The sequence below is a fragment of the Carassius auratus genome, chromosome 22 (assembly GCF_003368295.1).
Source record: "Carassius auratus strain Wakin chromosome 22, ASM336829v1, whole genome shotgun sequence".
Taxonomy (NCBI): domain Eukaryota; kingdom Metazoa; phylum Chordata; class Actinopteri; order Cypriniformes; family Cyprinidae; genus Carassius; species Carassius auratus.
In genome coordinates this window covers 9,763,581-9,907,759 of record NC_039264.1, presented here as the reverse complement: position 1 = coordinate 9,907,759, position 144,179 = coordinate 9,763,581, and the positions used below count along the sequence as shown (strand labels likewise).

General features: G+C 37.1%; 2 protein-coding genes across 10 annotated transcripts; both read right to left on the bottom strand.

The window, feature by feature from the left end:
* Positions 1-29,508: 29,508 nt before the first annotated feature.
* Positions 29,509-62,947, bottom strand: LOC113039652 (probable G-protein coupled receptor 153). 3 transcript variants are annotated; one of them, XM_026197634.1, is made up of 6 exons: positions 62,615-62,947; positions 45,024-45,605; positions 39,110-39,542; positions 35,401-35,590; positions 33,854-34,026; positions 29,509-31,728 (listed from the first exon to the last, which is right to left on the bottom strand). In XM_026197634.1, the coding sequence occupies exons 2-6, from the start codon at positions 45,374-45,376 to the stop codon at positions 30,937-30,939; spliced, it is 1,941 nt and encodes a 646-aa protein (XP_026053419.1). In that variant the 5' UTR covers positions 45,377-45,605; positions 62,615-62,947; the 3' UTR covers positions 29,509-30,936. The 3 variants fall into 3 exon arrangements, with proteins under 3 accessions (XP_026053419.1, XP_026053418.1, XP_026053420.1); XM_026197633.1 differs by having other exon boundaries at positions 62,628-62,947; XM_026197635.1 differs by lacking the exon at positions 33,854-34,026 and adding an exon at positions 31,967-31,986 and having other exon boundaries at positions 62,628-62,947.
* Positions 62,948-69,270: 6,323 nt separating this feature from the next.
* Positions 69,271-136,282, bottom strand: LOC113039651 (cytosolic acyl coenzyme A thioester hydrolase-like). Of its 7 annotated transcripts, none has more exons than XM_026197627.1 (10): positions 136,045-136,282; positions 125,503-125,620; positions 124,994-125,150; positions 113,652-113,743; positions 113,340-113,454; positions 110,545-110,559; positions 109,945-110,031; positions 90,849-90,965; positions 82,869-83,053; positions 69,271-69,568 (listed from the first exon to the last, which is right to left on the bottom strand). In XM_026197627.1, exons 1-10 carry the CDS (start codon positions 136,089-136,091, stop codon positions 69,470-69,472), a joined length of 1,032 nt encoding a protein of 343 aa, XP_026053412.1. In that variant the 5' UTR covers positions 136,092-136,282; the 3' UTR covers positions 69,271-69,469. The 7 variants fall into 7 exon arrangements, with proteins under 7 accessions (XP_026053412.1, XP_026053410.1, XP_026053414.1 ...); XM_026197625.1 differs by lacking the exon at positions 136,045-136,282 and adding an exon at positions 135,230-135,432; XM_026197629.1 differs by lacking the exon at positions 136,045-136,282 and adding an exon at positions 126,335-126,416.
* Between the last annotated feature and the right edge of the window lie 7,897 nt (positions 136,283-144,179).

Here is a 144,179-nt window from a genome sequence, read left to right as displayed (position 1 = left end):
ATACTGTGGATCATGCAATATTAAAACAAAGACTTCTCAGTGTCAGGTTGTCAGAACAAACAGTTTGCTGTTTTGACAACTATCTATCAGGTAGATCCCAGTGTGTACAGGCAGATGGTCTCACTTCCAGCCCTCTTAGTATATCCAATGGTGTGCCCCAGGGGTCAGTGCTGGGACCACTTCTATTTATTTTATATATCAACAATCTTGATCAAAATCAAATTTTCATTTTTATGCCGATGATACTGTGATTTACTGCTCTGCATCAACTCCAAACCAAGCTCTTCGTCAACTTCAACTTGCTTTTGATACTGTACAAAGTACCTTGTTCGATTTAAAACTTGTTTTGAATGATGACAAAACAAAACTTACGTTGTTCTCAAATGCAAAATCAAAGTCACGGAATCTTCTACCCATCACTACTTCTCAGGGCTCCGAGATTGAGTCTGTATCTCAATTCAAGTATCTTGGTATCCTAATTGATGATTCACTCTCTTTTAAACCTCACATTCAACAGTTGGTAAAAAAAATTAAAGCTGAAGTTGGGTTTTTATTTTAGAAACAAGTCATGTTTTTCCTTTGAGGCCAAAAGGAGGCTTGTTGCTGCCACTTTCTTGTCAGTGCTGGACTATGGCGATGTTATATACATGAATGCTTCCATAACAAGCTTGAAACTGTTGGATACTGTTTATCATGGAGCTCTTAGGTTTATCAAAAACTTTAGAGCACTTACTCATCACTGTTCTTTGTATGATCGGGTTGGTTGGTCTGCATTGTCCACCCGTAGACTTAATCATTGGTACATTTTTATCTACAAGGCAATTCTTGGTCTGCTTCCCCCATACCTCCAATCTTACATTGAAAAGAAAAATACAGGAAGATATTGTCTTCGTTCTGAGGACTTATTATTTTTATCTGTCCCTCAAGTCCGGACCGAACTGGGAAAAGGGGCGTTCAAGTATGCGGCCCCCTGCACTTGGAATCAGCTGCAAAATGTCCTGAATCTTAAGGAGACAGTTTCATTGGCTGATTTTAAATTACTTTTAAATAACATGGAAGCTACACAAACTGGCTGTAGATGTAATGACTGACTCAGTTATGACGGACGATCCTTGCTGTTGTTTATCGCTTGCGATAATATGTGAAATTCTGATTTCTTATGACTTTATAATTATTTATTACTTGTATAAATTGTTATATGTGGTGGAGTTGCTGATGCTATGAAGGGTTTAATCTTCAAGGATTAAACTGTGGGTCATTTCAATAGAGTTAAAACATAAAAACAACACAAATATATTGGTTAAACTACAATAACAATAAAAGGGCATTTGTGTATTCAACAAGACCACAAAAAGGAGCAAATTGCATCAACATCAAAATATTTAGATAGTAAATATTAAACCTGTAGCAGTCAGTCATATATTTGAAGTTGTTGCGCTTGTTATAACGTCATAGGTCACGTGATAATGTAAACATGGCGGAATTCATTCATACTCAACGAGATTTGGCTGTAAAGTACTTACTATTTTAGCGCTCGTTAAGTAAGTACTTATTGAAATTTAGTACCTACTCGTTAAGTATGCAAATTCGGACGCAGCCATCGTGTTTTCTGAACCTGAAGTCCATTCATTATCTCTAAAAAAAATGTCCGCTTTAGTTATTTAATTATTGGGGGGCAAATTAATTGTAGACTGTGGCGAGTGGGGCGGGGCCGAGAGGCGTGGGAACGAGGAGTGAGGCCAGGAGTAGTGATTGGAGATGAGCTACACCTGCGCCCCACCGCCAGTATCGAGTCCCACGTAGGAGATGGAAGGATATAAAACTGGAGCGACTATAGTGAAGGACGAGAGAGGACCAGGCCTGGGACATTATTTTATGTTTTGGCTTTTAATTTATGCGCGTCAGTCGCCGTGAGGGGCTGACGCGCTGTTTTGTGTTTATTTTGAATAATTAAAGTTTCATTTTGATTGTGCGCCGGTTCCCGCCTCCTCCTTCCCGATGTATATGGAGTTTTATTATCGTTACAGTGGTGCCGAAACCCGGGAGAAGGAGGGACGCGCTGCTGAAGATCCCTCGCCGCTGTGGGAATCCGCGGTGCCCTCGAGCTGGCGAGGTATGTGCCGCCATGGACGCTCGAGGCGGTGGGCTGGAGCGAGTTGCCGGGGAGGGGCGAGCTCGCTGCCGGCCGCCCACGATATGGAGGGGCGGCTGCCGTCCGTGAGGGAGCAGAGGAGTCGGCGCCGTTCGCCAGGGGGCCGGAGCCTGCCGCCTCCGTGACGGAATCCGGAGGGGCAGGGAACGGGGGGACTCCTGCCGCTGCCCAAAATCGGAGGAGCCGTCGCTGTCCATCGGGCGGCGGAGGAGTGTCGTGCCATCCGCCGAGGGCCGTCCAGTGCCACCGCCAGGCACCGCGGAGGAGATCACCCAGCCGGTGGAGGGCCGAGCAGCAGTGCGTCTGGGAACCGGATTTTTTATTTTTTTCTCTCTCCCCTTTCTCGTCCCTGTCGCTCCTCCTTCCATCTCCTTTTCTCTCGCCTCGTCTGTCCTACCCCCAGAGCGGTCCCCCCCGGAGGGAAGGGGGGAGGGGGGGAGTAGAGCGCAGTTTCAAGGGTACCCCCCGGCCTGCGAGGGGCAATGGGGGTATGTGGCGAGTGGGGCGGGGCCGAGAGGCGTGGGAACGAGGAGTGAGGCCAGGTGTAGTGATTGGAGATGAGCTACACCTGCGCCCCACCGCCAGTATCGAGTCCCACGTAGGAGATGGAAGGATATAAAACTGGAGCGACTATAGTGAAAGACGAGAGAGGACCAGGCCTGGGACATTATTTTATGTTTTGGCTTTTAATTTATGCGCGTCAGTCGCCGTGAGGGGCTGACGCGCTGTTTTGTGTTTATTTTGAATAATTAAAGTTTCATTTTGATTGTGCGCCGGTTCCCGCCTCTTTCTTCCCGATGTATATGGAGTTTTATTATCGTTACATAGACCTATACATTTTATGAAGTATCATTAAAATTCATTAGTTGGAAATGCCAAAACCTCTCAATATTAGCAATAGCTGATGCGCTTTTTCTTAGATATCTTAGATAGGCCTATCGTCCATATACATAGTCATTGTCTGCTCAATTATTTCACATATATAGTGTGAGCACAAATCGTGCACACAAAGTTGACTTTGTCACATGCAATCTGCTCATATAGTGCGAGTTGGTACCTTGAGGAAATTGCAAAGTGTAAAAATAGAATTGAGACAGAAAAACTGGACATTGCGTTGGTTTCATATGGATACTTAATATTTTTGGAAGTGACTTCATTTAAAAATTAAACAAAGTTCTCTATACACTTCTGATGTCTTTGAAGCAAATATTAAGAGACTCAAGAGACTGGTTGTTTCATGTTTGAAGATGTAACAGACAGAACAGAGCACCCGGTTTTTATTTTCTTTAATTTTACAAAAGCCCATTGTTTTAGGGCTATACACAAACACTTTGCAGTTTCAAATGCCTTATCTGTACAATCAAAAATGGGTTAGTTCTTTTCACAGTCAAAGAAAATACAAGACACCAGTGCTGGCTTCTACCCCAGTGGGTTAAGTTACTTAAAATTAGTCATAGCTATGCATCTTTGTATTGAAGTAAATACCCATATGCAGCGGCAACTATGCCATTAATAAACATCTTGCAAAACCTGGCAAGAGATTTAAATGAGATTTAAAACAGATGAAAGCTAAAATGGAACAAGCCACTAACAAAACTAGACCAAACAACCCTGGATGGGATCAAAAGATTTTAAGTTAGCCAGCCAATATATAAAAACTGCTCAAACTTCCCCAAGTCTCATTTAAACTGACACAATTTGAATCTTGAGCTGTTCATTATTTTACCTATAAACATTCCTCAAAATGTTGATGGCACCTTCTTGAACCATTTAATTACAATGTCCTTTGCACAGTCCAGGCATGTTTCGAGGTACCTTGTCTTCACTGAATTAAACTAGAAAAGAAAATAAAATAAAAATAAAAAAAAACAGATGATACAAACTCCTTAATAAAGCAATTTTATTTGAGGGATGGGGACAAGAAATCATGAATCCATGAATAAAAGCACTCAATTGAAAGACTTCCAGCAAGCATTAATGCAAAAAAAACCACGTATTAATGTGCCAGACCACGTCCCTGACTGGGACCACGTGCCCGAACATTTCAAGCACCTCCCTGACCCCAACCCCATCTGCCTCCCTCACCTTGTCGCCTTCCCTCACCTTGTCCCCGTCCGCTTCCCTAACCACTTCCTAACCCTGACCACTACCCTGACCACTTCCGTAACCCTGTCCGCTTCCCTGACCCCTTCCCTGTCCGCTTCCCTCACCTTGTCCCCGTCCGCTTCCCTGACCACTTCCGTAACCCTGACCACTTCCCTGACCCCTTCCCTGTCTGCTTCCCTCACCTTGTCCCCTTCCCTCACCTTGTCCCCGTCCGCTTCCCTGACCACTTCCATAACCCTGACCGCTACCCTGTCCGCTTCCCTGACCCATTCACTGTCCGCTTCCGCTTCCCTCACCACTTTCATAACCCTGACCACTACCGTAACCCTGTCCGCTTCCCTCTCCACTTCTGTAACCCTGACCGCTTCCCTGTTCCCGTCCACTTCCCTCTCCACTTCCATAACCCTGACCACTTCCCTGACCACTTCCGTAACCCGGTCCGCTTCCCTGACCCCTTCCCTGTCCGCTTCCCTGTCCGCATCTGCTTCCCTCTCCACTTCCATAACCCTGACCACTTCCGTAACCCTGTCCGCTTCCCTGTCCCCGTCCGCTTCCTTCTCCACTTCCGTAACCCTGACCACTTCCCTGATCCCTTTCCTGATCATCTGGTTCACTACATACATGGCCACAGGTGGTTGGGCAAAATTTCTGTGTGGCAGGAGACTGGCCATCATGGAAACAGCTTTCAGCAATTTCTGGAACGCTCTTCGGTTTGGGACATTGACCCGGCTTCACTACATGGACACAGATAATCAGCTTTAGTCTGTGCATATAGACTGTATGCCACTTCAATATACAGCACGAAACACTCAGAGCACAAACAGCAATATCACCTACAGTAAATTCCATTCCAATTATTCCTCTTTGGTAAAGCCATCCTGGGCTTAAAGCAATCCTAAGAGAGTAAAGGTGGGTTATTGATTTTCAAAAATGCTTTAGAAAGATTTGGGCATAGTGCCAAAACAAACTTGAGCCAATCAGCAGTAAGGGGCATGTCTTCTCCTGATGGGAGAGGCACAGGACTGGCATAAGCAGAGCAACAACAGAAGGGATGACGGATTAAAAATGAATACAATTATGATAAGTCTGCAGAACAAAAGGAGGCTTGCAATAAAGGCAAGTAGGACCAGTTTAAGTATTGAAACAGCTTTCCAGCACTGGAGAGAACTCAAGGAGCAGGAAGGCCTGTGATCGGATGCCAAGGCTGCCTTGTTTCTTCTCAATAGGCACATAGTATTATTTTTGTAAGAGCAAAACCAATATGCTGGCTTTTTTTTTTGATCTGTGCGAACATGAGACAAGCATATGCAAACGTATTATGCACTTCAGCCATGTATATGTGGGGCTGGGCTAACAAAATAGGGGCAAGACCCTTTTGGGGCACATTTGTTTTGGGGGACTTGAAATGTTAAAATTGGCTACCAGAAGAAATAAAAAACTAATCTACAAACCAAAGCAATATAACATACCTGTATAAGGAGATGTACAGTAATGTCCACATCGACTGCTGCAACACTTCTCATTGTCAGGACAGTTAGAGTCACGGTCACAGAACCTGGTACAGGTTTTCTGTTGTAATCACAGTTCATGCTTAATAAGGTAAATGCAAAAGGGATGTAACCCAGGTTACTAGTGGTTAGTAGCAGAGAGAATAATAGAGCAAATATGAGATTAAATATCTATCTGTGACTGAATAAAATAATTATAAACAAATCTTTATAATATATATATATATATATATATTAAGGATTATAATCTCATCCAATGATATTGCATCTTGAATGACGTCATTACGTGTTCCGCTATCGCGGCAAGTTTCAACGCAGCGCGCAATCTAGATCCTTCTTTTTTCCGTGAACTTGAGAGGAGAGCAGATAACTGTCACTGATCCAAGAGATTTAGTACTTCAGAATTGAAAATAAATGATGTAAGATCAATTTAATACATCCCTATATCGTTGTACATCAATGATATAAAATTTTGTATTTTTGTAACTGCAGAACCAGTTGATTTATCTCATGTAACGTTCTTAATGCATGTTAATAGCGCAGTTTTAGCGTTAGCATAATGCTGATATAAATGATTTTACATACATATTTCTAATGAAGGACTGAGAGAAAAGCAGGGTGTGTCTGAGGGTATCTTCAAACGTGGATCATCGGGAGTTTTCCGGATTTTACATATACATTTGAATGAGTTTTCCTTGGTGAGTTGATATGGTTTCATTTTATTTCCTTTACAATATGTGACCCATCACGGAAACCAGTGACACAAGTCGGCAGCACAACTTTCGAGCAAAATGAGAAAGAAGCGTTTTTTGTTTTTTTTTAAATTGGTGATTTTCTTTTTTTTGCAGAATCTGTTAGTTGAGATCACAAAGAAGCCTTTCCGTGTTTGAGATAGCAGTGTTGGTATATTTGAAAGCATACATTTTGAGGTTGAAAGCAGCTTGTTTGTCGGAGATTCTAGCACGCAGTAGGGGCGTTTCATTGTCTGTGTATTTCCATACTGGATAAGCCAGCTTTTGTTTCTTTTGTTATTGCCCCCACCCTCAGAGGGAAGCATGGCTACTTATTATGCAGCGCTCTGGCCGGCTCTAGCTGATATCAAAATTCAATGAAGATGTACGCCGTAAACATGATCGCAGACGAGCTGAACCGTGGCCGTTACACCGAGAATGTTTTGAAGTACTTCTTCAACAATCCGGATGCTTATGAACAAGCGCTCACTGATTCTGAAGACAATTTGAGCGACGATGAAAGCGGCATAATATCCCATATCTACAACTGAGCGAAGATGATGACCAGGAAGAATGTATTGGACTGGCGTCAGACGAGTTGGACCATAAGATATCAGAGGTTATATCGATAGTAACATTTGATGGGGATAAAATCCATAACATTTAGAGGCAAACAGACGCACAGTGCAAACTTCGGTGGTTACATCCACAAAGAAGACCCCGACAAAGAGATAGTGTGCCTGAACGATTTTTTGATTGGAGGCATCGAGATACTTTTCTGTTTCTTATGGGGTGAGTTTCCATAAACATCAAAGTTTGTCGTTTTGTGTTCATTCTAAGAACACGTACACGTTATCTCATGTTTAGTCCATGTTTAGACCTTCCCATATCTATCTCTTGTTATTAGCTAGCTCAAAGCTCATCGGTTATCACAGAATCCTGTTAAAAAAAGTTGTAACTCAAAATGCCCCAGAACCAACTTGTGTCCATACTTTCCGTGATTGGTCACATATGGTTTAAGGTTTTGTTAAAAATGTGTTTCATAAATTAACCATTTATTTGGTGTGGTGTAAATGATGGAAACAGACCTAAGAGTGAAATAGAGACAACAGTAATGGTAATTCCTGTGAAATAACAATAATTAATATGCTTAGTGTGTCAAACAAAGAAATTATACAAGTCACTGCATACAATTAAAGTGCAATGCTTGTTGTTAAAAAGAAATACCAAACAAGGAAAAGAAAAAAAACTTGTACAAAGAAATTTCATACACAGAAGTATATGAATGCATATTATTTGTTTGAAATTTGTGTTGAATCAGTATATACATTGTAAAGTGATCATTGACTTATTTTTTTTTTAGCCTTGTGTTTTCAAGGCCAGGTTTTTTTTTTCTCTCTCTTTGCTGTTCCATTTGATGTTCTGTTGATGCTCATCTACTGTATGTGGCCTGTTCTGGATATGGATCAAGTGAAGTGTGAACCTTTCCCTGGATTGTGAACTGTTTCTCAACTCTTTCCTGTGCGCGTAATGGTGGAGTTTGGACTGGCAAGCCACCCATTGGCTGAAGGTTGTGAACATCCCAGTTTTGAAAGAGCACCGAAGTTGAACTTGTTCATCTTGAAATGGCGGGAGTGGAATTTTCGACTTTAGAGACTGTGGATTTCATTACTTCCTGGATTCTTGGACTAAATTCATGAACTGCCTGTTTTTTTTTTTCAGTTTTTTCCCTTTTCAAAGAATCATTCTGATTTGTTTGTTGCAAGCAGTGGACTCTTGTTAAATTTTGAGGTGTTCAGAACCTAGACTGCTGAACATACTGGTCCATTGATAAAACAACTTGAAAGATATTAGGGTGGCATGTGTTACAAAAAGTGGCTAGCCAGCCAGGAGAGCGATTGCAACAGCAGTGGCTGATTAGAGCAGCTGAGTTTTCTAGAAAGATAACATATTGAACAGAACTTTAACATCATGGATATCATTGAGAAAGAGAATGTAAACATCTCAAACGCAGTTATTGTTAGCGGTTTGACACTAACAGAGGCAGACACAGACTTAGAGTCATGGCTTTTGAGATATGGCAGTATTAGTCGAAATCTTCTCATTTATGACCCGAACTCTGAGTTCCATCATCATGCTATCATAGAGTTTACCTGCGGCTCTGCAATGAAAACATTGATGCCCCTGTTGCCTCTAACAGTTGTTAGTGTCAACCCCAGGTACCACTTTTATTGTGCTCGCTTTAGGTAGCGTCTACCCTCAGGTTGCTAGTGACAGTGCTGCTAAGGGGTATCTGGAAGAATTGCAAAACATTGCAGAATTAGTAGTTCTTATCCGCACAGAAGAAGATAAGAATGCATCGAAGGAAGAAAGGATGAGGAAACATTTAGGGCTAAACAAGCACTGTCCTGCCCCATCAAAGTTGACACTGTCAACCAACCAGATATCTGCACACCCATGTGAAACACAAGATGACTAACTGATCTCTTGCAAAGCAAGTCTGTGAAGTGGTTGCTCTGAAAAAAAAAAAAAAACTCAAGTCAGAAGGATAAGACCAAAAACACAAAACCAAAGGAAGTCAATCAATCAATCACCTTTATTTATATAGTGCTTTAAACAAAATACATTGCGCCAAAGCACTGAACAACATTCATTTGGAAAACAGTGTCTCAATAATGCAAAATGATAGTTAAAGGCAGTTCATCATTGAATTCATTGATGTCATCTCTGTTCAGTTGAAATAGTGTCTGTTTTAATTTGAAGTGAGTACACTGAGAAAAGTTGTTACTGAGCAGTGTTGGGTATAGTTACTTTGGAAAGTAGTTAGTTAGGTTACAACGTTACCATCAATTAAAAGTAATCATTTATGATACAGCATTACCTATTCATAAAAGTAACGCGTTAGAGTACTCATGCGTTACCAAAAATTAAAAGCCGTTTGCAGCGGCTCACACATGACAGACACAGCCCCCAGCCCCTTTAAATGCACCTAGAAGTCTTGACTCCTGACAATGAATAACGTCAGACATCCGACTAAATTAACACTGCAGGATAACAATAACAGGAAAGACAGTCAGCAATAGGCTATTCCACATGGCGTTTTATTTATTTATTTTCACAGAACATATTATTAATCAAAATTCGCACCTACCTAGCCCGGGTAGCCTAGGCTACAGTATGAGCACCACAAGATAACTCCTGATTTTTCTTTAACTTTAAATAAAGCATTTATCAAAGTACAAGTATGCTTACTTGTAAACACAACCTTAAACAGGCTTGCAGATTTAAATCCATTTAGAAATGATGAACAACCAGCCAGCCAACGATCTAACAGAAATTAACAGCTGCCTGTCAAACAAACAAATGATAATAAACCGAATTAAATCCTTTACCGCCACACAGGCAAATGACAAATCGCTTAATAGCCGAACTAATTATTATTAAAGTGTCACTCACAGTCACAAGCCTAAATTCGCTTTAACACAATCCTCTTACATTTACTCTTCAAAGTAGTGATTAAAGCGTAGCGTTAAATTTGAGGTAGAATTTTTGGCGGTCGACAGAAGCTTTTTACCAACGCAGAGTGTGCATTTTACCGTTATGTTCTTTTCTTTTTCGTTGACAAATTGAAAATAATGTGCGTACTTCCATAAACCAAACGCTGTCCTCTCTGCTATCTTGCCGGGAGTTCGAAAAAAAAACCCCCACACACACACACAGGGTCAGGCGCAGGGCACAGACGCATCACAGCCATTGACTTTACGATCACAGAGCTTCGGCTCCACTGATACATCCGCAGGTGGCACAGTAGACCTAGGCATACTGTCTGACAAAAAGCAGGCTGCAGTCGGGATTTTCCTTTCCTTAAAATAACGGATTACTTTTTTTTAAAAATAACGAAGTTACTGATTACTTACGCACAAAACTAACGCGTTAAGTTACACATTTCAGGAAAAAAGTAATTAGAGTACTCTAACGCGTTACTTTGTAACGCGTTACCCACAACACTGTTACTGAGTTACAAGCCCAGATTACAGCAATGTAAACTACAGTCACTTCAAGAATGAAGAGTGATGAGCAAGCAACCAACATTTCTGATTTAAAGAGGCAGATCGCTGATTTGAAGGTTCAAATGACTGCTCCTGAGTTGTACAGACACCATTCTGAGAAGTTCCTTCTGTCCAAAAGCAGCACCCAACACACGACCTGAACCAGGTACAACAGAGTGGTCTAGAGATGGTAGATTGCCTGATAGTAGCCCTCGTTCAGGGTATTGTTTCAGATGCGGGGAAGATGCGCATCTTGCCAGCAGCTGTAGTAATGCTCCTGATCCTGCTAAAGTTGCAGAGAAAAGGCGCAAGCTGAGGGAGCGACAAGCCTGCCTTCTGGACACAGGGTCCCAGGTAACCACAGTTCCCTGGTCGTTTTATGAAGAACATTTTTCAGATTGTCCTCTTAAGTCATTGGATAACTTCCTGCAAGTGGAAGGGGCGAATGGACAAACAGTGCCTTATCTGGGATATGTGGAACTAACTCTAAAATTCCCCAGAGAGTTCCTTGGAACAGAGACAGAGGTACCTACTCTAGCCCTGGTAGTTCCAGATTTGATGAACACGCCTCAAGTTCTGATTGGCACAAATTCATTAGATGCCCTTTACTGTAACTATGTCCAGCAACCAGTATCCTTACCTCAATCTAACTCCCATTGTTACCATGCAGTCCAAAAGGTTTTGGAAGCAAGACGCCGCTAAGCAAGTTCTGATGTAGTAGGCTGGGTGAAATTCAAGGGACATGTTCCAGAGTTAGTACCTGCGGGATGTACAGTAGTCCTTGACGGACATGTTCTGGTTGACTGCCATCCTGTCGATAAATGGGTAGCCTTAGAATCACCAACTTCACCCGCCTTACCTGGAGGGTTGCTGGTTGCCAGCTGTTTGCATACCTTACCCTGCAAGAGGCAACACCAGTTACCAGTTGTGTTGAGGAATGAAACCCAGACCGACATTACCATCCATCCCAGAACTATAATCGCTGAAATGCGGGCTGTCCAAGAGGTGATGCAGAGTAGACAAACAAGTTCCAGTGCTGTCAATGAAAAATGACCTGCTCGTTCCAATCTCAAATTTGACTTTGAAGATTCCCCCTTGACCTCTGAGTGGAAAAAAAAAAACGGATTACAGATCAATTGAATAACATGCCGGAAGTCTTTGCTATGCACTACTTAGATTATGGTCATACAGAAAAAGTAACTCACCGTATAAAGCTTAATGATGAAACCCCTTTTAAACAGAGGCCTTGACCATTCCATCCTCAGGATATTTATGCAGTGCGGAAACATTTACAGGAGATGTTAGCTGCTGGAATAATCCGAGAGTCAAAATCTACCTTTGCTTCCCCCATAGTGGTTGTAAAGAAGAAGGACAGTTCTGTACGTCTGTGTATTGATTTCAGAAAGCTAAATACACAAACCAAAGATGCATATGCCCTGCCGAATCTGGAGGAAGTCTTTTCAGAGTTGACAGGTTCAAAATGGTTCTCTGTCCTTGACTTAAAATCGGGATATTATAAGATCGAAATGGAGGAAGCTGACAAGTGTAAGACTGCCTTTGTGTGTCCACTGGGGTTCTGGGAGTTCAATAGGATGCCCCAGGGGATCACCAACGCCCCTAGTACGTTTCAAAGGCTCATGGAAAGATGTATGGGTGATTTGAATAGGAAGGAGGTGTTGGTCTTCATCGACGATCTGATAATTTTTTCGGAAAGCTTGGAAGAGCATGAGTCAAGACTATTGCACGTTTTAAAGCGGCTGAAGGAGTATGGACTGAAACTGTCACCTGAAAAGTGCAAGTTTTTCCAGACGTCTGTTCGATACCTTGGTCATATTGTATCGGAGAATGGAGTGGAGACCGATCCATTGAAAATTGAGGCCTTTAAAACCTGGCCAAGACCTAGGAACCTCAAGGAATTGAGATCCTTCCTTGGGTTTTCTGGATACTATAGGAAGTTCATTCAGAATTATTCTAAGATGATAAAACCCCTCAATGACCTTACAGTAGGATATCCACCTCTTCAAAAGGGTCAGAGACCAGGGAATGAGAGCAAACAGAAACCTTGTATCAGAAACAAGAAGGACAAATGCGTGTGATCGCATTTGCTAGCAGAGGGTTGACGAGAAGTGAGACCAGGTATCCAGCTCACAAACTAGAATTTCAGTTACGTCGAAGTTCAGCGCTTACCTTTACGGAGCAGAATTTGTGGTTGCAACAGATAGTAACCCTTTGACTTACATTCTGACATCTGCGAAGCTGGATGTTACCAGTTATCGCTGGTTGTCAAGTCTGTCAACCTACAATTTCAAGCTCCACCACAGGGCTGGAAGTCAGAATTGTGATGCAGATGGGCTTTCTAGACATCCACATGGCGAGCTTTTGGATGACCTTGCATCCCAGAAAGAGAGGGAGAGGATGAAACAGTTTACCCTTCATCATTTAGATGAATCTGGACCTGAGGGTTCTATTATCCTGCCAGAAGCTATTAGAGCCATCTGCGACAGACATCAAATTGGAGAGTTCCCAGATAAATGCCAATTATTCAATTCTTCCATTGCCCTTGTTGAGTCCTTAGCTCTGCATGCAGATGTCCTACCTGAAGAGTTTGAACAGGAGAATGGGCATGGTCTTCCGGTTATTCCTTACCTGTCCAATGAGGAGTTAAAGGCAGGGTAGGTAAGAAATTTATAAACAACTTTCTTCCAAATTTGTTTAAACTTTCTATTTATATCAATGCATAATTAAAATGTAAGTACTCTGATAAAAAGAGTATAAAAATCGAGTGACTCTAGACTGTTTAATCTGTATTAAACACAGCTCATTATTTCCTTTCGGCACGAAACATAGGATTGGCTTAGGCGACTGTCACTCTCTCGCAACCATGGCAACCACCCTTTTGCCACACATGACCTGCCCACTTGCGTACGCACGTTTGATTTGAGGAATTCAAGAGGCACGGATCCTAGGAATACCAAAACAATGGCAGAGAAACAGCAAGCAAAATTCACTGTACCGGCCTATGCAGTTAGTGAAGGCAAACCAGGCAAAAAAAGGAAGACAGTAACAGTACAAGAAAAGGCAATGAACAAAAAGTCTTTGGATAAACAAAGAAATAAAACGCGAGTTAATATCGGCGTGCCTTTCCAGCGATGGCTGGAACTGAGGGAACTCAAGTGCTCCTTGCCCTGCCCTGCACTTCGACCACCCCGTCCTCGGCCTCTACTTCCTCGGACCCTAGTTGCACGGCCTCTTGCACGACCTCCTCTGCTTCGCCCTCGACCCCGGACCTGTCCTCGAGCTGACGATGCGGTACTTGTCTCTGGAGTGTAACGTTAGTCCTCATCAGAGTCAACAATGCTTTCATCATGGAAACTCTTACATGCAGAACAACGTATATGTTATGAATCTTACACGAAATTCATCTTCATCACAGTGTAAATGATGGTAATGGAAAAACGTGTATCATGCAACCTGTTTTTAGCTTTGCCTTATAGATAACTAGCTCGTTAGCGAATCAAAAAATATATATTTTAAACTTTACCAATATCAATATGCTAGCTTGATAGTGAGTACTAAAATACATCTTGTTTGTTTATCTTCATAATTATAAAGTTATTTTTATTACATGTGATTCTGACATGATTTCACTACATGCACTCTGCTCCTTCCTCTCCGCTCGTCTCAGGTAAATAATGCGTCTTCCAGCTCAGTGGTCGGAGTCGCGCGTTCATGTGTTTTGGGGGCGTGGCTTTAGAAGGCGCCCAGAAGGGAGGGGGTGGTGTGAATGGAAATAATGAGCTGTCTTTAAAACAGTCGTTAGAGGTCTACAGACACTCGATTTTTATACTTTCTTTTTCAGAGTACTTACATTTTAATTATGTATTGATATATAAATAAAGTTTAAACACATTTGGAAAAAAAGTTTTTTATACATGTTTTACCTACCCTGCCTTTAAGAAAGCAACAGAGGATGGATCCTGACCTTAAATTCATAATTGATAGTTTGGAGCTGAACGAGAAACCTTCCACTCTAGGGAACCAGTCTCTCACTACTAATTTGTGGATAAGGGAGTGGAATCAGTTAGAATTAAGAGATGGACTGCTTTACAGGAAGAGGCAAGATCAAGGCTTTGTGAGGAACAGTGTTGAGGAGGCTGCATGATGATGTCGGACACATGGGTATGGAAAGGACTCTTGACCTTGTCAGGACCAGATTCTTTTGGCCAAAAATGTCATCATCTGTGGAAGAGAAGATTAAGGCATGTGAGAGATGTGTACGTAGGAAATCATTAACAGAGAAAGCAGCTGAGATGGTAAACATCAAGACTACCAGACCGTTGGAGTTGGTCTGTATGGACTTCTTGTCTTTAGAGCCAGATAGGAGTAACACCAAAGATATATTAGTCATTACAGACCACTTCACCAAATATGCTGTGGCTGTGCCTACCCGGAACCAGAAGGCGCAAACTGTGGCTAGATGCTTATGGGAAAATTTCCGAGTACATTAAGGGTTTCCGGAAAGACTGCACAGAGATCAAGGACCGGATTTCGAGTCACGCCTGATCAAAGAGGTATATCACATTGTAGGCATACACAAGGTGAGAACTATTCCTTACCACACGAAGAAAATCCAGTGGAGAGATTCAATAGAACCCTTCTCCAGATGTTGGATACTCTTGAGAACAAAAATAAGACATGCTGGAAGGAGTATGTGAGGCCCTTGGTACATGCTTACAATTGCACTTGAAATGATGTGACTGGATATACTCCCTATGAGCTAATGTTTGGTAGACAACCCAGGATGCCAGTTGACTTGGGCTTTGGTCTGCCAGTGAATGGATAGACTAATTCTCACTCTCAGTATGTGAGGGATCTGAAAGAGGGTTTAAGGGAGAGCTATGAGATTGCCATCAAGATTGCTGCAAAAGTGGCACAACGTAACAAGCACAGATTTGACAAACATGTGGTTGTTTCTAACCTCGATTTTGGAGATAGAGTCCTTGTGTGGAATTTGAGACTGAGAGGCAAGAACAAGCTGGCAGACAAATGGGAGTCAGATGTTTATGTAGTCGTCCGGTTGGAGAAGGTTGGAGATCTCCCAGTGTATGTAGTCCAGCCTGAGGGAAAGAACGGTCCAGTTTGCACTCTACACCGTGACTTACTTCGCTCTTGTGGATTTTTATCTGTGAACGAAATTTAAGAATCGGGTCCTCTGAATGTTCAACGTAAACCTATAACCAGATCGAACTCTACTCTAGAAGCTGCTCACCAAGAACATTTAATGAGCGATCAGTCAGAATCTGATGATGACTCTCTTCATATTAGAAGTTCAAGACACCAGTTGGAATTCATTAAAACAACTGTCTTACCTTCTGAGAGTCCCAGTTTTGTAAAGAACTTACCTGCTGTGGAGTCCACTGAACCACCCCCTGTTGTGGTGAACCCTTTAAAAGAAACCTTACCTGAAGCTGTGTCCTATGAATCCCCTTCTGCTGTCGTAAACCCTGAAAGGGAGACCTTACCTGACACTAGACTAGAAGAGTCAACAGACAACCAACAAGATAATGACAGTAAGAATCACTTACCTGTGGTGAACTCTGCTGATTTCAACACCAATGAAGCTGATTCTGGGAAAGATGGAAATATGGCTGAAGGGGAAACCAGCGGAAGAGTGCTGGAATTAGACCCTGTGGGTGATGAAGTTCAATCCAGTGATCAAACCACACCTACCAAAACAGTTTAAAGTTACCAACCAGTCATGGATGATGACCTAGGCACCAATGGCCCTAGACGTTCTAAAAGGCAGTGTGGACCTCCTAATAAACTTGAGTATCATAAATTAGGAAATCCCTTGACGTTGGTCATTCAGTTCCTACTACAAGGTTTGAGCTCTGCCTTAACCACTTCATTGGAAGAAACAACACCTACTAGTCATCAAATCTTTGATGTATTGGATGCTTTCCCCACTGCAGTGATGATTCAACCTCATCCAGGCCCGAGGACGTGCCTGAATTTAGGGGGGGAATGTGTAACCCAGGTTACTAGTGGTTAGTAGCAGAGAGAATAAAAGAGCAAATATGAGATTAAATATGTATCTGTGACTGAATAAAATAATTATAAACATAAATCTTTATAAAAAAAAAAATATATATATATATATATTAAGGATTATAATCTCATCCAACGAAATTGCATTTTGAATGATGTCATTACGTTTTCCGCTATCGCGGCAAGTTACAACGCAGGGCGCGATCTAGATCCTTCTTTTTTCTGTGAACTTGAGAGGAGAGCAGATGACTGTTGTTGATCCAAGAGATTTGGTGCTTCAGAATTGGAAGTAAATGACGTAAGATCAATTTAATACATCCCTATATCGTTATACTGTAACATCTCATAATTATCTTTAAATCAAAGTTACATATCTGATTTTGGGTGGGTTTCCCACATAAACGATGATTAATTCTACTTGATAAAATAAGGCAACCACACAATTTCTGGTTATTTGTTTCTTTTACCTGAATTTCTTTCATTTATGATGTGAATTTAACAAACAACTCATTATACTACAACCACAACAGTGCTAGTACCCTTCATATCCCACTTGTGCATCTGAGATCAAACATTAATCCATCTTGATCAAACTATGTATCAAGTCTTTGCTTGTACAAACACTATGTGTAAGAGTCAAAGAAACCAGTCTTATCTGTGTTAAACACTGAAGGAGTTCAGAGGAGATATCGACTGAAGTTACTGATGTCCTTGAATCACAATGGTAGTCCGTATTGTAGAACGTCAAAGTAGTCCTCAATGCAAATCCATAGAAGAGAAGACAATTTTGTCAACTTAAGTCCTTTCCATCCCCAACATGATCATAGGGATCAAACATCCCATAGCCATAAACCCTTAGTTGAGAATGAAGCAAAAATGCTTCTCAACAAGGGTTCCTCAAATGCAGTAGAACAGCTCAAACATGACCATGCACATGGGCACACAGGCACACAAACCAACTCTTGATCATTTCTTCTTCTATCCATTTATCCAGGCTTACCTAAAGTTAATACTGCCCCCTACCAGGGAGGATCACTACTACAGCTGCACTAAACTCGTAGCAGGCTGAAGACTGTTACAATACATCAATGATATAAAATGTAGTATTTTTGTAACTGCAGAACCAGTTGATTTATCTAATGTAACGTTCTTAATGCATGTTAATACAACTTGATGGTTGCTCTGTCAATTCTTCGTCATCAGTTAGGAACCTAGGTGTGCTACTTGATCGCAATCTTTCATTAGAAAGCCACGTTTCTAGCATTTGTAAAACTGCATTTTTCCATCTCAAAAATATATCTAAATTACGGCCTATGCTCTCAATGTCAAATGCAGAAATGTTAATCCATGCATTTATGACTTCAAGGTTAGACTATTGTAATGCTTTATTGGGTGGTTGTTCTGCACGCTTGGTAAACAAACTACAGCTAGTCCAAAATGCAGCAGCAAGAGTTCTTACTAGAACCAGGAAGTATGACCATATTAGCCCGGTCCTGTCCACACTGCACTGGCTCCCTATCAAACATCGTATAGATTTTTAAATATTGCTTATTACTTATAAAGCCCTGAATGGTTTAGCACCTCAGTATTTGAATGAGCTCCTTTTACATTATACTCCTCTACGTCCGCTACGTTCTCAAAACTCAGGCAATTTGATAATACCTAGAATATCAAAATCAACTGCGGGCGGCAGATTCTTTTCCTATTTGGCGCCTAAACTCTGGAATAACCTACCTAACATTGTTCGGGAGGCAGACACACTCTTGCAGTTTAAATCTAGATTAAAGACCCATCTCTTTAACCTGGCATACACATAACATACTAATATGCTTTTAATATCCAAATCCGTTAAAGGATTTTTAGGCTGCATTAATTAGGTAAACTGGAACCGGAACACTTCACATAACACCGTACTTTCTACATCATTAGAAGAATGGCATCTACGTTAATATTTCTATGTTTTTTTTTTCAGTTTTTTTCCCTTTTCAAAGAATCATTCTGATTTGTTTGTTGCAAGAAGTGGACTCTTGTTAAATTTTGGGGTGTTCAGACTAAATGAAATTTAGTGTAAAAGTATCTTTCAGAAACTAGTTTGAGGTTCATGGGTAAATAATTGCTGAATAATTAAACTAAGATTTACATTTAGGAACAAAACAGTAAAAAAAAAAAAAAATGTTGATTATATGCTGAATGATAAACTGCTTTAAAATTTAACCTGTTGAATTAGATATCAACGAGGTAGAAAAATGGAAGGGAAACGTCAATTTACTTTCATGAGTTATATTGCTATAAGTCTGTAAGGGAAAAAGAAAGTGGTACTAATCCTGATTATTGAATGCAATTAAATGAGGCTATTGTATACTGAGTGTGAGGAAACAAAACAGATTTTTTTAATTTTGTTAATTCACTGTAAAAAATATAATCTTTCTTATTCGTACCTCAACCCCCGTGTCTGAGTGGTTCACTGCTGTCGCACATCTCTCTCCTCGGAAGAACCTAGACTGCTGAACTTACTGGTCCATTGATAAAATAACTTGAAAGATATTAGGGTGGCACGTGTTAAAGGGGCGTCTTGAAATTTCTCTACTTGGAATGTAAAAGGTCTGAATGAACCAGTTAAAAGGGGTAAAATATTGTCTCATCTAAAATCACTGTTGTCAGATATCATATTTCTACAAGAGACTCATTTAATAACAAGCTATATTCATATGAATTATTTTAAAAATTATTACAAGCTAACAGGACTGTTATCAGTAGTGCGCTAGTCTTAATAATGCCAAAGCGCAGTGCCCTTAATGCACACTAAACCCACACTATCTCCAATACCGCTCTGGAACTCTATACCAGGCTTAGTGTATCCCATCATGCATCATGTTTTGGAATAAATTGTGAGACTTTTTGCCGAGATCTCACAAGGGGTCACGGAAACCTTTCCAATGTATGTGAAATAATATTGGTGGGGACAACCCCCCCCTATTTTCTTTTGTTTAATGGTAAAGAATTTAGTCACAGAATACAGAATATCACAATACAGAAGTGAATCTAATTCATCTCATAATATTGTATCCTGACCCTGATATACCATTCTGTATACTGTCCCTAAAGAGCTAGTATAACTGTATAATCTCAAAAATGCACTCTCAAAAAATATAAATAAAAACCTGAGACTGTGTAAAGCTGAACGACCAAAGTTTTATTAACATAAATTATTATGTACATTAGTATTTACACTAACAAAAAATACTCTGCCACAAGGAAACAAATCTAAGTAAATAAATATAATAAACGTTTTCTATTATAAACACTATAACGTTACCCTCCAGTACACGGTTATCATACGGTTTATTAAGAAACAAACATAATTTACTATGTATGTTAACAGCCTATTTATACTTACACAAAAACACTGTTTCAAGAGGTAGACTTTAAGAACTTTTGGAGCATAATCCAGATCCACCGTTTATGTTGACTGCAAGATTCTAAGTTAAGGTAACTTACAGGCTAATTGACATTCAGTTACTTGCTAACGTAGAATTCTATCATCCTGGGTAACACATACTATCACCAGTTAATACTATTTTCCACAGTATAATCTGCATTTGAAAGCCTGGTCAGTAACTACTGCTAGTTTATTTGTGTGGCTAGCTAGTTATTTTGCCTACTTACACTCTGACTCTGCTTTATGAAAAAGCTTCTTATGTCCCCTTTCTTCTTCTTGGGTGGCTTTTTCTACAAAGAACAAAAAAGGACAAAAAAACAGAATATTAAAATGTTTTTACCCTGGCCTTTGTATGTGGCAGATAGACAACCCTGGTAACTTACCGTCGGCGTCGTCAACATGCGCGCGCACACAAACCACCCGCTCGCTGCTAGTGCAAGCACAAAAGTAGTCCCGGCCCGCGCGTGTAGCCTGTCAGATACCCCGCCGCCAATCAAATTACGCCGTTTCTTGTACTGTCATCGTTTTGGCCGTAGAATCGATCCAAATAGCAGTGCAAAGATCCAAATAGCAGTTCAAAGGAGTTTGCTAAATATTGGTGGGGACAAATTTGTCATCTCAAAATATTGATAGGGACTAGTACCTAGCGTCCCCCCTAAACCTACGCCCATGAATGTGTCCCATAAGGCAGTGGCTCCCAATCCTGGTCCTGGAGAACCCCAACACTGCACATTTGATATGTTTCCCCCTTTTAAACACACCAGATTCAACTTATCAGCTCATCAGTGAAGACTCCAAGAAAAGTGTGTTTGTCAGATAAGAGAGATACCAAAACCGTGCAGTGCTGGGGTTCTCCAGGACCAGGATTGGGAGCCACTGTCATCAGGTCATGAAAAGTTTGACACACACTTGTGGTCATCATACTCACTTGAACACTAGGCCAAATACAGGAAAGATGTCAAATAAATAATCATGTGGTCAAGTGCAAAGATGGCAAGTGTGGGTATTTGGACAGTGCAACAGTTTAAGAAACAAGAAATGCTGTGCAATTTCTAACAGCAGTTCGATAAAAAGGTAAAACTAACACAGACTTACTGCTGTAAATGTCTGCCTCCGCAGCTTTCTGTCTTCTCCATTTTTGAAGGAATACCTCTCCAGAAACACCACAGGGCTGACTGCTTCCTTTACATCTTTTCAGGTAAAAAATAAATAAAAATAAAAATAATAAAAATAAGAAGGGGGGGGGGGGGGGTAGAATAAAATAGAATTATAAACAGAATTTTAATAATGTTTTGTGAGCAAAATATTTAAAATATAAACTAATATGAATGAACTGCAAGAGTGGAAAAATGTGTCCATTTATTTATTTACTTTTTTTGGATTTACATAAAAAGGTATCAAAAGCATGGTACAACAAATGTGTGATATCTGTCATATAAAAGCACATCAAAAACGACCATTACAGTTGTACAACCATAGTTAGTTTGATGATTATTGTATTGATTATTAATACGCCATAGTAAAACTACAGTAACTGTGGTAAAAACATAGTAAATGTCCCATTCCTGGGTTTTAACTTCAAATTTTATTTGTTACTATTTTACGAGCCGTGGTTACCAAGATTTTACTATAAATTTACATCTTTGAACCTGAAATGAATATATTGAAAGTCTATGGCATGTCACGTGACCGATAGACTTTAATCACACTGGTTAGCAGGTGTGTTCATTTAGTTAAACGCAATGAAACTCAAAGACAGCCTCGGATGACTGATATAATACAGCGAGTAAACAATACGGTGCTAATCTGATTAATAAAGAAGACAGAATACATTTTATAACAGGCATTAAAAGCGCATATTTACATCTACTCACCGAACCTGTGGCACATGTAAACTGATGGCAAGTATCGCAATGTGTGCTGAATGAGACTTCTTGAACGTGATTTCATAGTGATAAACGAGAATGGGTTGTAAGAAAACGGTTCAACTGCTTACTTGCACGCGCCTTGGAGCATTGTTAAACCTTTTAATGCCGTTTTCCCTGCAGTTGAGCGTTGTTTTAGTCAAACTCACAGCTGAATGCTGTTTTACCTGGAGTTGAGGGTTGTTAAACTCACCGCTGAATGCTGTTTTACCTGCAGTTGAGTGTTGTTAAACTAACCAATGATGAACGCGCTAAGCCTTTGAACAGAGAGCACTTTGATCTCAGATTGCGAGGATTTTTAAACTTCAAAAACAAGTTGGAGAGCCAGATAAAACGATCTCCGTCATATATAATTTTTTGTAGCCTATTCTTTTTTATTTTTATTTATTTAGTCTCGTTGCGGTGTGCTGACCCAAGACATCAAATTTAAATGCTGCTGAGTTCTATAGAATCTATCTGACTAACCTGCACGTTGAAAAATAACGCCAAAGGTATACCCAGTGTGTCCAAAAAGTGACGCCAGATCCCTTGACCATGCGTCAGACATTTGACGAGTAGGGAGTGAGACTGTGTTGGCTAATCACAGACTGAAGACCCAGGTAAAGAATGAATATTTTTTTCTGTATCTTATAGCATTTTAGTTTTGTATTGTTTGTAGTGTGATCAACGTTTGCGTAAGTACTAGATGTGTTGAAGAATTAACACATAACATTTTAATTGCATTTTGCTAAAATGAACGAAATGAACAACATGACTCGGAAAAAGATTTGTTTATTTTGCTGAACGAGACTCAAATGTCCGAGTCGGTAAAATGATCCGAACTTCCCATCACTAGTTGTAATTGTTTTAAGGGTAAAACAGGTAGAATTAATTTTTGTGTTGATGATTCATGTGATCACACTTTGTGGACGGACACAAAGTTGCACTAAAAGAAATATCTCAAAGAGAAAAACTGTAACTTAATTTCTTAATTTTTATTTATTCCTATTATAAGGACAGCTCACAAACAGATGTCTTCACCTAAAAACATACAAAGTCCAACAAACAAATTGTGAACGGCCATCCAAAATCTTGATATGGTTAAATCTAGTGATGTGAGAAAAACATTGTGATCCTCAGATGTGACACATCCTTGACACAGTCTCTTGGCATGCAAAAATAGTCATAAATGTTTTAGCACAGCTATTTACACACATGGTATGAGAACTGTATATCGTGTCACTTGCATAGGAAATTCATTAACAGTTTATCAGGGTCAAAAGGAAATGATAATAGTCGGGCCTTAGCTTGTACATTTCTTTCCTTTTGAAAATCACAGCTGCTTGGTGCTTTAATTTTTTTCGTAAACCTTTTAACATGATACCTACAAAATAGTTAAATCGTCAACATGTACAACTTTTGTGTTCTAGGTGAGAAATTTACACCAATAAAGGTTTCATGAACTTTAGAAAACAGCATGTATTCCCTGTGGCTGTTAAACACCTCTGGTAAATAATTTGAAACATAGGTCTGTCAAATGAGAAAAGTTCAGTCATACATTTACATACATCAGCTGCCATATCACCATGGAGCCCAAGACCGGTTTCCCACTGAAGCTAAGCAGGTCTGCTCATACTTTTTACTCCGATGTGTATGTGTGTGTGTGGTTCAGGTAGATCCTACGTTATGGTGACAATGATGGCAATATCCAAAATCCTTGTGGACAATAATAATAATAATAATAATAATAATAATAATAATAATAATTATTATTATTATTATTATTATTATTATTATTGGAACAAGCTTATAAATCATACAGAATGAAGTTTTTTGAAAATCTTAAAATTAACACATTTTTTGTAAGGGGTAGGTTTATGTGTAAGGCTGTTGTATGGTGATAGAAAATACAGTTACAACCCTGTGTGTGTGTGTGAGAGAGAGAGAGAGAGAGAGAGAGAGACCAAATAATCCGCTGTGTTGATTCGTTGATTCTTCATAAGCAGATTTTATTTAAAATGTTGGGGTTTGTTTAAAATTTGTTTTGTCCTGACAGATCATGTTATGTACTTTGATTTGTTTTAAGCAATAATGTTCAACACAATGGTCAACCACTGTTGTTCTATTGTGCTTTATAAATAAAATGAACTGAACTCAAGCATATGAGGTGGATGTTGTAAATGGATAGGGATGGTGGGCAAGGATGTTGATTCATTTTTTACTTTAGACGTCTCATATGTTTATCTATTCAACCTACAGATTAGATTGTTCTGATCCTACAGATGTGTTAGCATACACACATAAAGATGAGGTAGAAAGAACATCCCTAGTCGTCATAACTTTTCAAAAGCATATAGAAATACGGTGTTGGTGAATTATTTAATACTATGTTTCAGTTTTCAGATGCAAAGTTGCAGAACAAAGCGTTCCAGTATTCAGTTGCAAACAATCAAAACAGTGATGGCTTAGCTATCAATACTGAGCTTATAGATCAAGCAGAAATGACCCGTTTAGAGCTTTGAGATGGACACTTGTCTGTATCTTCCAACCCCAAACAAACCACATTCCCATTAACCAACTTATTAAAACATTATACCAGTCTCTTACTGTACTACATCACTGAAGGGAAACAGACAGGGGAGAAGCTTTGTGTTCTGGTGACACCAAATCAACAAAGGTGTTGACCTAAAACACAAACACGGAAACAGTCAACCTCCTTGCTTAGGGCTAGATGCAGACGGGGCAGTAGCACTGTACAGCAAATTTCAATATTTATTCTCATGGTCTATCCCTATGCAAAGCATGCTGGGAAAATCCACTGCCCAGTTTCAGTCAATGCAACATAAATTATTTTTGTTGGCCCAACTTAACTTCAATGGTTTAAGTTAACATATTACAATTGTAATTCCATTTAAATTAAACTTATGGATTTAGCAGACACTTTTATCCAAAGCTAACATTTTTTATCTAACATGTTCCCTGAGAATCAAACCTACAACCTTTTGCACTGCTAATACAATGCTCTACCACTGAGCCACAGGAAGACATTTAATATAATAAAACTGAGTGCAAATGACAACTGAATAAAAAAAAAACTAAGGATTTATGTTCTTTTAGCGTATTTTATTTAAGTAAGCTGATCAAAAAACGAAATCTAATGAGTGTGGGGGTTTTCACTAACATTGTGGCAAATGAACTGGAAGCACACAAGACAAATCACTTTCACCAACCACTTTACAACCATACAGCATCCAGGCACCATTGCTGTGGAGAGATCTAATTACTGTAAGCCATGCAAGAGGTTTAAGTACTGTAAGAACATGCTGCATCATTGAGCTGAGTTTTTTGTGGAGACCTGAAACTGAAATCTCCACAATATGATTGTAGTGGCTACTGTCAAGGTCATGCTGCTGAAGAAGATGCTGCAGCTGCGGATGATTCTCTTGATATCAAGGCAAGATATACAAATTATACAAATATATATATATATATATATATATATATATATATATATATATATATATATATATATATATATATATATATATATATATAATCATCTGAGCAGATGACACAACTGGAAATAATTAAATAGGATAGCGGAAGATGCCCCCTAAAGAACAAATAGGGTTTACTTTTAAACTGTAACAGACAGATTTATGTTTAGCTTATGCAGGAAGATGTTGCATCAGCCAATGTGATATTACAGGAATGAATGAATATAAACATTTTCAAATTTATTTATGACACAAAATGTAAAATATCAAAATAGGAGCAAGATGGCCCCTACTGGAGAAAATTTGCCTTTTTTTATTTTTATAAAAGGTGCATTCATAGTGTTATAATAGTCATAATAGCAAAACTATGAATGCAAATTTAATTTACACTCAATTAACCTCTTGGTTTTAGCGAAAGAGATAATGTCTAAAATCGTATTAACATAAATATTCAATAATAAAGCCACTAATTACAATAAGTTCATCAAAAGTGGTGAGATGAGATTTTGTGCCATCTATAGTCAAGAAGGCGGGTGGGGATCTGTCATCTTACCCTGGCTTAACAAAATTACCTACAGTGGTCTATTTTCTATTTCGATATTTTTTTATTATTATTATTTCTAAAAAACACTGAAAGTGCGATTAAAGTAATGGAAACAAAGAACATGCATTTATTTGTTTTATTGTAACATACAGAAAACATGTTTTTTGAAGTAAAAAATCTGAGGACAGCACATTCTTATGACTTTTCATAAGTATGTTATGATTTCACAAATTGGCACTCATGGCACCCTGAGGGTTAGGTTTGGATACATTTTTGTCAGATTGTATGAATTCACTTGAAAATGCAAACCTCAGCAAACCTAATCTACTATAGTTACAAACACTCAAACAAACAAACAAAAAAAAAAAAACAGGCCTGAACTCCACTGACCACTCTCAGGATTAATTGGAACAGCAACTACAAGCCATTTCTCAATGTCGGTGCCTCACTGTTGTGCTTATCTTGTTGAACATTTAATTTTAACAGTTTGTAAGGCCAGTCAGTAAACCATTGCTTGATGGGAACTGTGCACACACAGAAGTGTATCGTCTCCAAACTGCTGCAACAAATCTAGATACGCACCATTCTCTAGAATGGTCCTGGAGGGCCACTGTCCAGCAGAGTTTAGCTCCAACCCTAATCGAAGACAACTGAAGCAGCTAATCAATGTCTTCAAGATCACTAGAAAGCTACAGACAGATGAGTTTGATTAGGGTTAGAGCTAAACTCTTCAGGACAGTGAAGGATGGCCAACTTCAAGACTGAAGTTGGCCATCCCTGTTCTCGAATGTCATTATGATTACTTTAACTAATGTAATATAATAGTCAAGCCTATGTAGGTAAACATTATTTGAGATGGGGTTAAAAAATTGTTTCCAACAGAGTAGTCAAGAGAGACAGAGGTGAAAGACAAAAAAAAAAAAAGTTTAGGACACCACAGATCCAATGATAAAAATCCACTTGAAAATAATAAAGTAACTTACCTTTCATTGTTGTAATGAAGTGTGTATATTTTATTTCATCTTGCATGACAGCTTACCAACCTCAGCGAGGACATTTTGGAGGATTAACGTATTTAAATCATTGATTAGTTTACAGTATAATATATATTGTAATTTACTTTAAAATATAAACCTATAGAAATACTATTCACTGGTGTAAAAAAAAACCATGATTATATATATATATATATATATATATATATATATATATATATATATATATATATATATGTTTTTACACTTGGGGAACAATTCTTAGACATGTGATCTGTATTTGAATCTAATGATTTCAGCAGACAATTTGAGTCAGCAATAAAAGATCAGACTGACAAGGCACGTAGGGCTTATTATAGCATAATAAAATCATTGTTAATCATACACTGAACACAGTTATAAATGATACACTTTTGTTTTCGCCCCCATTTTTCATGAGCTGAACTCAAAGATATAAGACTTTTTCTATGTACACAAAAGGCCTATTTCTTTTAAATATTGTTCACAAATCGGTTTAAATCTGTGTTAGTGAACACTTCTCCTTTGCCGAGATAATCCATCCACCTCACAGGTGTGGAATAAAAAAGATGCTGATTAGACAGCATGATTATCCAACCGGCCTAACAACGGCAGACCACATGTAACCACACCAGCCCAAGACCTCCACAGCATCTTTACCTCCAAGATCATCTGAGACCAGCCAGTGGGGAAATGCTCACATCTGATGGCATCTGGCACTTTGGAAAGGTGTTCTCTTTACAGATGAATCCCAGTTTTTTCACTGTACAGGGCAGATGGCAGACAAAAATGTATGTAGTTGTGTGGGTGAATGGTTTGTTGATGTCAACATTGTGGATCAAGTGGCCCATGGTGGCGGTGGGGTTATGGTATGGGCAGGCGTATGTTATGGACAATAATCACAGGTGCATTTTATTGAATGCATTTTGAATGCACAGATATAATGTGTGTGCCATTCATCCACACGATCACCTCATGTTGCAGCATGATAATGCACAGGCCCATGTTGCAAGGATCTGTACACAATTCCTGGAAGCTGAAAACATCCCAGTTCTTGCATGGCCAGCATACTCACTGGGCATGTCACCCATTGAGCAGGTTTGGGATGCTCTGGATTGGCGTATACGACAGCGTGTTGCAGTTCCTGCAAATATCCAGCAACTTCGCACAGCCATTGAAGAGGAGTGGATCAACATCCCATAGGCCACAATTAACAACCTGATCAACTCAATGCGAATGAGATGTTGCACTGTGTGAGGCAAATGGTGGTCACTCCAGATACTGACTGGTTTTCGGACCTTCCCCCCGGACCCCCCAATACAGTAAAAATTCACATTTTAGAGTGGCCTTTTATTGTGGCCAGCATAAGGCACACCTGTGCAATAATCATGCTGTCTAATCAGCTAAGCCACAGGTGATATGCCACACCTGTGAGGTGAAGGGATTATTTTGGCAAAGGAGAAGTGCTTACTAACACAGATTTAGACAGATTTGTGAACAATATTTGAGAGAAATAGACATTTTGTGTACATTTGAGTTCAGTTCATGAAAAATGGGGGCCAAAACAAAAGGGTTATCAATTTCAAAGGTGATCAAATAATACATAAAAAAAAGCTGCTGATGAGGAATTGTGTAAATGAAAACAGTCTGTCTGTAGAAATCGGCGGACACAAGAGCAGGAGAACAGGGAGCATGGAGTCGTGGAGGACAAGTTGCATTTCTTCACAGAGTGCACCAAATAAGATCATTAGAGACAATTATTTTTTATATGTCAAAATATTTCAATTTTCCTTTTAAATATATGTATGGGTTTATTATTTCATTTGTGTGTGTGTGTGTGTGATATGTTTGGCAAAATTGTGCTACTCTACACATTCATACAATGAAGCACAGTCATGCTCATTCAAACTGAACTGAACTGAATTGAGTTGAAAGAGAGAGAGAGATTCTCTGTTCAATGAAGAGATTTTAACAGTGCATTTTCATGAGTGCATTGACACAACACAAGATTGTACCCTCAGAAGTTATTTCTAAAGCTTAATTAAATTATATTTTAACATATAATATATGATTGAAACTGATTAGATTGAAACTGAATAGGTCTGGTTGCATTCATAATTAAATGATTCATCATACCCACTGTGCTACTGCAATAGTGGTCACCCTCACCATTAATGTAGACTCAAATATGTGTTTCTCAAAAGTGACTCAAAGTGGCTTATGTTTCAGTGCTACTTATCATTGTAGATTAATGTGAAATATGTCATATATAAGTGGTTATATAAAACTAGGCTTAGGCCATTTCAATTTGATCTTAGTTAATATATATTCTGTCAGGTACCAATTCTTTTTTACACATTCATTTTTAAGCCATCTCAACTATGATGTAAAACACAACTCTCTTCAGAAGCCAATGACAAAAAATAAATAAAAATAAAAATAATAATAAAATAAATAAATAAAAACACTTGTACAACCATCCAGAGTATAGGAGGAGGAAGATTCTTATCGATGTATATATAGTTGAAGCTGCCTAGGTATCAAGCACCTTTTGATATTTCAACACCAGTATCTGGCTGTATGAAATGTACAAACGTGCATGCTGGCAGCAAGTATACTGTATATATACTTCGGATGCAAAACCTCCATCTGAGAATGTCCTTTTTTCAAAAATTGTTCTACTATGAATCGATCAACGATCAGTTGAAGAGCCCTTTAAAGCACCTTTATTTTTAAGTGTGTATGTTCAGTAATTTCACTTTAATGGCAAAGAACAGGTTATAAGTCAGTTATTGAATGCCTTTATTTTTATGTCCAATGCTATTTTCATAGGAGCTTGAAAAAATTAATAAATAAACTCAGATGGACTTTGTATCTGAAGACTTCATATAGTTTATATTTCATATGTATGTATGCATGTATATGTGTGTGCCTGTGTGTGTGTGTGTGTGTATGAACAAAATGAACAAGAACAAATTATTTAAAAAGCTGATGTCTTGGGATATGTGTCAGCTATTATGTCAACTATAACAAATCAAATTGCACCAGCTTTCTAAAGGTCCTATTTTCCACATGACAAAAGATTATGTCACTTATATTGTAAAAATTGCATGTCCACTTCAGGCTATTGATGTTTTTAAATTGTGTCACTTTTCATATTATACTTTGTTATGGACAACCAGACAAATAAGACTGTAATCATGAGAATATGCATTAGATATACATTTTCAATCATCACAAAGCACTTAACACAAACTCATTTAAAACATTTCTGTGAAAAGAAACGTTTGAGCGTTTTTGACATACATGTCTGAATCAGAGAACCTTGTGCTTCAAAGATATGAATTCAAATAATATGACAAAATATATTTTCGTTTTACTTAAAAAAATACATATATTAAAAACATGCCACACAGCCAAAAACAACAAAAACACATTTAAATAGTTCAAAGCGTTGTAAAGAAACACTATATAACTAACCTTTCCCCCACCAAGTTGACCTTTGAGATTTTTTAAAATTAAAAAAAAATAATAATAAGGTAGGGAAAAAAAATTTGAAATCTGCAAATAAGCTCTTTTGTCAAGTTTCAATCCCCCATCCACCTTTATTGTTGATGTTTATGAGCAGAAGGCCTAGTGCTCATTTCTAACTTTAAGTGCTGAGCTTAGGACACTTATCTGCTGCTCAGCTTCCCTTGTCTTGAAGATCCACTGACCCTATAATCCAGCCCTGCATCAGCAACACATTAAAAAAAGAACGACAACAAAAAATAAATAAAAACAACAACAACAAAACAAAACACTGATGATGTCCTTATACCATTTTGAATCCATCACATCTCAAAAATCCCAGTTCCAAGTTAAAAAAAAACATTCCACTTAGTCAAAACTTTAATACTAATAAGCATATCAGGACCTAGTTTAAAACACTCATAAAACTGTTACTTAGTTTGTGGATCCTATGGATGTCATAAAGCCTGACGATGCAGATTGTGAGCTTATAAAGTTATTTGTGCTTCCTTCGCTTTCCCCTTTGGGCAGGTGCTTCTGGTCCACCCAAGCAGATGCATCTACCTGTCCCGTCCTAATACTTGAATTAGACAGATCCCCTGTCCGTGCACCCTGTCCCAACGGAACAAGCTCTGATGCACGCTTGGGATCCTGCCTGTGTTCAGGGCATCCCTTGATTTCTGAGCTTCCACCACTGCCGCTCCTGCAGTGGTTGCCACCCTTCGTCTTTCTCTGCAGATCCTGAGTGATCTCGCCTAGCGTGGCTCCTTTGCCGTGGTCAGAGCAGCGTCTCAGCACTTGAGGCTCGCGCTCAAAGTGTGTGAGTGGGAAATGCGGCAATAAGACAACGTGCTGCTCAAAGGTCTCTGGGACCAGAGAGATTGCAGAGGCTCGCCGCGGGCTTCTCAGTGGACTAGCCAGTGGCGTCTCGTCAATGAAGTTAATCACTTCGTCGCGGCTAAAGCACTTGAAATCGTCCTCATGACGCTTGACTCGTGGAATCTGCTTGAGTGAATGCGTGTCCTCGGATCTCCTCCTTTTGCGGTGTGGGTGGCTCTCCTCGTGGTAGGATGCCGGGCTGCTCCGACGTCTCTCGTGGTGTGGTGAGTTGTATTGCGGGATGCCAATGATGTCCTCTGTGGAGCCCCAGCGATGCAGGTAAGACGGGATCTGACCGGTGGTCCACATGTCGGTTTCGTCGTGGGAGTATCTTCTTGTAGGGGGCACCTGGAGTAACACACAAGCGAATGAACCGGGACATTTCTAAAAGCAAAAAAAATCTGTCTCAACTCTAAGCTCTCAAAGCTTCAATGGGATTCTGTGAACTATGATGGCAACACATGCCTGTTTTCACTTTTAAATACAAAAAAATCATAGATCTACCTTTTAACAGGGATAAAAATGTGGACAATTTAATATTATTTTGCTTGGTTTATAATCACTCATTCTACAAACAGATACTCACATTCCACATTGTTCTGAGAACTACACAGGAAAGACATAAAATTAGTTTCTAGTATATAAAATAACTTTAATTGCACTACCCAAAGCATACAGCACAAGCCTAGCATGAAAGCAACTTTACTGGTTAATGCAGGAATGAGACAGCAGTTTACAAAAAAGCCTTATATATGCATTATGAGGACTGAGTGATAGGTGTACTATACTTTGGCCAGTAGAGGAAAGCAAAGCATCATTTATGAAATGGCATTCAGTTTTTCCTTTTATAGGCTTTTATAATGGTTGGTTAGTGACATTTCTTTAAAAACCAATACTGATGATCTTATCCATTTAAACAGATCAACTTATATACAAGCTTAAATATATATATTTTATTATGCTACAGGACTAGCAAAAGTGAATACTTTATACATCTTTTTTATGTTTTGGCATTTTTAAACCTTGTTACTCTGCTGACTTAAATGATATGTCTATTTTATAAAAGCATGTTATTTTGCTTTAAATATACTGCCCCCTTGTTAAAACAAAACATTTTTTTTATATAAAATTTGTCTGAGTAACTTCAAAATTGATAGACAGTTTTTAAATATTGTTTGGCAGCCTTTACTGTTCTACAACCCTGAATGGCTTGACATCAAAAAGAGTAGCAGCTTGTACTTCCCAATTATTATAACTTTCCAATATTTTACATAGCGATGATAATGCAAAACACTTGTGAAATTGAAAAAAAGAACTTTATTTCTACTGAAATAGTACTATAAAAGTACCAAAAAGTGAATCATGGTCTAATGCAGACACATCAGCTTTCAGTTCTCTATCAATATGCATCAGTGTTTTTTTGCTGAACATCACTGGATCATTTCTAAAACACACAATGTTAATGGTAGTTTTATAAACTTTGGAGAGAACTTCAAACGTTGTTTCGTGCAACGTATATAGCAATAAAATCAGCAATGGGAAGCAGTCAAGCACTGCAGATTGCCTAACAGAGCTTTGGGAAGTGTTCGGCATGCACATTTATGGCATATTCTCCACATTTAACCTCCAAATCTAATTTTTTATTCCAGACAGGCATAAATTTAATATTTTTACACACAGAGAAAAATGGATGATATATAAAAGGTCAATGAAAGTTACATGTGGAGGTTGCATATGAGCGCTTACGGGCAATATGTGAAGTAATCATTTGAATGTAAAAAGTTTAAAAGTTTGAAGTGAAGCATTGCACAGCTCTAAAACATACCAGCAGCCTTTTATACGAATTCTCAATTAGATTGTAAGCCTTTAGAGTATTATGGAGGTGGTTCAAATAATTGGAATTATTTTTTATTTTATTTATTCAATACTTTTTACATTCAAAAGAACAATCTAAATTTGGATTGCTATGAAAGTATAAATTCCTACCCAGATCAATCATCAGCTGTGCCTCTAAAACTACACATATACAACTAATAAAATTAATGTCAAAGTCATAGTATCAGTATCAAGTAATTTTTACAATTTACTATGTTTTTAATCCAGACTTCTCTTTGCAACTGATTAAAATTTGCAATGTCTTCAAGCTTTTAACTTTAAAATAAAAACTGAGAAGGCATCAGTGGCAGTTGCCCTGCAACGTTAGAAATACGACATAAAAATACCAAGATGTCACTGGGGTGAAGAAACAAAAAGATTTGTTAGATCATACCCCCCACAAAAAAAAATTGCAATTTCACATTTTAGACATTTAAAATATCTAATAGGTCACACAACAGGAATGTCAACTAATTCCGGTAATATTGTTGCCAATTATATAGTGACTAAGACGGAGGTGGAGGGCCATTGCAACATGCACATTTTAGTTCAAAATAGAGAAAAGATCAATTTGAAAACAAAATCAATGGAAATATACCTGCAAATAGTGCATTTTATCTTCCTGAAGCTCCCTCAATGGATAACACCTTTCTAAGGTTGAGAATTCGTACTTGGCAATACGGTCTACCGTCATGATATCACCAGCAGAGCTATAGTCAAACGGTCTGTCAAATATTAAGTCCGGATGAATGCCTCCATCCTGGCTGTTTTCTGCAAACGCAGAAAGCATATGTATCAGGATTAAAAATCAGTGTGCTCAAAATACACAGACAGACAGACAGACAGACAGACAGACGGATAGGAAAAAAAAAAAAAAAAAAAACATTCGGTGTCCGCATTAGAATTTGACGTTGTAAAATATTGGTTCATGTGAAATCATTAGGATCCACTGAAGTGATTTGTACTAAACATTACGACTGACTGACTCTCCCTGTTTATTAATAAATAAGTGCTATAGATTGCAGCTAGAGCAAACTTTCATTTAAACATATTCCCTAAAATATTTTTGGGGCAAAAGATCATTTTAGGGGTACAAACAAGTTTTTAAAACTATAAAAACAGCTGTAGGGCAATGTGAAATGTTGATCTTTAGGCAAAATGGGGTCACAGAGCGGGATGACAGATGAGATATTAGCTATTAGCACAGGCAGCTTAGCATGCATTTAAGTGAGACACAAGTACAAAAAGCAATCCTTATACATACAACTGAGTTGTGTTACACAAGGCAAACTGTCTGGAAAGAAGCAGAGCACTGGCAAAATTAAGATCAAAGAATCCATTTCTTGCACATGTTCCTTATGATTGCAAACTTAGAAATGAGAAAGGGCCGAATAGCAGGAAGGGCAATGAAATACAGCTAACAGCAAAGTCACACACTTAACACCTACATTCATCAGTATATACTGACAGCCTCAGTTCATTAGTTGTTTTTAATAAGGCATATTAATCATATAATTATCACGTGACCACTAGTTATTTTTATCCAGATAACCCCTTGTTTTTATATTTATACATTTGTTTTTATGTTTTAATATTAACCATAAAAATTACAACGTAATTATATATTGCAACCAAAATTCCATTGTTTCTGCCAAATAACTATTGTCATTGCTGTAAAATCACAGTAATTTAATATGAAATCTCCTTGAAATGGTGTAAGAATCTTTTTTTCAGTAATTGTAATGAATCAATTTATTTTTTGATGACAGTGGTGGCTAATACAGAGTTTTATTAGTCCGATGCCTGTAGCAACCATGGTATTTTGGCAATTGGCCCTGCAAATCTGTAGGGGCCCTTTGGTCACATGTTAAATGAGTAAATGAGTAGTGACATCATGCAACTCTGTGACACTTTACTAGAGAAGCAACTTTGCAGCACAACTTCTACAGTGGAGCAGGTATTCCAGTTATATATTTCTTGAGTGTATGTCAACAAATATATTAATGAGATACTTTTTATGAAAATAATATCTATCCATCTCAAAATGTAAGTCATGTGGTAAATCCAATGACTGTAGTCATCACTGGTTGAACACAGCTTTGCTTTCTCCTTGGAACAAGCTAAAGGAAGTTCAGTGGTACTTACCTTCATCCACTTCATCATTGGACATGATGGCCACACATTTCTCCCAGACCATCTTGACGTCTGCTCTGTAGCGGTCGCAAGCCCACAGGAACATGGGGAGCAGGATTGATTGTGCTATGGAGCACCAGAGGACACACAGGACCATCCAGCTATAGGAGCGGTCAAATTTCAGGCTGGCAAAGCTCACCACCTACAATGGAGCACTGCAGTTATTTACATGTGCAAAAGCTAATTCAAATGACAACAGTTCAAATGATAACTATAAATATAATTATATCCTGTTTTATCCACCTACAAAAAATACACAATTAGGCTTATTACTGTACTTAATTATTATAAACTGTACAAAACCTAACCTATTTCATAACTTTCAAATATTACAGAAAAACTGTCACCGCATAATGTATTATCAACTCCAAATCTTGTCACCAGTTAAGGTCTAGCAGCAAGGTGTAAAGTAACAAACTAGTGATTCTACACATGCACCGTACATGCTAATATTCAGAGATTCTATATTTAACCATCTGGAGTCAATTGTGCTTTTCTAAGTCTAATCTCACTGTAATCAGCAAAACCTGGGCTATAATAATATGTGAAAAGCATGTATGTACATGATTGTATTTTTGAGAAATAAATATTATGCGTGGTTAGTGAAAAACTAAAAATGTTAAAACTCTTGAATAAGGCCATAAAACACAAAGAACAATGGTTCCTGGGATTTTTGAGAACTGTAGTTTGTAGCCTAGAATTTTTCTTTCTAAATTATGTGAAAATCATCTTGTTTACTCACTTACAGAAAACAATATATTGATTGAAAAAAACTTTTTGTTGGTAAAAGTCATATGCAAGTAGGCGTCAACTATCATGAAACGTGTAAAAATTTTGCGTTGTTTTCATATGGATTACTTCTTCACAGAATTTTTTTTTCAGCGGCACTTTTTTTTTTCAGTGGCACGTTTAGTTTAAATGTAGACATGATGTCATGCTTTCTATAGATATCTCTCTCATGTTTCTTCGTTGAGTATTCACAGAGTTACAGTTCATTTTAATGACGTGTTTGTAAATGAAGATCAGCGCAGACAAAGGCTGGAGACAGCACACCTTGTTTGTTATCTTTATTTTATAAGTGCACAAAGTTTTGTTGTTATTATGTCTGTATTCAAAAAAAAGTAGACCCTTTACAGATTCGATTGATGTATTGCTCTTATCTGTACGATTAAAACTGAAAGTGTAATTTAAGTTCTTTTCTGGGTTATCAGGAGAAAATGACTCATAACATGTATACGAGTTAATCGACTCCAGAGGGTTAATGGCTTTAGTGTATGAAGATGGGTTTCAGAGCAGCACTTGAATTATTGTGGCCTGGTAGGGTTTTGTTTCAAAGCCCTATGAGGAGAACAGCAACAGGCATTTGATGAACTGGCAGTGAAAGTGACATGACATGTGGCCAAATATGGTTTCCCATACTCAGATGGGATAAATGCAGTGCACAAATTCTAAGTGCTCAAACACAGCAGTGAGTAGTGAACAAAAACACACACACACACACACCATTAATGCACACCCGGAGTAGTGGGAAGCCATTTGCTACTGCACCGGAGGAGCAATTGGAGGTTCAGTGCCTTGCTCAAGGACATCTCAGTCATGAGAACTGAAGGGGGAAGACAGCCCTGTTCATTCAATCCCCCCACCTACAATTGCTGTTGGTACTGAGTCTCAAACCTGCAACCTTCAGGTTACAAGTCCAACTCTCTAACCAATAGGCCTCGACTACCATAAATTGTTGATAAGTGTTTAGGAAATCTAGAGTTACTTCACATGCCACACAGATCTTGAATGAATAGGCTATAAATACTAGTGTTGGTGGGGGAGAATCGAATATGTGAAAATTATAGTTTTTATTCAAATGCGGGTGAGGGTGAAATGTCTGGATTGCATGCATGAACATTACTACAGAACAGTAAAAAAAAAAAAAAAAACTAGATGGATGGATGCAAAAGCATAGCAAACCCACTCCAACAAACTCCACAGATAAAGGCTTAAGCTGTATGATTGCTGCAGAACATGCACAAGGTGGTGGTGTTTCTTTTGGGAGGCATTCGCCTGTTTCTTGTTTCATGTGTGGGATGAGATGCCTGAGAACCGACCTGCTTGTGTTCTGTCTTGTGACTTATCTATAGTGCTAGAAGGTTTACCAAGCCTCCTTTTGAACCTCATGACTCAGCTTCAGATTAAATCAGACTCTTAAGGCAGTCTTGTTGTTGGCATTTACATCCCTTAAGAGGATTGGTGATTTACAGACTATATCAGTGACATAAATTTTATTTCCTGTCTGGTGAAAGTTTTGGTTTACCTAAGGTTGCATATCCTTGGAGGACATTTGTGTGGTGGCAGGCTGTTCCTTTCCAACACTTTTATCAGATTTTACATTCTGACACTGATTTGAGATATGAATTGCAACATTCAATGTAACATCATACAGTATGTATGTAACCCTGGGTCCCTGAGAAGGCTTTAGACAAACGTGTTGTCAAGAGTATCGGTATAAAAGTCATATGCGAGTAGGCGTCAACTATCATGAAACGTGAAAAATGGACATTGCGTTGTTTTCATATGGATAACTTCAACACAGAATATTTGTTTTCGGCGGCACTTGTTTAGTTTAAATGTTAAAAACATAATTTGGTACCAAGTCAAATACTTCCATTTTTAAAGCACAATGATGCAGCCTTTCCACAGTACTGGTAGTAGTACTGACCCGCTAACAGGCCACTACTGTCAAATGCTCCTGTGTTTCTGTGAGTTTGTTTAGCTTGAGTTCTGCACTCTCGCAAACAGTTTTGCTCCAATCAGCAAAGTATAAACACAATGTAGGCTAAATAAGAGATTCATTGTGCAGTATAGACAGATTTTTTGATTATAGCAGGAGATTTCACTCAGTCAGTGAGCTTGTGCTGCAGATGAATGGCACTGAGCGTCTTTGCTCACTTTCTTTGTATAAACCATTCATAATTTGAATAAAGGTTTTCATGTACACACTGCAGGAGTGACGACTATTTTAAAATGCGGGACTGAATCTGAAATTTTTATGTTTGACATTGTGATAACCATAGCAACAGACAAAATCCATATGATGTGTCAGAATAGATACATTATTGAACAATATTTGAAGGCCACATGTTTATGTTTTTAATGTATTGACTTATATCAAACTTTGAAATTAGTACAGAGAAACATGTAAGGAACACATCCCAACAAACCATCAAAAAGTAAGCCACACTTCTACTGTTGTTTATATGAGTTTGCAACATATTTACTTTAAAAAAAATACTCTGATACTCCGATTAATTAGCACAACTTAAAATTAAACATTAGAATAAGTAATACTATCTTGTTTCAGCTTTAAAAGTATGTGTTTGGTGCTTGACTTAAAACTATACGTTTAGTTAACTTTAGATTACATATGTTGGATATTTAAGTTATCACAACAAATTTCTTTTAACTAGCATTTTTCACAGTGTTGCTGGGATTTTTGGATGTTGGATCATTAAAAAGCACTCTCTTCAACGATAGTACTCAAAAAGCCAATATCATTCATAGGTCAATCAAGGCAACTCCCAACTCATATTCCTATGCAAATATAAACACCACTGAGACTCCACTGAAGACTGCATCTCATGTTCTCTTAAATAAAGACAAAAACACTCACCAATATGGGGAATCCAGTTAGAAAGTCGTATATGAAGACTATTCCACTGATCAGATAGGTGATCTGCAGCGACGTCTTTACAGGCTCTGAGCCGTCGATGGATGAACGCCTCTTGCCCTGGGCATCCTCCACTACAATCGTGGGCACGTTAAATTTGTTCTTGTCTGCGTTTTGACCCATCTGGATGGAAAAGGTCTGAAAGAGGGCAATTCCAATACAGATGACGCCCATCACTACACTCCCACTGATCAGCAACAGGAAGCAGACACCAAATCCCAAGCCAATCTCGGTCACAATGAAGCGACAGTTGTCGTGGGTGTAAAAGCGCTCAGTGGTATCATGCCAGCCAACAGCGGGCAAGGTGGACAGAATGAATGACACCATCCAGATGCCCATGACCGTATGGACAGCCTGCTTTTTGGTGTTACTCAACCTTGCAGAAGACAAAAGACATTAAAGATTATAATGTTAATAATGCTAGAATGAACATACTTTGAGATTACTATATATATATATATATATATATATATATATATATAATCTGATTGACAGATAAACCATGAGCTCTATCAGTTATTAATGTTCTGGTTATTTTGTTTCAGTGTACAGTTTGTTATTATTGTACAAATAAGTATACAGTCAAAGTTAACTTCATAATTCAGCTGAACTGTTTCTGATTCTGATCGATTACTGATTCTTGTAATCAATTCCCATCAATTCCAGAATAAGGAATTGAAATTGGAATCGATTCCAAAAATTGTGGAATTGAACAGCCCTAATGGCTGCCCATTGTTCCAGGTGTGTGATCACTGCTGTGTGTGTGTGTGTGTGTGTGTGTGTGTGTGTGTGTGCACTTTGGATGGGTTAAATGCAGAGCATGAATTCTGAGTATGGGTCACCATAATTGGCTGTATGTCACACCTCTTATCACTGAAAAATAATTTAACAGTGTGATTAAGAGTATGTCACATTAGTGTTAATTTTGTCAGCTATTTTGAGTTTTAGTCTTAATCTTAGTCTTTTGGTCAAAGAAAATCTAAATTTTTATACTCTAGTTTTAGTAGTTTAAGTAGTCAATGAAAACTTGACATTTTAGCAGTAAGATTATTATTTGTTAACCATACGGCAGTATTAATTTTGGCAGCCATTTTTAACTTAGTCTTAGTCTAACTCAAAAGAACATTTTAGTTATCATATTTAGTCAACCTTGTCCTGTTTTTGTTTAGTCAAGTTTAAACCAATAAAATGTACTGTATGAGCATTTTAGTCAGGTTTTAGTAAAATTTTCATTATGCTGTATAATGGTTAAACTGATAGAAATTATTTTTACTCAAAATTATAATCGTAATGAGAAAAGAAAAGATAAGTGCTAGTATTAGTTGGTCAAGTGCTGGCGAAAAAGATTTGTCTTTAGATGTTTTTTGAAAATGTATAAAGACTCATGTGGACTCATACATGGTGTATTTTACAATATTTTTACTATTGCACTAATTTATCATAATGCAATAATGAAACAACATATATGGGGCAAAAATGCATTTTATGTTTAGAAACATTTTGAGTCTCCCCCTCACTTGGCTCACATTGCTTTAGTCCAAAGGCCTCTTTTACATCACCTACACTCACACAAGTCCAGTAAGTGAGAACAAAGTCATTAGTTGCGAAACTCCAGTAAGGTTGTCTCAGCTATTTTATACACTTTCGGAAGAAGAGATTATTTTATTTTTATTACAGATCTATTTTTTGATGAGTCGTTATTTTAGCAATAATAAGATTACCTGTTTGACTGAAAGGGTTGCCAGGTTTTCACAACAAAACCAGCCCTATTACTACTCAAAACTAACCCAAAAGTAGCCCAAACTAACCGTGTTTCGAGGGAGTCCCCTGGTATAAATCGGATTCCGGAGGCTAAAATACACATTATTGGGGTTGCTTCAACACCAGGACACGAATAACAACCAACTGAAACAGTGGTAAAGTAGCCCAATTCCACAGGAAAACCGCAGACTTGCTAACACTGTCACAGACAGTAATGTCTACAATGGACACGAGTGCTCTCGCAGCGTGACCAAAATTTGAAGTTGTCTTATTTGGCACGGTCTCCTTGGTGCTTTAGTAAGACTTTCTTCTGTATCATTTTTGTCCCCTTCAAAAATTGCTCTTGAGAAATTTTATGTTAATATTTTGTTTCATTATCAATGATTAAATGTCCTTTAGACCTGAACTAAGTAAGCCACAAGCTCTAAAATAATCTATGCTGGCAATAGTACATTCCCAGCCTATGTGCTGTAGTTATTGGTGATTCTATTGTACGGAATGTGAAAATAGAGCCAGGAGCCAGAGCGGCTGACATCTTGGCAAATTTAAAAGTGCTGGCTAATGCTAAATGTAAATTCAGTAAGATTGTTTTTCACGCTTGTGCTAATGATATTTGACTTCGAAAGTCAGAGATCACTAAAAATATAATTAAAGAGATGTGTGAACTTGCAAGTACCATTTCAGACACTTTAATATGCTCTGGTTTCCTCCCTGCTTACCGTGGTGATGAGATACATAGCAGATTGCAATCAATGGCTGGTTGTCTTAGTGGTGCCTGCAGAATATTTTAGGTTTTATAGACAATTGGATGAGTTTTTAGGGGCAGACCTGACCTGTTGAAAAGAGAGTTTTTCATTCCTCCTGGGATAATGCCGCTCTTCTCTCTAGAAATATGACCCTTAATCTTAGAGTTTGCACTTGACTAACTGGGGCCCAGGTCAGGAAGCAGACAGACTGGCTAAACCAACCATCTGCTAGGCACCTCACGCCACAGAAATCAGTTATTTCTCAGCACATAGAGACTCTTTCACCTAGATAGCACACTATAGAGACTGTATCTGTTCCCTGAACTAGAAAATGCAAAAAAAATAAAAATAAAAATAAAACTTCCAAATCAATTTAAGAGTAACAATTTAATTGAGGTTCAAAAAATAAAAAACAGATGATATAGCTTGGCTTATTGAATATCAGGTCTCTTTCTACGAAAGCACCTTTTTGTAAATGATATGATCACTGACCATAACCTAGATATGCTCTGTTTGACAGAAACCTGGCAAAAACCTGATGATTACATTATTTTAAATGAGTCTACCCCCCAGGATTACTGTTATAAACATGAGCTGCGTCCAAAAGGTAAAGGGGGAGGAGTTGCTACAATTTATAAAAATATTTTTAGTATTTCTCAAGAGTACAGGCTTCAGGAATAACTTGTTTTAAGTAATTGTGCTTCATATAACATTATCCAGAGAAACAAGTGTAAACAAAACAGGACACCATACAGACTTTATTAAAGAATTTGCTGATTTTATATGCAAATTAGTGCTGGCTGCAGATAAAGTTTTAATTCTTGATGATATTAATATCCATGTTGATAATGAAAAAAATGCATTGGGATCATCATTCATAAACATTTTGAACTCTATCGTGGTTGGACAATACGTGTCAGGTCCTACTCATTGTCGAAATCATTCTCTAGATTTAATACTGTCACATGGGATTGACGTTGATGGTGCTGAAATTATGAAGCCCAGTGGTGATATCACAGATCATTAGCTAGTCTCATTTAAACTTCATATAGCTAAAACTGTAAATTCTACTTCTTGTTACAAGTATGGTAGAATAATCACTTGTTCAACAAAAGACTGCTTTGTAACTAATATTCCTGATTTATCTTAATTCCTTTGCCCATCCAAAGAACAACAAGATGATGTAAAAGAATCTTTGGACTCTTTTTTAGCATTTTAGATACAGTTTCTCCTTTACGCTTAAGGAAGAAGAAAGAGAGCAGCCAATTCAGGCAATTCTCTGAAATTTATGGTAGAGAAGTGAACATTCAATTCATGAGCAACAGCTCTAGTGGACGGACATTCCTGCAGTCAGAATGCCAATTGCACGCTCCTTCAAAACTTGCCACATCTGTGGCATTGTGCTCTGAGATAAAACTACATATTTTAGAGTAGCCTTTTATTGTGGCCAGCCTAAGGCTCACGTGTGCAATAATCATGCTGTCTAATCGGCATGTTGATATGCCACACCTGGAGGTGGATGGATTATCTCTACTAACACTTATCTCACTAACAAAGATCTGTAAACAAAATTTGAGAGAAATAGGTCTTTTGTGTACAAAGAAAAAGTCTTAGAACTTGGAGTTCAGCTCATGAAAAATGGCGGCAAAAACAGTATTGCATTTATAATTTTGTTCAGTGTAATAATCTAGAATACTGTCTAAGACTTGGTGGCTGCTCTGTCAATTCTTCGTCATCAATTAGGAACCTAGGTGTGTTATTTGATAGCATTCTTTACTTTGAAAGTCACATTTCTAGCATTTGTAAAACTGCATTTGTCCATCTCAAAAATATATCTAAAGTACGACCTATGCTCTCAATGTCAAATCAGAAATTGTATTCATCCGTTCATGACCTCAAGGTTAGATTATTATAATGGTATATTGGGTGGATGTTCTGCACACTTAATAAACAAACTCCAGCTAGTCCACAATTCAGCAGCTTGAGTTATTACTAGAACCAGGAATTATGACCATGTTAGTCCGGTTCTGTCAACACTGCACTGCCTCCCTATTAAACATCTTACAGATTTTAAAATCTTGCTTATTACTTATAAAGCCCTGAATGGTTTAGCACCTCAGTATTTGAACAAGCTCTAATTGCACTATAGTCCTCTACGACCACTGCATTCTCAAAACTCAGGCAATTTGATAAACCCTTCAATATCAAAATCAACTGCGGGCGGCAGATCTTTTTCTTACTTAGCTCCCAAACTCTGGAGTAACCTACCTAACATTGTTTGGGAGGCAGACACACTCTTGCAGTTTAAATCAAGATTAAAGACCCATCACTTTAACCTGGCTTACACATAACACACTAACAATTTTCTTATATTCAAATCTGATTTTTAGGCTGCATTAATTAGGAAATCCTGAACCGGGAAAACTTTCCATAACACACGATGTACTTGCTACATCGTTACAAAAATGGCATCTACGGTAATATTAGTCTGTTTCTCTCTTATTCCAAGGTCACTGTAGCCACCAGATCCAGTCTGTATCCAGATCAGAGGGTCACTGCAGTCACCCGGATCCAGTACGTATCCAGACCAGATGGTGGATCAGCACCTAGAAAGGACCTCTAGAGCCAATGTCAGCGAAGACCAGGAAAACTAGAAGAGCCCCAGAGACAGATCCACAGTTAAGATCTTGTCTCCTAGATGGCCATTGGGACAAGACCACAGGAAACAGATGATTCTTCTGCACTGCACTGACTTTGCTGCAGCCTGGAATTGAACTACTGGTTTCGTCTGGCCAGATGAGAACTTGCACCCCGACTGAGCCTGGTTTCTCCCAAGGTCTTTTTCTCCATGCTGTCACAAATGGAGTTTTGGTTCCTTGCCGCTGTTGCCTTTGGCTTACTTAGTTGGGGACACTTCATTTCCAGCTATTTCGTTGACTTGATTGCACAGATGATGACATCACTGAATTCAATGTTGAACTGCCTTTTTGCATGATTGACACTATTTTCCTATTAAATGCTGTTCAGTTGCTGTTACAATCTGTATTGTTAAAAGCACTATATAAATAAAGGTTAAAAAAAGTTGTGGGTTTTGTCTACTAAATGCATAAATGTAAATGTAAATTAAGACTTTTAAATTAAGACAGACACTTTCTGTGTCTGTTTGCCTCTTTAAGAAGAAACGCTTTATGTATTCCCCAACTGTAAGTCGCTTTGGTTAAAAGCGTCTGCAAAATGACTAAATGTAAACGTAGAATTCTCAAAAGCAAAAGCAAAAGCTAATAATATCCCACTAATTAATATGTCCCTTATTAATGTCCTTGTATCAATGTAAAGAGCCTTTTGCTTACCTATAGTTGACAGGCCAGCGGACCATCCACATGCGGTGGTAGGACAGGGAGGTGACGGAGAAGCAGGTGACCAGGGTAAGGGTGTAGAAGGTGGAGACAAACACCTTGCAAAGTCCTTCGTTCCATTCATAGTTTGAGTGCTGTCGCCGCAACTGAATGACGCAATACATGGTGATAGGGATACCCATGTTGAGAATGTGTGTCCCAGCCAGTGTGCAGATGAGGAATTCCAGAGGCTTCCACTTCTTCTGCTTGGCGCTCACACTCAGGATTCCCCAGGCATTGGCCAGGATGGACACTCCTGAGCAGACCAGCCAGGCCAGTGCATTAGTGCTATTGACCTCATCGTTCATGATGGAGAAGCCTGTGAGAGCTGATGGGGGGTGGAATGGCAAAAGGTGTAGGAGCAGCCGTGGACAGAGACAGATGCCAGGCCCAAACAGACATTCCTACAGGGACGGGCAGTCCTTCCACTGGATGTGCTGAAAGGACGGGGAGGGGGGCATAGCAAATTGAGGGGGCAGTGGGGTCAGGTAGAAGAGTAGCACACGCGCTGACAGTCAGTCCACTGCCGTAATAATCCTGCAAAAAAAAAAAAAAAGAACAGAAAAGAAAAGAAAAGACAGATTTTATAAACATGTGAAGAGAATGAACAAGAATATAGAGACACAGAAAAGACAGACGGAAGACTTAGTGGCATAGCTAATTATATTAAATGCAAATAGATTCAGAATTCCTAGACCTACTGACCACTGAATTTCCATGATTTTATGGTTTTTAGAAATCCTTTATATAGATACTGCTGGGCCGGATTACAATTTGTATTTCAGTAACCAGTTTTGGGAAGGTTATTTTGGAAATGCAATAGGTTATAGATTACAAGTTACCTATTAAAATGTAGTGTAACTATTTCAGTTACTTTTTTAATGTAACTGATTACATTTTATTAGACTTTGATTATTTTTCTAAATTTCTAATGTTTTCAACTGTCATTTTCAAACATTAAAAGAAAAGTTCAGAAGTGTTGTAAAATGCAAAAAAAAAAAAAAAAAAAAAAAAAGATAAAGATTGATTTGTTCATTCTCTTTACATTTAAAATTGGAAAATATTTCCAAACTTTACACTGAGCAACTTAAATGTATTTTGTAAATATAAACAAATTGGGATTTTGATGGCTGCAACAAACTACTAAAAAGTTGCGAGAGAGGCTAAATAAAAGTAAAAAGGTTATAGAATATCCAACTTAAAATGTTTTGAAACAGTTCACTGTAAGCAGGTGAACTGGTAATATGTGAGGGTATCATGTTGGGGTATAAAATTATATAGTATTCTGAATCTGAAAAAGGGAGCATCTCAGTATTTGCAAGCAAAGCTGGATCATGGCTCATCACTTTGTGCCAAATTCCATGATAGAACTGTCAAATAAATAAAAAATTGCATGTATAAATGCAAAATCACAACGAATCTAGGTATTTCACCAACTACCATACATAATACTGTAAACATTTTCAGAGAATGCAGAGAATCTCAGTTACCCTGTGTAGGGTGAGGCAGGAAACCTCAGTTAAATGTATCTGAGCCATCATGCTGCAGTGTTAAATATAGCAGCATGGGCTCAGGAGCGCTTCTGAAAACTGCTGTCACTTAACACAGTCTGTTGCTGCATCAATAAATGCAACCCGAATCTCTGTTACTTTGCGAGAAAGCGCTACATCATTTCTATGCAGTGATTCCGCAGGGTACTCTGGCCAGTGCTCATCTCAGATAATCAAAAAGACATGGAAATGTTTGCTGTGCTTGGATGAGTCCACATTTAAACGGGTTTCTGAGAAAAATGGATGTCGAGTTCTCAATCTCAAAGATGAAAGGAACCATCCAGACTTTTATCAGCGACAAATGAAAAAGCAAACATCTGTCATAGTTTCGAGACGCAGCAGAACAAATGGCATGGGTGACTGGCATATGTGCAAAGACATGGAGGCATATATTGGAATTGTACAGAGACATAAAATGCCATCAAGAAGCCAGGTCTCATTCTGCATGTTATACAACAGCGTGCTTTCGTAGACACAGAGTGAATGTGCTAGATCAGTCCAGATCTGTCTCGCATTGAAAATGTATGACCAGTCATGAAAAGGAGAATCAGACAATGACGATCAGACTTCCGAGCATCTGAAGTCTTGTATCAAGAGAGACTGGATGAAAATTTTGTTTGAAAAACTTTAACAATTAGTATTTTCAGTTGCCAACAATTAAACACTGCAATTAAAATGAAAGTTGATGTGACACTGTGGTAAACATGTCTCTGTCCCAACTTTTTGAAGTGTGTTTCAGCCATCAAAGTTTAATGTGGATATCAAAATCCATCAAAATCCAAATTTGTTAATATTTGCAAATTAAAATTAAGATGGCCAGTGAAACATCAGAAACTTTTTTTTTACTTTAGTGAATTAAATAAAGGTTAAAGAGAATGAACAAATGTATGAATTTACTAGATACTTATATGTAAAGCGACTTAGAGTGCATTCATTCATGTTTAAAGCGCTACATAAATAAATGTGACTTGACTTGATTTGACTTTAATCTAGATTTAAACTGCAAGAGCAATGTTAGGTAGGTTACTCCAGAGTTTAGGCGTTAAATAGGAAAAGGATCTACCACCCGCAGTTGATTTTGATATTCTAGGTATTATCAAATAGAGTTTTTTTCTGATCACTCACAAAATATAGCCACTTAAATATTTTTCCAACTTTATTTACTTGTGTCACAATTGAATCTTACTTTTTTATAAATAATGAAATTCACGTTTACATGAATCTTTCAATGGTAAAAAGTTATTTTGGCATGCTTTGCACAATGGTTCAATGGCTACACTTACATGCAAACAAATAATCCATTTGTAATTGGATTGATGGCTCAGTCGGGCTGAAAAGCCTTCATGTGAACACCTTAATCGATCTGATTAAGCACGATTGGAATGAAGTTTCGATCAGATTGAAGGGGGTGGTTTATTCCTTTTCTAATATGATTGAGAGTGCATGTAAACACTTGGTTGGATTGAATCCGGAAACTGAAAGTACTGGACATGTGCAATAACGCAGAAATAGCACAATGAGGTATGGACGTGCAGAACAAGTGGCTCTTCCTTTTGAATCACTCCGTAACTCAAGTTCAAAATCTTTACTTGTCCCCAGTGGGGCAATTCGTTATGCAACAGATAGTATAGTACAAATCACACACAAAGACACACAAAATCAATAAATAGTAAGTCAATAAGTTATCTGTGGTTCTTTATAGAATTGAGAATTGCTGCAGGATCAAAAGAGGGATGAAATCTAGCAGGATAGATTAAACCCTTCTTAACATCTGCTTCTGATAAAAAAATAAATAAAATCCTCCATACCTCTCTGCATAGAACCTGTGATACAGTGCTCACATTAATTAACCTTGAGTTAAGGGAGTTTTTTGGTTTTACAGTGATAGACCCATACCAGCAGATTAAAGAGAAGGTAACAACCGACTCAACAAAGGACCTATAAAAAAGGGTTAACAGGGTATTATCCACATTAAACTTTGCCAGCTTCCTCAGGCAATACTGTCGCTGCTGGCCTTTCTTGCAAAGCAAACTGGTATTTATTTCAAAACACAACTTATCATCAATAATGACTCCTAGATACTTATACTCTGTAACAACCTCTATTTCTTGACCAATTATACTAGTTTTTTCAGTGTTAGTGATATTGCGCCTAAAATCAATACACATGTCCTTGGTCTTAGAGACATTAATTTCAAGAAAGGCATCCTGACACCATGTTACAAAGTGATCAATGACCGAACCGTGTGAAGTTTCCTTATTGTTCAATCAGCTGACAATAACTGTATCATCAGCAAACTTCACAAAATATTGGTCTTCAATCACAGAATGGCAAGCGTTAGTGTACAGAATATAGAAAAGGGGGAAAAGAAAACACCCCTGGGGTGAGCCAGTTGATGTAAGGGCCAAGTCAGAGAGATAGCCATTTACTCTCACTCGCTGGGTTCTGTTTGTGAGGAAGTCTAATATCCAGTCCACAAGGGAGGCCTCCAGTTTGAACTGATACAAGAGCTTCTCAACCAACAGGTGGGGCTGAATGGTGTTAAAGGCTGACGAGAAATCCACAAACAGTAGTCTGGCATGATTTCTATTGCCCTCAAGGTGATTAAGAATGAGGTTGAGTACTGTGACAGTTGCCCCCTGGACCCCTCTGTTTAGTCTGCATGCAAACTGTAGTGTGTTAAGGAGTCAATTTGTCATAGATGACAATTCTCTTTTGATCAGCTATTCAAAGCACTTAATCACAAATGACTTTTTCCAGAAAAACACGAGCGTCTGGAGGCGTGATGTGTGGGCGGAGCTAAAGAATCACAAGCGCGAGTAGGCTTTTGCGTTGAGAGCGTTTGGAAGTTATGACATTACCGTGAGAAAAAAAACATCATCCAAATAGGGCTATGGGACTGGGTGGCTTTCCAAAAAGAAACTATAATTGACGGTTTCCATAAGTCTCTGTTGGATCTTCTGTTGGCACATAGATTGATTAAAAATATTATAAAAAAAATAGGGCCTAGCTGTTCCGCACAACAAGAAGGAACACGGCTGCCAATAAAGTCTGGGCCCAGACTTGTATTGTCTTTGCAATATTTAAAGGTGTTCACAACATTCTGTCCAGAGAAACATACAGCTGATTGAGGGTGGGTCAGTAAAATCATGTTTATCAAATCTTTAAATTTTTTTTTTAGTTCTTGGGCCAAGGATAGTTTTGAAGTGAAGCCTTCCAATGCCACCTTATTCTTTATTTTATCATTTTAGACTCACCATTGTTTTAATGCTGTCCCATGCTGAGCCTAAAAGATTATTACTCAGTCTGTGTTCCACTTTAAGTTTATACTTCCATTTAGCCCTTTTGATTCCACGTTTAATCTCATTTTGAATACTGTGATTATTTTGTGTAAATGCTAGCTTTTTCTTTTTTTACCCAAAAAAGAAAATTATGTCATTAATGACTGACCCTCATGTCGTTCCAAACCCATAAGACCGCCATTCATCTTCGGAACACAGTTTAAAGGGGGGGTGAAATCTTGAGTACCTATAGAGTAGTACTGCATCCTTAATATCTCCAAAAAGTCTTTAGTTTTATTATATTTATAAGAGAAAAATTATCTGTGCCGATTTTTTCCGGAAAAACACGAGCGTCTGTAGACGTGACGTGTGGGCGGAGCTAAAGAATCACGAGCGCGAGTAGGCTTTTGCGTTGAGAGCGTTTGGAAGTTGTGACATTACGGTGAGGAAAAAAAACCATCATCCAAATCAAACCATGGCTAACAGTCAGATTCAGCCGTTTATTTATGATCCAGAATCAGATCCCGAGGCTGAAACTGAACGAGAGCAGCAGCAGCAATGACTACAGCAGGACGTCTCTATGTGGTATGTATAGAAACTCTATATATTTGCTTAGCGGTTTTGGAAAATGACTAAGTTCCACTTTATGTCGTCTTTTTTTTTTAAAGGTGTACAAGGTTTACTTGATGTGCTTACGCGCCGATAGCTAAGTTAACAACACAGAGATATTTGAAGCAGTTTTACTCACCGCCTGCGGTTCCAACACACGATCGTGACCCTTTTTTTTGTTGGGATTGCATTATCCTTAAGAAATAAACGATACGCAAATCTTCGAAATGCAGTTAACAAACAAAAACACTTGCACAACTTTGTCGATGCTCTGTAAAAATAAACTCTGTCCACTGGTCCCTTAATGTTTTTTTTTTGTGCAGGGTCTGTGCAGGGTTGTCTTGCTCTCGCAACCAAAAACACACTTCTTCTGTGACATTTCGCGACGCTCTCGCTCTGATCAGTGAATGTCTCTGCTCCGCTCTGCTCAAACGTGCAACTTAATTTTTGAAACTTTGTCCATGTTTAGCATGGGAATCCAACTCTTTAACAGTATAAAAAAACTCAGTATGCATGAAATAGCATTTCACCCCGCCTTTAAGATATGTCCAGAAAGGTAATAAAAACATCATCACGGTGCTGATGACGTATGACACTGCTGACGTGTTTTCTGGTGCACCCAATAACAAAGATAACATGTCAGCAGTGTTGTACGTCAGCAGCATCACTGCAGTGTTGTGAACACACTCACAACATACCTGGAAGGGAAGACAATGCTGAATAAAGTCATAATTTTTGTTATTATTTTTTTGTTATAAACTGTTGAAACTCTGCAGGAAAGTGGATCTCGCAAGACAGATTTGAGTATCCCTGCCCTAGTCCCCACTGTGGGTCTGCTACTGTACATGGAGATGAGGACCACTGTCCCTAAACTCTCAGCTCCATCCCTAATCAAACACACAAGATACCTAAGATAACTAAGTTTGTCCTTTCAATAAATCTGAAAAGCACCTTGTGTGTATGTATGTGTGTGTAGGTATGTGTGTGTGTGTGTGTGTGTGTCAACACAGAAGCAGCTAGCATTAATGAAAAATATCTGAGAAAGATTTTTTGAGGTTTGTTTTTGCTGAAGATGCCTGACAAACTGAGTTTTTTCAGTTGTAGTTTCCCCTATGGTTGGAATCTCATGCAACTAGGCATGTGTACCGAGAATGTCCTGTTGTCTATGTATATCAAGTTTCATTAAAGCAAGGGTTTAATGCTATTTCATGCATTCTGGGTTATTTACACTGTTAAAGAGCTGGATTCTCATGCTAAATGTGGCCAAAGTAAAAAAAAAAAAATAATTATAATGAGCTGGACATATGAAATACACTTCCTCAAGGGTTCGTATAAGTTTTAGAAAGTTTTATTTTGAGTATAGCCCTTCATGACGGGTGGAATTAATAATAATTCCTTACATTTATATAGCGCTTTTCTAGACACTCAAAGCGCTTACATGGTCAGGGGGTATCTCCTCATCTACCACCAGTGTGCAGCATCCACCTGGATGATACGACGGCAGCCATAGTGCGTCAGAACGCCCACCACACACCAGCTTTCTGGTGGAGAGGAGACAGAGTGATGAAGCAAATCAGCAGATATGGGGACTGTTAGGAGGCCATGATGGTCAGAGGCCAATGGGTGAATCTGGCCAGGATGCCGAGGTCACACCTCTACTCTTTTTCGAAAGACATCCTGGGATTTTTAATGACCACAGAGAGTCAGGACCTCGGTTTAACGTCTCATCCGAAGGACGGTGCTTGTTGACAGTATAGTGTCCCCATCACTACACTGGGGCGCTAAGACCCACACAGACCACAGGGTGAGCACCCCCTGCTGGCCTCACTAGCACCTCTTCCAGCAGCAACCTAGTTTTCTCAGGAGGTCTCCCATCCAGGTACTGACCAGGCTCAGCCCTGCCTAGCTTCAGTGGGCAACCGGTCTTGGGCTCCAGGGTGATATAGCTGCCGGCAATTCCTTGTATGGACACTTTTCCTGGAAAAGCATGCACACACAGCAACCAGAGCATGAAAATAAAATTAACACATTATAAGAGGAAAGGTTTCTGATGTCTATGGGAGTGTGAATTGTTTCAAAACCAATTCCAAGTATTTTTTAGCAAATCACACCACTGTTTGAAAGCATCACAAAATAAATAACATTTAAATAAACTGCCAATCTATTCAGGCCCTCCAATTTTGCCCATGAGCATAGACATAAAATTGTTGCGACTCAACTCCAAGAAGCCAAGGATAACAACAAGACTTGCATACACATCTCAACTCAGTCAGTGTCAAAGTACATGAGTCAGCTATCCAAAAGAGACCACACAGCTGCACCCTTCATGTGAGTTTAGCATGGAAGAATCCACTGCTGTCAAAGGGGAAAACAAAATTAAATGTATCAGTAGTAGAGATGCTGATGGAGTCTATATACATACTTTCCTAAACACCCATAAGACATAGATTTTCTCTTGCATCACTTACATCTCAGATATTTCTTCTAAGAAAAAATAAATAAAACCTAAGATCTTCAGTTTTAGAAGACCCCAAATCATTGAGCTCAAATTTAAGAACATACCAATGTATGCAATTAAAATCCTTAATAAGATCCCAAGAACACCAAAGAAAGAACCATCCAGACAGACTTATCTATAAAAAAAGGAAAAGAAACAGAAAAAAAGTCAGTAATGCCAGCATTTGACAGTGCTTTGTGGAAAAAGAAATTCCAACTGTTTGTTGATAAGACATTAAAGTGAATATGGACTGTGCTGCATGGCCTTCATTCAAAATGTATCTGATGTTTAATAATTGACGCCCTGACATACTCCACATGCACCTGAAAAAAAAAAGACAGAAAGAAAGAATCCAACGATACACACAGAACATTCTTGCAGCTTGCAGCTCTTCTTTGTATCTTTTGTATTCCAAAATTATTGTAATTTTGTGGATGAACTTTCCCCTAAACTCTTATATTGAGAATACAAGATTGCTGTGTTTTTTGTTTGGGAGCAGAGCACACACAGTCAGCTCCCTTTCTCCATCCTCACCCTCTAAATACAGTGCTCTCTTGGGGCACGGAAGCACACTCTGCAGTTTCTTCACTCCTGAGTTAGAGCATGGTGCTAAACCTCTCTTCCTCTGAGGAGGTTGATGTGGTCAGCACATCGGTACAGAAAAGATTGAGGCCATCTTAGTACAGTTGATGGAGGATTCAACTTGTGCCATAGCCAGGTTAAACATTGACAGGGCAGCTGAGAAGCAGGATGTTCATCCTAAGAGTAAATTAGATGGACACTTCCAGTGTGCTAAATCATAACCTCCACATTGGGACCTACTGGTTTTCCCTGATCTCCACATCGAGGTGTTGAGATCATATGTTAAGCCAGTTTCAGTTAAGCTCTTCAGACCTTATGTTACGAATTATTCTAACATTAGGGGGCTGAATGATATAGGTTGATGCCAAAGGTGGGACAGATGCATGAGACCTACAGTATCTGTCCCCAATATAGCATCGTCCCTGAAGGCAGATAAAGCCTACACGGTGGACCCACGTCTCCCACTTTTAGGCCAGCTCCTCATATCGGTGCAACAACAAGTCCAGATTCCAGTTGGACATTTGAGGGCAGGTCCCTCTGGGGAAGAGTGGTTCACACCGAATTATAGGGTGCCCATCTCTCCTAGTTGACCTCAGGAGGCCAGTCTGTTAACCCCACCACCTTTGGTGCACTGGGGCACAACGGTCTACATTGTCAGTTCTCAGTGTCTACCCAGAAACTTATCCTCTAAGGAGGTTATCAAGCAGCCAGTTCACTTTGTCGCTACTGATCATCTGTTTCAGCGCACCAAGCTGATTGCTCAAGAGACCAGTCTCAAGAGAATGGTTCCTTTAATTGGCGAGAAATGTTTCACACCTCATTATATGGAGTCCATCTCTCCTCAGTGCCCTCAGGAGGCTGATCTGTTAGCCCCACCACCTTTGGTTTTTGGGCCCAGCAGTCTTTAGGGAGCACTGTTCTCAGCTGCCACCCAACAACAGTATGGCACAACAATGCTCGTCCCCTAAAATGAGGTCATTAGAACCATAAGGTTGATTGTTCCCTGCCGGTAATCCACAGGGAATCAGGGTGCCAAAATGGCAACTACAAATATACCAGAGGCCAGTCTCTAGAGACTGGTTACCTTAGTAGACCTCTTGGCAGTGTGGAAACTTCTGCCAAATTTGTCTCAATTGGTCCTGCAGGTGGTGTGTCCCAGGCAGGCTCTTGTAGTGGAACAGGAAGTAGATATTCTTGTGAGCAAGGAGGCCACATAAAAGTACCGGTTTCCCACTGAAGCTAAGCAGGGCCGAGCCTGGTCAGTACCTGGATGGGAGACCTCATGGGAAAACTAGGTTGCTGCTGGAAGAGGTGCTAGTGAGGGCAGTAAGGGGTGCACGCCCTGTGGTCTGTGTGGGTTCTAGCACCCCAGTGTAGTGACACTATACTGTCAACAAGCACCATCCTTCAGATGAGACGTTAAACCGAGGTCCTGACTCTCTGTCATTAAAAATTCCAGGATGTCTTTCGAAGAGTAGAGGTGTGACCTCAACAACCTGACTAAATTTTCCCATTGGACTCTGACCATCATGGCCTCCTATATCTGCTGATTGGCTTCATCACTCTGTCTCCTCTCCACCAGAAAGCTGGTGTGTGGTGGGTGTTCTGGCGCAATATGGCTGCCTTCGCATCATCCAGGTGGATGCTGCACACTGGTGGTAGATGAGGAGATACCCCTGACAATGTAAAGTGCTTTGAGTGCCTAGAAAAGTGCTATAATGTAAGGAATTATTATTATTATTATTATTATAACTTGTTCCTCCACTCAAGAGGGTGTCTGGGTTCTACATCTGCAACTTCATTGTTCCATGGAGGGATGGGGAATTGTATCCATTTACAGGTCTGAATCTAAATAATTTTGTCAAAATGTTCACATTCAAGATGCTGACACTGAAACCGGTTCTGATTCAAATCAGATACAAGGACTGGTTTGTCACCATAGAGGACACATACATACATGTTGGCGGCTTACATAATGCTAATGGCAAATGCATAACTTGCGGACTGGACAGAGGTCATGAGTGGCCGCTCTGCCCAGGCTCCTTCTTTCATTTCATGTTCAAACTTAAATTGCCAGGTAATGCTGGACGTGTTTTATGCACTGAAACACTCCCTTTCAGACCTGAGGGGCCATCATGCGCTTTTCTGCACAGACAACACATTGTGGTCTCAAGCACTAGGGGGGTCTGCGTTCATGCCCACTATACAAGATCCTCCTGTGGGCTCAGTGAAAGCTTCTTTCACTAAGAGTAATTTACAACCCAGGTGCCTGATCAGGGAACATCCTGTATAGACAGGGGCTGAAGCCTGGTGAATGGAGGCTCCATCTTGATCACAATATCCACTCTGGTTCTTCCTTTTTAAATCCAGTTCCTCTCGATCTGGATACCTCGAACTGGATACCATGGTACAAACGTGGTTGAGACTGTGTCTGTATGCCTTTTCCTCAATTGCTCTGCTTCCAGGAGTTCTGGAGAGAGGTCCATCTATTTCTAGTAGCCCAATTCTGGTTGCCCTAAGATAGGCTCTCGGACCTAGTGGCATTTGTCGGCATTGCGGAATGGGTATTGCAGTTCCCAAAGCTTTTCTGAAGCAGCGTTGAACACTGTCTAAACACTTGATGGCTGATCTGTTAATTCTTAGTTCTTAGTTAGAAAACCTAGGTGTGCTATTTGATAATAATCTTTTGTTTGAAACGAACATTTCTAGCATTTCTAAAACCGCATTTTTCCATTTAAAAAATATATAAAAATTACGACCCATGCTTTTAATGAAACACAAAAAAGTTAATTCATGTGTTTATGACCTAAAGGTTTGATTATCGTAATGCCTTATTGGGTGGTTGCTCTGTCCACTTAATAAATTCCAGCTAGCCCAAAATGCAGCAGCTAGAGTTCTTACTAGAACCAGGAAGTATGACCCTATTAGCCAGTTTCTGTCAACTCTGCAATGGCTCCCTATTGAGCAACGAATACATTTAAAATTCTTGCTAATTACTTATAAAGCACTGAATAGTTTAGCTCCTCAATACCTGAGCGAGCTAATATAGCATTATTGTTCTTCATGTATGCTGCAATCTCAAAATGTTTACCATTTGATAATACCTAGAATATCACAATCGACTGTGGGTAGCAGATCCTTTTCCTATTTAGTGCACAGTCTCGGGAACATTAGAGGCAAACACACTCACTAGATTAGATTAAAAAAACATGATCTATTTAACCTGGCATACACATAACGGACTGTCGCATTTCTATAATTCAAATCCAAAAGTTAAAGGATTGTTAGCCTGCATTAATTTGGGTCAACTGGAACTGGGAAAACTTCCCATAACACCCAATGAACTCACTACCTTGTAAGAAGAATGGCATCTATGCTAATATTAGTCTCTTTCATTATTATTCCAAGGTCAGGTCAAGTCACCTTTATTTATATAGCGCTTTAAATAAAATACATTGCATCAAAGCAACTGAACAACATTCATTAGGAAAACAGTGTGTCAATAATGCAAAATGACAGTTAAAGGCAGTTCATCATTGAATTCAGTGATCTCATCATTCAGCTCAGTCCAGTTTAAATCGTATCTTTACAATGATTTGCAATCAAGTCAACTATATCGCTGTAGACGAAGTGACCCCAACTAAGCAAGCCAGAGGCGACAGCGGCAAGAAACCAAAACTCCATCGGTGACAGAATGGAGAAAAAACCTTGGGAGAAACCAGGCTCAGTCTGGGTGCCAGTACTCCTCTGGTCAGACGATACCAGCAGTTCAATTCCAGGCTGCAGCAAAGTCAGATTGTGCAAAAGAATCATCTGTTTCCTGTGATCTTGTCCTGGTGGTCATCTGAGACAAGGTCTTTACAGGGGATCTGTATCTGGGGCTCTAGTTGTCATGATCTCCACAGTTTTTCAGGGCTGTAGAGGTCCTTTCTAGGTGCCGATCCACAATCTGGTCTGGATACGTACTGGATCCGGGTGACTGCAGGGACCCTCTGATCTGGATACAGACTGGTGGCTACGGTCACCTCGGAATTAAAGAGAAACAGACTAATATTAGCGTAGATGCCATTCTTCTGATGATGTAGCAAGTACATCAGGTGTTATGGGAAGTGTTCCCGGTTCCAGTTTACCTAATTAATGCAGCCTTAAAATCTTTTAACGGATTTGGATATTAGAAGCATATTAGTATGTTATGTGTAAACCAGGTTAAAGAGATGGGTCTTTAATCTAGATTTAAACTGCAAGAGTGTGTCTACCTCCCGAACAATGTTAGAAAGGTTATTCCAGAGTTTAAGCGCCAAATAGGAAAAGGATCTGCCGCCCGCAGTTGATTTTGATATTCTAGGTATTATCAAATTGAGTTTTTAGAAAGCAGCGGACGTGGAGGATTAAAATGTAACAAGAGCTCATTCAAATACTGAGGTGCTAAACCATTCAGGGCTTTATAAGTAATAAGCTTTATAAGATTGCTATCAAATAGCACACCTAGGTTCCTAATTGATGACAAAGATTTGACAGAGAAACCATCAAGTTTTAGATAGTGTTCTATGTTAATACATGCAGAGTTTTTAGGTCCTATAATTAATACATCTGTTTTTTTTTTTCAGAATTTAGCAGTAAGAAATTACTTGTCATCCATGTATATCGACTATGCATTCCATTCATTTTTCAAATTGGTGTGTTTCACCTGGCCGCGAAGAAATATAGAGCTGAGTATCATCAGCATAACAGTGAAAGCTAACACCATGTTTCCTGATGATATCTCACAAGGGTAACATATAAAGAGTGAAGAGTAGCGGCCCTAATACTGAGCCTTGAGGTACTCCATACTGCACTTGTGATCGATATGATACCTCTTCATTCACTGCTATGAACTGATGGCGGCCATATAAGTACGATTCAAACCATGCTAATGCACTTCCATTAATGCCAACAAAGTGTTCAAGTCTATGCAAAAGAATGTTGTGGTCAATAGTGTCAAACGCAGCACTAAGATCCAATAGAACTAATAGAGAGATAGAATCATGATCAGATGAGCACACACCGTGGTGTTACCGGTAGGCCCCTCAAAGCTGGATGAGAGAGTGAGTGTGTGAGTGAAGTGACATTCAGCCAAGTATGGTGACCATACTCAGAATTTGTGCTCTGCATTTAACCCATCCGAAGTACACACACACACAGAGCAGTGAACACACACCCAGACCAGTGGGCAGCCATTTATGCTGCAGCATTCGTGGAGCAGTTGGGGGTTCGGTGCCTTGCTCAAGGGCACCTAAGTCGTGGTATTGAAGGTGGAGAGGGAACTGTACATACACACGCACTGCCGGCCCGAGACTCGAACTCACAACTTTTCGATTGCCAGTCCGACTCTCTAACTATTAGGCCACGACTTCCCCCACAAATGAGGAAACCAAGGATGAAGGCGAGCTGGACAGAACCAGCGGAGACGACGGAGAGAGGGGGCAATTCAATCTCCAGTTCCAATTCCCAATCAGTAAGATCCTTCTCCTCTTTTTGGCCCTTTTGGTGTTCCATAGTCTGCTCACCCTCAGCTGCTCTCTCCCATGCGGTGGGCACTGTAGCCGGCTCTCGCACCTGGTCTGACAGGTTGGGCTCTGGCTCTCCATCATCGGTGGGCATGGGCTAATGCTTCGTACAATAGGGAGATGGTGGGCTGGGTTCTGGGCCGGGAGAGGCACTGGCAGTCAGTCCCTGGGAACAGGTGGGGAACAGAGATCCATTTCTCATCAGTGTCCACTCCACGAAGGCTGTGAAATTCGCTCAGGGACCATCCTCAGACGATGGCACTCTGTACGCAGTGTTTAAATTGGCATCATAGAACGCACAGAGGGCATCGTCCAGGTAGTTGGTGAGGCGCGCAATGATCCAGGTCAGTATGGTGTGTGCCCCGAGCAAATTTTCCCGCTGCTCCAGCAGGAGGAGGAGGTATTCCGGGCAAAGAAGGGGATCCATACAACACAACAGAAAGAAAAAGGACGGAGGAAAAAACAAGGAAAAGAAATGGAAGGTAGACATGCAATTTAAACTGTTTTGGTGAGGTCTTCTGTCACACTATGCTGGAACACAGAGCCAAGGATAATCAAAATGGTCTTTATTAATAAAACACAGAAGTAAATCCAACAGGGAGAACAGGAGGAAAATACACGTATCAAACTAGTAGACCTGAGAAAACTGAACTGAAAGGACATTGCTTATAAAGACAGGATAATGAGGGAGCTAAGGAGACACACCTGGGAACTAATCAACAATCAAGGAGAGACAGAAACTGGGTCACAGGGGAAAAAACACACATAGACAAGTCCATATAGTTCTGACAACAACAAATAGCTTATAAATGTCTTGTTATGCTATATTATCACCTAACTTTGGATCAGCTTGTTTTCTTTTAATAAGGACTGGTTTACATTTAGATATTATTATGTAAAAAAAAAAAAAAAAAAAAAAAAATGACCGGCCTACCAACAATTTCTCATAAATCTCTTGTTGTGCTATATTATCACCAAAAATTGGATTCAGGGATTTATTTTTTTAAATAAGTTTTCCTTCATTTAGTTTTGTATAAATATGGAATGATTGCAGGCATTATTGAGCTTTATTGGTCAAAGATTACCATCCATTGAAAATGAATGGGGGAGATTGGAAATCTGAGAAATATTTAGTGTTCAGAAGCATGTTGATAATTTTCATGTTCACACATGTATTTGTGCCTGAAAATACTCTGCTCAAAAATTAAGGGAACCCTTAAATCACATGCTGGATTTCAATAAATGAAATATTTAATTAAAAAATTTTAATTTATATAAAATACATTCTATATGTGACAACAATCAAAGGAAATCAAAATCATCAACACACTGAAGTCTAGATTCAAAATCACATCAAAAATCTATATAAAAAACTAAATTTACAAGCTGATCCAATTAGCATGAAGTTCATCACAGCAACATTGGATGCTCCGATAAATAATATCCAAGAGGTTCTCAATTGGATTCAAGTCTGGGGAATGTAAAGACCAATCAATTGCATCAATCCCAATTTCATCTAATAACTGTTCCCTCAGCCACTGAGGCCAGGCATTATCATGCACCAGGAGGAAACCAAGACCCACTGTATGACAGTAGCTCTGAGGATTTTATCCTGGTACCTAACAGCAGTAAGGTAACCCCTGGCTAACATGTGAAGGTCTGTGCAGGCCTCCCCAGACCATTACTGACCCACTGCCAAACCAGTCATGCTGGATGATGTTGCATGCAACATAATATTCCCCATAGCATCTCCATATTATTTCACATCTGTCACGTGTGCTTAGTGTAAACCTTCTCTCATCAGTGAAGGGAACAGGATGCTAATGACGAACCTACCAATTCTGGTGTTCTCTGGCGAATGCCAATCGAGCTGCATGGTACCAAGTTGTAATCACAGGTCCCACTACAGGACATCGGGCTCTTATTCCACTCTAATAAAGTCTGATTCTGACAGTTTGATCCGAAACATGTACACCTATAACCTGATACTTTTTGACATGGAACACCACAAGTGTAAATATATATATTTATTTGTGTGTGTGTGTGCACATTTTTTGTACAAAATAAAAGCTTTTAAAAAAAATTATTGGTTAAACATTAGAGCATGCTAGTGTGATAAACAGTGCAATTTTCATATTTTATTTAATATTGAGAGAATTATCCACAAATAAAGTGTTTTTCACAAAAACTGATGTATGGAAGCTCAGATCAATGAGGCCTACCATCAATCAGCTCCAAAAATAAACACTAAATATATTATTATGTACACAATTAAAAACACATGATGAAGTTGCAATTTAGTATAATTATAATATAATTTTGTGTAATGTGAAAAGTTATTTTAGTGCATTTTCTTTAAGAGTACGCTTACTGTAAGTGGCCGTTGCTTTCATTATTAAAATTATAGTATCTGCTTTATACAGATAAATATACATTTAATATTTAAAGGTACTCCACAAATGCACATTCAGTACTATTGAGCACACTTCTTTTAAACAGATGTAGGAAGTACTTTTAACGGTCACCTGTAGATATGTTGTTGCTTATAAGACTACTACATTGATACAGTATGTTGCTAATCGTTAGTTCACAGCAGCTAATGCATTTACTAGTTGTAATGCATGATACCTTATTGTAAACTGTTGTGACTAATATTTATTTATTTTTAGATAAAATTCACAATGTTAATCTGTACAATTCAATGCTTGCAAATTTAGCTGTTTATTCAGTAGAAGAAGCATGTTTATAGTGATCCTTATACATAAATGTTGATTAGTTTCCGAGTGGTAAAAATAAATGGTAAACCTTAACATCTCTTATCTTAATGCTGAAAAGATTTAAATGTTATCTTAGATTTAAAAAAATAAAATAAAATAAAAAAGAGAAAAAAAAAAAGATGAGAAATAGGCCTATGTTATAACTGATGAGTAATATATTAATACTCACTGTAAAGCAGATGATGGCTAAACGCATCCATTTACAGTCAACTTAATGGAGCTGTCGTCGATATGCTTACAATATACGTTTATGATCTCAATGTGTTATTTGGAAAATGTTACTTATTAGATTGACAAATAACGTGTTTGTGGTTTTGTATACTGTAGTAGAAATAATAAATTACATTTGCAGTAATAAATAGTTGACTGCAGTCGTGTAGGTGTTCAGTATAGCCTAAGATGTTTGTAATGTGAGCTGGGCGATATGTCACATGTGATCATGTTGAACTGTACTAAATGAAGTCATTCTTCAACTCACATTTGATCAAATCAGCTTCTTAGGCCATCGAAAGAACACATACATGTTAAATCAGGTTAAATGTTTTTTTAGCCCGTCTATTAAAACAGTATTTAAAATCTCGTGCATTAAACCAGAATGCACGAACGCGTTAGGCTCAAATGTGCTTCTTAAACATGTCAAACAGACAGGCATCTCCACGAAGACTACGCTTACTGTTTAAGTGATTTGCGAAAGGAAACGTTACCTTGGTAACCCACCTCTTTGTAGACATCTGTCGATATCTCCAGATTTAAATCTATTGCTGCTTCATTGTCAACCTCTATTTCCTCAGTTTCGGTTCGTGCGCTATTTTATTCCAAATACAACTGCGCTCCAGAAACGGAAACAATATAGCTAAATGTGGCAGTAACCGTTGGAGAAAGACCACAGTTTACGCATCCAGAGGGGAACAGTAGATGAATCCATGGTGGAGAGCGATGAAACAACATTGGCTGTCCGTTATCACGACGTCTCATTGAGGTCTTGCTGGAGGAAGAGGAGGAGGAGGATGAATGAGCATCAGATGATGGGAGGCTGGGATCAGATCTCTCTCTCTCTCTCTTACTGACTGTAACTAGATGAGGTTAGAAAACATGTAGTTTTAGCGCATACATGGTTTCTGAACGGTCAATGAGTCGATTAAAATAAGTTAGGTAAAACTCGTCCAGGTCGAACTGAATACATTTTTTTTTTAATCACACAAAACCTATTTATCACGTTTAGGGTGAAGTCAGCAAAAATGGGTCACGTTTTGCTAAATGACTTATAATATCTTTAAATAAACTATGCATAAGATCAAATTATATATATATATATATATATATATATATATTATAAATTAGCATGGGTCTCTTATCTACAGATTCGTACAAAGTGCATGTAAGGCCAAAATATACACAGTGGCATAAATGAACAGACATAGGCAGAATGCTAAATACAAAGAAAGAAAATTAAAAATAAATAAAAACATAAATAAATAATAATTAAGAAATAATTATAATGAAAAGGCAAAATTATTGTGTCACATGGAAAGACAGCGTCACATAAGACCAAACGTCTTCCCAAACCAGAATACACACAGGGACATCTCCTTCATTCTTATTACGTAGTTTGTAAAGCAAACGTTCATACAAGGCTGTCTTAGTCATTATGAAAAAATGAAAGTCGTGACTTTTGCCAAGTATGGTAATCCTTACTATGAATTGGTGCTCTGCATTTAACCCATCCAAGTGCACATTGAGTAGGGAACACACACACACATCATAAATACACAACAAGAGCAGTGGGCAGCTATTTTTACCAGCATCCAGGGAGCAATTGGGGTTTCAGTCAGTGCCTTGCTCAGGGCACTTTAGCCATGGGTATTGAGGGTGGAAGAGAGTACTGTTCATTCACTCCCCGCACCTACAGCCCTGCAGGCACTGAGATTTAAACCTGCGACCTTCGGTTTACAAGTCCAACTCTCTAACCATTAGGCCACAGCTGCCCTTTATGTTGTCCCATGCTTTTAGCTCTGGGGTTTTGGGAGTTCTTCAGTGTTTTAAGAGGACTCTAGCCATCACAGAGACCCCCACCATGATCACTGCAAACTCTCTGTTTGTAATATTTGGCATCTGCTCCCTGTCTCCCAATAGACACAACCTTGGTGATAATGGTGTTGTTGTTCCAAGCAATCCAATCCAAGCTAAATATTTAAGGTTTGGTGCCATAAAGGCTAAGTAAGTGGGCATTCCCAGATACAGTCAATAAAACTACCTCAGTACCTCTGTCCTTTTGAAATTTCCAGCAAACATTATTATTTGTCAAACCCATTCTATTGAGTCTAAGAGGTGTCAAATAAAACATGTATAATTTTATGTTGTATAAATTGTCCTCTAGCTTCTTTTACAAATTTACCTGTATTTGACCAAATTATTTTCCACTCTTTGTCCCCGATTACAAGCCCGATGTCCTTTCCCATATTGTCTTTAAATTAATACAGTCATTGCTGAGCACATGGTTGGTCATCCTGTAAAATACAGAGGCTTTTTGTTGGGGATGAGGCAGTGTTATGAAGTCCAAAATATGGTTTCTGTGTGTACTGGACTTCTGTGGAAACACAATTTCTAATTAGAAGATATTTCCAGAAATTATTTTTTCCCCTTTAAATAATACTTCTGTACAAGATTATTATAAGACATGCATATGCCCTGTGGTTTATACATATTCACACACACACACACTGTTCTGTTTCTTCATGTTATTCCAAACAGACTGGATGATGATGAGATCAGATCTCTGTGTGGAGCACTGGCTGATGTCAGACTCCTTGTGCAGACAAAAATCTCACTGGATTATTACATTTAATGGCAAAATGAATATTTGAAAATGTAAGCTGATATTTCCTACTGACACAGTACAGCAAAACATAGAAATAACTGACTTAAAAACCTTTTTTATTTTTTGGTGAAAATACTAGTGGCTAGTGGTAAGAGTTTTGCACATTACTATATATATATATAGCAATAAAATCAACACATACCAAGGACTCTAAAGGCCAAATCACAACTATAACAAATAAACAAATATATATCCATTTTGGAAAAATATTTTATTGTGGAAGAAGCGGTATAATTGTTAATAATGGCCTTTATACAGAAAATAAATAAATGAATAAATCTGCTCCTGCATATGTGAATGAAAATACAGTGCATACTTTTGCATAAACACATTTAGTATTGCTTGTATTTAGCAGTGTGAGTCAATAGCTGCTCCCCCTACATTTTTGCACGGCATGTATCAATTGTATGATATCATATAAACAGATGTAATTGCAATGCACTGACAATGGGCCAGCCTTCGCTCCCCATGTGCATCAGTGAGCCTCGACCACCCATGACCCTGTCGCCGGTTCACCACTGTTCCTTCCTTGGAGCACTTTTGATAGATATTGACCACTGAAGACCAGGAACACCTCACAAGAGCTGCAGTTTTGGAGATCACAATTGGGCCCTTGTCAAACTCACTCAAATTCTTACGCTTGCCCATTTTTCTTGATTCTAACACATAACATTTGAGAAAATGTTCACTTGCTGTCTAATATATCCCACCCACTTGCAGGTGCCGTGATGAAGAGATAATCAGTGATAACTTCACCTATCAGTGATCATAATGTTACTGTATGTCTGATTGGTGTAAATTAGTATTGCATTATCAAACATTTCTAAATGTTTATATGGATACATCCTAATTGTTTATTTGGGTTCCTTGTCAAACAATTCTGTAATAAATATTCATTTTCAAATATTCTGAAATATGACAGATATGACTAAAAACAACCGCTCTATATTTTACAAAAGTAAATCATTAGCTTAAGGCAAAAGGGGTACATTAGACATTTTTTTTTTTACACCGCTTAATTCGAACCCAGCTGCACATCTTTTACATAAAGTTGTTTCTAACCACACATGACATTTTCACTTGATTCTAGGCAGATAAAAGGCAGGAGACAGACATTCCACTGAAAATCAATAACGAGAGAAGCAGTAAAACAAAAAGAATAACAGTAAATGACTACAATCCCTCCTGCTGTTCTGCATTGAGCCAGGTGACCTGGAAGTAAAATATGACAGCACACATTCCAGCCTACTCATTCGCCCTGGCCTCAGGCACAGTCGCTCCTCTCCTGCTCTGCTTCATGGAGCTCGAGGGACAGCTCCAGAACTTCAGCATCAGAGCAGACAGCAACACTCCTGCATGCTCATCTAAACGCTGACAAATTCCCCTCTCTAATGCTAGCATCTTTGGCACAGGCCACAGCAACTCTCAAAAAACAAGAACAAATGGATGTGGCATAGTCTTTATACTAAACCAAGCTGACTGATTTAGGAGAGTTAAACCGTCTTTGTTGTTTTCTCTATACATGCTTCCTTTAGGTACTATTTTTAAGATATATGACTTGCGTTATCATTGTTATGCAGACGACACACAAATATATTTTCCCCTTAAACATAAAAATAGTTAGCACAGAATGCTGCTTGCCTTGAGGATGTTAAAGCATGGATGTCACTCAATTTCTGAAGTCTGAATGAGAGTAAGACTGAGGTTATGGTGTTAACATCTTCCAGTGTACATGACACAACAAATGTGAATCTTGGTGCCTTGGAACCTGATGTTAAGCCATTTCGTTAAAAACCTGGGAGTGGTACTGGACAGTGCCCTAAACTTGATAGACCGGTAAACTAAGTTGTGAAGGCAAGCTTCTACCAGCTTCGAACCCTGGTAAAAAATTAAGTCTTTCCTTTCATTCTCCAATTTTTAAAAAGTTATACATGGTTTTATCACTACAAGGCTGGATTTTTGGAATTCGCTTCATTTGGGGATCAGTCAGTCATCCATAAATCGCCTGCACATAGTCCAAAATGCTGCTGCTAGAGTTTTGACAGGAGTTCGTAAACGGGAACATATAACTCCTGTCCTTCAGTCGCTTCACTGGCTGTCCGTGTGTCACAGAAGTCCTGCTATTAGTTATTAAGTCATTAAATGGGTTAGCGCCTGCTTACATTTCTAATCTACTGACAACTTACCAACCTACAAGAGCTCTTAGGTCTGCAAACTTAGACCTCTCAGTGGTTCCTAAATCAAAACTAGAGGATTTTATTAAAAATAGAGGAGAGCAATAGAACATTTTCTATTGCTACTCCAAGACTGTGGAACAATCTCTCACCTGAAATTAAAACTGCACCCACCCTGTCCATTTTTAAAGTGAGGTTAAAGACTTTTCTAAAGACCAGTCTTATACAAAATGAATGTTGATGCAGTTGGCCTGTTTGTCATTGTCTTTTATTGTTTTATGGTGCTTATTTTACATTTTTGCATTCTGTATAGCATATTGGTCAATGAAAGTTGTGTTTAATTGTGCTTTATAAATAAAGTGACTGATTGATTGATTTGTCTGACATCACCTTTCATTCATTTATATTTCACTTATCTCAATACCTAGCAAGGTGCTTAAAATAGTAACGTATACTAAAAACATTCAAAATACCTTGACTTAGCTTATACTGGCATATTGTTGGAAATATTAGCAACGGCTAGCACCACTCACATTTTGTTCAGAAAATATAAACATTATCAATTGACTTTAACTGTCCCCAATGATAGGATCATCTTAATTTTGTAGATAAAAGAGGTAACATCAGCAAAACCGCAAACAGAGGGACACATAACAAATTAAACCAATGACCAAATTAAAATAATCCTGAATCGTTCTGTTTTGGCAAACATGTATTAGAAGCTTTTAATGACTGATATAAATTTGATTCTCAAATCAAACAAATTACTGATTAATACTAAAAATGTATAGTACTCATATTCCATTGTCTTAAAATAAGACAATATTAAAATATTAAATAGACACGTTTTTTCGCCTTTGATTTATATAATGTCTCTCACTACCATCTGTCACATGGTGCAGTTTCCCAGCTAAAATAAATTCCTTGTTCATCCATACATCTTTCCATGTACTCCCATGGGAACAGAGTTCAGCCCAGTATAAATGCAGCCACTATACTTTTTTGGACTAAATCTGGCATGATTGGATATACAGTACTGTACAAATTACGATAACGAGCTGAGATTTCTAAATGGATAAGCGCTACAGTAGCAGTTTACTTTGGTTGGTTGTAGAGCTATTTTGTTAGAACTACACTATGAAATACATTCCATTAATGACAGACGACGCCCCCTCCACATTTAAAACAGTAAATCATTAGCTTATGGCAGAACACAGGGGCCATTATAAAGAACATTTACCATTTACACAATTTGAATTTAACATTGTTTGTACATTACAGGTTTCAGCTTCTTCATATTTTAATTGCTATCAAGAATCATTTGCTATTTTTTTACTTATATTACCCAGACTCCTGTGTGAGCACTTTAGTATATCCTGCCCTAGGACCTCCAACTTTTACATAAAGAGGCTGTTTCTTACTACGTAAGAAATATATATTTAATTCCAGGAAATCAATTGAATCTAGATATGTTGTTAAAATTTTGATAACAAGCTTAAATTAATTCAATTCAGCATTCTGTTTTCACACCACTGTCAGCCACCTCTTTCCGTGCACACTGCCCGACCTGCAAATCACACAAGCTTGTCATCAATTATCATGCCAATTAAGGACAGCTTATGTGCCCACCACAAACACACAGTCATTGCCTGGTCTCCACAAAGAACAGTCAGACTCCTTAGCTCTCTTTTACCACTGGACTTTCCTGCATTTGTTTCATTTTTTGTTTTGTCTCTGAAAGTCCATTTGACTGATCTTCTGTGAACAAACCAGCATTATCAATACAATACAAAATAAACTAACAGCTGTAATCAGCATTTTAAAGAGCCAGTTGAACGACTGTGTAAGCCTGCTTACTAAGCTACCCTAATGATGAATTAAATTAATCATTTAATTTAGACCACACATAGCACAAATGAAAGTGCAACTGCATCAAGATATGCTATATTGACCTATTTATTACCAAATAACCTAAGTAAACTTCAGCATAACTACTTGTGCTGCATTCATGAATTATATCTAACCTCCCTATCTTAGAATAATTCACTTGATAGCAGAAAAACTCCCATCCCGATATACATGTGGAACAAAGAGAAGCCTTTCTACTGTATCTGTGACTAGGTTGTAACATTCTGTTGATCAAGGATTATGGTATACTGAACAATATTTCACAGCAAAACCAGTTGTAGTTGAATTAGCATGCTTTTATTAGTGCATAATACAGCTCTGCACATTTCACAAATAATTCTTTACAACAAAACATAAATTATATATATATATATATATATATATATATATCTTTTTTTTCCGCTTAAGATACATAGACAAGTTCTTTGGAAAACTCCGAAAATTCAATTAAACCTATATACTTTTCCTATATATACTGTATTTATATATCTTTCTATTTAGTGAGCTACATGTGTTCTTTATATAGTATGTTGTCCGTTGAGGCTCTATTATTAAATACTATTCATCTACAACACAATATGGTGTTTGTGCGGTAAAAGTCATTGTTGTCGCTCCTTATCTGCGAGTCTCTTTGCCTTGTTCTGCAGGTAGCGTGCTTTCCCTTCTTCAAACCGCTTCTGCTCCTCTTCACCGTCCAGCTGCAAGAAAACAAATGACACATTTTACACATTGGCACAGTGAAGTTGGATATTGTGGTGTACTAGAAACCCTGTAAAACCCGGTTTATGCACTGTGAACTAACATTAATAAACAATAAACAACAATTTGATTAATGTTTTTGGGATTTTATTTATATATATATATATATATATATATATATATATATATATATATATATATATATATATATATATATATATATATATATATATATATATATATATATATATATATATATAATAATAATAAAGTTACTTCAGTATTTCTACTTCAAAATTTCATGTTAATTTCTGTTACTTGTGGTTTCTTTATAATTATTTGTAAAATTCACTAGGATATTATTGATTGAAAATGGCTTCTACACCAATTAAAAGCACAGAAAAAAATTATATATATATTTTCAATATATATTTTTTAAATTCCTGTTTTATGTTAATACTTTTATATTGCAAATAATTTGTGGAACAATTATGGGCCATTCATCAACAGTCATGTGTGAACTTGACAGTTGCAAAACATTTCTTGGAGACCTAAAAGAACACAAAAAGATGTTTTCTTTCGGAGCTCAGCTTCATCACGGACAAACAACAATACTGTGCAGGATGTCAGTTGGTGTTAGGCTGCATCTTCCAGCTGCACACTACACCATAGCTATTCTTATCATTGGCTATAGGTCACCAGCTAGTCATGCTATGGCAGATGGCGGCCAACCTTAGGGAACAAACTGTGCAGCGACAACTGAAGCAGCCTGGCTGATTAGGGCATATGCACAACTGAGGACCACAGATATAGAATGCATATCCACAGCAAGGTTATATAAGCACAAGAAGATACAGTAAACTTCACAGGGTTAATGATGTTGAGACAAATTTTATGTTCCTGAGGTGACCCAGTTTAATGGAGAGCATATGAACTGTTGCAATCATTTTGATTTAATTTAAGTGTCAGTTCTGGCTGTCATTGGCTAACATGAATTAAATATTTCATAAAGCTCTGTAATAACCCGGTTTAACTAATGAAACTTGTATGTGAACAGCTGTCTCTTGCAACCAAAGCAAAACAAAACAGCTCCCCCTGTAATTTCTATCTGAAAACATCATGTGACCCTGAAGGAAGCCCTGGCTGGGTCAGTGACTGTCCTCTTGCTCAGACTCGTGAGGCCAAGCCATAGCTGCAGTGCTCGTCTTGAACAAATTAAATTAAGCTGGAGGGAAACTCAGTGCCTCAGTCACAGAGAGACTGACTGGCAGAAGACCAGAGCGATTGCTCAAAGTGGAAAACATTATAAAATGTAAGTGTTAGGGAAAAAACAACAGTAGTTAAATGGAAACTGCAAATGGAAATAGCCAATAAGGATGCTGAAGAAAGTTTGCGTGGTTTGTTTTATCTGCTAAGACTGGAACTACATGAATGCAGACACTTCTAGCTATGCAAGCTTGAATTCACAAACCACATGCTCTCTATGTGTCCCAGCATATATAGCAACACAGGCACTGTCATATTCTTAAAGTTACTGCAATGGACACTACAGCAGGACTTAACCATTGCTTCTTGTCTCTACAGCTCAACTACTGTAATGTCACGGCAGAGAAACTTCTGCAGAAATTTAATTAAATTGATTCGTCGACCCACTTGAGAACTAGGGTTACACAGGTTCAGAAGAAAACACATTATATGGACAATGAGACTGCACACTTGCAATGGTATAACCCAATTAAATTAGTAGTATTCGACTGGTCATGTGGTTATCTCAACACTTCTGCCTCCATTGGGGCGCCATGTAAACATTGGCAAAATAAGGAAAAGTAGACTTTGAAAACAGTATTATAACTTATAAACTGACAGGACGTTGTAAAAAAAAAAAAAAATAATAATTCAATGAAATCCCAAAGAATATGTAGACCTCACTAACAGCTCTGGCATGACCAAGCTTTTGCCAAACATTTGATTTCCAGTAGCCCACAAAAGCACAGCAAAGGCAGATTATTACATCAGATCTGCCTCCTTAATAAAGCTCTCAGCAGATACAGCAGTATAATTCCATTACACTGACTGAGCGACGTGCTATCAGGACTTGCATTTCTGATAAATGGATTATCTGGATAACATCTCTCCCTCTCTTAACGGTCACTGCAAACAGTTTCTCAGTAGACAGTCAACGCCGAGGTTGAATCCATTATGAATATGAATCCATAATGATCATTGCACTAGACACCCAAAGTTTCTTCAGCCATGAACATAAGAGCCTATTCCTTAATAAAGCATGTTTTAAATGAACTAGAATTGCCTGACCTTCACTCTCAACACTGCTGAAATTGAAAATGTATTGTTGCTACCTATCATAGTTTCATAGTTTCTGCCTGGTCTGACCCTAAAACATACAGTATTGTTCAAAATAATAGCAGTACAATGTGACTAACCAGAATAATCAAGGTTTTTAGTATATTTTTTATTGCTACGTGGCAAACAAGTTACCAGTAGGTTCAGTAGATTGTCAGAAAACAAACAAGACCCAGCATTCATGATGTGCACGCTCTTAAGGCTGTGCAATTGGGCAATTAGTTGAAAGGGGTGTGTTCAAAAAAATAGCAGTGTCTACCTTTGACTGTACAAACTCAAAATTATTTTGTACAAACATTTTTTTTCTTCTGGGATTTAGCAATCCTGTGAATCACTAAACTAATATTTAGTTGTATGACCACAGTTTTTTAAAACTGCTTGACATCTGTGTGGCATGGAGTCAACCAACTTGTGGCACCTCTCAGCTGTTATTCCACTCCATGATTCTTTAACAACATTCCACAATTCATTCACATTTCTTGGTTTTGCTTCAGAAACAGCATTTTTGATATCACCCCACAAGTTCTCAATTGGATTAAGGTCTGGAGATTGGGCTGGCCACTCCATAACATTAATTTTGTTGGTTTGGAACCAAGACTTTGCCCGTTTACTAGTGTGTTTTGGGTCATTGTCTTGTTGAAACAACCATTTCAAGGGCACGTCCTCTTCAGCATAGGGCAACATGACCTCTTCAAGTATTTTAACATATGCAAACTGATCCATGATCCCTGGTATGCGATAAATAGGCCCAACACCATAGTAGGAGAAACATGCCCATATCATGATGCTTGCACCTCCATGCTTCACTGTCTTCACTGTGTACTGTGGCTTGAATTCAGAGTTTGGGGGTCGTCTCACAAACTGCCTGTGGCCCTTGGACCCAAAAAGAACAATTTTACTCTCATCAGTCCACAAAATGTTCCTCCATTTCTCTTTAGGCCAGTTGATGTGTTCTTTGGCAAATTGTAACCTCTTCTGCACATGCCTTTTTTTTAACAGAGGGACTTTGCGGGGGATTCTTGAAAATAGATTAGCTTCACACAGACGTCTTCTAACTGTCACAGTACTTACAGGTAACTCCAGACTGTCTTTGATCATCCTGGAGGTGATCATTGGCTGAGCCTTTGCCATTCTGGTTATTCTTCTATCCATTTTGATGGTTGTCTTCCGTTTTCTTCCACGTCTCTCTGGTTTTGCTCTCCATTTTAAGGCATTGGAGATCATTTTAGCTGAACAGCCTATCATTTTTTGCACCTCTTTATAGGTTTTCCCCTCTCTAATCAACTTTTTAATCAAAGTACGCTGTTCTTCTGAACAATGTCTTGAACGACCCATTTTCCTCAGCTTTCAAATGCATGTTCAACAAGTGTTGGCTTCATCCTTAAATAGGGGCCACCTGATTCACACCTGTTTCTTCACAAAATTGATGACCTCAGTGATTGAATGCCACACTGCTATTTTTTTGAACACACCCCTTTCAACTAATTCAACTAATTGCCCAATTGCACAGCCTTAAGAGCGTGCATATCATGAATGCTGGGTCTCATTTGTTTTCTGAGAATCTACTGAACCTACTGGTAACTTGTTTGCCACGTAGCAATAACAAAATATACGAAAAACCTTGATTATTCTGGTTAGTCACATTGTACTGCTATTATTTTGAACAATACTGTAGTTCAGTTTGTGCAACTTAATGTGAAAAAGTTGACCCAGTCATATTTTAAGTAACATTACTGCTTGGATAAAACCACTTAATTTTTATATTATTTAATTATTTTTTGAACCATAATGAACCATAAAAAAGTTTAATATTGAGTAGTCCAAGTTCTGAAGCCATACAACAGGAAATGGGAACACCAGAAACTCGTATTCACTAAGCTTCTCTAAAATGGAACCTCTGCAAATGTCATTTGCAACTTGAGTTCAGGTTCAAAAATTGCTTGTTGTATGGGAAAGAGTTGATGAAAAATTCTGCCGTCGTCTTCCATGAAAAAATAACAGCATATGGGTTTAGAAAGATATGAGGATGAGTAGATTATGACAAGAGCTTTTGTGTGGGTGAACTTTTCCTTTAACAATGTCCATTCAAAACACACAAGCTGTAGAAAACTTGAGCTGAGGAGCCTGGCTATTAATGAGGGAAATGTGGTTTGGGTCCCTGAGCCCATTCACTTCTTAAATTACACAAATTACATTTAAAGCATTTTGGCTAAAATAACTACAGAGAAATGACACTGTTATGAAACATCAAGGCAATGAATAGCCTGCTAATGCCAGATTTATATCCAGAAGATTTTGTTTTGTCAACAAGCAACCATTGTTGGAAAGGTTACTTTGGGAATGCAATAGGTTACAGATCACACATTACCTTATTAAAAATGTATAAGTAGTGTAACTATTTCAGTTACTTTAAGTGATTACTTTTCTAAATTTCTAACAGATGTTTTTAACTGTTAATCATTTTCAAACATTTATACCAGGTAGGGTTAAGGTAACAGTAGTACACTGTTTGCCGTCAGAGGTTCAAAATCCTTAATCACTTGGATTCAGATTAGGGGTGTCCATGGTTAACTGATTAACCGATTAACCGTTAAAAATTGCTTAACCGAGTGAAACATTTTGCTCGGTTAAGTGGCGTCAATGGCGTGCATTGAATTTAGTTGTAATACATTTTTCAGGGAATGTCAGAGCGCTCCCAGACATTTGTAATGTCCACAAGAAAAAGTCATGACCAGTTTTCTAATATGAAGCGGGCAAAGAAAAGTACAGCGTGGGAGCACTTTAAAATGCATGTATTGCAATGCAGTGCTTAGATATACTTTAAGCACAACCTCGTTGTTGTACCATCTCAACAGCCAACACCCGGGCATCATTAGGCCGGCGAAACACTGGATGCGTGGCGCAAGCGTCTCAGCTGCGTGGCGTATCTTTTTTTAATTCGGCTCCCATGTTAACAGGTTAGAGCTTGCAGACTGCCTGTGTGAGACGCGCGTCTCAAACACGTGCATGCTAGAAATAGAACCGACCCCTATTTTTCACGCGACACGCGCGTGTTGGAAGCGTTTCCAGGCAAAATATAATAGGAAAATATGTTTATATGTTTTATTCTCAAATTAAGATCGTGTTAGGGGCGGGATTATTAGCCAATTTTAATCTGACAATTTGAGCGGAGAGATATAATTTTGTCGGACATTTCATTTTTTTCCGGCCAATGTCCGGCATTACCGGACAATGGAAACCCTGGCGCACACTATGGTTAACCGAGTATTAACCGCTAAGGGCCTCGGTTAACCGTTAATGAAAAACTTGAAAACGTGCAGCCCTAATTCAGATCATAAAAAAATAATTATATAGCACCTCTTTTTACTTGGAGATTACATACAGACTTGGGTGGTTTATGAGGACACAAATGTGTATAATGGCATGGGTACTACAATGTAAACATGGTTTATGAGGACACTTCCTGTGTCCCCATAATTCAAAAGACTTTAAAAACATACTAAATTGTGTTTATTGAAAATCTAAAATGCACAAAGTTTTCTGTGAGGGGTTTGTTTAGGTGTAGGGTATATAGAAAAAGGGTACATAGAAAATACAGTTTGTACAGTATAAAAACCATTATGCTTATGGGGAGTCCCCGTAAACCACCAATTTCAACATCTCTTACTGTACATCCATAACCACCTTTACATTGATTCTCATACACAACCAAAAAAATATATATAATAATAATAATAACTTTGTTGTTTATAACAATGGTAAAATGGCTCTCATTTAGCCTAGAGCCAAAAATTACCTAAAATGTTAAAATTAATCCTATTGATGCCTAATCTAGTATCATCACTACTCTTATTTTGCAAATTACATTTTACTATACTGTGCTGATGATCCAGCTTTAACTACAGCTCTGTGATCCACAGCGTCTCAATTAAACTTTCATTCTTTGGTCTTTGCAGCTGCTCCTAGAATGCCTCTCCATGTTAGGGCACAACTAAACACTATACAGGTATCTTCTTTGAAAGTTTTTTTATTTTATTTTATTTTTTTTTTGATAATCTACTGTACGCTATCTGAGATGGTTAAAATTTCAGACTTCGTAAAGGTGCTCTGTTTAAAATATTAACTGACTTAAAGATGGTGGCTTTCAGAGTTCAGGATATACAGTATGCCAGAACACCCATGACATCTTGACCTCGCCAGGTTCTAATTTTTAGCCCACTTAAAATTTGAAATGATTAGGCCGCCCTTTACTCATCTTCATGTCAAGGATGTTTTACAGATTGTTCATGCTGCTCTTTTCCAGGGTACGAAAGATACAATGACCAGAGGATAAAAAGCTTCAAAGAGAACATGAATGCACTGTTAAGAAGGCTTGAAACTGAGCTGTTATTTGCAGAAAATCTTCCCATTCACCACATATTTGCTTCTGCAAATATTCTGCACAAAGCCTTTTGATTTGCCAATTATAATATGGACGCAAAAATTTCTGTCTGGTCGCAACACAAGGCTATATGGCTTCAGAAGACTTATATGAAGCACAGTATATAAAGCACAATCATTATGAACTGATGTTATACATTATAATCCTCCACGTCCTCTACGTTCTCAAAACTCAGGCAATTTGATGATACCTAGATATCAAAATCAACAGATCCTTTTCCTATTTGTCGCCTAAACTCTGGAATTACCTACCTAACATTGTTCGGGAGGCAGACACACTCTTGCAGTTTAAATCTAGATTAAAGACCCATCTCTTTAACCTGGCTTACACATAACATACTAATATGCTTTTAATATCCAAATCCGTTAAAGGATTTTTAGGCTGCATTAATTAGGTAAACCGTAACCTGGAACACTTCCCATAACACCTGATGTACTTGATACATCATTAGAAGAATGGCATCTACGCTAATATTAGTCTGTTTCTCTCTTGTTCCGAGGTCACCGTGGCCACCAGATCCAGTCTGTATCCAGATCAGAGGGTCACTGCAGTCACCCCGATCCAGTACGTATCCAGACCAGATGGTGGATCAGCACCTAGAAAGGACCTCTACTGCCCTGAAAGACAGCGGAGACCAGGACAACTAGAGCCCCAGATACAGATCCCCTGTAAAGACCTTGTCTTAGAGGACCACCGGGACAAGACCACAGGAAACAGATGATTCTTCTGCACAATCTGACTTTGCTGCAGTCTGGAATTGGACCTGGAGGCTTATCCTGAAGAACAATTCTCAGTTTAACTGTTCAGAAAAAACAAGGGACTCATGGACAACCATCACAAAACCGTCATGGATCATCCAAGTAACCACACACAGCATTAAGAACCAAGGGTTCCCAAACTTTTGATTGAGGTTACTGTATCTTAATAATTTCAGCTATTTTTTTTGTCTTGTGGACTAAATGTAAACATCTTTTATGTACAATATCTTAATCAGGACAGTACTAAATAAAAAATAACATGCCTTTTTATATGATCTCTCTTATTTTGTTAAAATTATTCACATTTTCACAGATTCTGTAAGGCGTTTCCAATCTTTTGCATACCACTGTATGTGTATGGAAATGGACATTATGAACACATTTCAAAACATCTCTTTTTGTGTCCCACAGAAGAAAGAATCTCATACAGATTCGGAACATCAAGAATTTTACAGCTATTTCTTTGGTACTAAACCAAACTCTAGCTATATTCTGTCCAAGTGCTATAAGTCATGCATTTTTATTGGCTCCTTACCCAAGTCTATTGCCACATATGCAATGTTTATACACATATGTAGTATGAATACTTCAGGAAATCTTATCAATATGTTTTCACACAGAAAGCACCGACTACCAAGCAATGAGTGAATCATGTATTTCTGTTCTTTTTCATGTTTGATGCATGATATCACACTTTTAACCTCTTATTGCACACACATCACAAGCTGTTTCTAAAAATAAACACAGTTATCATGGTACAAACCCAGTGGTTGCTAGGGTAAGTCAACTTGTTTGTTTGACATGGACCAGCTTAGTGTTTGTCAAAAGCATTAATGGTTCCAGAAAGTCTGAGTGATTACACTGCAAAATAATTTGTAAAATGTTTTTTTTTTTTAATATAATAAACACTTAAAACAAGATGCATTTATTAGAGATGTAAAATTAAGTCATGTCTTAAGGTAAAATATTTTGCTATTTATGTACATTTTGTGTTAAGAAACTAACAAACTAACGTTAGTGAGGTTTATGCTAACTTCATGACACATTCTCCTGAAACATATTATTTTACATAATTTTGCTCCCCAATTAAATTTATTTTAAAAGTCTTTAGATAAAAAAGACAACAATGCTTACTGTATATACTGTTCTTATTAGAACATGATATTTTCCTTCATCCTGTCTTACAATGAAATGTTTCGTGAGAAAACCCTCACTCCAAAAAGACAAACCTCTGAATGTCTGGGTGATCCTTGCAGCTTTCATTATGTGCAGCAAGGCATTCAATGGTCCCACCCATCCCATGATCCCCCACTTCTCTGCGCTTTCGCGCCTAGTGCTGTTCACCCCTCCCCCAGCCCATAACTCCCCTCCACCAAGAGCTAAATCTGGATATCCCAAAAATAGAATGAAAGATCTTTTACTGAAGGAAGAAGACCTGAAGTCTGAAATAGCAGGAAAAGTCGGTCAATATACTATTTATATTCTGAAACATGAGATTGAACAGCCACATTATGACTGACGCTCATGCAGTTTTCATTTGCGTTTCCATTTATGGAATGGAGACCTCAAAAAAATAGGGCTGAAAAGCAATAGAGTTATTTGTAAACCAAGTAGCGGGACAACTCTATATTTAGGGATATATCTGACAGAAACTATAAGTCCAAAAATTAAATGAACTTTCTTCTGCTGTAAGGAAATACATCCCTTTAGTGTATTGTTTGTACAGTAATTGTATGTAAGAGCTTAAACAGCAGTTTTTTTTTATATTATAGTCACTAATTAATTAAATGTTATAAATAAACTTGATAAAATTAATAAATAAATATTCATGCATTTAGCAGACGCTTTTATTCAAAGCTACTTACAGTGCATTCAGGGCTAACATTTTTATTTATTTATTTATTTTTACCTAACATTACATTTGAAGTGATGCATTTGGAGAAACGAAAAGTGTTCTTTGCACATATATGACACTTAATATAAGACAGTAACAAAATGTATTATAAATATGCATTAAAGATTATTGCAATCTTTTGTGATATATTATTCAAAACCTTTAATATACTGTGATATACAATTCGTTTCATGGCATTTCAGAAGCAGCATTTTAAGTTCTGTATAATATTAGAAAATTTTAAAGACAGATGACTTGAGTAACATAGTTGACCAAACACATTACATGACAACAAATCTTTATTTAAAACAGTTATATTTATAAAGTTAAAATTAGTTATAAAATAAAGTTATGTTTTGTAAACAGTTTGGTAACACTGAATAAATTATGCATATTGTATAGGCCTAAAATAAAATACTGATCTGTTTATAACACTAATACATTAGCTGACACTACAGATAATATTGTTGAATTTTTTTTAGTTTTATTTTGGCATGTAATGTCAGCATTAGGCATTTCATAGACCACCATGCATTTTAAACAATTTACATATCATAATTATATTTAAAATTTAAACTTGCATTTTTATTGAATACGTGTAGAACACAAAACATATAATAATTTACTGCATATTGCAGTATTGCTATGTGTTGTGTTGGGCTATCATTGATGTTCTATGGGCTATTATCTAAAATTTCTCTTGAGATAAATGTAAATTGTAACAGTTTTTCCATGTATTTTATAAACTGGTGTGCTCCATTAGAATTCAAAACTGCAACTGTCACCCCAGTCTTAAAAAAGCCTGGCCTTGACCCTTCTGGCATTCTATTTTACCTATTCTATCTAAGCTGCTAGAGAATGTGGTGGCAGTACAAAAAAAAAAAAAGAAAAAAAATTCTCACCACTTTAAATGTTTCTTACTGGGCTTCCTCTCCCTTCACAGCACTGAAACGCCACTTCTGGAGTTCTCAATGATCTTCTCATGACCACTGACTCTGGTTCCATTAGTATCCCAAGTCTCTTAAGACTTCTGCTCTGCTTTCAAGACCATCTCTCATAGTATTCTCATCTTGCATCTTTCTGCTCTTTCCATTTTTAGAACTACCTGTCTGTCTATCCTCCACTACTTCCCCTTTCTCTCATGGTGTTCCTCAGGGCTCTGTGCTGGGTCCTTTACTTTCATCACTTCCATTAGGTCACATAATTCATTGGCATGCTGATGACACCCAAACTTACATCTATTCCCAACGTACTTGACATAATTTTTTATCTTCTTTCTCTTTCCTTCACATTGCCTAACTTACTAAGCTTTAGTAATACATTATTGCTTATGTACAGGAATGTCGCTATTTTAGGGGCCCCCACTGCCCAAGGGGCCCACTAAATCCAGCAGTTCTGCTATATATTACTCTACTCTTATATGAATAATGTTAGTATATATGTTTCAAAGGCCTGAGTGTTTAATGAAAACATAAAAAAAATGGCATTTTATTTAAAATCCTTTCCAAATATCTCCTCTGTCCCCTCCATAAAAATGGTTTAGTCTGATCGTTATTAATCATTTCAACTCAGTCAGTTACAAAAAGGAGAAGGACCAAAAAAACATCACAGGTCCACTAGTTAAAAGAACCAATCAGAGTTGAGGCTGCTGCAAGAACAGTTGAAGTTAGAAGTAAAGTAACAGTGACTGAAAATGCTGGGGGAAACCAATCTGGGTACCAGTAATGTCAAAAGGAGAGGGAGGCCAGGATAACTGCTTGCTCCTCTCCTAATACGTCGATCAAAAACAACTCACTGCACTGGTGGATACATTTATCAGCTATATTTAGTAAAATATTATGCAATAGCATATTATCTTCATAAAAAAACGGTGACAATGATACATTTAAGTGGTTTTATTTTACATGTGACTGCATTCTTTCACATTCCCGAACATTACCTCAGTTGTTAGACATTTATATTGCTTGTAGGCCTTCTTGTATTACTGTTAGGTTTATTTGATTATTTGATTAATTTCTTGTCTTTTTTATTATTAACTTGTACTGAATGACTGATTGATAACTTAAAACAATGCTTCAAGTTATTAATCAGTTTTTATTTAGTAATTTAAAAATATATATATTATTAACTTTGTATAGCCTATAGATTAATATAAAATAAGCAAAAGCAACATTTGTATTGTTTTGTTGCGATTAGCTGTCAAATGTACTCAAGACTGGTTCTTGACTCAAACAACTGAGAGTGGGTTAAGAGTTGTATATTAATGCTGCAAAGTGTGGCTATTATGAGTTTTCAGTAGAGAGCTGAGAATGCCAGCACCTATGGAGCTTGCCTTCTGTCACTATCATATCGAAGGCGTCTCTGCATGCCTGCTTACAGCCAAAATGATGATTGATTGACCTTCTGTTCATTATCTGACTGAGGTCATTCTTATGTAAATGCTTTATTTGTTGCATAACTCTCATGAGTTATGGGTCTTAGGGCACAAGATTTAGCATATAATTTGCAGTTCATTTCATGACCCAAATTCAGCACATAGTCTTTTTGGACAGTGTTGGGTTCACTGTGATCAGACTCTTCTACTCAACTTCTGCTCTCAGAGTTTTCACCTGAAGAAAAATACTAATATTTTGAACTTGGGTTCCCTTTGTGTGGTTTTTGAAGTGGGACCATACTTGTGCTTTATATGCACTAAAAATGTTTCTTTCTGTTCATCTGAAAAAAGAAAATATTATTCATCTGGGATGGCATGAGGGTGAGGAAATGATTAAGTAATTTTAATTTTGGGTGGAGTTTCTCTTAAATGAGCCAGATGCAGATGTACAAGATCATTGATGATACGATATATATTATACAATATTGACTTTTAAAGCCATTTTGTCTATTTAACGCCCATCTGCAACAATAAATAACCTTTTAATTGTTGATTTATCTCATTTGGTGTGTTTATCTCAGTATATGTTTGTATGTAGTTATTTGCAATTAATTAGATAATTAATGAGCACATCATGTAATTAAATTAAACAATTTAACTGACAGTCAGTCATAACTGTTTATCAATATATCATTATAATACTACTTATTCACTCCCATGTAAGAACATCATTAAACATGATTTACAGTTAATTTATACAGTGTTCACTTAAACATTTTCTGATGATTTGCAACAATAAAAAAAATAAAAAAAAATAAAATCATGGCCACCAAAATATGAATTGTATTTAAACTCTCATCACTCATTTTATTTGTACTCAGTCTTGTGCATTCAGACAATATACTTCATAGACAGCTAATGACTATATCAAAACAGATATAAATAATGGTGAACTTTTTAAGCCATAAATTTCCCTGATGTGTCACTGGTTATCGAATGTCATGCATGCATGTTTGAGTTTCCGTTTACCCTATTTAATGTGATAAGATAGAAGATAAAAATGAAAAATACAAGATAAGATAAAATAAAAATGCAAAAATTAAAGTTGAAATAATGTAAGAAGTAAAAAGTAATGTTTTTTACTGTGAGCAAGTAAAAGTATAAGTGGTCAGTTTAAATTGTACTTGAACAGAGAACGAATACCCCAAAATAATACTTAAGTACAGTAATCAAGAGCTTGAAAAGACCAAAGACTGAAAGCATCACCCTCATGAAGATCATTTCAAATAATCATCCAAAGTGTTTTGTGCTGCCTTGTGTCAAAAAAATAAAAGGTAGGTCACCAAGTCTCATGCACAAGACTCAGAATACATACTAGACAGCACTTCTTACACTAAAACTTGATTTTAAGTTTGGTATATTTATCAGTATTACTATATCACAGTATACAAACAAGTTCTGCATTACTCACCTTCAGTGGTGGCACAGGAAGGGGCTTGTTGTCTTTGTCCAGGGAGATGTAGGTGAAGAAGGCTGTGGCAGCCCTATATTTCCCCTTCTCAGCCTCCACAAGTGGGTCAGCATCTACTAAAACCTCAATCTCCATTGACTTATTACTGGTGAAGGTCATTCGGCCCGAAATAGTAATGACACAGCCTGCAGGGACATATCATTTTATTACATCTACTGATCATTACATGATGCCATATTCATTTAAAACAGACAAATATATATATATATATATATATATATATATATATATATATATATATATATATATATATATATATATATATATATATATATATATATATATATACACACACACACACACATATAAACATGTATAAAGAATTAAACTGCTAACATTAAGCTTTTCTGGTGGAATACTATGTTTAACAGTAAGCGGGAAAGTCAGTGTACTCGATGGCAGTTTATGTATATATTAATCTAGTAATTATATAACAACATTGCGGTTAAAAATTCAGTGTGACAACCTTCGTATTATGATGAATTAAGGAGTACGTAAGCATTGGGTTCTAACTACACTGGAAATCAATGTGTAATTGTGTTCAATGTGAAGAGTCAACTAAAAACAAGCTATTTGGATTTTTTTTTTTTTTTATTTTATATATTATCATTATCATGAAATTATTTTTTTGTGGTCTGACATGCCATCTAATGAGTCAAGTAAAATAACTGTAATCACAAGGATTTCAGAGACTTCAAATGTGATGCCTGCAGAGTCCAATCTTAAGCATACATTTTCATTTATTTGGCCAATGCTTTTATGAAAATGACTTGTTTATACATATTTATATATGCACACATTAGTGTATTAAACTTTAATTAGTGTGTAAAACACACATAAGAAGTGTAGGAATGTTCTACAGGTGAGTTATCTGAAGCCTAGTAAGATTAGCGGTGTTATTAAATTAGCTTTAACAAACATAATATAGGTATTATCTCAATGTTACTGGTTAAACAGAGATGGATGGTAAGAGTTTTCAGGAAACCTGTTTGAAAATAGTCCTTATTTTTGCACATTTTGTGCTGCTAGTGATACAGACATTACACACTTTCCTTGATACGTATATGTTAGGTCAATTACAGGCATTCCAGTGCCTGTAATTTAATTAACATTAGATTGTCTGCATAAGTTCAGTAGATCCAGATTTACGGATCAACCACTATTAATGTGGACTGGTCCATATTTTCAACCTTCAAACAAACAATTATTGCTCGCAGCTTCCTATCTGACAACTTTAATCTGATTTATCAAGTTTTTTTCCTTCTCACTGGCCCTCTGAGTGATGCAGTTTGACACCAGCCTCTATTAAACACACTCCAGAAATGGACAGACCTCATTATCCCTTGTATATACCACATACCCTTCATGGATTCTAGAAAAAAAGAATACTTAAATGTACTTTTAAGGATTTAATGGAGCCCTGAGGTAGATGCAGAATGGTTTAATAAGACTTGGGGACTCCTAATTTCTAGTTACAGTGTAGAAAAGTGATCTTGCTTTAAAAAGCATTCGTAGCAATTTGTCATTGAGAACAATGGGGATAAATAGAGTACGGTTAAAATTGTTAGGTCCATTCCCTGCCTTCTTTGATGTATACGTCTAAACCTTATTTCCATGGAAACAGAGCCTGAGGGCAGATATATTATTTTGTTCTATCGTTCCTTCAGAGTCATTCCGGTCAATTCATCTGGTCTCTTAGGAACAATTTACAGTTGGCTTAGAATATCAGACATACATAAAAAATAAAAAAATAAAATGAAAATGTGTTTTTTGAGTATTCAATGTTTCTGTTCTGCTCCCAAATCTCACATTCCATCATTTTCATTAAAAAAACATAAGTGTGGCAAGCCTTGCTGAAGTCCAGAGCGAGAGAGAGAGAGAGAGAGAGAGAGAGAGAGAGAGAGAATGAAGGGAAAATATCTAAAGAAAATTGCATTATTTTAATACCAAGTTAATTCTTTGATAGTAGTTAACATACTGTCATGTCACCTTAAAACAAAACAAAAAGTAAACTTCTAGGCATAGTGCTGTAACTAATTAAACATCACGTACAATTTTAAATAAGCCTAAAGTTGAACTGTTCAAACCGGTTGGACTTTGAGAACTGTATCATCTCGATAGAGATAAATAAATGTATTGTTGTGTCCTTGGAGAAATCTGAGCTGGTCAGCCACTTCTGGGAATATTGTCCAGTGTTCAGTCTTCTCAGTTGAGAAGGAACACAGCCCCCATTTGGTTCAGTGTCGAAGGACATTATAAATAGTTTGTAACCTTTCAGATTAATTTATCTCAACAGCTTTTTTTTTTTCAGCCATTTTGTTTTTGTGACACTGTAGAAGTTGTGTAATGACTATTTTTCTCTGATCGAAAACATGCATTTTAAACTCAACAGTACAACAGCTCGTCTTTGTTTATCCTCCTAAATAACCAACTAAAGCGTGTTGTTCTCTTACTTTCAAGAAAAATGACTTCAGGAACCCACTATTTCAGCACAAATGAACAGCTAGCAAAGCACATGCTAAATGTTCAGCATCTTATATTGCATGTAAATTTAAACAACAAGATAGTACTTGTCACTTGTCATATGTCCTTGCCCAGTATCAAATATTTTACCTGATCATATAAAACCACTGAGAGAGATACATATGCAATAAAAGAAGAAATCAGGAAGTTTTTTGAAGTTTTCACCTCATAATCTTAAAGGTATAAAAAAAGAATAATACTGAATTCTATACTGAATTTTGTTTGTTTGTTTTGTAGTCAGCCTAGTCTTAATAAATACCAAAATACTGATTGCCAGCATCATCAGTAATAACTGTAGCTGATTAACCTGCTGATAAACAGAAGTGTGTTCTGACATCCACATCAGTGGATATAATCTATAGACCATATAGATGTACTGAAATGCACAATGCTATGATGTAAAACACTTATTTACCATATCACTGTGCAGCTCCCATAGTAAACTGTTATTTTATACATCCTGCATACACAGTGGGAGGTGTAATGTTAGCTGGGATTTTTAATGACATGCTTTGTCTTTACCAGAGAATGTAAAATGCCTGCATGTGGTTGTCTTAGTACAAGGAGGCAGGGTATGAATACTTCCACTTATGACAATAATAAAAAGGTGCTGGGAACAGTGAAAGACAAGTTTAAAGCATCCCACAAAGTTGACCTAGCCATTAAAGCCATAAAACCATTTTGCCATTAAAAGTTTTGACCTAACTTAAGTTCACTGATTCCAGGAAGGGATGCTTATGTTTGATGTACAGCAACAAGGACATCTGGAAAAAATCAACGCTGTGCATCACCACAGGCAGTCAGTCAGCACAATCATTCCCTTACACAGCAGAAGATCTATATCCTAGTCACACAAACCACTCTTTCTTTTCATCCACCCAGCAAACAATAAGAGGAAAAACTCAATTCTAAAAAATTAACAATAAATAAGAATGAAATGTAATGTAATAAGAATGAAAATGAATAAGAAATTAAAAGGGTCACATGACGTTGCTAAAAATAACATTATTTTGTGCATTTGGTATAATGTGTTTATGCTGTTATTAACTAATTATTTTCCACATACTGTACATTATGGTTTCTCCTCTATATCCCGTTTTTCTGAAATGCATTGATTTTTATAAAGCTCATCATTCTGAAAAGCAAATGCTCTGATTGGCCGGCGATCCGATGCGTTGTGATTGGCCGAATACCTCAAGCGTGTGATGGAAATGTTAGGCCCCTTACCAGATTCAGGAAACTCTCCTCTGTAAAATGTGCTGCGTACACTCGAATATTGGGGATGTACTGTTCTGGAACAGTGTTGTAAATAAAAATGAACCACTGCTTTCTAATTGTGTCCTCTTTTGGAAAGCCGTAGTTTGGCTTTCATAACAAAACACACAGCATCACAAGTGTTTTAGGATGGCGTGGCTGAGCGTTCACTTTTATAAAGAATATCGATTTGGGTTTGAGACTTTAATCTTTCCAACTTTATGGATCTTCTGTATGCATAAACAGCATTATCACTCGCAAGACAAAGGAAAGCATGAAATCACATCACGACCCTTTTAATTGCTTCTGTAAGGCATTTTAAATTAACAGAAAAATAACAGAATACCAGTTCGGAAAGACGTGGAGTAAATAAATACATTTAGGTCTGAACTATTCCTTTAAAACATGCCGTAGTGTTACTAATAAACCATTAACAGCTAAAACTGCTGTTACTGTCTGGACCCCAGTAAGCAGTGTTGGAGGTAACACATTAACAGTAATGCATGTTACATAATTAGATTACTTTTTTCAAGTAACGCAATACTTTTTAAGGTTTTTTTTTTTTTCAAGTAAGTAATGGCAGTTTCCTTTTTTTCCCCACTGTGAAAAAAAAAAAAAACTGAATTCCTCAAAATAAAAAAATCAGTAAAAAAGCTAACTCAGTTATCACTATTAACTAGTTTCTCGTGCATATTTCTAGAATATTGGTTGTTCATTAGTAATTATAAAGCACATATTAATGCCTTGTTCTTCATGACCATATTTTAGATCCCTTAATCCAAAAAAAAAAAAAAAAAAACATACTAAACAACTACTTTAATAATCAGCAAATTAGGAGATTACTGGGGCAAAAGCCATAGTTATCAGTTTTAACAGTAAGAGGTGGACCCTAAACTAAAGTGTGACCATTAACACAAATACCCATTAAGTATTTAATCCCAGTTTATTGACAAATATCCAGTTCAACCATACTAATAAGCAAAAAAAATGGCATTAGTTAACAGCACATTTGTTTTTTATTGCTGTATTAAGAGTATTGAACATCTCCTGCTGCGTCCTATACTTCATGTCATCCAGAATGGCAGTACAGCCTTTTTTTGAAAGGTTTGTGTGGTCCCACTTTATATTAGGTGGCCTTAACTACTATGCAATTACATAAAAAAATAAATAAGTACAATGTACTTATTGTGTTCATATTGTATTGTAAAACACTTTTGCTGCTATTGAGGTGGGATAGGGGTAAGGTTAGGGAGAGGGTTGGAGGTATGGGTAAGTTTAAGGGTGGGTTAAGGTGTAAAGTATGGGTCAACAGTGTAATTTATAAATGTAATTACAGAAATTAAATACAGATGTAATTACATGTCGTTTTTTTTAAATCTAAATAAACAAAGTAGCTGCCCCTGAAATAAGACTCAGAAAACTGAATAATAAAAAATCCTGAGAGCTTTACCAAGTTCATGTCAGAAAGATACAAACGGTTTTGAAGATATTTTAAAATGAGAAGAATGATTATGAGCAAGATTTTGTGACACTAGAAAGAATGCGCTTTTTGTATATTTACACACCTTTAATCAAACATTGGCTTGTTTGTCAAATCTCAAAGTTAGAACATGAAAATGTTTTTGAGTATGCAAACATGAATGTGTTAGATGAGTATTGAATGAATGGAGAATGTAATAAGCATATAAATAAGTGGAATGGATCATTCGTTTTTGTTCAGTTATTTGACATGAAAGAATAGTAAACCTCAAGGATTCATGCAGCAGCTGAGTCAAGCTCTCAGTTTATTTCAGTGAAGGATGAATGGTCTCTGCTTTGGAGAAATTATGCATAGCCACAGTGTCATCCATTGTACAGTATATATGCAGAAGATCTGTGAGGATCTTCTTGAATTCTCAGTTACATACAGTCCTGCAAATTCAAGTTCAAGATGGCGCCAGGATGTTTGTTGGCTTGCCACAGTCTGTCATTGTCTCTTTTGTTTGTATAGTATTTTTGTTTGTTATATCACGCACTCTGTTTGCTCCCCTCTGGTATATGATCGCATGATGCTACTTAGGCCCAATCCCAATTCTACCCCTTAGCCCTTCCCCGGTCTCGATTCTCTTTTGGTTGGAGGGGGTAGGGGAAGCGGCAGATAGCCCTTCAAACAAATATTTTCCGGGACCACACTTCAAACGAAGGGGTATGAATTATCTTGGCAACATGGCTGCTATAGTGAACAAAAAGACACATAAATGTAAGCTTTTTTGGCATTAATAAGGGTTAAAGATTTTAACCAAAAGTAATAATTTGTTTTATGTTACGTAAAAAATATTTCTAAAAGCATGTTAATATACAAAAGCAATACAAAAGTAATATAGGCCTAGACCAAATTATTCGAGAAAAAGGTGAATCTCTGTGCCAGTCTCCCTCTGGTGCCTCCCCTTCCCCACCTCCCAGTGGTCTGTTCGATTATGCCTCAATCAATGTCAAATTTGGCAGACACCGACCTCAGACATGGCCTAGAAAAGGCACGAAGAGTCGGGGGAGGAAAAAAGAAGAGACAGCGGGATGATGCTCGTGCATCGCTTGCAGGTAAGACAATGTTTTAAATAAAAATTTTAGTTTTAAAAGAACGGCGTTAGGTAACGACGCAATTTTTTCAGTTACGCGGTAATCTAACTAATTACTTTTCCCGTCATTACAACCCCGTTAACGTTACTGAACGTTAAATGCGGTGCGTTACTATGCATTGATTTAATAAACTGCAATCCGAACGCACCCCTGGCTCACACAGCGAGTGAGCAGGTGGGTTAATGACGAGATAAGCAGTTGTGATTGGCTAAGGCAGAGTCATGGATTTTATGGTAGCCAATCAGAGACAGTGTTTTTACACACATGCCGGCACACGCTGCGCCAAACACACACACACACACGCAACAGCTACACAGAGATTCGCAGCAGAGATGGCGAGATGGCGAGTCAGGAGCAATCAGATGAAAAGTTGGCATTTTCAAGGTGAAGATATAAGCACTACTTCAAATTCATTGTGGTCAAAGGCAAGAACGTGCATGTAATGTGTACATGCAATGTGTGACACGCATCTACAAAGCTAGTGGCCAAAAACACCTTTTCTTACAAAGATGATACTTGAAGTGCAGGATAAAACTCTCGCTGACTGTTGACGTGCAATAAATATTGAAAGTTATGTACCTGTCTGTTCTACTCATTTCAACTGACTTGTGAAAATTGCAAAAAAAGAGAAAAAAAGAAAAGAAAAAGAAAGTACAAATTCTCTTTTATTTTTATTTTTTTTACAGTAACGCAAATAGTTACTTTCCCTGGTAAGGATAGTTACATTTCCCTGGTGCTTAGGGCACCCAAATGGCTAGCGCCGGCCCTGGCCACAGCATATGTCTAATCAGGGCCATAACTGCCGTAGACATTTGATGGGGGCTAATCCCCCCAATAATTAGAAATCACTAAACCATTTTCTCAAATATTGCCTATTCGAGAGAGACAGAGAGAGAGAGAGAGAGAGACAGAGAGAGAGAGAGAGAGAGAGAGAGAGAGAGAGAGAGAAATGAAAGTTGCGTGTATTAGTCTCTGTGCGTTTATCTTTTTAGAGTGAGTTTACTTAAAAACAGCAATTGTATCCTCTCGTCGCTGGAAAATATAATGTAGCGATTCAGTATGTAAACTGTATTTAATAAAAGTCGTGGGGCAGCATTGATTTTAATATAGATTTTAATATACATGTGTGCTGTCCTTCAAAGTCCCTGGTCAAATAATTTATTTATTTATTAGTCGTTTGATTTTTTGCAATGTGCTTCAGGTCCAACTAACCCCTGGTCACTAACTAACGTGGTCATACGCTTGACCTTGTATTATCTTTGGGATTTTCTATTGATAGAGTGAAGATTTTACCTGGGTTTTGAAGCATGTGAGAAACAACTTTCCACTAAACTACTTACGACCCATGCTACTTAAAGGCTGTCTGTCTTTAACTAATCACAACTGAAGACCACTTCTTGGAAATTACATGAAGTAAGTTAAGATGTAAAGAGAAATTTCTGTGGAAATCAGAAACCATGTACCAACAATATTCTGTATGTTACAATTAAAAGAAGCAATATATACATATATGTGTTTTTTGATTACCTTTCTTGATCTTACGATGAAAGTTAATGGCATCTACAGATGCCGTCACAATGTTGGTCTTGCAATGACGAGCAGCAACAATCCCTGCCACCTCGTCCATCAGTTTCATGGTCACACCTGAGGATGACAGATATCAGAGCAATTTACAATCTCATTTACAATCAGAATCATCAAAGTAAAAACCATTCAAAGGTCATTCACATAAACCCCCCCTTCCTCAAATTGTGCCCTGTAGGTCCAATGCACTGCAGAGTTTAGCTCCAACCCTGATCGAAGTCACCTGTCTGCGATTTTCGAATGATCCCAAAAACAGTGATTGGTATTGATTAGCATGCTCAGGTGTGTTTGATTAGGGTTAGAGCTAAACTCTGCAGGAAAGTGGATCTTGAGGTCCAGATTTGAGGATCCCTGACATAAACTGTTGGTTATTCTGAAAGAAAACGCAAAGATAAATAAACAATAAAAATCCTTACAATAAAAAAAGCTAATTATTTTGGTGTTTTACAGGAACAACAATGATAATTTTCTCACTCAAATGATTGCTTTGACTCTGAAATAGCCCTGTTGTCATGACAAGAGCTCAGTGTCAGGCTGGATGGGTGATGACACTGCTATGACAGTGTTGCAGTGACATTTAAATGTGTGAAATTCTATCATTTAAAGCCAAAATAGAACTAACAGCATAATATAGGCAAATAACAACAGCAGAATCATCATAAAAACTTAATGCAAGCTAATAGTCGAGAGTTCATTTAATTATCATTACTATTTTGGCTGATATTGCTATTTTCATACTAAATATATACACAAGTGAAACACAGAACCTGTTGTTATGTGACAGAGATTTACATTAAAGCACCAATGATGCAGTATCATTACTGCTTAGTAAGCACTGTAACAGTAATCATTTAAATTGCATAGTGCACGGCTGGGACACAGTTCATTGCTTTATGAATTATACATCTCTCTGGGCAGAACAGGTCACCATCAGTCTCAGGAGAATCAGACCACTTGTTCTGAATCACAATATCTGTCCTGGAAATTTCACTGTCCAAACCTATTCCAATAGGCTTGTGGGAGGATAGTTTGTGTGATATAGATATAGTTGTTTTTCTTTTATAATCGTCCCATTAGCCAAAGCTCTGAAATATAATTTGGGTTGCATTCAGATTCAAAAATTGCATAACAAGGTACCATGGCCCATTTGACGATATAGACAGAATTGACCAAAGGCAATTGGTACTTACAAGTATTGTAGAATAATGTGTGATCATGATCAGAATTTCTAGATGAGAGTAAACAATGCCAAAATTCTAATTTTAGGGTGAACTTTTGCTTTGAAATCAGTGATATATATTGCACTGAATATACTATATAATGTGTTTTAACATATGTTGCTTGCATTTTACAGTTTTTTAAGAAATCGCAACATTAAGAATCATATAAGTAAAATACAGAAAGAAATTAATAATAAAAATTGTTTTTGATCCATACACATTTAAAAGTTCCAAATTAAATGGCAATTAAAAATAAAATCTGTAATTCATGCCATGTCTAACATTCATGAAACTCTTGACCAAGGCACACCCTTCACATCTGGTTCCTCTTGCAAAAACATACAATAGTAGCCATAGTTTTTACCAAAATACACGGTGATTTGAGTTGCCCCAATTTTGTAGGTTACTACACTATTGTGGAGTCTTTTTATACATGATGCCTTAGATTTTGGCTAATGTATCAACCGAAATGCCTAATAAAATCAAAGAGCTAATATGTATTTTACCAACCGCTGAGGAGCAGAAATGATATGAACAGTCAGCTCATTAAAGTCACTGTGAAGACTGCTAAGAATGGCCACAAATTCAAGAAAATACAGTATATGGAAGATGCTGCTGCTCTCCGGGTTTAAAAAAAAATATAATAAATATAAGATAAATGATAAATATAAGCAGACTGCATGTGATTTAAGGCCTTTAACAACCATTTCTATTGGTATGCTGTAACATTAAGAATATGACATCACAGCAATAACCAACAGATGATTAAAGCAGAGAAAGTTTATTTTAAATGACCGTATTATTATTCTGTAACCACTTACAGTGTAATAGTTTTGAATGCGGACATGCAAATTATTTATTTTCATGCTAAAAAAAATATATCATAATGTAACTTAATAAGTATCTTGATAATTATGTCTGTAGTATATCATGAGAACACAGCACACAAATGGCATTCCAATGTTTCTTTAGAATGATCTTTGTAATGACACTTAGATCATTCTAAAGGTCATCAGATCAATGCTAATCGATTAGATCAGGGACAAATGGTTGACATAACTATTATGGTTGTAAAAAACTGTATCTTTCCATCAAAGAATCATAATCATTTAGAGCTATAAGATAATTAAGTATTGGAAACTCAGCAAAAAGCATAAAAAAGAATAAAAAAACAAACAAACAAACAAAAATAAATAAATAAATAAATATATACATACATATATATATATATATATATATATATATATATATATATATATATATATATATATATATATATATATATATATATATATATATAAAATAAAACTCAAGACGGATGGTTAATTTAGCAAGAAGGTCAGCAGGTAGCGCAGATACAGAACAGAATGACAATACTAGGAATATTTATATTCCAAGATGATTTGTGATTCACAGTGCCAATGCATGTTTTGTAAGCTCCCTTGACACCAGACAGGCAGAGACTTGACTACTCTGGATCACTGTATGAGCTGGTTTTAGCGAGGGACCCTGGGGACTCTCATTCCTAAGATTTGATTCCTTCAATATACACATGCACTAAAAAAACACTCCACCCTCAAAAACTCTCCAAACAATCTGTGGCCAAGTTTCTTCACAAATATCAGCTGGTGAGAATGAATCACCTCTGGAAGTGCAGAGATGTAAAAATATAGGAGAAGCATGAAATGGCTGTTGAAAGTTGTCTGCATAAGTGCCATAAAAGGGGTCATTTTTTTGTCAGGCAAGAGGCTCCTTCTGCAAGCTTTCACACCTGATCTTGTGTGTTTCAATACATTGTCTATCCGGAGTTGCAAACTATCCATGTTTGTTGTTTCATATGACAAAATTCGACAGTAGATATCCTGTTAAAACTGCAGCTTTTATCAAACAATGATAATTCAAGTAAAAATCATTTTGATCTTTTACTACATTTAATGTAATAACAGAAATCAACAAAATGCATAAAATAGACATGTAAACTTTTAAGGAATATATTAAATTATGGTCACACTTTAGTTTGGGGACAAATTCTCTATTTTAACCAACTATTAACTATGATTTTTGACTTAACAATTTGCCTCTTATTAATAGTTAATAAGCTAGTTGTTAAGTTTAGATATCAGGTAGGTTTAAGGGATGTAAAATATGGTCCTTCTAGTGAACCTGGTCTTACTAAATTAGTTAAAAAGCATTCTGGGGATGCCACCGGCATAACATTCTGGGATATAAGCATCCATTCCACAATATATGCAGGTTGGTTCAGTCACCTCCTTCCACCTGGTATTAAGATGCATTTTCTGTGCAGTGCACAAATAGATTTGAAAGTACAAAACCATTATACGTGGCTTATGAGCACATTGTGAACATTCTGAACATGAATGCTAGCGAATTAATAATAACCTAGGGAAAAGAATGAAAAATACAAAATAAAAGACATAAAAATATAAACAAACCAACTCCTGAAAACAACTGTGACAATGAAATTGTGAAAAAGTGTTTGTTTCTTTCAAGCATTCATATCTTTGCACTGTTCTCTTTCTGTTCTGTTTAGGGCTGGGATAAACGATTATTTTTTTTTTACGATTAATCTAGCGATTATTTTTTCGATGCATCGATTAATCTAACGATTAATTTTTTCCAGACCGATTCGATTTTGATTATCTCCCCATTAATTGACTACTAACAATTTATACATGTTGATTTACCTATCTGAATGAAAAAAACATGAATTCCTTAACATTGCAAAAAAAAACTCAGAATGCTCCACGTGAAACTTTGGAGTTCCGCCCTTTTTCCATTGTGTCTAATGATTTTGGTTAATATGCACGAGGGAGGGAGGGAGAGAGAGAGAGAGCGAGAGAGATAGAGAGAGAGAGAGAGAGAGCAAGACAGCGCTCGTGTAGTTTGAAGACTGTGAGTGCGCGAGCGCGTGTGAAACTTTGGTGTTTCGCCCTTTTTCTATCGTGTTTAATGATTTTGATTAATATGCACGAGGGAGAGAGAGAGCAAGAATCGCTTGCGTTGTTTGAAGACTTGTGAGTGTGTGCGCGCAGCCGGGGCTGTCACTGCCATTCACCGATCAAATAAGGCTTTGACAGCCGCCAAAAAAAAAAAGATCAATGCAGGAAAACCCCTGGATTGGTTATATAACGTAGAATGTTGATCCGGCCATCGCGTATATTCAGCGCACATAAGGTAAACGTTTTGCAAACATTTTTTAGAGAAATAAAAACAGGTTGACGAATCGATGCGCATATTATGATGACGTCACCGCAAAAAATACGTCGACTTCATCGATGACCTCGACACGTTTTCATGGTGACATGATCCAGTCTTTGAACTGCCGTTTATTCACCACACAGACTTTCAAACTACACAGTACACCCTAGACTACATTTCCCATAATCCATTACACAAATCACAAGTTCACCTGATAACAATCACACACACACACACACAGCACAATCAACACTTCTTCTCACACACTATCAAGTATTGTTTAGTGCTAGAGAGTTTACTTTACGGAGTCACTTCTAGTTTCGTCTTAGTTTGTTTCCTGACCTTTTGCCTCTGTGTATCGGATTAACCCTGTCTTCTGTTTCAGACTGTGTTCGCACCTCGCCTGGTCTATTGCTCGTGACTACCCCTCTGGATATTGTTCGCTCATCGAAGACCCACACTTGTTCTAGGATTGCTTTGTTTTACCTGTGTTATACCTGATTGCCATTGTTTGACCCATGCCTGTTTATGACCAAGTCTCTTAATAAAGCCTTGCATATGGATCCACACGTCTCAATCTCGTCAGCCCCATAAAACATGGTCTAGTACATCAGGCAAAAAATAAATCCAAGAAAGAAAAAGAAAGGAATAATCCAAGAATAAATTTAAACACAAGCATTTCATTTTTTTTTCAGTGTCATAAGGACAAAAACTCAGTATTAAGCACAGTGAGAATGTGTATTACAGTTATTTAAATTCATGAAAGCTCCCCCATCCGTCTCCATCTGCCTTTGGTAAGGTGAAATGTAAGTCAATCTGACTGACTCTCATGATGGGCAGAGAGTTTTTGCCACTGCAGTTAAATTATGGAAGCGACATTTGAAAACTGATTTTGTTTTTGTTTTTCCATTATTTATATATGCCTCCATAACTGTCAGTTAGAATGATTTCTACTGGCTGATTTGCAAAGACAAATTAATCAAAGCCTGGTGATACAGTCAATAATGCGGCAAATATCTTAATATATCTGACTTCTGTCACACTTCTGGACTGTTTGTTGTGTTTTCTTTGCCCATGTGCTCTGTGTGACCTAGTTTGTCTCGCATTCATTAAAGGGTTTGTTCACCAAAAAATGAAAATAATCTCATTAATTACTCACCCTCATGTCGTTCCAAACCTGCAAAACCTTCGCTCATCTTTGGAACACAAATTAAGACATTTTTTTAAATAAATCGGAGGGCTATCTTATCCTCTACAGACAACTGAAATGTTCCCAGGTCCAGAAACATAGTAAATTTAGAAGGTAAAACCGTCCGAGTGGTATCAGTGGTTCAACTTCAGTTTTGCAATGCTACACGAATACTTTTTTTTTTGCACAAAGAAAACAGCATATAACATAATTTGCTCAACAATTCCTTTCTCCTGAGTTAAGTCTTCTGCCTTTTTATACCCACGGTTTCCCTTAAACATAAACAATGCTTATTACGCGGATAAGGCTCATGTGCATGCTTTCCCCCGAACGTAAACCACGCTGATTACATCCAATATGTTCTTGGGTACTCTCCAAAATGGCGGAAGCCGTAACATAGGGGAGAAAAATGGTCGAGTAAATGATGTTATTTTTGAGTATTCTCATAGCACCGTTGAGCCACTGATGTCAAATGGACTGTTTTACTGATATATTTACTACGTTTCTGGACCTGGGAACATTTCAGTTGTGTTAATCTCTATGGTAGGGTCAGATAGCTCTCCGATTTCATCAAAAATATCTTAATTTGTGTTCCGAAGATGAATGAAGGTCTTACGGGTTTGGAACGACACGAGGGTGAGTAATTATTGACATCCCTTTCATTTTGGGGTGGGCTATCCCTTTAAGTCATTTGCTTTGGGTGTGTCTAGTAGTGAAGTTACGTACGACTCTGAAGCTTCGATGTGCGTAACAAGCATGCAACAAAATGTCTAGAGAAGACTCGTATCAAGGCATTTATTAGTTTGCAAGAGACACGTGATCGACGACAAATGAAGCCTCACTTTCTATCCAATCACATGCGTGTTTTGCTTTGCGAGAAAATGTTCGATCCCTCAGATCTTACTTTACAAGTACGTTTTAATTCAGACTTATTCAGTTACATTTGAGATACTCAGTCATACAAGTACTATGACGAATAAAAATTATTTCAGGAAAATGTTATATTTGTCATATGCAACTAATATGTGTACATTTTCCTTCTAATGAATAATAACCAAATGACTTAATGAATGGGAGACAGAAACTAGGTCACGTAGAGCACATGGGGAAAGTAAACACACCAAACACTCCAGGGGTGTGAAAACTTTCAGACTGAAATTGAATGATTCAGAGTATCTCACCCACCCGTTCTGCAACAGTACCCAGATTTTACAGTAATCAAATGTTCAATGATAAAAAAAAATACATAAATAAATAAAAGAAAGCACTTTTATTAATATTATCAATCATTATATAGTCTACAAGCTGTTCAATTATTAACATGATATGAACTGAATAGGAAAATTTAAAGTTTGATAATAAAATGAGCAACATCTATTTATTTATGCACATCAATTAACAATAGCCTAATTACACATAATTATGTGCTGCATTTTCCCCCCAAAACCAACCTATTTCTGGATCATGGGCTATCAGCTGAGAACCATTGTTATTTAGTTACTTGTTTGTCTGTTTGTTTGTTTATTACATTCAGGAGCCTGTCAAAGAAGAAACTTCTGAAAAGTGTAACATCAACAAGACTCTTTTCAGTCTTTTCAGTCAGAAAGATGCTTGCAAAACTGAATATCTGTCTGTATGCAAATGACCATAATGGCATGCAAACCTAAGGGGGCTTTAACTGCACAGTCAAAGAGTGATGTATGGTTCCTGGGCTCCAGCTCTGAGAAGACTAATGAGGGCTCAATGGGAAAAAAACAATTAAAAAGCCAGTCCCAGAGGAGCCTTTGCTGCTAGCAGGTGGTTAAATTATAAGATTTCTTGTGATGATTACCCACATTTTTCCCCCCTGAACAGGCTGAGCCGTGAGTCACCATGATAAATGATGAAATATTCCTCTTCAATCTAGTACTCTTAGGCCTGGTTTCACATACAGGGCTTAGGTTTAGCCAGGACTAGGCCATAGTTCATTCAGGACATTTAAGTGCCTTAAGTGTTAGAAATGTGCCTTATAAAGAACATTACTTGTGTGCATCTTGAGACAAAAAATAATAATAGTAAAATATTTTAAGATCAGTCATTGCAAGTTTCTTCCGGACAGGCATTTTAGTCTGAAACTAGGCTTAAGCCTTGTCTATGAAACCTTGGGATAATGCTCAATTGTTTTTTTTTTTTTAATCTCCCCACTACATTTCAGACAATTTCAGGTCTACTTAGATAAACAGCTGTACCATCAGCAAAACCAAACAATCTGTTTACTTCACAGAATATCACCCTCTCTTTTTTCTTTTAATCTTAATGGTAAAATAAAAATAATAATAATAAAATGCCTTTGTAATGAAGTGTTACCACGTAAAGAGGTTCTGAGATATTCTCAAAATAGAAACAAATATTGTTTTATATTTGTAGACTGAGTATTACCGGCTGCTAGTTAGCGCGGCAGCTTGCGGCAACAGTTTTACTTTATTTAAAGCCTTTGTGAGTCATAATGAATTCACTTGTGGATGTCGAATACCTCCTATAAAAGCTAGCAAATACTCTGATCTACAAAAAATGACTTATCACTGTTTTTGATGGACCTTTTCATTTACACATCAACTAACTTTCACTAGAGTATTAGACGTTTAATAAGTGATAAAACTTTAGTCAATAGTTTAGTCAAAATTCATTCACTCTCATGTGTTTTCAAACCCATATGCTCTGATTTTTCTTCTATAAAACACAAAAGTAGTAGTTTTTAAGCATCTTCACAGACTTATCTCTTGCATACAATGGCAGTTCATAATATCTACTTCTGTCACGTTATGAAAAGGTATAACACCATAAAGGTAAGGCGAATAATTCTACTGAAATTCTGAACAAACTAAAATTCTTCCCCTCTGCTGAAAAGCTGAAATTTCATTCACGTCCGCTTTTTTTTTTTATTATTATTTGTTTATCTTTATTTGACAGACTACACATTGTAATGGGAAAAAAAGCTGCAAAAACGATTTGTCCTTTTGTGTACAAAAGGGTGAACAAATGATGTATGAATTGTGTGTCTTCCACAAATCAATGCTAAATGCATGATCATCTAAGCCAACCACAAACCATGTACAGTATAGTACATACAATAGAAGTAATGTACATGCAAAAGAAATAGAAACACAGGCTTACGTGAAGCTATTATTTTTGTACACACCACATAGATGTGTTATTTGAGTTGACTGTATTCAAAAGTATATTTCAGTTATATTTTTAGTAGTCTTGTAATGTTTGTGCTTATAGTCTTGCAAACACGTTTCATTTTTTAAACATTAATTTGCAGTGCTGCTTGCTCGCTCGCTAGGCTTTCAGTGGAAGCTCATCACCGCACACACATTTTCCATTCATGCAGCGGTGTCTGTCCCGAGTTGTATTTAATGCAAAATATTCCTTTAACATATTTTTAGTAGTTTAATATCTGGTAAAGACTCAGCTGGGTTTACTCATACACAACTCCCACTTTCTTACTACAGATAACAGTGCCATATTGGCACACAGCCTTTCTTACGGAGTAACACACACAGATATAAACACACTCACTCTTGATCTGTGATGGATGTAACCTGTCTGCACTCTATAATCTTTTCTGATGGAGCGCGGCTGGAGGAAATCCAGATGCATTTATGCACCCATCTGTTAGTTTTATCGATGCCTCCTCTCCACTCACACACACACACACACACTTCATCTCTGTCCATTAACCGACATACTTTCTCGTCCCCAAACACACAATCTCCCAAAAGACACATTGCTCAGGCTCCAATGATTCAGCTGGCAGCTCTTTCAGTCTGTGTTTTTCTATGATCTCATATGTTTTCCCATGTGAACGCAGATCCTGAACAGCCACTAGACCAGAACTTCAACTCCTATAACGTTATTAAGATCATACGATCTGTATTATGAAGTAATGTTTAGCCTTAATCTTGCTTTATAACCTTATTTTTAAGACAACAGGAACCATTTAACAGCTAAAAGTGTCACACTGAAATGTGTTCCTGTAGCTCAACTGGTAGAGCGTTGCGTTAGCAAGCAAGCTAGTGGAAGGTTGTGGGTTCGATTCCCCGGGAACACATGATAGGTAAAAATTGATAGCCTGAATGCACTGTAAGTCGCTTTGGATAAAAGCGTCTGCTAAATGCATAAGTTTTTAAATGTCTTTCATTCATTTAGAGTAGGCATTCCCAAACTCTTCTGTCAGCAAAACCCTTCTACAGGTAACATGTGAACAAGTGAAAGCGCTGAAGACTCTGATGTGTCCCAGTGAGAGCTGTGTTCTGTGGCTATGTGGGATGACAGATTCAGATTCTACCAAACCTTTAAAGATGAGAAAACATGATCCCATGCACAATGCCTACACAAGACAGCTATTCATAGCAACCTGTCACACAGCAAAGTCAAATGAGCTTTGAATTTTTTAAATCTTCTCTCAGCCCTCACATTATTTCCCTCTCAAGAACCAAAGCACATCTCACTGTCTTACCTTCTAATTCAAAAGTTTTCTTTAAAGCAACATCAACTCTGTTTATCTGAGCAATAAATGACAGAACATACCATTACAGAAACCCATAATTCAGAATCTGCAGCAGGATTATATGCTGTTCAGAACTGATTCAATTCAAATTCACTTCATTAATTAGAGTTCAGTTTTCACTGAGCTAGAAAAAGGGAAGCAGAGTTACAATGAAGAGTGGTGAAAACTTAAATTTTTAATAAAGTTAAGACAGGCTCAGGATTTAAGGCTGTAGATTAATGGACAATGGTGGACACTTAAAAATAAAGACACTTTTATTTCCCAAATGCAAATACTCATTGAATTTCTTTAAATTATAACTCAGTAAATCCAAAAATGCACAAAATCACTTACACAGACTTTGAAATGAACTTTTCCATACTTCTGGAATGACCTGCCCAACTCAATCTTAGTCTATCTTCAAGAAACAGCTAAAAACACATCTCTTCCATCTTCATTAGCTCCTCTAACTCTAGCACTCTCTATTCTAATTTTATGAAAGAAAACAAATACCTTGACCCTTTAACACTTGCACTCTGAATTGAATTTATATTCTTACTACTCGGCTTTGTTTTTCTGTTTATTTATTATAAAAACAAACAAGCAAACAAATAACTTTGCTATATTTAATGCATTACACTCGGAGTAGACTGGTCTTTCTAAGCGAGATTCCAATTCGGCGGTGACCATTGAAAAAGGCAGCCTGAATAATCATCAAAAACTTCCCTTTTCTATTGCAGTGAAAAAGATAACAGCATATCGGTTTGGAACAATACGCAGATGTGATGACTGACTTTTCATTTCTGAATGAACTGTTTATTTAACAGCATAGGAAAGGGGAGAAAAAAAGAGAATGCTTCTTCAACCAAAGTAAAATTATTAACTTGAATGCCAGACAAGTTATGAATGAGATAAATACTAATAAGACGGAAATGAGATGGAGGCAAAAGGACAGTTCCATATCAAAGAGGGAAATCACAGCTGTCATATTGCTTTTGTGTCGAGCAACAGAGGTTGCCAAGGGCCAGGCACAAACAGGATCTCCCTCGTCCCTCTGACAAACCGCCAGTCTCTGATCCTTTAGAAATCCATTCAGGATATTCAGTAGCTTTGGTCTGCTTTCATCATGCGTAATGGGGAAAAGCAGACGTGGAAACAGACGGTGAAGGCAGAGAGCGAGAATGTGCACGTGTGTGTAAGACAAACGTCCTTGCATACAGACACAGCTGTGACAGAGAGCTTGGGGGGGGGGGTGTATTTTCTCTTGCACTGGTCTGCTCATAGGACTGATTGAACTGTCTTTCTATCTTAAAAAAAAAGCTAAACTCATCAAAACAGGAATCTATTCACATGACTGCACAAAGTCTAAGTAGTAGGCATTTTATTCCTCAAACCTCCAGAAAGTACTACAGACACAGGACAAAGATAAACAGCTTCTAATCCGCATGCATCAACTGCAAGCAATCTAATGAAGTACTTTAAAATGGTATGTTTGCCTATATGCAGACACTGATCATTCATGTTAAACTCTCTATCCTTTGGGTTTAGTGCACCATCCAAACATGTTCTCATCATTTACTCACCTTCGGTCCCAGATGCATATGAGGTTCTTTCTTCAGATGAACTAAGATTTTTAGTAAAATAATCCTTCTCTGGGAGGCAACACAACAGAAGCAAACACAAAGTAAACCATACATCTACAGCTGATGAATTAATATCTTTTCGTTTAAGTCAAGCGAGGACTGATGAACCCAAATATGACAGTTGGCCAAAAATTATGGTTCATGGTTTAAAAAGTTTAATATATTAGCATTTTTCAAACAGACACCTAACTTTTCACTTCAGAAGTCAATAATTCATCAACTGAATTACATATGGGTTACTCATGTGGTTTTTGAAACTTTTGGGGCACATACATTTGCATCATATGGACTCACAGGGATGGATTACTTTTCTATAAATCTTCATCTGTGTTCTTCTGAAGAAAGAAAGTCATATACTCACTGATGAGCGAGTGATGTAAAACTACATTTCTCCAAATCTGTTCAGATGAATGAACAAACTCATCTACATCTTGGATGGGTGACTACATTTTGAGCAAGCGTTTATTTTAGAAAAAATTATTAGGTAGATTCAGATAACAGAATCAAAAAATGTAAATTACGCTGTAAAAGAGCTCTAAACAAAGAATATTGTCATTATTCAGCTCCAGTCAGTTCAGTGTTGATTCAGTTAAATGGCTGTTTTAAGTTAACCAATTAAAAATGAGTTCAATTCAGTCATTATGCAACTCTAGTCAGTTCAATGTTGACTCAATCCAGTTTGATAACGTGTCAATGTTGCAAAATGTATCAATAATGAAACAAATCAGATTCCGCTATATAAAGAAGCTCTACAGAAAACAAAGTCTGTTCAAGTTTTGTTCCTCATCCAGTGAAATCGTCTTTAAACCAATTTTGTCCTTTCCATTGGTCCCACTTTATATTAGGCATCTTTAACTACTATGTACATTACTAAGTACTGAAAATTATGATACAAAAATTATGCCTTCTGTAGAGCTGCTTATAGCTGAATTGAACTTTTCATAATTTATTAACTTTAATTAGTTATCAACTGAATCAACTCTGAACTGACTTGAGCTGAATAATGACTTTATAGCAGACTTTAAAGCTTTATAGCCGAATTAGAATTTTAATCAGTTTCCATCTGTTATAATCCTGATTAGTACTGTGAAGCTTTGAAACAATCTGTATTATATGAAGTGCTATAGGGATAAAGGGAAAGAAGGACATTCTCCCATAAAGGACAATGGAAAAGAAAGTGTATTACTGATACAGTGATCAATAGATGAACTTGAACGAACTGAATGAACTGATTTTTTTTTTTTTTTTTTGGGTTATGATGTGCAGAAGTTTGAAAAACCTTTGCAAATGATTCTCTTTTAATGACTTTTTGCATGAATATGTCAACAAAAACTAAAGCCTTTAGTCTTTTTTGGCCTCAATTCAATAAAATACTCTTGCAGCCACAATACTAGAGTTGTAGATGTTTGCCAAGGTGTTAATCTCCAGTTGCTAATGTGTTCTTGAGTGGTTGTTGGTGCATTGCTGAGCAGATGCAAGAGTGTGACAGGTAGGTTTTTATTATTATTGTTTTTTTTGTTTGTTTTTTTTACCAGTCCATCCTCAAGATTACGTGCATGTCACTAGCAAAAGTGTTTTCTCCAAGAATGCAAGAGAGTCGGTTATTTGATACAAATTAAACCGTGATAAAATAAAACAAAACAAAACAAGTCTAATGTAATATGAGAAAAAATAAAATATATCTAAAAAACACTATCAAATAGCTATAAAAAAAAAAAAAAACAACATTTCAGAAGAGGAAAGTGTCTATTTTGCCTCCCTGGAGATCATTGCGTTCTCATTGAGCTCTTAAAGCATGAACTTGAAGTGGAACAGCTAACTACAGGCAATAGTCAATAGTCTGATTTTCCTGACAATACAATAAGGCCTGTCTGCATGCTCACAGACATTCCACAGATCAACTTCAGTGAGTCAAACTGGCAGAAATAAACTAATTACAAAGTCATTCAATTCAACCTTCAATCACATCTGAATCAAATAAACTTGAATTTACTGTTCTGTAGGTGATGTAGTTTTTAGTGTGCACTCAGTTGTGTTAAAGCACTCAATATGAATTTTGCTGTAATACTGTAGATAGTAAAAATAGTAAAAATGTTTTAGTAAAAACTCATAAATGTCAAATTTTATGTGACTTTGTTAAAATAATGTTACTATAATAATACAAAATACAATAGTATTGCTTGCTTGTAAATGTGCTTCATTATTGTGTAAACAACAAATGGAAATGAAACATGAATTTGAGTGATCACTTGACTTGCTTTGGTTTGAATGCAGCAGTACAGAACAAAATATAATATAACTAACAAGATATGAAATTATTCTCTCTTTTACTGATGTAAGGCTCCTCCCATTTCACATTATTGATGTACCACGTCCACTACTAATTTGACTAAGGAGACATTTTCCAAAATGAAAACTAAGGTTTAGATTCAGCTTTGGGTGTCAAATATTGCCTGTTATGGCTTCTACACAGACTGTGCTGCTGATGTACTTGTGTTTATGTAACTCATTCAGGTCAGTGAGTCGACTACTTGTCATGCATGTATAAATGGGCCTGTGGGGGTTACAGCCAACCCTCTACATTGCAAGGAAATCCAACTAAATTCTGCTCTTGGCCATGAAATAATGTCTGTCTTAAGCCATTGACTAATAAATTGATTTAACTGGGCAATGACTGAGTTAGAGGCTGATCATTTTTTTAAAATAGAAATATTTTCACTGCGTGTCTTATGTTAGTTGCGGGTTGCCCATGAACGTTTTGTTCATTTTTAATGACTCTTTTACATAACTCAGCATTAAGAAGTTCTCTCAGAGTGAATTCAATGTTTTGTGACCACACATGAGCTATTTTATTTTGATCATGAGGAAATGACTCAGGAGGTGGACTCATTTGCTGTTACCTGTACACAGCCTATGTGGATGTCACATAATAAAAGAACAAACAACTCAGAAAAAAGGACACAATTGAGTAGGGAATTAATCATTAATTATAATAAAAAAAATATTCAATTCTCAGAGATCCCCAAACGGTTCGTGCGAAGCTGTTCAAAAGATTCAGTTTCCTTAAACCCCACCTTTCGGTAGCATACTGTGTTCTGATTGGTCAACTAACATAGTCAGGTTTGATTGGTTGTTCCGCACACAACTTCACGGTAAACAATGCGTTAGCATCTGTTTGGGGTGAAATATGTCTTATTCCTCTCATCGCGAAGCAAACAGTAAAATAAAAAACTAATCTAGGCAGAGATTATTATGCAAAGTGTTCCTAGTAGCGTACATAGAGATGGGCAAAAGATTTGAAACCTATAACGACTCGTTACAGCGATTCAGAGTCGACTCCTTACTTTAGAAGCCAATAACTTTATAAATCGTGTACTTTTTGGTTCAATCATCATACACTGTAATACAGGTAATTTTTGATTTCCCATCTGTGTGGCTCTTTAAAAAAAAGTATGTTTAATTCAGTGTGCTACTTGTTCCTTTGTAATTATTTCGGAATTTTACTAGCAAATTTTGAGTGAAAACTTGCTCAAAATAAATTTCAAAAGCATTTTTTTCCTCAGTTTAGCTGGTATTATAATGATTTCTTAATTAAGGATACAATTAAGGTTTGTGTATATAGATGTGTGAAAAATCTGGCTACTTAAAGTTTACCATTTTTATTTAACCTGAACGAAGATTTGTTGATGAGAATTAAGGATCCAAGCCAGGAAAATGATTTGATCTTCCCTCATTACTGACTTCAATATGACACTAAACTCATTTCAGGGCATGGAAAGAGCTGTTGTGCATTTAAAAAAAAATAAAGCAGGAATACAGCCAATTGGACCACAGACAGTTGTCTTCTTTCTTCATCTTCACTGTACTATTCTAATTGCTATCAATGGATTTGACGGATGTTAACTATGATTTCTACATATAAAGAAAAAACACTACACACGGTTTGGAAAACAAGATGCCTGACTTCCTAACTGAAATTGAACCCCACAAGTGACTGATTTGAAATTCTTATCATGGGAAGCAACTTGATAAAGGGTCACCCATAAATGGCACACACCACGCACATAGTTGAAATTGTCACAAATCCAGTCCCTCCTGTTCCTCCCACTCACCACCTGAGGTCTCCCACACATTTTCACCTGGACTCCCATTTCCCATAACCCTCTGCCCTGGAACTGATTACGGACACGCCTGTTTACTAGATCATCTCATGGTTTTGACAACCGCTTATGAACTCCCTGTCTACCTGCCATTGTCAAGGAGACCATTTTTGTGATCGTAACTCTATGTAGCTTTGTTTATCTGTAGAATCTTACTATCACTCTCTGTTGTTTAAAGTGATAAAATATAACAATTCCCACCATATTTCTGATATTATCTATCAACCTAATCTGATTAATTTGATCGTTCACTTTAAATCTGTGATTGCAGTGCACCTGCATCGCATTAGCACTCGTTAGCTTGTCATTAGCATTTCCATTTGTGCCTATCATGGTTTTCTTTCTCCTCTCCCTCGCTACTCTCTCTTAATCTTCTGTTCCGATCAAAACATTAAACAGGTTCTCCCCACTCAGGGATGCACCCACTGAGAAACCTGATGAAAGCGCTCTAGTTATTGGTGATTCTATTGTACGGAACATGAATATAGAGACACCAGCCACCATAGTCAAATGTTTACTGGGAACCAGAGTGCCTGACATCTTGGCAAATTTAAAAGTGCTGGCTAATGCTAAACGTAAATACAGTAAGATTGTTATTCATGCCGATGCTAATGATGTTCGACTTTGCCAGTCGGAGATCACTAAAATAACATTAAAGAGGTGTGTGAACTTGCAAGCACGATGTCAGACACTGTAATATGCTCTGGTCCCCTCCCTGCTTACTTTGGTGATGAAATGCATAGCAGATTGTCATCACTCAATGGCTGGATGGCTAAGTGGTGCCCACAGAATAACATAGGTTTCATAGACAATTGGACGAGCTTTGGGGCAGACCTGACTTGTTTAAAAGAGATGGTCTTCATCCCTCCTGGGGTGGCGCCACTCTTCTCTCTAGAAATATAGCTAAAAGTCTTAGAGTTTGCACCTGACTAACTGGGGCCCAGGTCAGGAAGCAGACAGACTGGCTAAAACGACCGTCTGCTTGCCGCCTCACGTCACAGAAGTCAGTGATTTTTCAGCACATAGAGACTCTTTTACCTAGATATCACACTATAGAGACTGTGTCTGTTCCCCGAACTAGAAAATACAATAAAAAAACGCATCACGTCCAAAAGGCAAAGGGGGAGGTGTTGCTTCAATTTATAACAATGTTTTCAGGATTTCTTCAAGAGGGCAGGCTTGAAGTATAACTCATTTGAAGTAATGGTGCTTCATATTACATTATCCAGAGAAACAAATGTTAATGATAAATCCCCTGTGATGTTTGTGCTGGCTACTGTATACAGGCCAACAGGGCACCATACACACTTTATTAAAGAATTTGCTGATTTTACATCCGAGTTAGTGCAGACTGCAGATAAAGTTTTAATAGTTGGTGATTTTTAATACCCATGGTGATAATGAAAAAGATGCCCTGGGATCAGCATTTATAGACATTCTGAACTCTATTGGGGGTTAGACAACAAGTCTCAGGACCTACTCATTGTCGAAATCAGTTAAGGAAAACAGTCTGACACCATGGTATAATGAGCAAACTCGCACCCTAAAGAGAGCAGCCCAGAAAATGGAGCGCAGCTAGAGGTATTTCATATTGCTTGGCGGGAAATAAACCTATCCTACAGAAAAACATTAAAAACTGCTAGATCGGATTACTTTTAGTCTCTTTTAGAAGAAAACAAACATAACCCCAGGTATTTATTCAATACAGTGGCTAAATTAACAAAAGATAAAGCATCAACAAGTGTTGACATTTCCCAACACCACAGCAGTAATGACTTTATGAACTACTTTATCTCTAATAGTATTGATTTTAGAAGTAAAATTGTAGCCACTCAGCCGTCAGCTACATCACGGTTCATGAATCCACTGTCTCTCTCTCGTGTGTGTCTGTGGATATGGTCTATGATCACTGCTGATCAGCAGCACCAGCTGTTACCAATTGTTTATGCCTTTTTATGTGCAGGAACTGGTGTCTCATGTTGTCAGATCATTGTGGTTCTCCGGTGTGTTCCCTTCTGTTCCCGTGCTGTTCATTTTCGATCGTGGATTCCCTCTCTGTTATTCGCCGTGTCTTTCGTTTTTTTTTTATTCCTACACTCTGCACTTGAATTATGAGCCCCGTCACAAGGGATACAGCACTGGATCACCGAGGACCATCACTGGTTCTCCACCAAGGTCCCTATGTCACCTACCATCTGAGTTTGTGATCGTATGACCTATCATCTGTGTTGTGGACTATCTGTGTTGTTTGTCTGACTGGCCGCTCTTATTCACCTTCTTAATAAAGCACTATCTTGCTATTGCATCCTGCTCCTGTCTCTGTCACACTACAGTATTGCATCAGACAGTGCACTATAGACCCCCTAAGGAACAGTTCCACTCATTCTCTACTATAGGAGAGAAAGAATTGTACAAACTAGTTAAATCATCTAAACCAACAACATGAATGTTATACCCTATTCCATCTAAGCACTTAAAAGAGGTGCTTCCAGAAGTCATAGATGATCTTCTGACTATTATTAATTCCTCAATGTCATTAGGATATGTCCCCAATACCTTCAAACTGGCTGTTATTAAGCCTCTCATAAAAAATGACCTGCTCTTATAATCTGATCGTGTTTGTATCTCTCTATTAGGTCTCGCTATTGGATCTAAGTGCTGCGTTCAACACTATTGACTACAAAATTCTTTTGCCTAAACTAGAACATTTTTTGGTATTAATCACCCCACCGCCCACTGAGCCTGGTTTCTCCCAAGGTTTTTTTCTCCATTTCTGTCACTGATGGAGTTTTAGTTCCTTGCCGTTGTCACCTCTGGCTTGCTTAGTTGGGGACACTTAATTTCCATCAATATTGTCAACTTGATTGCACAGATACTATTTGAAATGAACTGAGCTGGACAATGACATCACTGAATCAATGATGAACTGACTTTAACTTGCATTACTGGCACACTATTTTGACACAGTAAAGTTTAATACTGCTGTAATACTATACTTTAATACTGCTTTGACAGCCTGTATTTTATAAAGTGCAATATAAATAAAGGTAATCAATAAATATAAAAAAGTTTATTACCTCCATGTACAAAGCCATGCAGAGTGCAGTCAGATGGGCCGACAAGGTGGATCAGACTCGACTGACTAAATGCAACCGTGTAGGGTTCTAAAAAATAAGAAAACAGAGAGAAAAACCTAATACACACCTACAAATATAACTGAATATAAATAACTGCAAATAAAAGTAAAAAAAAAAACCCTTGTTCTCTGAGCAATAAAAAAAACATAAATACCGTATTTTCCGCACTATAAGGCACACATAAAAACCTTTAATTTCCTCAAAAATTAAAAACGACAGTGCGCCTTATAATCCGGAGCGCCTTATTTATGGATTAAGGCGCTCTGTCAAAATGTTGACATTCCCTTTAGAACAGCTCCAAATAGTGGATGCATAACGCAAACCCAGTCAAACATTTGACTGCAGTATCTTCTATTCTATGCGCCTTATAATCCGGTGCGCCCTATATATGAAAACAGTTCTAAAACAGGCCATTATTGAAGGTGCGCCTTATAATCCAGTGCGGAAAAATACGGTAGTTTCCTAATGCCACAAAAAATATTCTTCATATTCCTTTAATTTAAAAAATTTATAGTTCTTCAGAGAAATATTCATACATACCTTTTGTTTGTCTATCTGTGCAGCAAAATAACAAAATGAAATCAAGGTAAGACTCGATTCATAAAACTTTTACTGACAAATTAAATGTCCAACAGAGAGCAATGACTAACAGAAATATAAAAAATGGCCAAGGAACCTTGATGTTAATTGGACATGTACTAAGGTAACACTATGTTTTTGGACAAAGACCATTGCATATTTTGTACACTGGGGCCAGTTGCACAAGCTTAGCCACCATGTTAAGACTGTCTTAAAAACTAATTAAACCAACTAGCAGTTGCCAAGGGGTAGTCAGTCTTACTTTTCCAATTCAAATAAGACCAATCTACCTTTTCAGAACTGAATAAAAAATGTTATGAAGAATTGAACTGAAGAAAAAAAAATTAGATGACTAACATAAGTCTAAACAGTTTATACAGCCGGCTATTGTAGTACCTAATTTTCAGTACATTTGACGTTTCAATAAATTTTCGGTACACAATTTACAGATGATGATTTTAAAGATGATGATGCTGGTCATTCAGTACTATGCTATCAAAGAACGTATCGGTTACGTATTGTAACCTTCATTCCCTGAAGAAGGGAACAGAGACGTCACGAATTGGGAATCATGCTAGAGAGACCAATCCACTTTTGAGTGTACACTAAACGAGCCAATGCTCATTGTCATGCGATGATTGCATCCAGCTGCCACTGATTGCTGCACAAGTATAAATTGGCAGCAGGTGCAAAGCATACTCAGGTTTTTGCTGAAGAGCAGAGCCTATGATCCAGCCTCTCAGTGGCAGCTGTGGCAACAGTATGCAACGTCTCCATTCCCTCCTTCAGGGAACAAGGGTTCCAATACGTAACTGAGACGTTCCCTTTCAGTCGGTCACTTTCGACGTCATGTTGATGACCAACGAAATTGGGAATCCCTACCAAAACGCCACAGATGCTGCCTCTTCTAGTGTCTTGTGTGAGCCACCTTGAGTATAGGCCAGGGCTCGCAGCAGGAAGGCCAATCACTGTTTGTCTTAGCACTACCCACTCAGTGAGATTGTTTAACACTGGGAAAACAGACCAGTTCCACTTGGAACAGAATTTTAACATGGGATCCACTCGGGTCACAACATATGGACCCAGCCCTCTACCAGTTCTCAAGGATTCATTGAACAAGGGCCTGGTCCCAGATGTTCGATGTCCCGAGGGGATGGAGGGAGCTCGAAAGGGTCTACAGTATGGAATCTCTGTAGCAAATTTCACTATTTGTGACATAGCAAGGCACCACGAGCCAGTGCCCAGTAGGATGAAACACTTTTAGGGCAGGGCACGCCCTGTGCCTGATAAGACAGGATGATGGCATCCAATATCCAATGGTCCATCCTCTGTTTGGAGATGGCATTCCCTTCCTGCCGACCTCTGAAACAAACAAAGAACTACTCTGAGGACCTGAAGCTTTGTGTCCTGTCCATGTACAATCTTAAAGTGCGGATGGGAAAAGCAAAGCTTTGTGCCAGTGCATCTGTGCAATGTTCCCTCTGTCAAGGAGTAGAACAGCTGAGCAGTGAGAGGTTTATTGAGAGGCAAACAGGTCTAACGGAGTATGAACGGCAAAAAAAAAGTGACCTCAGATGCTTCTTACTCCAAAGGAGGAGGAGGCAGGTAAGTTGTGAAATCTGTCTGCTTCTGTGCAGCCGAGAACTGTTGGGCAAATCTCTCCACCATGTCGCTGAAGAGTTTCTCCACAGGCCACATAAGAACTGCTGGTCAGACCAGACGAGTACCTACATGCCCAGAAGGGAAGGGACAGTTTGCGCCGCAAATAATCCCCTCCACTGGGAGGACCCCTGTATACTCCTGTAATCCTAGGCCCGCCTGAGCTACTGTCTGACTTCTGCCAGGAAGAAAAGTAGATCACTGCAGGGGCACCGACCCTTTTGAAGTAACAAAGCTTGGATTGCAAGTCCAAGATGGTCATCTTCTTTCATGGACTCATCCACATACACCACCTCAATGTGCTTAATGCCCATGCACGCAAGGCAGTGATCATGACCATCACCTGGTGCCATAACGACCGCATCCAGAAACACACGGGTGAAACAGCATCTTTAAAAAGACAATCATTCTTTACAAAGATGCAACCCTGTATGCTCTTTTTTGAAACTGCTCTTTTAAGCTCTTTTCACACAGGGGAGATGGTCGCGTGCAACACAAACAGGGGTAGTGCAGCCTGATGTGTGCAACCCACTCGACAGGGGAAATCACTGAAAAGCTGAGAATGCGTTGCACATGCAGGCTATTTAAAATCATGCTGTGATCAGACTCTAAGTAGATTGGTCTTGCTAGCGAGATTCCCAATTCACTGGTCAGTGACCTGACATCGAAAGAGACCGACTGAAAGGGAACCATGGTTACCATCTGATAGCATTATTGTTCCATGGTTCTGCGATGTACTTACTTTCTGAAAGGTACATGTTTTACATCTGCTATATACAGGTGCATTTACATCTTGGGAAATTAAGAATTCAGTATCTCAAAAAATTAAAATATTTTCTCAAAGATCAATAAAAAAAAAGATTTACAAAACAGAAATGTTCAATATATCCAAAGCAGGTTTAATTACCATCAGAATTAAAACAAAAAAACTGAAATATTTCAAATATACAAAAAGTTAAGACCTTTTCCATAATATAAAATCTTTTTGAGATGCACCTGTATTGACCCTGATGGGTTGGATCCATGCGATCACTAAGACATTAAACACATGACTTCAGTGATGATAAGCATATGTAATGACATAAAGGAAGTGTTACCTGGAAGAGAGACAGACATGATGATCTCCCCATTCCTCTCCTTGGTCTCTAATCGCTCTAATTTCTGAGCCTCATATCTCTTTTTACCTGCTTCCTCTTGTTCTGGGCTGGAGTACTGCAATGGTCAAAAACACACTCTAGTATACAAATTGACAAGTAATTGTTTGTAAAAGTAAAAATTATTTGGCAAATCTTTTGACACTTCAGAAATCACATAATAGTTCACTTTGATAAAGAATAAAGAAAATAAAATAAAATTTCTAATGTCAATCTTTAAAGAAAAGACGTGTTCACTGATGCACAGACTCTTACCTCAATAGGAGGAACTTCAATGATTTTAGCCACATTTTGAAGGGAGAAAGGGACATACCATAGCGTTGCCTTATTGGTCAATTTTTTGGCACCTACAAAAATGAAATCAGAATAATCAGAAGGAATGTAAATCTCTTCAAATGCAGTGCAATACATACAGAGGAATGTAACCAGTGTTGCCTAGTCTGTGGTTTTCCAGTGGAATTGGTATACTTTAACACTGTTGCAGCGGGATGTTTTTCATGTTCACAGGTTGAAGCAACACCAATAATGTGATATTTAATTATTAAATGCGACCAGGGGAATCCCACCAAAATATATATATATATATATATATATATATATATATATATATATATATATATTTTATATATATAGTTTTTACCAGGAAATCGCCCCTGAAAAGCAACTGGGCTAGTTTTGTGCAAGTTTTGAGTAGCAATTGGGCAATTTTTGCTGTGAAAACCTGGCAACCCTGAATGTAATGTCAAAAAGTACAGTAATTTAGAGTAAATATAATATGTTTGTTACATCTGAGCTACTCAAAAAGCAAAGTAGTTTTGCTCTCTCCTCTGCACTTCCGCATTCGTCTTTCTCATCGAAGCTCACGCTACACCTACGTCCTCTGTTGTAATGTCTCTCTCTCGTAAATGTGCATATGACAGTAACTGGAAGCTAGATATTATGGTTTATAAATTATTAACCCCCCTGGAGCTGTGTGGTGCGTTTTTTTATTTTTATTTTTTATCATGGATGATACTTGTTGTGGATGTGGCACTTGTTTGGGGTTCAAAACTCAACCAACATTCACTGCCATTATAAAGCTTGGAAGAGCCATGAAGTTTTTAAATATCATATCAGTCATATTCACCTAGAGTAGGATGGCTTGAGGGTGAGTAAATCATGGGTTAATTTTAATTTTGGGGTGAACCATCCCTTTAAACTCTGCTAACTAAAAGGTTATAATGATAATAATGTTAGATTTGATATGCCATTACACATGAGATTTACTATTTACTATCATTGTCAGAATGAAGTTATGGCACAACAAGAATACAAAATGGCACTATGGTGATGCAGAGAGACTCAAGGAGAATTCAAGGAGATGAATTGCTAAATAAAGTCATTATTTTTGTTTTCTTCGTGTACAAAAAGTATTCTCGTCAATGCACAACATGATGGTTGAACCACTGATGACAGATGGATTATTCTGATGATGCCTTTCATACTTTTCTGGACCTTTACAGTGTAATTTATTTGTCAGTTAATAGTACAGTAATTAGCCTGCTAATTTACCGTATTTTCCGAACTATAAGGGTGCTTTCACACTAGCACTTTTGGTGCGCACCCGTGTTCGATTGATGTCAGAGTTTGGTTCGTTTGGATGATGTGAACGCTGTCTTCCGTACTAGGATGCGCACCCGCGAACCGTACCCGAGTCTGCTTAAAGGGGGGGTGAAATGCTATTTCATGCATACTGAGTTTTTTACACTTTTAAAGAGTTGGATTCCCATGCTAAACATGGACAAAGTTTCAAAAATTAAGTTGTACATTTAAGGGACCAGTGGATGGAGTTTATTTTTACAGAGCATCAACGGAGTTGTGCAAGTGTTTGTTCCCTGCATTTCGAAGATGCTTGTTTTACAAACAAGGCCCAGTTTGACGCCGGATTTGCACATCGTTTATTTCTTAAGGATAATGCAGTCCCAACGAAAAAGGGTCACGATCATGTGTTGGAACCACAGGCGGTGAGTAAAACTGCTTCAAATATCTGTTGTTAACTTAGCTATCGGCGCGTAAGCACATCAAGTAAACAACATGCGATGTTGGCATCAAACTGCACGAGAAAAACTGCTTCAAATATCTCTGTGTGGTTAACTTAGCTTTCGGCACGTAAGCACATCAAGTATACAACATGCGATGTTGTCATTAGGGGTGTCCATGGCCGATTAACCGTTAAAAATTGCTTAACCAAGTGAAACATTTTGCTCGGTTAAGTGACGCCAATGGTGTGCATTGAATTTAGTTGTAATACATTTTTGCACCACTACAGACCGCCAGTGCGCTCCCAGACATTTGTAATGTCCACAAGAAGTAGTCATTTTTCTAATATGAAGCGGGCAAAGAAAAGTACAGCGTTGGAGCACTTTAAAATTGAGACTGAAGGGGCAAAATGCAAGTATTGCAATACAGTGCTTAGATATACTTCAAGTACAACCTCGTTGTTGTAATCTCAACAGCCAACACCCGGGAATCATTAGGCCGGCGACACACTGGATGCGTGGCGAAAGCGTCTCAGCTGCGTGGCGTGTCTGTTTTTAATTCGGCTCCCATGTTAACTGGCTAGTGTGAGTACACCCTTATACTTAGGTGAAAATTCGCAGTTGAAAAATCCAGTTCATCCCTCAAAACCTTATTCTCTGCAAGATCTAATTTAATAAAAACAAAGATTAAATCTTAATAACCAAGTATTTTGGGGATATAAATCGTGATGTATGCATGAAAAAAACGAAAAAGTATTTATTTTACATTCATTCTACTCTCACTTATTTTATTTTATTCATTTTTCACTTATTAAATTTTTTTAAATTCATTTATTCAATTATTCATTCATTCATTCATTTCAAAGCCAAGGAATCCTGATGTTTAACAAGTTAGATTGAACATTTCCAAATGATAGTAATACAAATGCGCCTCATAATGTTGCATTCTCTGTAACGCCTAGACTCTAGAAAACACTGTAGCATCTCAGACAGATGGTGGTATGGTGACACTGACCATTTTGATATCCAATTTTGACAGATGTTTCAAGGTTTCAGTACAGAGACTAAAATGGCAAACAAATGAGAGCAGTTTCTCCTACATTTTAAGAGCACAAAACAAGTCATTTAAGACTGAACTGTACCAATTCAGCAGAAATAGGAGGATTAATTCTGACAGACTGCATTTAGGAATAGCATTTGCATTTTACACTCTGTTGAAGTCTTCCAGAAAAGCCGGTTGCTAGGACAACCATGCAGGGATTCTGCCGCTACCATAGCGAGAGAATGGCTTCTCTAATTGGTTTCCACAACAGCTTGTCTAATGGATCTAAACAGCAGGATATTTACATGTTTTCCATTAGCAAAGGATCATGGGCAAAAAATAGCTCCCTTACTGGACACATGAAGATACCATATACTGTATATCATTTTCAATTTTGAATAATATTGTTTTACAGTAAAAATATAAAATGCAGCCACTCCGCAGCATTATACTCGGAAATGCTCAAGAGCAGAGAGAAATTGAGAATGTATTTAATATATATAATGTAGAATCTAAAAAAAATAATATATATACAGTGCCCTCCATAAGTATAGGAACAGTAAAGACAAAATTGTTCTCTTTGCTGTGGAGTCAAGAAATCTGTAAATATGATTAAAAGATGAACATGAGACAAAACTACAGAATGTAACATTTTATTATTAGGGGATTTAACACAAATATGTTTTACCAGCTAAGAAGATCAGCACTTTTAGAGTTTAGTCTCCTTATCTGATGTGAGCAGAAGTATTGGAACAGTTGCCTCACGGGTCTTTCTAAGTGATCAGCTGTGTCCTGATGCATTAATTATTTAGATATTAATAACAGGGAATGAAAAAATTAGCATATTGTGATATATTGTGATATTTTCCATAATGTAATGATAAAAATTAAACTTTCATATATTTTAGATTCATTGCACACCAACTGAAATATTTCAGGTCTTTTATCGTTTTAATACTAATGATTTTGGCATACAGCTCATGAAAACCCAAAATTCCTATCTAAAATAAATAGCATATTTCATCCGACCAATAAAAGAAAAGTGTTTTTAATCTCAATAATTCTCAATACTTGGTCGGGAATCCTTTTGCAGAAATGACTGCTTCAATGCGGCGTGACATGGAGGCAATCAGCCTGTGGCACTGCTGAGGTGTTATGGAGGCCCAGGATGCTTCGATAGCGGCCTTAAGCTCATCCAGAGTGTTGGGTCTTGCGTTTCTCAACTTTCTCTTCACAATATCCCACAGATTCTCTATGGGGTTCAGGTCAGGAGAGTTGGCAGGCCAATTGAGCACAGTAATACCATGGTCAGTAAACCATTTACCAGTGGTTTTGGCACTGTGAACAGGTGCCAGGTCGTACTGAAAAACGAAATCTTCATCTCCATAAAGCTTTTCAGCAGATGGAAGCATGAAGTGCTCCAAAATCTCCTGATAGCTAGCTGCATTGACCCTGCCCTTGATAAAACACAGTGGACCAGCACCAGCAGCTGACATGGCAACCCAGACCATCACTGACTGTGGGTACTTGACACTGGACTTCAGACATTTTGGCATTTCCTTCTCCCCAGTCTTCCTCCAGACTCTGGCACCTTGATTTCCGAATGACATGCAAAATTTGCTTTTATCCGAAAAAGTACTTTGGACCACTGAGCAACAGTCCAGTGCTGCTTCTCTGTAGCCCATTTCCTGCACACGCCTGTGCACGGTGGCTCTGGATGTTTCTACTCCAGACTCAGTCCACTGCTTCCGCAGGTCCCCCAAGGTCTGGAATCGGTCCTTCTCCACAATCTTCCTCAGGATCCGGTCACCTCTTCTCGTTGTGCAGCGTTTTTTGCCACACTTTTTCTTCCCACAGACTTTCCACTAAGGTGCCTTGATACAGCACTCTGGGAAGAGCCTATTCATTCAGAAATTTCTTTCTGTGTCTTACCCTCTCGCTTGAGGTTGTCAATGTATGGCCTTCTGGACAGAGTCAGGTCGGCAGTCTTACCCATGATTGCGGTTTTGAGTAATGAACCAGACTGGGAGTTTTTAAAAGCCTTAGGAGTCTTTTGCAGGTGTTTAGAGTTAATTAGTTGATTCAGATGATTAGGTTAATAGCTCGTTTAGAGAACCTTTTCATGATATGCTAATTTTTTGAGATAGGAATTTGGGGTTTTCATGAGCTGTATGCCAAAATCATCAGTATTAAAACAATAAAAGACCTGAAATATTTCAGTTGGTGTGCAATGAATCTAAAATATATGAAAGTTTAATTTTTATCATTACATTATGGAAATAATGAACTTTTTCACAGTATGCTAATTTTTTTAGAAGGACCTGTATATCCATTGCTTCTGCACGCTAAGTCTTGCATTCGATAATGACACAATCAAACCAGGATGAAGATGAGGAAGCCGACTCTGAAAGAAAAGCAAGCAATGTGGATGCTAAAAGAAAAGAGGAAGACAATTAGAACTATAGGAAAAAGAAAGGGAATAAACCAATCAAAAGTTTAGAAACTACCGGTTACATTAGCAACCAACAAGGACCTGATCGGCTAAAGAAAACAATAGTTTTTGATGACAGACAAGTCATAAAAGCTGTGAAAATGAACCCTACAATACATGTCTGTAAAAACACCAACAATCTCCAGAAAGCTGGGGTGATGCTCTGTCAATCTACAGTCCGCAGGAGAATTTGACTCAGAATTAAAGAAGCAAGATGCAAACTTCTGATCAGCACCAAAATTAAAAAGGCAAGATTCTTAACGAATAAAGTTTTGATGGCCCGATGAGACAAAGGTGAACTTTTATCTAAGTAATTGGAAAGTAAAAGTGTGGAGAAATAAGGGAACTGAAAATGATCCTAAGCATACAAGCTCATCTGTAAAGCTTGGTGGAGATGGTGTCATGGCATGGGCACGCATGTCTGTCTCTAGAACAGGACCTCTTCATTTTAATGATGACTTAATGTATGATGCCAGTAACATGAATTTGGAAGGGTACAAAATCATCTTGGCTACCAATATTCCACCAAAGAAAATTCCACCAAACTCATTAGAAAGCACTTCATATTGGATCAAGACTATGACCCAAAACACCCTGCCAGTTCAGTCAAGGACTTTATCAGGGCATTAACATTAATTTCACCAACTGAAGAGGAGACTAAAGATTGAAAGTCCCCAAAACAAGGAACAGTTAGATTTGGCTGCATTAAAGGCTGGGGAAAAGCATTTCAAAGCATAAGACCAAGAGTCTGGTGATGTCTATGGGTTGCAGACTCACTGCTCTGATTGCATATTTTACATCTGCTTTAAATTTAACCGTTCCAATACTTATGCTCACCTCAAATAGTGGGATGAACCCTAAAAGTGCTGTTCTCATTATTTGGTAGAACATGTGTCGAAAGACCTAATAATAAAATGTGACATTCTGTAGTTCTGTACTTTTAATCATATTTGGAAATGGAAGTCATACTCTGATCCTATATTTATCTGAAAAATTGTCTCTTAGCAACAAACATCTCTCTAGCTAACAAGTTTTTGAATCATGGTGGATTTATATGTTGATTTAGTACTATGCTAATTCAACCTTTTCAGCTAATGATTAAAATGTGTATTCCCATTGTAAATATACAGACATTTTAATACTGTGTTGACTGCAGATGTTCACTATATTTGAGTCTACGGCAAGTAATCTAAATGTTTTTAGTGACTTTTGTCTACCGCAGTAGATTGCTCTCGATTGCAATCTCAGATTTTCCATCACGGCCAGCCAACACTTTAATCGCTGGTTTCAAAATGAATCCATTGATCAGACACGAAAAGAAAAGACGGTGTGCAGCACAACTGTGTACAAAAACATGAGTGATTGCAGGCGTGTTGAACAATTTGTTTAGAGATGGACTTGCCTTTAAAGGCACTGCCAACCCTAACATTGCTTCATGCTTAATATAGATTTGAACCTGCATGAAATATGCAGGACGGTGGCATATATCAACTATACATTTGACAAAATGAGGTGCAGTCTATATATATATATATATATATATATATATATATATATATATATATATATATATATATATATCTCGATTAATATTTTTGAAAGTGAGTTTCTGTATTAACACAAGTACTGAATTTAGAACCAGTGATTTAAAGTATAGCATATCCTTAATAATAATAATAATAATAATAATAATAACAACAACAACTATTTTATTAGTATACTTCTTTTTCACAAGAGACAGTTTTTCAATGTTGAAAATATCAATTTGAAACCTATGTCAGTCTAATAACCTAATGGTTCTTCAAAAGTCAAATGTGTAATAAACATTTATCTGCAACATGGTTTTGTTAAAATAAATATAAGTTAAGCTAATCAAAAAATGCAGTGGTTGTTGTTTAGCATATTGCAAACCATGTTGGGGAAAAATTTGCCTAAAGAATTAAGCTAAATCTGGCAAAACCGTTAACATTCGGTTTAGACAATGTGTAATTTAAATATATTACAATTATAAAACTGTAAAAGGATTAGGGAGATCTTTAGGGATAATGATAGTGTTAGGGTTGGAATTAAAATGACTTGAAATTAATTTCCTACATTATTTATAATTAGCTTTATTTATAATTGACATCACTACACAAGTGGGAAAATATAAAACATACACATCAGGCCTAATATCTGTCGCCTTAGACAGTTAGGTAAACGTGCTACACTGCGTGTGTTCATTCTAATGTGAATTTGCATCTTGTTTAAGTGCATCTGTAGATGGCTGCCCTGCCGATGCAATCATCATGGCCCCTGCATTCAGAAGCAGGAGACCCCTGAGGAGTGTGAGCGAGACAAGGCTGACAAGATTGGCCCTGACTGTCTGTGTGTTTGTGTGTAACCCAAGAGAAGAGTTTACACATCTATATAAACAGAAAAATCTGCATACACAGCCTTTAAATGTGTATAAGAACCGGAAACAAAGGTTTATCGAAGTTTTTTTTTTTTTCATAACCTTGCTTCTTTGCTGTATGTTGATGCTAGGGAAAGGATTTGTGATGCTAAAGACTATGTATCATATATGTATTGGAAAAAAAAAGTATATTTTGCAAAAATTTAGCATAATATTACTGTTTCCAGAGTAGACTGCTTTCCTATGAAGGTATTGCTCTGCAACTGCTGCCTGTGTTGGTGACGCGTGACATTAAGTTAACATGACAGAAGCACATAAAGTCTGCCCCCATTCTGCGTGGTTCCCCGCGGCTCAGCACGAGCCTTTAAAGGGGCAGAGCCGCCTTAAAAAAAGAACAATGACTGGTTAACATGCAGTGTGTGAGAATGAAACACTGATTGTGTGTAGAGATGCTCATATCGAATGAATCGCATTCATTATGCTTATAATGCACCTAATGATCAGTTCTTCTTCTGCAGAAGTGCTTGTCTAATAATAGCTATTCCTTCGAAAGTATAATGCACTATTAGACACACAATGGGTTACTACTGAATCCAGCCATGCCTGGATACATAAAGTTCACTTACACCGTGTGTGCTATATATTAAATCTCAACTGCTTGATTGTTATAGAATCAAAAAAACTCTATCTTATAGCCAAGTTATGTATTAAAAGATGGATATCTACAATCGACTTTACCTGCGTACATACAGTATACTCACATAAAACCATATATACACTATATAGCAAGTCTCTAATGCATGATTGTTGATATTAAACTGTGTTTTTGCACAGCTTGGTATAGAAAGTTGGATCCCAACTTTTTCCGCACTGATACAGTAAACTCATATAAAAGGACAATAAATACATAGGTAACACTTTACAAATAGGTAGGGCTGTGCAAAGAATCGAATGCGATTTTCATGCACCTCTCATCAGTAAAGACACTCCTTTAATTAGAAGTATATCTCCAGCACTTGTGTTTAGATCAGGGTTGCCAGGTTTTCACAACAAATCCTGCCCTGTTGCTTCGCAAAACTAGTCCAAATAGGGTCCATTTGTTAACATTAGTTAACAATGAAAAACACAAACTTTGTATCTATTAAATGTTATTTAATTTACTAAAAATAGACAGTTGTATTTTTAACTAACTTTATTTTAATTATCGGTTAAATTGTATTGCTCAAAGTGAGTTGATGCATTAAATATAGTTAACAAATGCAACCTTTATTGTAAAGTGTTATCGATCAATTTGATCTAGTATTGTTTAAAAATGTAAAAACTATATTATCTTCAAGCTCCAAACTGTTAAATGCAACAAGGCGTGAAGATATTGAGATATAAACATTTTCTGTAATGCAATTGTGACAATGTTGTGAAAAGTGCTCTGTAATTAAAATAAAGTTAGTTAAAAATACAACGTTAATTTAGTACATTAAATAAGATTTAAAAGATACAAAGTTTGATTGTGTTTTTCATTGTTAACTAATGTGCTTCACTAATCATAAAGTAAAACTGAACAAAGAAGAAATATTAAATCACTTTAATAGTTATTGCAACAGCTTTTAATGTTTAAATAAAAATCAGTATTAAAATACTGAACATTTAATACTATTTAAAATGATAAAATTCAAATACCATGATGGGATTGAGAATTTGCTTAATTGTGATTAAAAAAACTACCCAAAAAGAAATACTAAATAAATAAATAAATAATGGTCCTTAAAATTATTATTTATAATAATAATTTAAATTATTTAAATGTATTAACATTTAATTTAATAATAATAATTTAACATTTATCATGTTATAGTATGAGAGCTTGACCCAAGGGTCTTTTAGACTAATTAGAGTCTTTAAAATAAAAGCAATGATCTCCATCATGTCTGTGTTCATTGTATAAGAAATATGAATTTTTTTTTTTTTTTTCACTTGTAATGATTTTTTTTTACCATTAAGGTAATGAGGGAAAACAATCTAATAATTGCGAATTGTTATTGTAATTGGATTATAATTAGATTTCACTGAAATACTTTAATGCAATATTATTTCTTTCTTTTGATTTTGGAGTGAAATATGGACCGTGACGTTCTTTTACCGGTATTCTTGGATTCATAGCAAGTACTCAAATGTGGCAACCCCTAAGCGGAGGGAGTCCAGAGGTGTCTCTCTTCCTCCACTACTACTGACTGAGTACTTCACCCACGCCGAGCTGGGGTGCTTTTTCCACATCACAACCCTGTTGCTGTGGTAACAACATGTTCCTTGGGGACAGTGCTTTTGTTTAAGCTGTACACTTTCTTCTTCTCTTGTATTGCTTTTTTGTTTTTGATACACTATCCCTCATATGAGCAAATCTTAAGGTGACCAGGTCTGTTTTCTATAATAAAGCACCGTAATTCTCTATAGGAGTCTTAAATTAGACTCACATCATATTCAGATTAGTTTTATTGAGCTACAGCTCCATCTTGAGATGAGATCTTAGAAAGAGGGATAATGTAGCATCAGCTTTTGAACTGTAATTGTTTAAATAAACTGACTTCTGATAAATTAATATCAATATGGCAAAGCGCTTAAAGTTTATATAGCACTCAATACAGATTGCATCAAAGCAGCTTCTTTGTGTTAAACAGGAAAATAATGCTGTAGGGTATTTGGCCAATTCTGAAATTACCTATAAATTCTTACTTTAGCAATTAAAGCTCATTCTAATTTGATAATGTGATGTTTGTCAGTATCCCAAACCACAATGAACTTTGACACAGAACTCTTGAATAATAAACGCTGACCTTTAACCCAGAAAAATGAATGTACACAATGAAATCCGTTCACACCTGTTTTAACCAGCTTCAATGGAATCTCAATCATTACTGCAAACTGATTACAGATGCAATCTTTGTATTCACAATTCATGAAGTTATCGTGCAGTTGTTGTTTTTTTCTAGGTTTCTCATTTAGAGTCTCGTGTTGTTTTTTAGTTGAATCTATTGTGGTTTATGTTAAACAGCAATTGAGGACATAGTTATTGTTATGTAAAAAAAAAAAAAAAAAAAAAAAAAAACTTTTATGATGCTTTAGAGCCCCCTTCCTCAAATCTTGCCCTGGAGGTCCAATGCCCTGCAGAGTTTAGCTCCAACCCTGATCGAAGTCACCTGTCTGGAATTTTCGAATGATCCCAAAGACATTGATTGACACTGATTAGCATGCTCAGGTGTGTTTGATTAGGCTTAGTGCTAAACTCTGCAGGAAAGTGGATCTCGAGGTCCAGATTTAAGGATCCCTGCTTTAGAGCAACAGTGTAGAAGATGCATAATGTCAGGTTTTGTGTAAATCTTACTGAATGCCACTAGTCCTCGCACATCTCATAACGATTGTGGCCTGCTAATTTTGATTATGCAAAAACTGTGAGGCCTGAGAGCTTTTGCTGGAGGGAATATTTTTTATTAATATCTGTGCTCCACACATGATACTAATATGACTTCTAAAGACTACAAATGAAGTGCATTTATCATATGTGCTACTATAATGATATTTTTATAGTGTGTGTTTTTTAAGAGCTTGGCAGCATGAACATAAAATCCATTAAACAATCCTGTATAACTTTTGACTGACCTGTGACTATGTTCTCTGAGAGGACATTGACCTGCACCTCGACCGAGTGTTTGGAGGTGTAGGTAATCTCAGCACTGACGTGGGCCACTTCCCCGATGAACATTGGGTGCAGGAAGTCTGTGCGCTCCACCCGAGCCAGAGCAGCCACACAACGATCCTATTCACCAAAACTAATTCTTATTCAATTGCACTTTACAAACACTAGAATTATACAGTACAACTCAGTAGCTACATGTGAAACATTTTTACTGTGTACAATGTGCTACATATTTGATGTTCCTGTGCCCTCTACTGTCTACAGCAGACAATAGCAATTTTTAAGCAGAAGACATGAAAAAAATAAATAATAATAATAATCAATCAGAATGTTCAGTTACATCTTTATAATGTTCATCTATTCTAGCAAGACACATCACACTTATATAAAGGACACAACACACTAATGTCCAAAGCCTTGCATTCACTATTGTTCCTATGACGTAAGACTAAAGGGCAGTGAAAAAACTCACCCCGTTTTGAGTGTTGCAGTGGCGTGTGCCAATGATGCATCCTGCTTCCTCAATCATCTTCAGGATAGTGCCACCATGAACATTGCCAACAATGTTGGCATCATCGGGACGCATGATCCTGAAATATTAAAGAAAGAAAACATTTGCATATCATTTACAGGTTTTATAGGGATGCACAATACAGTATACTTATACCATATTCAATATTGCATCTCACCTGTAACAAATCAAGTGCACACAAATAATAATAATATTACATTTATCTTGATATCTTATACATAGGTCACGCTGACCCAAATCTAAGGCTACAAGATCCACATATTGTGAAGTGACTATAAGAATTACCACAGCCAGTAATAATATTTCTATTAGTTCACATCCTTAAACATGATTGACTGACTGAGCAGCATTTCCAGAGTGCTGATACTTAACCTAGCAATACTGGATGTTTTGCTGTTTGTGTCAATGCTTTTCATTGTAATGGCGACATACAAGACAACAACCACAAATACACACGATGACACAACATAAGTTAACACAGAAGCAGACCTGATTACATACATTACACAACCAGTTTGGTGAGAGATTCTGAACAGCCAAAACAGTATCTTGTCGTAAAACAAAACACTTCTCAAATGAAACAACGAACTAAAGTTACGATACTCATTCACCGCATTCTTTTGTTAAACATTCGAATCGATATGAAATACGATGTTACAAACACACAAGTCTAAACCTTTAGAAGAACATCAGGATCTTTCTCTACTTCAGGACAAGTATGAAATGAATCGATCTTCTGTCTAGAAGAGTATGATGAAGTAGTCAACACTACCTGCTGAGCTCATAATGAGACGCCATGACTTCTTGAGAAGTTCCCAGCACAACAGTGACTATATCAGTGAGTGTAACCTTTCTTTAGTTCATTTCCTCTGTCAGTGCACACACACATGGTTTGTGACATCATTATCTTCAGCTTCACTGACACAGACTCCACCCACCTTCATTTAAACATTGTGGGCCTTCAGTAGACTCACACAGAGCTTGAGAAGGATCTGAGGAGTCATTGTGTGTGTTGCTTCAAGAGATCAATCAAGCATTTGTTTTGTTTCACTTTGTTATATATCAATGTATTCTTCATTCATTTATTATCATTTAAAGGTGCTGTAGGGAACTTTTGTAAAAAAAATATTTTTTACATATTTGTTAAACCTGTCATTATGTCCTTGACAGTAGAATATGAGACAGATAATCTGTGAAAAAAATCAAGCTCCTCTGGCTCCTCCCAGTGGTCCTATTGCCATTTGCAGAAAGTCATCCGCTCCCGGTAAGAAACAACCAATCAGAGCTGCGGTCCGTAACTTTGTTTGTGTTCAAAATGTAGAAAAATGTATAAAATAAGCGAGTACACCATGAATCCATTTTCCTTGTCCTGAATCACTAGGGTGCACCTATAATAAGTGTTTATATTCGGACTATTTTAGATTGCTTCGGGGATACCGCGGCGGAGTAACCCAGTACCTTTGTGATTCTTCATAGACATAAACAGAGAAGTAGTTCCGGCTACGATGTTCTTCCGCAAGACGCAAGCAGTTCTGTTTATTAACCGCTAGAGGGTCAGAAGTTCCCTACCGCAGCTTTAATAATTGTATTATTCCATTTAATCATAAAAATGTATAATAATAATTTAAGCCATTTATATACTCATCTCATTGATTAGTCAATTATATTTACAGTATATATTCATGTTTGTTATGTCTCTAGGACCGACTCTATAGCACCATCACCAGCGGAAACATCACTTTTCAAATGGCTATAACTTTTGAACCCTGAGTTTTAGACATATTTATTCCCCCAAAAATGGCAGAGATGATCTTAGGACTGAACTGCACAAAAATGACTGAGCAGAATTTTGATATTCATCTTTGTTTAAAAGTTATTATGTTGTGAACTTGATGTTGACCCAAAACTGGTTCAGAGGCTGTATCTCAGCCAAACTTTGATTAATCAAAACGAAACTTGGCACACTTCTTTAACACTATGACCTGAGGGTTCATACTAGATATGGCAATGTGTTCCAGAGATACAAATACTTTGGCAAAAAAAACACTCATAACTATTGAAAAAAAAATGTATGCCTCTCCACCATATCATGGTAAATGAAAAGGTTTTTTCACTACTCAATCTACAAATTTTGTCCAATTTTGTTCAAAATCAGGTCAGATGATCTTTGGACTGATCCTCACAGAAATGACTGAATGGCTTTTAACTTTCGCTACGGTTCCTGAGAAATCCCTCTCTGAATGTGCCTGTGTTTGTTGACTCATGCTAGTTACCTTAGTATGCTGACTGTTGACCATTCTTTCTACTGTGGCTCTTCAGCTAGCAAGCTAACCAAAGCTACGTTAGCACTAAGTTTGCTTTGCATGTTTATCTGGTTAACATGCTAAAGAGGTTTTTTAGTCAGCTCATTATCACACTGAAACCTCTCCTCAGCAGCCTGGTGAACGTGCGTGAGTGACTAGCTCAATATGTTACAGCACTGATCCCAAATGCTTCATGTTGTGGGTTTGAAACTCACTGTGACAGATGCCCAAACTACAAGAGGTACTGTGGCATGAAACGATGACACACAGTGCATTTATGTACAAGTTCATCATTTTAAACTCATTCTTAGCTAAACTTCTGAACTTCAGCATCTGTGTGAACATCCGTTATCCCAGTGGCACAACAAGACGTGTGAAAACCACTTGACCTATGATTGTGGGTTTGATTCGCTCTCTCTCTCTCTCTCTCTCTCTATATATATATATATATATATTTCTGAAGGATCATGGAAAAAGCTAAATATATAGCTTTGAAATCACAGGAATAAATTACATTTTAATATAGATGCTGAGTTGCTGTGCAAAAATCATTTACTATTATATTGAAAACAGCGGAGTACTTTTTTTCAAGTTTCTTTGATGAATAGAAAGTTCAGAAGAACAGCATTTATCTGAAATACACATACATTGTGACATGATAAATGTATCCTTACTTTTGATCAATTTGAAGCATCCTTGCTAAATAAAAGTATTAATTTCTATCATTTCAATTATAAATAAAAAATAAAAAATATATATTTAAATAAAGCTTTTTATTTCAGATAAATGCTGATCTTTGGATTTTTCTATTCATCAATGTATCCTGGAAAAAAAAAATTACTCAACTGTTTTAAATACTGATATTCAGCAAATCATCATATTTGAATGATTTCTGGATTATGTAACACTGAAGACTGAAGTAATGATGCTGTCAATTCAGCATTCCGTTTTTTAAAATATATTCTAATAGAAAGAAGTTCTTTTAAATAGTAAAAATATTTCAAACTTAGGTTTGATACTGATTTTGCTGTAATTTGGATCAAATAAATGCAGGCTTGGTGAGCAGAAGAGAATTCTTACATCAACAACAACAACGAAAACTTTTTTGGTAGGCTGATTATTCTTATAGATTGAAACAAATGTACTTTAGCAAGTATAAAGAGTATTAAAAGTGCTCTGAGGTGCTACAAAAAAAATAAAAAAGCAACAACTAAACCTTGTTGCTGGAGACAGTCTCATTGAAAATGCAAACTGATTGTCTGATATTGAAATATCAGAAATGTGTTAAAAAATCATAGCACAGTTACTAAAAAAAATTATATCGCGATACATATTGACTTGTCCAGCCCTAGTGTGTCTACACTGACTAGTACTATAAGTCCATATAAATCATTAAAATAAAAGCCACACACAACTTTTTATAATGCAAGTCTATAACAATATATTTTTTTATGTGTTTTCTTAAGAATACAATCCAAAGACAAACACAAAAGCATTATAAGAACATTTATGCCAAATCAGTCTTAATGTGGTCAGAGGGGAAAATATGTTAATGCACCTGTAATATTAATTTCTTTGTACACGTCAGGTAATACAGAAAAGTTCTCATATGACTCAATCTAGGCTTGCACAAATCTTGACAAAACTTGTGGAAAGTGAGCTATTACATTGCAATCCAAGACTGCTAAAGCACCCTTAAAATATTAAATTATCCCTGAAGCTTTATTTCACCACAATAGCATAGGGAAATAGTGGTGGTAGATTTAGTCATTTATCAGAACTGACGACTGTCATTTACAAGATTGCAACCAGACATTTGAGTGGGATGTGGGGGCGCAAAACTTGCTAAATGACTACTGTTTTGAATAAATAATGTGCAAAATGAATAAATAAATAAACAATCCTCTATTTCAGATCTCTGTACAGCTGTACTATGTAAAATGTACCAATTAAATGACTATTGAAGTCTCTCAGTGCTATTGTTAGTGTTCATACCGATGCTGAAGTACATAGTTGGTGTAGGTTGGTCACGTGATACCTGATCATTTTCTCAGCGCTGATTAGGATGGACCAATCACAGTCGCTTGATCTGCTGGAGCACTGATGGCAGGAAATGACGGTAGCTCTGGTAGTGATCCGGAAATGGAAAATGAATCGTGTAGCGGGAGTACAGGAGGGAATGAATGGTGGAAAGTAGTAAATCGGAAAAGAAAGAAAACTAATAGTCAAGGATCATTTACGGATAGTGGAAAGGAGGATCATGTGAGTAGGAAAAACATTGAAGAATATAAAGTGATGATGAAATTTGCAGATTCAGGTATGACGATTAACCCAATTAAACTAACTAAATCGCTAAATAAAGCCTTAGGTGAAATTCATAGTGCAAAGACTCTGAGAGATGGTAACTTGATTATCATATGTAAGGATGAAAAACAACAAAAGAAGGCTCTAAGTATAACCTCGATGCTTGGACTCTTGGTGTCATGCACTTTGATGAAGAAGAAACCTTGGGTTAGAGGAGTAATAACTGGAATTCCTACTGATGTGAATACTGATAAAATTAAAAGTTGCGTTGAAGGGGCGAAGGTAGTTGGAGCAAAACGACTTCAGTACGTGAAAAACAAAGAAAGAATGGATAGTTTGTCAGTAATGCTTCAGTTCGATGAGGAAAGAATGCCAGAGAGGGTAAAAATAGGATACGTAAGCTATCCAGTAAGACCTTATGTGCCTCCTCCGCTTAGATGCTTCAAGTGCCAGAAATATGGACATGTTAGTGCTGTTTGCAGAGGAAAACAACGCTGTGCGAGATGTGGGGGTGACCATGAATATGGTAAATGTGGTGAAGGAGTGAAGGCTAAATGTTGTAATTGTGGAGGTGAGCATAGTGCTGGTTTTGGGGGATGTAGTGTTCACAAACATGCTGTGAAAATTCAAAATGTGAGAATAACTGAGGGATTAACTTACGCTGAAGCAGCACAAAAAGCAAAACAAAAAGAGCAGACACACAGAGAGGTAAAAGTACAAGAACAGGATGAAAATATGTTGGTTCTAAGTAAGACAAAAGAGGATAGTTTGGTGATCGGGAAATTGGAATTTGTCTCATTTATGGCTGAAGTGGTAAATTGTTCTGCTCAAACAGAAAGCAGAACAGAGAGAATTAAAATCATAATTCGAGCAGCTGAGAGATACTTGAAAGTAGCTGGTGTTACATTGGAAAAAATAAATGATATGCTAAAGTCTCAATCAAGTACTCAATCAGCATGTGGAAGTACATAATAATAATAATTATGGTTTTAACAATCCTGCAATGGAATGTCAGAAGTCTTATTGCAAATGGATCAGAATTTAAAAAGTATATAGACTTATTAGAGGTGAAACCAAACGTAATTTGTCTACAAGAAACATGGTTAAAACCTAAATTAAACTTTGTTCTGCAAGGGTATAATATAGTAAGGAAAGATAGAAAGACAGGAAATGGAGGTGGGGTGGCCACTTTTATAAAAAATGAATTAGAATTTAGAGTTATTAATGAAATTGAAGAATATGAATTGGTGGTTATAGAAATATATGCAGAGAAACATAATATTAGAATAATAAATTATTATAATCCTTGTAATAGATTAAGTAAAGACTTAGAAAAGGTTATAGGATCAGGAAATCATAAAATAATTTGGTGTGGAGATTTTAATGCACACAGCACTTTATGGGGAAGCAGTAAAGATGATCATAATGGGGATGTTGTTGAAGAAATTATAGATAGTAACGGGTTAGTTTGTATAAATGATGGCAGGAACACAAGAATAGATTTAGTACGTGGTATTGGGTCAGCTATAGATTTGACATTGGTCTCTGAAGGGATAGCTGGTAAATGTGTATGGGAAGTTCAGGAAGATAATAGTATGGGGAGTGATCACTATATAATTGTATGTAAGGTAGGGATGAGTGTTAAAGAACGTAATGTGATTTTAGCTCCAAGATGGAGATTTAATCAAGCAAACTGGGAAGCATATCAATATCTAAGTGAGGTAGAATTAACAGCATTAGAACTGAATAAGATGGAAGACATAGATGAATGTAATGGGGAAATATGTAAAGTTTTGTATGAGGTAACTGATAAAATTATTGGAAAAAAGAGACTATGTAAAAAGAGGAAAGCAGTTCCTTGGTGGACAGATCAGTGTAGTGATGCTATACATAATAGGAATAAAGCATTTAGAAAAATTAAAAAGTCTAATTTATTTGAAGATTTTATTAAATATAAGAAATCACAAGCTGAAGTAAGAAGAATAGTAAGAGGAGCTAAAAAGAAGTACTGGAGAGATTGGTGTTCTACAATAGGAGATGATATTGAAGTAAGTGAAGTATGGGGATCAATTAGGAAAATGGGAGGAATTTATAGAAATTGGACTTTTCCTGTTTTAAAAAATGATGAAGGAAGAATAGCCGTGACAGATAATGAAAAAGCTGAAATGTTGGCTAAAGTTTTTGTTAAAATCCATAGTGATGATAATATATCAGATGACATTAAAAAGAGTAGAAATCTGAACAAAAATAAATATCCAGATCTAATGATGAAAAGAAATCCTTCTGGTGATGCTTTAGATGCAGATTTTAATATGTATGAATTAAAGATGGCACTATGGGGAGTTAAACATTCTTCTCCTGGGAAAGATGACATATGTTATGTAATGATCCAACATTTATCAGATAGATCTTTAAATATTATTTTAAATCTTTTTAATAAGGTTTGGAATGCAGGGAAGATTCCTTCTTCATGGAAGCATGGGATAATTGTACCAGTTGGCAAACCCGGAAAGGATAAATCAAATCCAATTAATTATAGACCGATTGCTTTAACTTCTAACTTATGTAAACTGATGGAAAAAATGATCATACGAAGGCTTAATTATATATTGGAAATAAAAGGTCTTATATCACCATATCAGAGTGGATTTAGGGCAGGTCGGAATACTATGGATGCAGTTTTAAGTTTAGAAGGCGATGTTAGGAAAGCTCAGGCAAATAAAGAAGTTTTGGTGGGGGTTTTATTTGATATTGAGAAAGCATATGATATGCTTTGGAAAGAGGGACTTTTAATTAAACTTAAATGCATGGGAATTGGAGGAAAATTATACAACTGGATTATGGATTTCCTTTTAGAAAGAACAATACAAGTTAGGATAGGAGTAGAGTATTCTGAGACATACTCGATAGATAATGGAACTCCACAAGGAAGTGTATGTAGCCCAGTATTTTTTAATATTATGATCAATGATATTTTTAGTAATTTTAAGGGTGATATTGGAAGGGCATTATTTGCTGATGATGGGGCAATATGGAAAAGAGGACGTAATATTGCATGTGTGTCCCAAAGTTTACAAAAAGCTGTGGACAAAGTGGAGGTATGGGCAAATGATTGGAGTTTTAGATTATCTGTGGATAAAACCCAAGTTATATGTTTTACAAAGGGGAAAAAAGTACCAGAGGTTAAGTTAAAGTTGTATAACCAGGAGCTGGAGCAAGTCTCTATAGTTAAATATCTTGGTGTATGGATGGAATCCAGATTGACATTTGCAACTCATGCTAAAAAACTGATCAATAAATGTAAAACAGGAGTAAATATTTTAAGATGTTTATCTGGGATAGAATGGGGAGCTTGTAGAATGTCTTTGAAAAGAATTTATTGTACATTAATCAGACCAAGTTTAGATTATGGAAGCATTATTTATGGATTTGCAGCTGAAACTACTCTGAAAAAGATTGAAACAATGCAGAGTCAAGCTTTAAGAATATGTTGCGGTGCGTTTAAAACATCTCCCATTGCAGCCATACAGGTAGAAGTTGGGGAAGCTCCTTTACACCTCCGTAGATATTCAATGAGAATGAATTATTGGATTAATTTAAAAGGACATAAAGAATGTCATCCAGTAAAGGGGGTAATTGAAGAATGTTGGGAGCATGGAAATAAAAATATTAAAAGCTTTGGGTGGATTGCTGAAAGGGAAGCAGGAGTAGTTGGTATTGCTGATTGTGATGTTAGTCCAACTGTGGTAGTATCCAGAATTCCTCCATGGTTTTTTCCTATGCCTAATGTAGATTTTCAGATACAAATAAAAATGAAAAATGAGAAAGCTACCCCCAAGAACATTATTGTCCAGGAGTATTTGGAACATAATTATTCATCATGGTTAAACATATACACTGATGGTTCAAAAGAACCTATCTCTGGTAGAACTGCTGCTGCAGTATACATTCCACAATTTCAAATTAAAATTAAGAAAAGAATAACTGATCATGTATCTGTCTATGCCACTGAATTAATTGCTATGGTGGTAGCCCTTCAGTGGGTAGAGGAGGTCAAACCAAGCTTAGTTGTAATTTGTTCTGATTCTTATGCAGCATTATCTAGTCTTGCAAGTGGATTAAAATCATCAAGGCAAGACCTTATATATGAGATTCTGGCAAGCTTGTTAAGAGTAAGTAAAGTAAGTTTGATAAAATTTATGTGGGTTCCTGCTCATGTGGGAGTGGAGGCCAATGAAGTGGTTGATAAGCTTGCTAAACAAGCTCTTAAACATACAGAAATAGATATTCATGTGACTCTGAGCAAAAATGAAGTTATAGGGAAAATAAAAGAATTCATGAATAACAAATGGCAAGAGGAATGGAACTGATAACAAGGGCAGGTTTATGTATAATATTCAACAGAAAGTAAATGGAAATGGAAGAAGTGTTTTTAAGAACAGGAAAGAAGATACAATTATCTCACGCATTCGAATAGGACATACCAGATTAAATCATTCATTGTTTAAAATAGGAAAACATGAATCAGGTAAATGTATTTATTGTAATCAGCCTGAAACTATAGAACATGTTTTAATGAAATGTAAAAAATATGAAAAAGAAAGGTTAAAGCTCATTAATGAAGTTAAAAACATGGGTGTTGAATCATTCAATATGATAAGTCTTTTGAACGAGAAAGCAGGACAAAGAAGAATATATGGTGTTATTATAAAATACATTAAAGAAATAGGAATAATTAACAGAATTTAATATACATATAGAATTTTTTTTTTTTTTTTTTTTTTTTTTTTTTTTGTCTATCAGTGCTTCACACTCCAGTCCAGTCGGTGGCGGTAAATGCACCAAAAAGTTGGTTTGCCATCCGCCATAAAAAGTTAAAAGAAGAAGAAGAAGAAGTCGCTTGATCTTATTAAATCAAGGTATGTTTTAGAAATTACCATGGTTTATTTTCAATGGTACCAAATCAGGTTAAAACCAGTCACCGTAATGAACTGAATTAAACGACTGTACGTTTTATCAGTAGAATGTTTCCAGCAGATAAAAACGGTCGAAGAACAGACCTCGATGTAGTAACGTTACTCCGAGCTCTGGCCACCCAGGTTTGTTTCCACAGATGGTGGAGGAGTTTGATCGGTCTCAGCGCCATAAGCAAGTAACGTGTAGGGCTGCAGATTTACAGAAACACACCGGGACAAAAACTCCGACTAAAGTCTCACGAAAGTTTCACGTTGTTAATTCAATGGCGATTGCTGTACCACTTACAAGCGCAAGGGGGCAGCCGCTTGAGCAACGCGTGACAAGCATTCTGTACCACCGCGCGCTAACCGGCTATCCACTGTCAGGCTTTTTTAACGTTCAATCCTGAAACAAATGGAGTTACTTAACATTTGAGTGTCAAAATTCATGCAAAGACAATAGCAAGCACGACAGCCATTTCAATTCATTTTCTGCTTTTTATTCACCCGGTTATATCAGGATCTGACGGAATATATTTGCTATACCACGGTATTTCTCCCATATTTCTTGTCTTGAATATATAATTTCTGTCCCGACGACCGAGATAACCTTGTGTTCCGGTCAATGCTCTACATCAGCATCACTGTTGAGGTCATCACAGACGGCATGACCGGTGTGAAGAAAAATGCACCAGCATCCGAACCTTATTCAAGTCATTTGAAATAAACAGAAGTAACATCCACGCGTATTTCGTTTATTTCTTTAAACGCATTAGTGAAATCCGGAAATTATCCAGTTTTATACTATTTGTGTAGCAGACGTCGGATTATAGGGCCGCTTCATATCGTAGCTACGTAAACTATGATCCGTTCATTGAGACATTAATAAAGGTTAGAGCTAACGTACATAAGAGTCGTACCTGCATATCTGGATGGATGGTGTCGCTTGCACATTAGAGACGGACATCGTGAGCTTGCGTCGCGGCTCGTCTTTATCCCAAATCCGCGTGTCGTAATGAAATGGACTGAGTCAGGCGGAGCTGCAGGTTTGGAGGGTAGATCGAATGGCTAGACTACTTCTAGTACTGTGGTAAAAGAGGTGATGAAACGATACACAGATTCTGCTGTTAATCATTTAACACACAAGAAAAGTAAGGGCGTGAATCAGTTCATATAAGCTTATGTTGAACAACATAAGTTTACTTCCGTTTATTAACAGAAGTAGGTTACACACATGGCGATAGCCATAAACTGTTCCTGGGGTGTTTTCTATAAACAAATAAACATTTTATTTTACAATAATAATAACAAAAGCAACTACAGCCGTTTCTACATTGAATACTTTAGTCGCGGGTTTGTCATGTAAATCAATTGTTGAAATTCTGCACCCTTCACTCGTTCAATTCACGCTGTAACTAAACAACCGAAAGGTGGCAGCAGTGACCGGGTTTTCCTGCAAGGGTTCACCTGTAACAGGACTATAGAGGACGCTTTGAAGTTAAAACAGCTGCCACTGATTATGTTTGCATTTATTTAGCAGCCGTTTTTCCCTCAACGTACCTCACGGTGCATTAAACCTATGGGCCGACTGTTTTTATCATCAGGCTTATTCACTCACATATTTGTAAGTCGGCGTTACTGCATTGTGCACTATTTTCATTTGTTTAGAAATAATGATGCAAGCAAACCATATGGGTAGCCTACAACCTTTATTATAAAACGTATCATTACATATAATAGTATCAACATAAATATAGCAAAACACATAACTGTAGAAACAGGGAAATAAATGGATCATCTTCAAAAAAAAAAGAAAAAAAAAACTTTTAGTGAACAACACAAGAGTGGTTACATTTAAATCATTGCACTGCACCAGCCCAGAGTATTAAAGGATGTAGTGCAAATGTCTTACAATTAACAACCCTTTGGGTTTTTAGGCGTTTTCAAGAGTCACTGATGATTTAACCTGCAGAAGAGCATAAAGGCCCGTTCACACCTAGCACGATAACTATAAAGATAACGATAAAGAGTTCTAAAAATCTTTCTCAGTATTAAAGAACAGCGGAGTCCACACCACAACTATAACGATAAAGGCACATAGAAACAATATCATTGGAATCACTATGAGAACGATTTTTTTCTCATGAACGATAAAAACAGTGCCGTGCCAGGGGCCTGATGATCAAGAAGGGTCCTGCAGAAGCCTATACATGGCTGCATGAACCAGGAAGCATGAAGCCGGAACCAGGGCTATCATACCAGACACAATATCGATGAGTGAAGTAACACTGCAAGTCGAGCACCTGGTTTCTGAATCCAGCCAGGGGGGGTGCTCACAGAGGTGAGCCCATGTTAAAATGTCCAAATTTAAAGCAGAAAAAAACATGTTTACAGCCTGGTGCAAAAAATGATTTTGGTCTACATAGCTTATTTTGCCCTTCTTGACAACTGTGAGGAGAGTGAATTTGACTTCCCCATGATTGTGTGTCCTAGTGAACCAAACTGAAAGACCATTTTTGAAGGCTCAGGAAATCTTTGCAGGTGTTTTGAGTTGATTAGCTGATTGGCATGTCACCATATTCTAATTTGTTGAGAATTAGTGAATTGGTGGGATTTTGTTAAATTTGAGCCAAAATCATCACAATTAAAAGAACCAAATATTTAAACTACTTCAGTCTGTGTGCATTGAATTTATTTAACATACAAGTTTCACAATTTGAGTTGAATTACTGAAATAAATGAACTTTTCCACGACAATCTAATTTGTTTGGATGCACCTATACAATACTTACCAATGATTTGATGAGACACAATATTCATCTAATTAAAATTACAAGAGTCTTCACAGTTTGCAAATATGTAAAATTTTAAAAAGTGTGGATTAAAAGGACATAACACTCAATTGTATGGCAAATCTACCAAGGTCTCCAGACTTTGGCATTGCTGATCAGTGGCACAGGCTGTGGTTGACTGAGAATTGCAGCATTGCTTTTTCTTTCTGGGTTTATGATTCTTGAGCTAGTAGATTTCAAATTAAGAAGTTTTTGTTGGATTTGTGTCATCATTCTGGAGCTCTGTGCACAGCAGTTCTGGCAGTCTTGGACATCATTGAATGTGTACCCTTCTTTAAGGCTATTAGCGTCATCTGTAAACAGGAATCTTATGGTCATCTCCAAAACATCAGCTTTCTCCAGTTTTCTCCAACAAGACCAGCTCCTACCTAAATGAATGGGCAGAGTGTCACGTTCGGTGATGCAGGAAACACGGAGAGATCCAAGTGCAGTAAGATATTTATTGAGGGGTAATCCAAAAGAGTAAACAGTCCAGGTAGGATCAAAACCAGAGTATCCAATAACAAGAACAGACAAAACACAAGGCAGGATCAAGACTACGGATAACATAAGACAAGGGGCCTGTACCATGAAGCTGGATTAGGTGGCTAGCCAGCTATGTTTCAGCTTAGTTTCCGCCAACCCTGGGTTTTAGGTACTATGAAAGTATCTCGGCTTTAATCGGTGTTCGTTGCAATGGTATCTTACGCTGCACGGCTAACCTGCTCCGGGGCAGGTTATGTTCTGGATTCAAGATCTGAAACTGAAGGTGAACCAATCAGATGTGAGAGAAGTGACACATGTCTGACACAAAGTCACTCCAGTTTATCTTGCTCCAAATTAAAGGTCACTTATGCTTAAAAAAAAAATAAAATAAAAAAAATAGAAGTCTGGCTTTAATATTAATATCGCAGTCATTTTATGTTTTATATAATTATTGTGATTCATATTATTATTTATCTCTTACACACAAGCAATTTTAGTTTAACAGTTATTATAAATTATTTTAAATAAATATTAATGTATACAGATCATGTAATATAAATAAGCTGTAGTATCAAAATATTGAACTATTTAAAAAATTACAAATCTGAACTTACATGTTCAAGTCTCTATCACTATATATTTTCAAATGTATAAACTAATTTAACAAGTTCCACTTGTGACTACACTGATGGAGCAAGATCATTTATTTTATTAGTCCTCCTTCATTTTTCATATGACACTTAAATTTGTCATATTCTTCAATCTCTTAACCTTTAGAAAAACCTTTAACCTTTAGTTTTGAATCTCGCTGGGTCTCTCACGAGAAGTAAATCAAACTTGCATTGTATTGCAAGGCTCGTGATTGGCTTTTCGCCAGTGATGTCACACATTCATGTGCACACGCTCCACAAACTCAGGATCAAAGCCTGAATTGACAAAGAAAGTTGATGAACAGCACGTTGGTACCAACAAAGCCAGATTGGAGAGGTTTGGTTTTGTCAACTTAAAACTAATCCTGTAACTCTGAATTTGTTCAGCTACAATCATGGTACAGGCCCAAGGACTCCGTGACACAAACTCAGACAGACCGGGTATAAATACACAGAAGGTAATGAGGGAAATGGAGACAGGTGGGGAATAATCAATTAAACCAAACAAGGAGGAAGATGACCAAATAAGGGAACAGACAGTTAATAAAGTGACAGACGGCACTGTGGGAAAGGAGGACATCTAGTGGAAACGCAGGGAACACAACCCAGATACTGTGACACAGAGAGTCAGAACTGCACTTTCACTGGTCACTGGGACATAAAAAAAGCATATATAGAAACAGCAGTGAAATATGATAAAAATCGCTGAAAATTTTTGATGACTTTGCTCCAAAATAAGGTTTAAAATTCCTTTTTCCCCACAGGTTATACCTTGACTACGCATGTGCAAGGGTTCCTCAACTGTGCGCATACGTCAGTGGAACCAGACGATAGGCTTAAATGTTTCCCGGCTTGACCGTTAAAAGAAGATCATTGGCTTTCCAGCGGGAGGGGCGGGACATGTGCACACAACCGCCATATTTGCCGTTACGGGTTTTCCTTATGTAGTTATATTGAGGATTGAGGAAGTGGCATGTCTCTTATAAACTGTCTCTGGGGGCGCACAAGTTAGAGCAGATAGAGCACTGGCACTGGGAGTCATGTTGAGCTTGCTATGAGTAGTTGTCGTCTGAGCCAAAATGCCATACTGCACTATTCTGCGCGGGGTTTATATTCCTAGCCGGCGCTTCACAGAAATGCACACACGTCTCAGACAACTCCTCCTGTCAAAGAACTTTAGACTGTAGAACAAAAGGATGCGTCTGTAATCTATTAATTATACTCGTCTCTTAATCTCTTTTTGGAAATCAATATTTATAAACCAACATATATTGGTTTATATCCAATATATTTTATTTATTTATATTTCCTCCCTGATGGTTAGATTTTAGAGAAATTTAAACAAAAATATAGCTGCAAGCAGCGATGGCGGGCTCAAGCCACCAATGCCATCGCCACCCCGGTGGCATCAGGTAAACTGTGCCCAGCGGGCACATGCATTCACAATATCCCTCTGGCAGTGAGGTTTTAAAGGGTATGGCGGTTAAAGGGTTAATCCGAATCATCTAGACTTTAAAATCACATTCACAGAACAATATATATATATATATATATATATATATATATATATATATATATATATATATATATATATATAGTAACACTTTACAATAAGATTTCATTTATAAACATTATGTTAACATGAACAATATTTATATAGCATTCATTCATGTCATTTAATATTCCAAACTTAAACATTAAAACATTGTTTTATTGTGATTTTTTTTCCAAGCACATTTTACCAATTCCAAGCCATATCAATCTTAATAACTACCATTATTTTTTATTTAATCATTTATGAGTGCTATACAATAGTCCAGGAAAGCTGGAAGAGAAAAACTCCTTATATTCATGTGCAGAATCATTAGGCATGTTTTCTTTTACAGATGAAATGCGCTAAAAAAGAGTTTTAACTCAAACGTTTTTAACTCAAAGTCGAAAATTATGAAATACCCATGAGAAATATCAAACACAAATGCAATACAGAAATGGATAAGTTAAGATTTGACCATTGTACAAAAATGCTGACTGGGTCATGAGGTCAGAAAAGAAGAAGAAAAAAAAAAAACAGGTCAAGAAGAACTGACAAAAATAATTGCAAAATAATTAGGAATTAATGTGAAGATTAATTTTTAGTAAATTCTGCAAGACAGACTTTCAGGAAAGGAGGTGGAATAAAAATGAGCTCCTAAATCTTAACCCCGGATTCAGGAAAATATATTCCTCAAACCATCGGACAAGAGGAGGTGGTGCTGGTCCTTCACGAGTCACTCTAATCTGTTCATAAAGCCTATATATAAAGTCTTAATATGTAGTATTTCACAATACTTCATGGTATTCTAATTAAATCATTTTTTGGAATCTTTGATTTCTCAGAACCTGACACATTGTAATTCTGAGACTCCAGGAAAGTGGCAGTTCTGTAAAATGTTGGCACTGGAGACTAAATGCTCCCTGATAGTTTCACAACTAATTCACTTAACACACACACACACACACACACACACACATTACCCACAGTGACAGAGGGACAGAGTGACATCAGATGTATGATAGTTTTTTAATTTTCTATCATCCATATAGTGTTGTATAGTCATGAAACTATGCATATTTCCTCAGAATGACTTGTCTTCTATGTGTAAATTTTTTTTAAGTGTTTAGAAGCTGCACTTAAAAAAATAAAAGACATTTACTGGTTACTTTTTTACTAATATTTTAAAAAATCACCACGACAAAACCATTCAAGCCATTCAAAATTCATCCGCACCTGTACTGTAAGATACATTCTTTCAAACTGGTAAAAGAGGATGTGGTGCTGATCCTTCAAGTCACTCAAAACGTATCTGTCCATAAAGCCTATAAAGAATTATTCTTAATATACAGTTCACAATACTTCAGCTTGTTATTCTAATTAAGTGAATGTCATTTTATCAGTAAAATACATAAAATTCATATTATTTTTCTTTGAAAGATTTCTATAAATGATTTAAATCATACTTGTTTCTACAATAATTATTTAAAAGTAATCCTATAGCTCCATCTGGTGGCCATTATTGGTACTAAGAATTGCAAGCTTGATTTATATGTTATGATAGTTTTAAATTTATGCTGGCTCTTGAAAATGATAAAGCTATGAAACTTACTGTGCTTCCTTCAAATGATGACTTCTACGTATATAAAAAATTATGAAGAGTTGGAATTAAAAATTTTAAAGATATAGTAAAATTACTATTGTATTTTTTTATGTTACTTTAATAAATCGCTATGGCCACACCATTTAAGGTATCCTAAACCCATTCGCAATTTAACATCTTCAGTATATGGCTTCATGTTAAAACAGTTTGGTGTGAACTACTTGTGTCTTCTTGGAGGAGAATGAATTCATTTACAGGCTGAGTTTATCATAAATCCACAATAACATTTATGAGTTCTGTATCAATCAGTGTTGTTGTTTGTTTATTTTTTATTTATTTTTTTCATAGGAAGATAACTGACCCTTTACTCTCCTTTTTAATAAATGTGCTTATAAACCAAGAACAAGCTATTTATAGCTGTATTTATAAACTGCTTACTACTGACTATTAATATTGGGACAAGGCTTTATGAAGCATGAACTGACTATTTACTAATGAGTGCAGTTATTATAAAGTGTTATCAATGCATTTGCTAATCTTAACAAATTAGACATTATTTTACAGTGTTATCAAATCCCTTAAATGATTTGTAAGTGTTTTGTAATGATTTTATTGACCTAAAAGCATTTGTGAAAGTTCTGCTTGCATTAGAGCTTAGTCTTGATCTGTGAGCTGAACAGATTTACTGTTACATCCATGAGATTATGTAAATTCAAATAAATATCATGTCACAGGATGTCAGAGGTCAGTATCAAATTAGTTTGAAATTATTATTTGCAGCACAAATAAGGTTTTTTAGGATTTTTAAAAATCCCTAAAACTGTCAGAAAAGGATAAGGCCTAAGATTTCTATGTGAGTGGCTAAATTTGTTTGTTTTTATAACTATAATGCATAAACTATGAAACTATACAAAATGTATAAAAAAGTACAAGTTATTCTTTTCCAATGTTTTTAATTTATTTAATTTTTTTTTTTTTTTTTTTTTTTTTGATTTACATTTTAAAAAATTAGCCTACGGCGATCATTCTAAACATCTTAAATAAAACCTGTCAATATTTATTATAGACCACTATAACTGTGTATAATCTAACAAACGAGTTTATTATGAAAATAAAAGCGTGTACACCAGATAACTTGGACGATAAAGAAATTGCTAACAATAGTATAATAGAGCATGTTTTAGGTTTTTAGGCGTTTAGATGCAGAAATGGACAAATCAAATGTAAAATCAAATGTAATTGATTTAATTAAATATAGATTAAGTCTTGTTAGAGCAAAATAATAAATAAATACGTACACACATTAAAAAAGCAGCCAAGATGAATGAGTTTAATTTTTTTATATAGATTAAAATTGAAGACAGAAGCAGCTGGTATATGCGGTCACTTAATATTCAAATCCAGTAGATCCACTTCAGATTTAATTCTCAACAGTTTATGTTCACGTGGCTGTTTTCGTTTATATTAGCCAAGCTATTATGTATTTTGAAATAATCTTGTCCGTGATGTGTTCGTTCTTACGACGAAAGGCAGAATCCTGCAGCTCGAGAGATATATGTTATTCTGCCAGTCGCGCTTTCAAATAGTCTTGCACACTTAAACGGGTCACAAACACCTGCATTTAGCTCGTGTTGTGTTATAATGGATGTATTGTGTGCATTTATGGCAATAATTTATTTTAAAAAGCTCTTAAACAAGAATAAATTCGTTTGTTTTGAGCTCTGGACACTGTGCGCGCTGATCGGAGGCAGTGATTTCAGATAGGCAGCCGCAAATATTTCATTTTCACACAAACAGTTCAAAAACATCTTAATTTAGCTCTTGGTGTGCTCTAATTGGTGAATTGTGTGATATCGCTGCAATACTTTATTTTTAATAGCTATAAAACAAGAATAAACTCGTTTTTTCTGAGCTCATCATTCCACACGCTCCTGCTCAGAGCGGTGATTCATCT

Coding starts and splice junctions, on each gene's coding strand:
- LOC113039652 (XM_026197634.1), bottom strand. CDS start 45,376: ATGAACGATGAGGTCAATAGCACTAATGCACTGGCCTGGCTGGTCTGC. Junction 35,591..39,109: donor TAACTGGATTCCCCATATTG/GTGAGTGTTTTT, acceptor GCTCCATTGTAG/GTGGTGAGCTTTGCCAGCCT. Junction 34,027..35,400: donor CAATGATGAAGTGGATGAAG/GTAAGTACCACT, acceptor CTGCGTTTGCAG/AAAACAGCCAGGATGGAGGC.
- LOC113039651 (XM_026197625.1), bottom strand. CDS start 135,315: ATGGCGCTGAGACCGATCAAACTCCTCCACCATCTGTGGAAACAAACC. Junction 113,455..113,651: donor TTGAAGTTCCTCCTATTGAG/GTAAGAGTCTGT, acceptor TGACCATTGCAG/TACTCCAGCCCAGAACAAGA. Junction 83,054..90,848: donor TCATCGTAAGATCAAGAAAG/GTAATCAAAAAA, acceptor ATGTCCCTGCAG/GCTGTGTCATTACTATTTCG.